General features: G+C 39.4%; 2 protein-coding genes across 2 annotated transcripts; both read right to left on the bottom strand.

Annotated features, from left to right (window-relative positions):
* Positions 1 to 6,986: 6,986 nt before the first annotated feature.
* ABCB5 (ATP binding cassette subfamily B member 5) lies at positions 6,987 to 42,383 on the bottom strand. Its single transcript, XM_030445228.1, has 29 exons — positions 42,304 to 42,383; positions 41,715 to 41,807; positions 40,593 to 40,677; positions 40,427 to 40,475; positions 39,288 to 39,441; positions 38,767 to 38,833; positions 38,350 to 38,541; positions 37,077 to 37,248; positions 35,961 to 36,085; positions 34,609 to 34,783; positions 33,390 to 33,503; positions 32,508 to 32,618; positions 30,060 to 30,185; positions 28,549 to 28,752; positions 27,184 to 27,354; positions 23,170 to 23,331; positions 22,451 to 22,693; positions 20,378 to 20,524; positions 19,858 to 19,962; positions 18,996 to 19,073; positions 17,713 to 17,796; positions 15,556 to 15,759; positions 14,589 to 14,689; positions 13,075 to 13,215; positions 12,435 to 12,591; positions 10,540 to 10,737; positions 9,425 to 9,631; positions 8,296 to 8,442; positions 6,987 to 7,777 (listed from the first exon to the last, which is right to left on the bottom strand). Exons 2-29 carry the CDS (start codon positions 41,761 to 41,763, stop codon positions 7,580 to 7,582), a joined length of 3,966 nt encoding a protein of 1,321 aa, XP_030301088.1. The 5' UTR covers positions 41,764 to 41,807; positions 42,304 to 42,383; the 3' UTR covers positions 6,987 to 7,579.
* Positions 42,384 to 82,481: 40,098 nt separating this feature from the next.
* Positions 82,482 to 131,937, bottom strand: ITGB8 (integrin subunit beta 8). The gene is made up of 14 exons (XM_030445802.1): positions 131,743 to 131,937; positions 114,864 to 114,949; positions 112,045 to 112,219; positions 109,189 to 109,435; positions 107,275 to 107,440; positions 104,359 to 104,517; positions 99,403 to 99,498; positions 99,219 to 99,308; positions 96,589 to 96,723; positions 93,272 to 93,677; positions 91,294 to 91,519; positions 90,268 to 90,365; positions 88,475 to 88,638; positions 82,482 to 88,380 (listed from the first exon to the last, which is right to left on the bottom strand). The coding sequence occupies exons 1-14, from the start codon at positions 131,885 to 131,887 to the stop codon at positions 88,258 to 88,260; spliced, it is 2,316 nt and encodes a 771-aa protein (XP_030301662.1). The 5' UTR covers positions 131,888 to 131,937; the 3' UTR covers positions 82,482 to 88,257.
* Positions 131,938 to 144,179: the final 12,242 nt, after the last annotated feature.

Genomic DNA, 144,179 nt, shown 5'->3' with positions numbered 1-144,179 from the left:
ATCCTTTGTCCTATTGCAACAGGCAATAAGACAAAAAAGTTAGTCTTCACCTTTCATATAGGGTCCCTTTAAGTATTGGAAGGCTTCTATAAGGTCTCCCCGGAGCCTTCTCCAGGCTGAACAACACCAACTTTCTCAGCCTTTCCTCATAGGATAGGAGGCATATTCCATCTCTATGATAATCTTTTAAGCCCTCCACAAATGAGGCAGATTAAACATGTTCTCTTAGAAGAAGCACATCCTTAACTAAATCACAATCAATATCATTAACAACTGTGCAATTAATAGTATGAGTGCAACATAATCATAGCAAGATATGCAAAGGAAAGGAAAAAAAAAAAAAAGGAAAAAAAGAGAGAGAGAAAGAAAATATTAAAACACAACACTGGAAGAGTCCCAAAAGGATTGGCATCAATTATGGAAAAAGTTGTTCCAGGTCTTGGAGTATATTTGAAATAAGGGATTGAAGAAAACTGTCAAGTGAGTCTTTGATGGGAAGCCTATTTATTCCAACTAAAACTACCTTACTGAATATTAAAAACTAAATCATTAAATCTCTTCACATTGCTCTAGTATCATAAATGTGGCCCATTAAAATTTCATTTTCATATTCAGTGTTATTAATATAACTTCATTCACAGTAAGTAAAATACTAATACTGGGTTTATAACCAAGATCATTAGTGCTGTATAAAGTGATATTTGTTTGGTTGAGTTTCCTCTGAAGCAGCACACACACTACATTGCCAGGTATATGTTTATATGAATAGCAGATGTGAAACTAGGAGCTCCACTTACCATTTTATTGTGAGTTCACAAAAAAACCAAACAAAACTGAAACTACACCCCCCCCCCCAAAAAAAAAACCCCAAAGCCAAAACGCAACAAAACAAAACAAAACAAACCAACCAAAAAACAGTTAATAAATGAGACTGTCTGAGATGCTGTTTATTTCAAGTCCCTGAAATGTTAACTCCTTGTTTAAAATTCTACTCATGACATCCAAGAGGGAGAAAAATCCAGATTCTCTTAATACACTCACTATTATGAACCATTTTGACTTTTTGGATGCTTCTGCAATCTGTGTATTTCTTTTCCATATGGACATTCAGGAGAGACAATTCTTGTTTTCTGAATGTTTTGTTCTTCATTCCAACCAAAATTCACCCTCTCCATGCTGCAGAGGCTCTTTCTCCAAGCACTTCTTATCTCCAAGAGCACACTTCTCAGCACCTTTCTGGTCAGGACCTCCAAAGATTATATTGCAGATAATCTAACCTAGGAATCCCTTTATGAAAATGAAACATTCAGAGAAGGACTCCCTTCACCCAGTGTAAATGTAAACGACCCAAAACTGAGACTTCCCCATTCAGCTTTCTGGCAAGAAACAGGTGTTTCCCTGGTGTAGTTTGCTATTCTCAGACATCTGGAAACAGAGGAATCATAGCCTAGAAGGGCTTTAAGGACCATTTGATTGATTGCTTCAGCCCTTAAACCCCTGCATTTGAGTGGTAAGTGTCCCTCTTCTCCCTTGTTTCTCTCTGGGTGGAATATCATGTGGTTCTCTGGCAATGCTGCTGCTGGTGGATCAAATGCTGAAGGTGTTTTTTTTAACCAGGTGTGAACCTGAACAATTATCTCCAGGAAAGCAGCCACACACAGAGAGTCATTCTTCCAAACCTGAAGGAGCATAACAAAAGGAACTATTCTAGTGGTGATTAACTGCAAGGTGGCTTTGCTTTGAGTTATATAGAGGGTAGTAGTCACAGACTAGGGTCATAGCAATTAGAAAGAAATGAGGATGTTGCTGCTATGAAAACAGTAGAGCAAGAGAGTATGTAATTGTCAATTCAAACAAGTCAACAAAATCTATTTGTTGAGCTAAAATGGCTTTAAAATATCTACCCATGAAAGCATTTAATAAAATAAAAGATTGGCATCTTCAGGAGAATTACAGGAAGGCTTAGTGGGTTTGCTTTGGAGCATGTGATACTGATGCTGTTGGACAGGCTGGGGATAACTCAAGTGGATGTGGGCCTAAGGGCACAGCAAATTATTATTTCCAGATGGAAAGACATGCTTCAGAAAATCGTTTCTGGACATAGCTGCTGATGAGCCAGGTAGGCAGTAAATGCTAAAATGAGGTGACTGCTAGGGCCTCAGGTAGGTAAGAGCTGCACGCAGTCTAGGTGACAAAGCACAGCACAGAGGCAGATGGAAGCAATCCAGTGGAACTGAGAGCAATGACCAGTCTTCTGCTGAGAAATCTATGTTAATTTTAGAAAGTAATCCTTTTGCATCACTATTGCTTTTGGCACTTCCTGTCTCATCTCTGTCTGTCCTTTCGTATGGGATCACATGGTGCAGCATCTGCTGTGTGTGCTAGGGACAGTGCTTGAAGAGGAAAAGCAGCCCAGGCAACTGGAAGAGAAGAGTCAGATTACAGAATCTTGTAAAATGTCAGTGGAATGGACAACCTGTGATAAGGTTATAGGGCAGCTGGAGGTAGATAAACAATAGCAAGGCAACTGGATTCTTCTGTCTTTGCACAGAAAACTATAAGTCCTTTACAACTAAATAAGGATCAGGACTTCATAAAGTAATCCCTTCAAGTGTATTTTACAGGAAGAAACGACATATTTGCTGCTTGTGGCCTTATCACTTAGCTAATTCTCTTCTTGCCCAACTACGTTGAGGATTTTAGGAATATCTTTATGTCTCAAAGAGAAGATATGTTTTTAGTGAGTCAAGTTTGTCCTACATGTATGGATACACAGAGATCAAGTAATATACTGACTTTCTCCCTCTGTTTTGACCCTGACATGTACACCTTGGATATAGCTACTTCCAAGCCAGATTACTCCAGTATCATCCAAGCTTATTTGCAAGCAGAAGTGCTGGGAAATACCTTAGAAAAGCTGTCATTTTACTTCTTTCTTCAGCAAGACACTACCACAGCTCCAGATGAACTGCATGAGCTCTTCTGCTTTTGGTTTTTTCTCCTTAGAAAAAATGAGCTCCTAGGGTCATACCTGTAGAACTACTGCAGGCAGTGGGTGAGCCCTAAATGCAGGCAGAGTTGGAGCAATTCTGTAACCAAACACTTCATGGAAGGGGAGGCACAAGCCTCATCCAGAGAAGATACTTAACCCTTGAAATCCAAACTCCACCAGCACTGTTCTCAGCTGTCCTGCTGATATCTATAGGGTAGGATCTAGCAGATCAAGATCTGGCTTTTTTTTTTTATTTTTCCACTGGTGTTACAAAGGCAGCTATTTTCCTAGAGCAGACCAGTCCAGGAGAGCAGTTTCACTTCCAGCCCTCCAGCAATGTCAGGTGAACAGACCTTAACGGCCTTGCATAATTCCTTAGCATTTCCCTTACTAATTAGGTGAACTCACCATTAACATTTAAATAGGCCCGATCCTGAGTGTGACAGGAATTTTCCTCCAGTATGATAAGAGCCCCTCAAGCTCTCCCACAGCTGGACACCTTCTCTCTTGCCAACACAGAAGGCAAAAATGAGCAGTACAACGTGATATGATGGTAGCCAAGAAAGGAGAGGTTAGGTATGGCCTGCCACAGATTGTTTAGCAGAATTTTGTAAACTCTCTGAATTTTAATTAAACACATAAAACTAACCCAGGTAAAAAAAAAATAAATTAAAAGACACATTGACATAGCATTTCAGTTGACCCTAAATCTCCACACTTTACAAAAAAAGATTGTTTCTAAAAGTGCAAGGGTAGTGGACTGCAATTTTAATGAAAGCTTTCTTTCTTGCCATACAACCAGTATTATTTATAGGTTCTTTATGAGGATGTGTACTTTTGAAATCTTGTAGGCTGCAGAGGGATGGAGACATCTAGGAAAAAACACATAATGATAAACATTATACTCATTTACCATTTTATTTCTGAATTGCTGACAGGTATTCCAAATGACCTAGCATATCCAGGAACTGGAAACATCCACACCCACTGGGACTAATGCACTCCAATATTCAAATAATTAACACTTTGAAGCCAAAAGGACAAGCAGGTTCTGTGTTCTATTTGTTCACACACTTCTGTCAACTAATTATCCTATCTCTAGGACTTCAGTAATTGTTATTTTAACTACATGAATGATTGCGAAGTTTAAATCAAAATTAACAGCTATGTACAATACTACAAAAGGGTCAAGTAGTTAAGACACTCAATTATTTCTCAAAAAGCTCTTATGCATACCTTTTCTGAAGTCTTCACTCTTTTTTGGAACATCATACCTTAATAATATCCTAGGAGGCTTAGACCAGTGCTGGTATAAAGCAAATGTATGGACTAAGTGCTTTTCATCTCATCATGAACAAGTCATGAACAAGGCCTTTGCTGTTCCTTGACAGTCATGAGCAGATGTATTTCCTTCATCACTGTGCTTGCAGCAGTCACCTTTGGGGAGAGGTCCCCCATGAGAGCAGCAGTGCCTCATCATAGTGTGGACATGTTTGAACAATGCTAGGTCCTGCTTGGACTGGGATATGGGAAGTCTTTTTAAAATCTGACACCTAAGGTAGATGGCAGCATAGGACAGAGAGTGATGGGGCTGACTAATCCTGCACTCTTAAGATGAAGTCTCTTAGGCTTTTCTTATCTGTCAGGGTTAATTCCTTTGATCTCTGTGTCAGACTAAGGTTTGGTGCTTTCACTTGAATTAAGTTCTGCTTTTAATCAGAACCTGCAAGCTGTATGGACATGTCCAGCTGGGAAGATGAACTGGACGGTCTGAAATAGATGATCAGTTTGTTATTAGTGCCTTAAAGCTGAGCAAATGAATCTATTTTTATCTCGTGAAGTCAGTAAAGCTCAGTCTGTCTTTAGCAGGCATGCAGTAACGTGTTTTTCTGTCATCCTTACAGGTGGCTGGGATTTTTTCTCAGATCTGATTATCTTTTAAACAGGGCTGTGATAAGAGTGGCTTTTAATGTGTTTGTACTGAGATAAATCAGCGAGAAGTATGCTCTTACGTTACATAACATCTCAGTAGTGAACTTAGGAAAATCAACACCATTTACTTCAACCATTTTTTCTGTTTCTCATTTTTAACCATGTAAGAGCAGAGGACATCCCCCTGGCACATCTGCCTGACACTTCTCCTTCCCCACTTGGCTGCCACAGCCCAGAGCACTGCACACACACTCCCTCCACCATGACATCAGGACCCACTCCTTCTGGTCCTGACCAAATCCCACACCTACCTTTCCATAAGGAGTGATGTGACAGTGCTGCCAAAAACCTTACTTCAAGATCCTGACTTGTTTATCCTTAACATACATAGCTGGTACTGAGCCTGTCCAGCTATTGCACCGTGAGAATGCTCCAAGTAAACAAGGGTGAGGGACATGCCAAGAGGGATTCAAGTGGAGCCACTTTTCTTTCCATGATAGGTCATTTTGACCTCTGAAAGAGCGAATAAGAGAAATCACAAGTCACAGAACTTACTTGTTTAGGCTGACCATGCTGCACCTCTTTCAGCACCTTCCAGGTCAAATAGTGCATATTTCCTCACACCTCCTACCCCTGTGCTAGTAAGTAATTCCACGCTGTTTGGAAGGAAGCAGATTTTGGATTCTTCTCCATTATCTGTGTGGATGTGAGTACAGTATTTTCCATAAAGATGGTTCATTAACTAGGTCCAGATGTTAGAGAATTTATTATGTTAGAGAGACTTAGTTTAGTGACTATCATCTCCTCCATCTATATATGTAAACTAACTTTCATATTTTAGTTCATCTTATTTGTTTCTGCAACAGATCACAATGGACTGTAGTATTACAAAGACTTATTATCCATTACAATTGTCATGAAAAACACATACATCTAACCCCAAAAATAACCCTTTCCCCCAAAGATACTGGAGTAAGAAAGATATTTCATTTTCAAAAGTCTACTGCTTGTAAATTTTACTCCAGCACAGAAACAAAACAGGGAAAAGTGAATTAATTGGAAGTCACAGTGAATAACTGGGTTTGTAATGAGGGCAGCAGCTCCTGCAGTATCTGTCCATGATGAGAAAGTGGAGACGTCACACAAGAGGGGAGCCTGAACAAGTGATAATTCTTCTTGTAGCTGCCCCTGAGAAAAACTGTGTGAGGGAGAGCAACTGTATTTGTTTTGGCAAAGCTGAGAGCAGAATTTGTTTTCTTTTGTGTTTTATTCCCCTTGCGGATTCTGCTGCTGGAAAACAATTGAAATGAGCAAAGGAGATAGTCATTACTGTAAGTTTTGTCTGCTATGATTGAACAGAGTTATCTGGAAATTATAAAGTACTGCAGGTTGCTCCAGGCCACAAATCCTAACCCAAAGCCACGTGCAAAGCCTTGGAAAATTAAAATGCTGCAACTGAGCTTAAACAGCCAAAAAAAGCGGCTGCTAAGTCACTCTGAGTACACAGTACATGTTCTTCAGCTGTTGAATGGTGTATCAGAGCACCCCGAGGAATATATCAGAGAAATAACCAATTATTAAAGCACATGTGTGAACAAGTTTTGCCAACACTTCAAAACAAACTCTTAAAAATTGTTCACAAAATTGTAGAGTAAATTAGGCTGGAAAAAGAACCTTAGGATCATCAAGTCCAACTGTAACCTTAACACTTTCAAATCCACCAGTAAACTATGAGCCAAAACAACACATCTATTAAAAATGAAGGGTCTCTTTATTGAAAACCACTTTTTCATTTTTTTTTTTTTTTAGAGGAAAGCTATTTACATAGCTGACATAAGTCCACTCCTAAAGAAGCCATGCTAGCTCCCCAGCAAAACTTTTGAAACTACCCTGATGGATGCAGAGAGAAAATAAGCTGTTAGGTCAGGAATTGAAAAGATACTAAACAAATCAATGATCTCTTTTATGTCAGTTTATCTCCATATGGAAAGCTTGTAGCTATTCCAATTATTGTTTGAAATAGAATATTGAATCTCCAAGAAATGTGTAAAGTACAGTAATATTAGAAATGTGGCATAAAGTGGAGAAAAACCCAACAAACCCACATATTTGGTCCCTCTCTAAACTTAATATAAATGCTTTTATTTGGATTCTCAGCAGTCAGTAAGACTTGACAGCCATCTTTTAATTAAAGAGGCTCCATAGCTGCATGGCTGGTGAAGAAACCTAAGGGCAAGCACCAGCATCAACTCACTGCTTATCCATGCTACTTAACCAGTGTCAGGCTGGTATTTCCTTAGGTTATAGCACCTGGCATGGGCCAAGGTTTGGGGGGACAGTGAGAGCAGTGAGTGACCCACCTAAGCTGTGTGTGAATGAGACTACTCCAGGTCTGGCTCCCTCCACATCACTCAATCCTCACAACTGCCCAGAAGATTCAGTCCCTGGGACTCCCCTGTGCACCTTCCATGACCCACTCTGGGGCACACACTGCTCACCCCCATGGATGTGTGGGGAGAGGGCTATACCAGGTACAGCAACCAGGCTGCACCATGCTTTCTGCTCCATCAGCACAGATGCAGCCATGAATTCTCTGTTACCTTTTCGTGTCTTCTCAGAAAAAAAAATTAAGAAAAAAAAAATTGGAAAACATTACTAATGAGAGACTTGTGCATTTACGAGGGCATAGTAATATCCTTGCTTTGCCAGTAGCTGGTTGTGGGTTCCCTGCTCAACTACCCTGCCATTCTGGATCACTGCAATGATGTCTGCGGTCCTCACGGTGCTGAGGCGGTGGGCAATGACGATGCAGGTTCGGCCTTGCCGGGCGTTATCCAAGGCTTTCTGGACAATCTGCACGCAGATGTAGTGAAAATGCTGTTAGCACCTGGGAACCCTTCACTTGTAATAGGAACCATATTTGAACTTTTACGTTATCACCTGAATCTATCTCCCCCAGACACGTCTGTCAGTGCATACACAAGGTCCTTACTCGACAGGGTTTAGTCACTGAGATAGTGAGACTGATCAAATGAGCATCAGAGACACTGAGAAGTGGGTTCTTGGGCATTCGGTTTGGGTCAGAACACAAATTCAGTATTTACCATCAAATACATCCATAGAAAGTCAAATGCAGAGTATCAGCTCCCCATAATGTTTTCAACTTCAAGTTTTAGGTTTTTCCACTTGTCTATTTGGTAGATACACAGAGTTTATAAGTGTCATTCAATTAAAACTTTTAGCTGGAAAAACGACTGTGATATACCTGCCCTTCTGTTTCACAGCTGAGCATTTGCAACACGTTTGCATGACTTTTATTCTACAGAAAGCAACTAGCAGTGTACGTATTTCATGTAATAAATATTACTCACCTTTTCACTTTCTGTGTCAAGAGCAGAGGTGGCTTCATCCAGAAGCAGAACGGTAGGATTACGAACTAGAGCACGGGCAATTGCTATTCTTTGCTTTTGACCTCCAGAAAGTTGTGCTCCTTTCTCACCCACTGGGGTATTATATTTCTGAATGTTAAAAATTAAAAAAAGAAGGATTGTGAATACACTTGGAAAAGAAAGATTAGAAATTTTATACATGGCTATGAAAACAGGTATTTCCAGCTTGAAAGAAAAGAGTAGTGCAAGTGGCTTGAACAAAGTAAGGTTTTATAAACACCCCTAGTATAAACAGTTATACATACAGCCACACATATTTATATACAGTCTGAAAATTCACTTCCCCAAAGCTTGGAATCAGTCTTGAATGATACTACCAGTGATATAGTAGTAAGGTGTCCACAGACATCTGGCCACGAGTTTATGATTGTAAGAGTAACTAGAGATTTAATGTTTACTAATATATAAATGAAGGACTTCATCTTGCATTACTTGTGAATAAAGCATGCCAAATGTCATTAATACTAATGAAGATAAAACCTTTTCAGTGTTGTATCATTATCAAGTTACAGAAAACTACAGTCAAAAACAATCTATCAAAGAATTTTTCCTCCTTAGAACCAAATTCTTGGCAGGCATGAACAATGCTGAGTTATTTACTTTTGATTTATTGGTCCTTCATATTTGTTTGGAAACATTCCCTGTGCGTGGCCCATACAATTAGAAATAAAGCATTTCATTTTACAGAATTATTTTAGAAGTTAAAAAAAATCATCTGTCTTGGAGTAACTTGAGAAGTTTCAGAGGTCAAAGGAAAAATAAATAAAAAAAATTAAGAGGGTCTGTTAAACATAGTGTTATCTTACTTTTCCCCTTATATTCTGCTTTGTTTGCCACTATATTAATTGAAACACTGACTTTTTTTGAACAAACTAACAGAAATTCTAAGCTTGAAGCACAACATTTTAAAACATATTCTGTATTTTTTCCCATCGAGGGAAACAAAAATATTTGTTTTTAATTTGACTGACGTACGTGAACATTACCTAGATATCTTCACTTCACTGCAAAAATCTAATCTCCCTGTGAAAAGAAGATCACCCTCTCTTACCTGTGGTAGTTTCTCAATGAAGGTGTGAATATTTGCTGCTTTAGCTGCTGCTTCAATTTCTTCCTGACTAACCACCCTACTGTTGTCTCCATATTGAATATTTTCAGCAATGCTGCAGTCAAATAAAATGGGTTCCTGTGACACAAGGCCCAGCCTGGACCTCAGCCATTGTAAATTCAAAGATCTGGTATCCCATCCGTCTGCTAACTAGAAAAAGGAACAGAAAAATGATGCCAAGTTGACTACAGAGCTCATTCACTGATACAATTTGTGTTTCCTGTCTACAGTGTGTAATAGGAAGCCTGTTACGTGGTAGATTCCCAGTTGAAATCAAGTAAAATTTGCATCCAAAATGGAAAAGAACCAGCAGTATAAATGAAACATTTTCTTTCATTAGTTTTTAACATGTGTTTTGACTTCCAGTTCTCAGCAGACAAAAACACAGAGGGCAAATCACAGGCTGTTCCTGCAGTACTTCCAGCTCTGCTCACCACAAGAAGCACCAGAAACCTCATAGGAAAGCCTGTCCCTAAGAACACAATAAATATTTTCAGCTGTAAGCCTTTAACTCAATCTTTAAACCTTCAAGGAAGGTTTTCTGGACTTGCTATACATATTACCAGGGGCTGTGTCAAAAAGCCCGTGCAGCCCTTCAGTGGTGGCACAGTAGCATCTATGTGGGATTACATTTGCATTACCTGAAGCTTGTACCTGTGTCTCTAATGTGTGAATTCATATTAATGAGATGACTTAAATACTGAAAAAGCAAGCGAGATGATCATGATGCCCCTGTGTGACCAGGCTGTGAGCAGCTTTGGGGAGGCAACACAGCCTAACACTGTCATTCTCTCCCATGGCAAGATCTGCACCCTGACCCAGCACATTGTACCCACACAGGTGCCAGTGCAGGAATATGTGGCTGATGCACAGGGGCAGTCAGGAAGAGGGGCCTCAAGGTTGTCTACAGCTCCACTGGAGCCACAACCTCAGTAACTCACACTGCTCAAAAAGGCAATATTCAGAGATATTGCCAGGATCATTTATAGCCTCCGAAACCTTGAAAGATAAAGAGTTCTGTATATTTGTTATTAAGAGCCACACAAATCTATTTTTACCACTTGTCCTTCCACAGGGTCATAAAATCTCTCCAAGAGCTGAATGGATGTGCTTTTGCCACAGCCGCTGCTTCCTACTAATGCCAGAGTCTGTCCTTTGTTCACCTTCACGTTGAGTCCTTGCAAAACCTGAACTTCTGGCCTCGTTGGATAGACAAAATTAATGTTTCTGAATTCAATGTTGCCTTCAAAATTGCTCTGAAAAGTAATAGAGAGTGAACGTGGTCACATTAGCATTTCTTATCCTCACTTAAAATAGTATTTTTGTAAGCCTTAGTTACTTAAACAAGAGCTTGCAAAAAAGTTTGAGAGGGTGTTTTTGAAACTACTGTTGTAGTTTTTTTCAGTTGCATATTGGATCAAGTATGGTGCCGTTATTTATGGGATGATATGCAGATGTAAGTCATTAGATTCTTTTGGAGAGTTTTCTTCATCTGTTGTATCCATTTTTCACTTCAGCTTTGAAAAGAATACCTTTAGACAAATAAAAAAACATTAATATTTTTATTTTTTGATAGTTGATCTAACTTGATATAATCTAGAGCACTTGCTTTCTTGATCTCACCTTGCAGGCAGCACAACTGGAAGAAATACAACACCAGGTCAAGATCAGCTATAAAGACGAGAGAGCTAATTCTTTGGTAGGTAATATACAGATGTGTAGGACAAGATGGGCTTTAAAGAGCAGCAAGAGTTGTCAAATTAACCATTCTAGCCAGGCTGATGTCGAAGAATAAGTGGAAGAAAGGGGGCACACATGAAGACTATTGCCTCTCCTATCTTTTGGGGTAGGAATATGTACATCCTAGCAGCACTCGTAGCACAGTGCTCTCAAGGCAGCTGATGATGTAATTGAATGGGCTGAAAGCTTTGTTGACATCGCAGGAATCACTGGTATTCAGATTCAGCCTATACTGGAAGTATGTTCTTTTAAGTTTTAGTTTAGCAGGGACCTTCTGCCATATCTCTCAATGTCCGAATTGGAGGGCACTGATTCAAGAAGGTACACAAGTGTGCTCATAACTTTTAAGGCTGAAAATCCTGTGCATGAGTTTAAAGCTAGAGAAAATGGATTATGGCTTCCTGGGTAGAGGCCACCATGCAAAACCTATACCAGAACATGATTTTAAACTGAGATTGATGTGCTTATGCCATCCTGTAATGTCATCCCATAAGCCAAACGCATTTCATGGAGAAATTTGACAAGTGCTGATGTCAGTTTTGTTAATGACAGTTTTGATTTAGAGGTGAGTTTTCTGGATTTCTTGAGTGTCTTGTGTTTTTGTTAGCTTGGGGTTTCTTTTGGGTTTTTTTTTCATCTTTTTTTTGTTTGTTTGTTTGTTTGGTTGGTTTTTGTTGTTCCCCCTTGCTTCAAATGTAGAATGAGATTAAGTTAGTTTTGGCTTCACAAGAGAACATTTCTACTTGTGAGAATGTCCAGTTTTAAGAGGATGCATTATGGCAAAACTGCTCTGCCTTTGAAGGAATTAGTTTCATCTACCTAAGTAGTAGAAAAATGCACCTTGTGTTTTATTTCTTCTGTAAACCCTTACAAAGGCAATGAAACTGTTAGTGGAACTGATGATGTTAGTGTTTTTCTGAAATAATTTAAGATATGGTTCAGTAGATAAGATTAATATATAGTTCAGTAGAATGAAGATTTTTTTAGGGTTTTTTTGCTCATTCAGAGCAAAACTACATTTTTAAAGGCATCCACTTGTGACTGAAACCCAGAAATAACATGGTTGATTAAAAATATCAAAGAAATACCATTATCTTGTATAATGTCTGCACATTGTGACATTCTAAAAAAACAAACTATAAATACAGCTTTCAGACAACAAAAATCTTAGCAATTTGGTTTGTTTCAAGTTTTTCTGGAAAAAATCACTTACCAATTTTTCACCTTCTTCACTATAACTGTCAATCAGAGGGTTTCTGTCCAAAAGTTTGAAGATTCTTTGAGCTGACATTCTAGCTTTGCCATAATCTGGTGCCAGGGAAGCAGACTGACCAACATTCATAGCTGCAAATATGATGGAAGAGAAGACTCTAAAAAAACCAAGAGACAAAGCCCCATTAATTTCAGGCAAAACAATGCATTGTTTTCTTCATGTGTAAAATAAACCCTCAAAGTAGAGTTTTTGAGCATTTGTGAACAAAGACATTTCTAAAGCTCCATAATGCCATTTAGTATTAGGAAGTTTTGTTTATTCTTGTAAGTACTCTATAGATGAGCAGCAGCATTGCATCATCCTCTCTATGCAACACCCTCTGCCTAGAAGGAATCTCAAATGTCAAACAGCTCAGACTTTTCCAAAGGAGCTGTGCTGAGCATGGCTCAGCTTTGCTGCTTCACAGTCCCAACACACACTTTTCCCCAAAGCAGCTCTTCTGCCCAAGCCACACTCCCAACCAGACTGAATTCCTGAATCTCTACGTCCCATTCCCTCTGTAATTAGATGAAATAGAGGTGCATGCATTGAAATAACTATCCTGTGTATAATTAATTTATATTTTATAAAGGAGACTCACATAAATACGTTTTCAAAGTTGCTCAGACAATGGGCAATGAGCCAGGCCCCAAATCTGAAGACTGCTGCATTAATAAAGTAGTTTGCACACTGAGCCACTCCGTAAGTAAATCCATAGAAAGGGGCTTTTGCCAGGGAATCTCTGATAAAGGAAGAAAATTTCCATAAATAACTTGTGAAATGGGAATAGCTGACATTGGCCATGGGATGGCCAGATTTCTCAGCTAAAGCTTTCAAACAACACAATTTACACCCCAAACCACAACAAATCAGCCTAGAACACGTGTACACTCACAAACAGCCCCTGCCAGATGGCAAAAGTATTTTGTATCGTGACATGGAACTTCCCTGAGGACAGAAAGCAATGAGATCTTTCATCCTCACTTACACTGTCTTGCATCCTTTGCTTTTTTACAGCAGGGCAGGTCTCTAGAGCACTTTAAAAAAAAAAATAAAATTTAATAACTACCACATATGACCCATTTTATTAATAAAACATGCAGGCTCTAGCCCAGGCTAAGAAGAGCTGCCTGCAGGCTTCTGCCAGGTCTTCCCATCTGAGCAGGGACCTCTCATCCCCATTCAGAGCAGGGACATATTTCTGGGTATTCCCACAGGGATTCGCACTGAGCATTTATTTCTCAATCCTTCTTCTGCAGAAGTTTCATTTTGTACAACTGTAATTGAATGCATGCTAAATCAGAGCCTGGAGGACTCTGCTTTCCATGGTTAAGGATGATAACTGAAGAAATGGAAATCTCCTTTCTAGTCTGAGCTGTAAATCAGAGACTTTTGACAGCTCACAATAGCATTCTGCCCATATCTGGGGTATTACCAGTTCACCAGAAACTGGATTTCAACACTGTTTTGGTTGAGAACAGATTATACAATGCATCATTTATCTTCTTTTACATTAGCTGTCTTCAAGGAGGAAAGAAAAAAACCCAACAACTAGATTTTGGGGTTATCTTGTTTATATAAAATGGACCTAGAAAAAGCTGGCATCCCTGATGATTTGAATGCGTTTCAACAGAGACAAGTCAGTGAAATTGTAGCAGGTCAAACAAAGGAAACATATGTAAAGTTCATTTCAAGGTTTCAAATTCATATAAGGGAAATAAAACTGATTTGTATTATAAATGGTGTGGTATGGGAAGTAACTGTCAGTTCCTGAGTTAACTAGTATCAACGCAGTGCACTGAAATGGAATGAATATATCTCCTATACTCTAGGCATACAGAGGAAAATACAATATTCTGCAATGCATATGCAGAGAGTGAAGTTTATAAAGTCTTTGGGCAATGAAAAAGGAAATCCTGCAAATCTCTTTTCACTCAGCATTTAAGAGTGTATATTAAAATGTGATGAGTGAACACATTTCAAAACTAGGTGAATAGCTATTCATAATCTTTCCACTGTTTTGTGTATTGGATAGCTTGCAAGAAATGTGTTTACAATAAACCTGTAAGACTAAAATATATAAGGAAGGAGTTACTAAAGAAAAAAAAATCTCACCTATATGGATCATTCAAACTTGTAATGTATCTTTCATAAAATGCTTCTTCCCGGGTCAGTGAAGCTACAGTTCTTATGTTTTCAACTGATTCTGTGGAAATCTGAATTTGGAGATAGAGCAAGAGATAATGCCTTACAACTGCCAGAAACAATGTATTTCCTCAACACTCAATCTTTTCTTTGGGATTTGTTATTATAGATTAAAAAGTGCTTGCTTAAGAGAGGAGATGGAGATTTATTACCAGGTGAAAGAAAGCCCAGAGCAATAAGATCATTTGTGACTTTGCACAGTCACAAGTGATTGTGACTGCATAGTCACAAGAGGAGCAGAAGGCTGAAGCCAACAACATATTTGAGTTCAGAACCTTGGGCCAGCCTGCAGGGAGCATCAGCAGCCCCTGCCCTAACCATTGGTTGCAAGCCCAATGAATTAAACCCTATTTGATAAAACGGGAACAAACCCCGGTCACCTGGATGCAGCTTACACTTTTTGCATGGACTATTTCTGTCTCCTGGAACAGTGCTATCAGGTGAATGAGGGCAGAGCCCTGAAACTGCTGGGCACATTAGTGGTTCACATTTTAGGATGGAATAAAAAAAGGGGCAATGTCAGGGCCTGGGGGCTAAGCTCTGCAAAGCTTCTGGGCAAAGCCCAGAGCTGCGTCACTCACCCAAGGCACAAGGCACATCAGGGTGGGGGCTGCTACTATTACAGCTGTACCTGCCCACAAATCCCCAGTGGAGGCTTTCAAATCCATTTTTATAGACTAATTTGCAGATGTTTTGCTTTATCTACATTTTGCTTTTCTTGGGGATTTAGAAACATTTCCTTTATCCCCCACTCCGCCCTGTCCTGTTTCCTCCCCCCTTAATGTATCTTAGATAATTAAGTCAGCTGTAATACAGCTACAATGTCCTTAAAGGCGATCCCAGACCGTAACGCTGTAGTTCAAATTGGAGAACTTACTCTTCCAGCCTCTTCCAAAGCTTTTTGATCTTTTGCAGCATGACCAGACACAGAGCTAACTCTCGCAGCATTTGTAACAACAACAAAAGGAATGCAGGCCAGGATAAGCAAAGTTAACTGCCAGCCATACACAAAAGCAATAATGATGGCAGTCAGAAGGGTAAAGACAGACATGGTCATCAGTCCAAGGCGGCGTCCAGTTGCCTTAAAAAGAAGACCCACAAGAGAACCCCCCAAATATTAGGTCGTTAGATTTTTGTTTTGTTACTTACACCACCACTTAAAAAGACTATATAGTTACTGTCAGCAGTTGAGCTGGAAAATGAAACCATGAGTGATCTCACACATGGACGTTACACAGCTCCTTATGTAAATGTTTCTAAGCATCCCTTGCCCCTGCCAGCATTTGGGCCATCAAGTGAGGTTCAAGCAGTCTGCACAGCTGGTCATGATCATTGCTTAATGAAATATCTAGGACCTCTCACACTACCTGAGACACAGATGACTGAGGCCACTGTCACAGTAGGGAAGGTTGGTAGGTACCCAGTATCAGGCAATAGGGGCTTTGTCCCAAGAACAACCCTTCATTGACCTGTCCCACTAACAGTGGTGGAAACTACTCATCCTCTGGTTCTCACACTGCTGCACCTGAGGTTGGGTTCTTTGAAAAAAATAAATAAAGAAAAAAATATAGATTTGGCCACCCAGCAGAAATGCTTTATCTCAACACAGAAAATGAGTGGGAAAGATGAACTCATACTGAAGAACTCATGTCTTTTCCCAGCCTTTGTAACCCTTTCATCAAGAACTTTTAAAATGAGGTGATTAGCATCCAGCATCTGGGTGGGCTCTGATCTCCAGGAAAAAAAAAAAAAAAAAGTCTGAAAACAGCCCTGTGGAAAGTTTATCTTCCAAAATTTGGCTTGATGGAAAAAACAAAAGTTCTTGGGTGGTAAGTAAAATTATTCCCTCCTTTGCCAAAATTTTTTCTGCCCTGAAAAGACTTTTCTTGTTCAATAAAATTTAAAATAGTAATAATTAAACCAATGCCAAGGTGAATTGTTGCCATATGTTCTAGGGGCTGCACATAAAGCTGGATTTGGAAACTTCATCCAGTGCAGCATGAGGCACAGTACTCACTGACACTCTGTAGAGCTCCAGAGAACACAAACACTGGAGAGCAACTCAAGCCCTTTAGCTGGCTTTTGTAGTTAGGGGACCCTGTGCACCCCTTCTTTCTATCACTCTGACAGGATGATGTAGTTCAATGTTACTGAAATGAACTGGAACTTTAAAAAATGAAAATTAAGTTTTGTCGAAGACTCTTCCCTCACTACTAGTCCAGAAGGAGAAAGGACAGGAGAGAGAAACAAGTCTACTGAGACTGAAAAACATAAGGAGGGTTTAAGGGTTTTTGTTGTGCAGATTTGAAGGACACAAAGATATCTTAAAACAAATAAAAAAACTATTCTCCTAGAAGTCTTGCAGTGATTTTTTTTTTTCTTTTTTCCTCTCAGGAAGAAGGAAAGAAACAGAAAAAAACCTGGCAGATCAACAGGGATTCCTGATGAGGTGAGTAGTAGGTGGAATTGTGCAGAATTTGCCATATTCTTCTGACAGTGTGCAGCAGCCACCTCTCCCATACCAGCACCTTGAGTCATTCCTTCCCTTGGCCATTGCCCTCCCTAATGTTTTTCATTAATGTCAGGCCATTTCTTACTGTTGTCTCACTTGTATGTGAAAATGTTTAGTGGGGGTGGGAAGAAGAATTCTCTTCATTAAGGTCAGTAAGAGTTTAATTCATCTGCATATGCAACTTCATGGTACCCATCACAGGGTTTAAGAACCTGGGGTCCATTGTTTCTAGTCCACAGCACACAAAGACTGGATTTTGCATGGTGAAATGGTCTGCAGTTACTATATACTTAGCTTAGAGACTTTCAGGGAATGAAGTGAAAGGTACCTGAACATCTGCTAAATTTTTCATAGTTCTCAAGTTAGTGGCTGGGAAGACATTTCCAAGGTGTAAAAAGCCTGCTGTATAATGAATCTTCCATTCTTTGGGGCAGATTTACTGCCTTGTGTTCTGAAATAATCTCACTGCCCCTTGCCAATTAGAAAAGTATTTTTAAAGCACAGAAAAAAGAATTGACATACCCCTTTTACTTGGGAAGCATCTGTGGCAAGTCGAGTTAGCAGAACGCCAACAGCATTTTTCTGATCATCATACCATCCAATCTCCTGCAAGGGAAGACACATGCTGATGTTTGCTTCAAAAAATTACACATTATCTTATTTCAGATTTATTTAAAAATGAACAAATTATCATAAAATGAACAAATATTTCCAGCTCAGGCAGCATAGGGGGAAATGAAAGTGCAAGTTATAATAGCAAACTGCATTATTCTTTCTCTGTGGCCTGCAAAACCAAAACCAAAACAAAAACAAAAAAAACAAGCTAAAAAGAAGCCAAAAGAAAAAGCTTAAAAATATAATTCTGTTATGAAAAACTAATTATTCATAATCAAGGTGTTACTAGATATGATGTTCTTCTGAATGTGCATATTTAGAAACTTTTATTATAAACCCCTTTTAAGCAGCCCCTCCTTATTACTGAAGTATTTGACTGTTCTCTTCCTACAAGTTACTTATTCCATTAACCATAGAAGAGCAATTGCTCATCTATATTTGTAATATAGAAATGAAATGAAGCCCTTTTGTCCCCAAAAACGATCGTAGGTTTTTTATTTTTTAACCATAAATTTTGCCTCTCCTTTCAGATGTTTCTATGAACATAGAATCTCTTGTCCCCAGTGGATCTGCGGGGTGCCAAGTTACACCTCAAAACTCCTAAGCAAGTAACATGAATTCATATAGATTTACTGGGAAGGTTTATTATAAATAGGTTTATTCTTCTTATGAATAATTTATATGTTTATATGTTTATGTTATTTAGATATATAGGTATATATCTATGGTGCAATAGACCAATCTGATGTTTTTTCTTCCAGTAAAAATCATCTACTCGCTATGGAATGCAGTATATATATTTAAAACTAAATAACTAAACAGATTAATCTTAAATCTATATAATACAGACCTGCACTATAACCACCCAAGCAAAGGGAGATTAAACTATTTTGGTAACCCTTGCACGCACACACAGCTGCAAACTGCTTGCATAGTAGCATGTCAGAAGTGTGTACATTTGCAATGACAATCCTTCAAAATCAGGCCATTTTCAGTAGCAGCACTAAGCAAAACTGTACATGGGATGTGGGAGACTTTCAGAAAAAAAGTTGTATATTTCCCTAAGCTAGTGTAGAAGAGATATGCTGTTTTCTCTACTCCAGACCAGATAGTTGATACCCAATGTGTACCTTGTTATGGTCTGCAAAAGCCATCTGACTCTCAGGACACCCTGGCTGCATAATTCATACCTGCTGAAGTAATGCTCTGAAGGACAGAGAGCGGAGCCTCTTTGTTAGCATTTCCCCAGACTTCCCAAACATAAATCCCTGGGGGAGGAAAGAAAGTGACATTTTCTCGTATGATTTAACTCTCTAACTGCAGAACAGATGTAACGACACCAAAAAGTCTCCTACAACACCCTGTGCACTTGCAAGTCTTGGGAAAAATGCCATGCACGTTCCTAGAACCTGAAGCTGTTATTTTCCCACAGCAAGGAAGTAATGTGGTAAAAAATAAAATAATCAGGAGATTCATTGTAATGCCTTCTTTGTATGCCTCAGCAGCATCAGAAGATAGATCATCAGCCCGCCTAGTCATTATCCTCCCTACCTATTACTGCTACTAGAGACAGTCGCTCTCACTAGTCATACTAAGGGATTTTATAATGTGGACATCAATGTGCTGTAAATGTTTCCTGAAATGTGTGGAACACTTATAAGGACAACAAACAAAAGTTTGATGGTGTGAAGAAGGCCATCTGTTATGGAAAGACTCTCTTTTAAACTTACTTTGGCAAAAGCCTACAGCCAGTCAATGAGAAATGCCAGTCCTAACTTTGAATTTTAAGGCCAGACTCTCTACTTTTATTAAAATCGTGCTAAATACACATTATTTTCTACTTTCAGTGGTTTATTTAAACCAGCAACAAATATGGACATATATCTTTAGGTATACACATTGATAAAGAACACATACTTAAGGAAGAACCATGGCATTTCTGTGTGTAAATTGCAATTGGTGCTTTGCTTCTCAAACTACATTGATACAAATTATACCTGCAGCCTGCTGGGGAATCAAACACTTCAAACATTTCAATATAGTGACACTTACTTGGACTACATATGCTACTAAGGTAATCACTCCAATTAAAAGAAACATTAAAGAAAGCACCACAGTGTTTTTACTCCTCTTTTCTGGATCTGTTTCTTGAAAAGCCTGTGCAAGAAAAAAATCCACAGAAATTAGTACATAGACAATAACTGCCAGTTACATAAACCAGCCCTCATCTCAAGAAACTCATCTACTTTGATTTTTTCTTAGCAAGTATCCTGGATCCTGAAATCAGTCTGCAGTCAGTTTTCTGTGGAGGGCCAGAAGACAGTCCAGCTTTCCACTTAATTCCATCTTATTAATTTGTTCCTCCAGCTCCAACTACTGTTCTACCTTTTGTCTGGTAGTCAGATGCAGTTCCACCAGGCTCTGCCTCTAGAGGGTCACCTCACCAACATTTATAAGGTTTTTATAGGGTGCATTTTTACAAGTGAATCCCACACAGACTCTTACACAGGGAGAGCTGGATGAACATGAGAGAGGCTCAGGATTGCAACATCCATTTGGAAAAAATACTTACCCCAATGATTTTTCCAAATATAACAGCGAATGCAGGATGGACCCCACCTGAGATGGCAGCAGCAATGACTCCCAGCAGTACATACAGCCACTCAGGTTTGTTCAGAGCCAAGATTCTTGAGTAAGGCACAGCAGGGAGATTTTCTTCCTACAGGAAAGGGCAGGCTGCAATTTTTCCTTGGAAACATGAAATTCCCCAGACAGTGGGTGTTCATTAGGCTTTGAGTAGTGAGCTGTCTTGGTAAACTACTGAAAGCCCTCTCTGAGTGAGCAGACATGCTGGAGATCTGCAGCTTTGCTGTTTCCTATCCTGGAACTTCAACTGCACTGTCAAAAATTTTGAGGCAAAAATGTAACAAAAGGCCAAGTCATAAGGGGAGAAGGGCCAGGACAGTTCATTGAAAGAGAGGACTGGCCATCATGAATGGCAACTAACACTTGAATCTTTATAAAGAACTAAAAGTCTCACTGTTCAGAGCACAGAAAAGATCCCCTTGGTCCAGCTAAATGCTAGCGGGCTGGCAGCCATGCAACTGGGCAGAGAGGTCATCTTTCTCTTTTGCAAACTATAGCTTATGCATCATTACCAAAAGCATGAAAGGGGAATATATTACAGTCAGTTAGCCAGCATCTCCTTTGAAAATACAAAAAATGCCCTGTTCTGCTTTACTAGTTTATTCAAATGTCTGTGCCTCCACAGGGGGAGTTCTGGAAAAGGAAAAAATGAAAATATTGGAAGTAAGAGAAAATATTAGGTAGGATTACAAGTCAGTTACTCTTGTTTCATAGTTATTTTATTCCATATTTTGGATGCTGAATAGGAATGGCTAAGCCACAACCATAAAATTAGGTTGAGCTTCCCCAAATAAGTAATTAAACAGTTGGACGTTTAATTTCTTAATTCTCTGTCAGTGTGACAAATACTTAAGTCTTGAATGTGAACACCTATTACTTCCTCTGACAAGTATTAAAAAGTATTAATATAGAGACAAAATTATCTTTTGAAGTTGCATATCTTTGTGATAATAGGAATGGATCCAGTTCTTTTATAGTATTTGAAACATGTATAAGATGGAAGCTATATTTTAGTGAGAAGGAATAGTGACAGCTACAAAGTACACTCAGGCTTTCACAAGTATTTAAAATAATCAGATGCTGTATTATAGATGAGATACAGCTTGCACAGATTTAAAAGGATCTGTTATTTTTACATTTACATTTTTTCTGCACTTCAAGGGTCCTGAAGCTAGGCGAAAAAAAGCCCCCAAAACAATCTACTAAACAACTTTTCCAGTATATCTCATGGTATAGTTCAAGCAGTATGAAATAGGAAAAGACAAAATCAAGCTTTTGTTGAGCTGCCTATCCAAAGTCTGATCCTGACTCTTCTAGAAATCTGCCTCCATTGTTTGCCATGAACAACCCGATTCTGACAAATCAGTGTTTTGTTTTTAAACTTGATTTTCCTATATGGCATTAATTGACAAATGTCATGTAGAAATAAAAGTGTTTTACCTAAATAAAAATCTCCAGAACTGGATGCTTAAAGACATATACTAAGGCTGAGAGAGATAATAATGTTTTTTTACTTCAACTGCACTTAAAAATGTTAGGATTTCAATATATACTTTTTCACTTGACATAAATATAATATGATATTCCAAAGTGCCTTAAAACTTGGTTTGCACATGGGGGTTACATTGTTCACTAGTACCACGAAGTAAAAAATCCTGCAAATGAAACCTTACAACTAATTTTAATTAGAAATAATAGAATGAAAACTTCTATAACACTGCAATAATACACTTAATTTTATGAAACATGACGAATAAACAGCACAAGTTTTTTTTCCAGATGCACACTATCAATAGTGTTAAAAACAAGTTTTTGGGAAGACATATGTGATTGCCTCAATAATCCTAGGGCAAATGCTCAGTCTGGTGATTACTGACCATAACAGCAACAAAGTAAAGGCTGCATGGCAGCCAGCTATCTAAAATAATTAAAATTTTGTGCTTTCTGTTTATTCTTGCCGGTTACCACAAAAATTCTAAACTAAAATTTTAATACCAACCTCCAGTTCTTTTTTTTTCTTTTTTTCAAAGAAGTTTTCCTTAGAAGAGCACTTCTTATATCTGCTTGATCTTCTTCGAATGCTGCCCTTCCCAGACACCATCATGTCTAGGATTTCTTCAACATTATCATGAAGAGTCAGTGCCTCCACAAGATCATTTCTGTCACTTTCTTCGTATTTATCAGCCCTCATGTCTTCACTTTCTTCTGATGTCCCATCATCTTGAACATTATTGCTACAACCCTAGTGAGAATTGAGGATATGGACTCACAGGGCATTTTGAACAGGGAGAAGAAAGGGAAATTTTTTTTTCATGAGTACTGCTGTCTGAATCATATGGTCACTGTTGCCTCTATGTCACATGTATCTTAGCATGTAATGACAATGATCCTGATTTTATTTCTTTTTCCTTTAAGCAGTCTATGGAATCAACCTGGATGATCAATTTTATTCCATTAAATGATTCTGTGGTTATGACATAATTACGTAGCCTGTGCTTTCTGTTCACTTTTTTAACATATTGGATTGCACAAATGTGAAACATTTATGGGGAAAACCCCCAAGAAATCCAAGCCTGTCCCCCCCGCCCCCTCAAACTAACGCAGCTGAGCAGCTGCCAGCTGGATAGCAGGCAGGACCAACAGAGAGAAAATGGCTCCACATACCAGCATTTCACAAGTCTGTGAAATGGAGAAAGAAAATAAATAATTTGCCCTTACCTGCTGCATTACAAGAGAATAGTAGACCCCCTTCTGCAGCATGAGTTCACTGTGTGTTCCCTGTTCAACCACAATGCCTTTCTCAAATCCAGCAATAGTGTCAGCAGTCCTGATGGTAGACAGTCTGTGAGCAATCACAATAGTGGTACGACCAGTCCGAGCCTTACAAAAAATAAACAACCCAAAGAAACTTACATTAAACTGTGCAAGCAAACAGCACAGAAATAAAACAAAGTGATTTTGGGGCATTTATAATATAAATCAAAGCCAAACTTTAAAAATAATTATTTTTTCTACAAGCAAAGATTTTTTTCTTCTAGTTTCATGCCTCTTTACCAGTTTGAGGACATTTTCGTTTGCCAAATTCAGGCAGAAAACACCACATTAATCTTATTAGACAGGCAATGCAGGTATTAAGGGCTGTAATTAAGGTTACTTTACTTTTAACCAAATTTGAACTATTTGAGCTAAAGTTGCTAAAGGCTTTTCTATGTGTATGTACACAACCAAGAGAAATGCAGTGAACTTAGTTATATCTCTCTAAAATAAAGACAGGGTATCTAGTATATAAAGAAGGATATTTTCTTCATTTACTATCCATTAATATTTTTGGAAGTATAACATTAACACAACTTCTGAGAAGACTTAGCAGGAAAGCACAGAGGAATGGAGCACATCTGGGGTCATAAATGAATTTTAGCCACTCCATTAAGCTCTCTGCCAGTCTTTTGAAATAAGCTATAACTCAAATTGTCAGCTGGTCCATTCTCCGGAGGGGCCTGCTGAGATTTGGCAGTGAGAGCCACCAAAGCCTCAGCCTGCAGGTTCCATGCTCCATCCCCCTCCAGATCCCCCACAGAGCCCAGTGGTGTGCAGAGTCCTCATGCAGTCAGGGAGCTGGGGCCAGTGGGCAGATGCTGGAGAGGAGGGAGAGGATGCTGTAGAGGAGGGAGAGGATGCTGGAGAGAGGAGGGAGCTGCTGCCCTCCTCCCTGATGCTTGGAGCAGACAGTGGCTTGGGGGCAGGAGGAGAAATTTGAGGGGTTATTTTCCTCCCTCTGGTTCACTCTCATGAGACATCACCTGGAGTACCAGTTCTGGAAGCCATAACAGAGGAAGGACAAAGCTGTTGGAGTGAGTTCAGAGGAGGTCCATAAAGATTATCAGAAGGCTGGACCACCCCTCTGACAAAGACAAGCTGAGAGTCTGGGTTGTTCAGCCTGTAGAAGAGAAGGCTCTGGGGACATCTTATAGCAACCTTCCAGTACCTGAAGGGGGTCTACAGGAAAGCTAGAAAGGGACTTTTTACAAGGGCATGTAGAAATAGAATAAGGGGCTTGAAACTGGGAAAACAGGAGATTTAGCTTAGAATTATGAAGAAACTTTCAGTATGAAGGTGGTCAGACTCTGTAACAGGCTGCCTTGAAATATTGTGGATGCCTCATCCCTGGAAGTGTTCAAGACCAGGTCTGATGGGGCTTTGAGCAACCTGGTCTGGTGGGAGGTGTCCTCGGCCATGGCGAGGGGAGATGAAACTAGATGATCCTTAAGGTCCCTTCCAACCCAAACTGTTCTGTGATTCTTTTCCTACAACTGGCACCAAGTTCTCACAGTTCTGAGTCACTCTGAGCCTGTCACAGGAGGTCTGTCACAGTGCCATTTCCATGACTGTCCTAATGTGCAGTTGCAGAACCTTCACCACTGCAGCTGGGAGCTGTGACCAGAACAAACCAAATACTTTTAAAGATGCAAAGTTCCCTGAAAAACAGCCCACTACAACAATCTGTGTGTGACTGCTCAGAAACAGCATGAGTTTGTGAGGTTAATATCTCTGCTCCCCAGCTGTGAAAATAACAGGCAATATTAGCACCATTTTTTCTACCCAGGAATGTTGTGAAGTCTGTAAATCCCACTTGGAGACTAAATTGGTGGACATCAAAAAGCTGTGAAAAGATGAGTAAGCTATGATTTAGTGTTCAATTTGGTGTTTTCTGGGAACATGCTGAAGGATGAGGAAGAGTTTATAAAACAGTTGCCTTAATGGGGTGATCTCTTTATGTTATGCATTACACCTGGACAGGCTGGATTGATGGGCCAAGGCCAATTGTATGAGATTCAACAAGGCCAGCTCTCGGGTCCCACATTAGGGTCACAACAATACCGTGCAGCACCACAGGCTTGGGGAAAAGTGGCTGGGAAGCTGCCCAGAGAAGGACCTGGGGCTGTTGGTTGACACCTGGGTAAATATGAGCCAGCAGGGTGCTCAGGTGGCCAAGAAGGCCAACAGCATCCTGACCTTCATCAGAAGCAGGATTAGGGCAGTGACTGTGCCCCTATACTCAGCACTGGTGAGGTTGCACCTTGAGTACTGTGTTCAGTTTTGGGCCCCTCACTACAAGAAGGACATTGAGGTGATGGAGAAAGTATAGAGAAGGGCAACAAAGCTGGTGAAGGGTCTGGAGAACAAGTGAGGAGAAGCTGAGGGAATTGGGATTGTTTAGTCTTGAGAAGAAGAGACTGAGACCTTGCACTCTTTGCAGTCTGAAAGGAGGTTGTAGAAAGGTGGGTGTTCATCTCTTCTTTAAAGTAACAAGTGATAAGTCACAAGGACATGGCCTCAAGCTGTGCCAGAGGAGGTTTAGATTGGGTATTAGGAAAAATTTCTTCACTGAAAACACTGTCAAGAGCTGGAACAGGCTGCCCAGGGCAGTGGTAGAGTCACTATCCCTGGAAGAATTTAAAAGATGTGTAGATGTGGCTCTTAGAGTCATGGTTTAACGGTGGACTTGGCAATGCTAGGTGAATGGTTAGACCTGATGATCTTAAGGTCTTTTCCAACCAAAACAATTGTGATTCCTATTGAGGTGATAAGCTTCTGGAAAAGGTTAGTATTTTATTAAGGAATTAAAGAACATGCAGCAGGCAGGTAACTTGTGGCTGAACTGCCAATCTATTTGTGCTTAACTTTGCAGCAATAATGTAATTTATATAGGAATTAGATTATTTTTTGCATCTACATAATGCTTCAGTACTAACAATAGCAGTATAGTCATGTGAATATAACTGATAGATGCATTTTACCTCAGACTTGAACTGACTGGCAATGAAGGTGGTAAATTCTGTATTTCCCTAGAGCCATACTTGTAACTCACATCTCCCTGTACATAACTAATGATATGAAAGGCAGGATTTTTCACTTAGTTTTCAAAACTGCATAAAAGTATAAATAATGTACATTAGATAAATAAAAAAAAAAACAAAGCCAAACTCAAAACATGCCAGCCCAACCACGATGTTCTTTTTTAATCAAGGCCTCCAGGCTTCACTACATCTTGCTGGGAACCACTGATGATGGAGGGCTGCAAGGAAAAGACCATGAGCTGGTGGGACAGAGGCACAGGTATGAGCTCTGAGAGCTCTGCTGTGCATGAGTGCCCACCATAGAGCTGAGGGGGGATGATAAACACAAAGGGGTCAGAGACTCAATATTTGCAATTGTCTCTGCTTTTGTGTTCTATGTAGGGTCTGATTTGCCTTCAGTTCTAGTAAAGAAATAAAATGGCCAAATCTCAAGAGATTTCTGAAAATTATGAAGAAAATGTTCAATGAAGAACAAATTCCTAGGAATATTATAATAAACATTTCTATTGATCTACCTTAAAAAAAGTCCATTTCACTCTCATAGCTTGCCCTGATAAGATGCCATCCATATTTCATCAGTGAATGAACAGTTGTGATTTGAGGAAGGGAGTGCAGGATACTTAAGTTACAGTTACACATGAGTGTAGGTATCTTGGTAATTAGTAATAGCATTAAAAATCCCAATCAGACATGATTCCTAAAATTTTTGATCATTTAAACTCCCCAATATTGAAAGATACGTACAAAATTTATTTTCCAGTCTTCTTTATGCCAGTGGAAACATACATTGAAAACTGTACATGTATTTTTGTTAAGTGTTGTTGCACCTTTTCATGGTAATCGGTAGCTTCAATAACAATAATATGGCTCCTACCTTATCAAGAGCTGCTTGAACTATGGATTCACTCTGAGTATCTAGTGCAGATGTAGCTTCATCCAAAAGAAGAATCTTGGGATTTCTTGCCAGGGCACGGGCAATAGCTATTCGCTGCTTCTGTCCTCCACTCAGCTGAGCCCCTCTTTCCCCTACCATGGTGTTAAATTTCTAACCAAGTAAAAAACAAAACAGAAGTTGCAGAATGTCTCAAATGAAATACTTTCTTCTCTGTGCAATCATAAGAACTCAACTTCTAAACAAGAGGTAGTTTAACAAGCTGATGTGAGCAATGCAAACATGCAGCTACATCCATCAAGCCCTTAGCCAAGCCCTCCCACCCCTACTGCATAATATACATGCCTAACTTTGAACTTACAGTTCTTTAAGGTTGTGATTCTTTCTGCTTGCTCAGAGAGTGCTTCATACCCTGGGTTTTCTCAAGAGAAGCCTGTAAGACATCTCTGTATTTATTAAGGACTGTCTACTTTGTGAAAGAGTTGATATCACAGCAACTCACCGGGACCTCTACCATTTCCTCCTCTGAGCCTGAGACACCCTCCTTGGAGCCATGGCTTGGTTTCTACTGACTGTGTAGGAACCAACTACCACTCCAAAGTGGTGAGTCTCAAAATCTACTGTTTTTTTATTATATAGCTGTTTAGGAGTAAATAGGATCAAATAACTCTGAGAAGACAGAACCTCTGAGCAGGCTGACACACTAAGAAATGGCACATGCTTAAGAGGTGGTAGAATAACTTGAAATCAAATTCTAGGTGGGCACTTTTTCCACATTTTTTTAATTGCAGTACCAAAAGGATGGATGTATCATGATCCATTCCTGAGGACATGCTTTGAATGATTGATCTCACTTCCCACTCTAAAGAAGTAAGGCACCTACCTATAGCTAGGAGACAGCTCAGATCAGACAGAGGGAGAACTCCATCTCCCAGCTGCAAAAAATTGCCTTGGTTCAGGACATAATTATTTACTTCTATCCTTTATTTCCTAATGGATGTGCAGACAGCTCCTGACAAAGGATTTTTGATTTCTGGATCTTCTCTTTAAAAGCCCAGCTCTTCCCAACACCTCATGAGATGAGCAGGGATGGTAACACAGCTGTAAAGCTTCCTGAGTTAAGACGTTCACATTTTTTCTGTACTTCAGCACAAATCCTTTGAGGGAAACCAAACAAAGGCAAAATATCAAGTCCAGAAAGTCCCTGAACTGAAAGCTGCTGGAGGCTAAGTGTATTTTGGGAAGTTATACTACTACTTGAATTCCCATGCTCTCTCTTCTCAGAAACAGGACACCGGCCTAAATGGACCTTTCGTCCTTACACTCAAAAGAAGTTCATGAACTCACATCAGGAAGTCTAGATATGAAGTCATAAGCATTGGCTTCCTTGGCTGCTTGCTCAATTTCAGCATCAGAAATATCTTCTCGGCCGTAGCGAATGTTCTCTGCTATTGTTGTTGCAAACAAAACAGGCTCCTGGCTCACAATACCAATATTTTCTCTTAGCCACTTTACATTAAGAGTCCGAATATCCCGACCATCTAAGGTAATCTGAGAGGAAAAGTGTATGTCAGAGTTGAGGAAATGCATTCTTTTAATAAGAAATCATTTACTTACTCTTACTTGGCTTAAGTACCAGCTATAGGGAGAAAAAATGGAAAAAACCATTGTCTTTAGCAGAAAACTACTCTGGGGAGAAGTTCTAATTGTAATTTTCTCACCCAGTGCATAAGATAGAAAACAGTGAGAAGCAGCATAACCAGCATAAATCAGGGTGGGCTTTTTGTTGTTTGGTTTAGCTGCTTTTTTCCCTTCAACAACCATCCATATATTTTACCCTGTTTTTATGCCCCTGTGCCAGTCATCTGCCCTCACAGTTGTGGCTATACAACTGCCTTTGGAGCTGTACTTTACACCAGACCAAAGAAATAATCCAAGATGACTAAAAAGGAAAGTTATTTTTAACCTGGGTCATTTGAAATGTGGTCCTATGAACACTGACATGAGCCCAGGAGAAGAACAGCAAAATGAGGCATGGGGTCAAAGATAAAACACCCACAGAAACAGTAAGCATAAGAGACAACTGTGTTTGCATAGACAACCTTGATATAGCAATAGTTCAAGGTTTGACTTCTGAAATTCTTACTCAGCTACGACTAGCAGTAACAACTACTAAGTAGCATTCTTCAAATACTAAATATAAGAACATTTTCCTTAAAAGTTTATTGTTTATTTTCCCTCCTTTTTTCCTTTGGAATTTTTGTATGAGAAGTATTCCCATTTAACTCACTGGATCTAGTGTTTAGTGGTAGAGCAGATGTACAAATGTGTTTTGATGGAAACTTTTGCTGCTGGTTAGCAGATAGCAAAAAAATGAGCCAAGAAAACAACCACATAAAATAGGGAAACTCTCTAGGTTTTAGTTTACATTCAATGAAAAATTAGCAAAATACAGCAGAGTACTCTTTGCTTAAAAAGAATTTACAGAACCTCCAAAGCCAATTGTTGATGAAAATAACATTAAACTCAAATCTTGCATCTATTCAAAGATCTGTGGTATTTACTACTTCTGGCACAGTCCACAAGAAGGAGAAAAACAATGGAGTCAAACTAAGAGGAGAAAACAGTTTGAAATTTAAATTGTGGAAATACTCAACTATGCAGAGGTACGCTCAAATTAAAAAAAACCAAAACAAAGAAAAAGCCAACAACAAAACAAAACAAAACCCCCCCAAAACAAACAAAAAACCCCCAAAACAAACAAACAAACCCACAAAAAACTAAAGTTCAGTAAATATGGAAAACTGGTGCTTATCCTAAGAGTTCTCAGTTTTCACGGTTTACTTGCAGGCACTCACTTCTCCCTGGATAGGATCATAGAATCTCTGCAACAACTGAACAGTTGTGCTTTTTCCACAGCCACTGGCACCAACCAAAGCAATGGTCTTCCCAGTTTGAACTTTCAAGTTTAGACCTCTGAGGATCTGAGAAGAAACAAACAAAACAACCACATGTCTGTCAAGGTAACTGTAGCATAATCAAGGAAGCACAATAAGGGGCACAGACTGAAGATATAGCATTATTAGTAAGGTTGTTGTACCTAAAAATGTTCTAGGGCACTGATATGAAAGAGCCTGCATCTGTGAAGGGTATTAGCCTTCAAAACAGGATGGCTACAAGCAAACTGCCTTCTGGGAATGGTCCCTGGATCCTTCTGGCTACCAAACCAAGCCTGGGAATTATACGAGAAGATTGATAACTGGAACAGGCCAAGTTCATGCCAGGAAACATTTTAAGAGTTCCTTTGCATAGACCATTGCATTCCAGTGCCTGGGAACATTCCCCAGCACACTCAAATCAGCTAACACAGGCACAGCCACAGAACTCTAACTCTTCTCTAAACTTCATAGCTCATGTTTTCCAGTTTGTCTGATGTATTAGCAGGGGTCTTGCAACCTCCTGCCATCTTCTGTTTTCGAGTGCCTAGATAATGGCATAACAGTTAGTTATGAATCTCACAGAAAAATATTCTCAGATGCTAAATATTATTGCTGAGAAACAAGCCTGCTTCCCTCTATTTTTAGAATATAAATGGCTGTTTTCACAAAGTAACTGCTGGAAAGCCCTTAATAAATCCCAATCCTTACTGCTAACAGCCTCAGCAAGGTGGGGAGTACTTATAGATTAATGATATCTTTGTTACCAGTTTCACATTTAGGAACATTTTTTCAAAGTTGTCCATGTCATATATGAGTAATGCTGTGTAGTTGCCAAAATATTCGGCTTCTATGGGAACTCTTCTTGTTTATACCAGGCTGATTTATAATTTTGCCTACACATGTTTTTGCAATGAAAGATTAAAATAGTTGCAATATTGCTCTCCTCTCCTCTCCCTGTGTTACATCCAGGAGGATTTGTATCTCCAAGAAGCTGATATCCTGGTGCCTGCATTATCAGGTAAGAAATATAAACTGGATACCACAGTTTCTCCAGATGCAAATATTCACAGCCACCTAATAGACTATTTCTAACTCTTATCGGGCAAGGTGTTGCTAAGACTAAAACTGACAATAATGAAACTCCTTAGATCTCTTTGATTTGGTTTAACCTGGACAGGGGCGATTACACTGTGTTGCATCAATTACCTGGGAGGTTGTGGATACTTTCCTGATTTCATTTGGCTGTATTAAATCACATTGGTACTCTTAGTAGGAAGAGCTGCTGACTCAGTAGATTTGGAAAGGATGACAAAGTATTTCTTATTTCCCTCCCATTTGGCATGCAGACCCATAGCACAGCTCATCAGCTGGAACAGCACTTTCAGGAAGAAGGATGAGGAGTCTGCTCTGTCACTTCTGATTTCTGAGCCAAGAGTGAAAGAAGATGCATTTCACTGACTTCAGTTAGGCAGAAAGCCTCACTCTGGGTCTGTCCTTCAGCAGCTCCAGTGTCTTGGAAGCAAATCTATGCACCATGGGACAGATCTCAGATGGCTGAGGTGGGAAGACTGATCTGAAGAAATAGCCACAGTGCCATGAGCTTTCCAATTCTCATCTCTTCACTGGCATTTCCAGCTTCTAATTGCCAACATTAGAAATCTCTACTTCTACCTTTTCTTTCATAAAGTAACAGCAGCAGCTAATCCCTTTTCCTTTCAGCTTTGACAATGTCTTGAAAAGATTATAAACTGCTGATTATAAACTATGAACTGGTAGAGAGGTCAAACCAACTGTATGGCCACACCAGCAGATCACCAGGACTTGATGTACACAGCACTGCACAACACAGTTACTAAGGGAAGTTCAACTGGCAAAGAATAGAGACATCTGTTTATTGAACAGCAGTTTTAACATCTGCCCAAAATAACACTTGACTTTTAAATGTATATTTAGGATGATATGTTTCAGTCCATTTGATGGCATAGTTGTTGCCAAGCCTATCTTACAGGTCACTTTTCTCAACAAGAAAGGGCCTGGAAATAAGAGCTTCCTGGTTTAACTGTGTAAGGTCTGGAAGTTATAAAGACAGATCTTGAAAATTACTATTCAGTTTATCAGAACTCTTGTTCACAGAAAGTCAGACCCAGAAGTAACACATTCTTCTTAGCTTTGCCTGGTACATGAAAGTAGGGAGCAGGCAGCCAGTGGCAACAGATCTAGAATTTTGTCCTTGAACAGAATTTTTTCTCAGTAGTGCACAATCTCTCAGGACAGGAATGCATTTGGCATTCATCAACAAGATTAGATAAATAATACAGACAGGCTTCAGAATTTCAGTACAGTAGATAATCCAAAATGAAGACTTACATTAACATCAGGTCTGGATGGATAACTGAAGTGGATGTTTCTGAACTCAATTTCTCCTATGAGCTTGTCTGGTTTGTAGCCTTCCTTGGAACTGCTATCTATGAGCCGTTTCTGGAAAGACATTTTAAAAATATATTGCTGTTTATTACACTTTTGGAACTGCTATTTTAGCTGGACATATTTTTCTCTCCATTGCTTTCTTAGCTGCTGGTTTTCACTGCAGCACACCACTACAGAGCTGTGGTGTTTTACTCACAGGATGCTTGATGCAGGGGAACATTAACTGTGAATTCTGTTTTGACAAATACAGCACATTTTCAAATGCAACAAAATCCACAGCAGAAAATCTGTAATTGTGGAACTTAAGTGTACTATCATGCAGCCAGACATGGCCCTCAATTATCCATATAGAAGAATTCTACACTCACATCAAGAACCACAGGGCCATTTCTGTGTGAACTTTCTAGTCCTACTTTTAAAAATACTTTATAAACACAGATATGCAATTGCTGCATAACACACCAAGACCAAGATAACAATGTGGAAGCCCTTTTTAATCACATCAGCACTGCAGCTTTACATTATTATAGGTTTCAATAGCACTATTAATATACTCCCAACCAAATTCCCCACACCAAAAAAATTCCAACTCAGCTGAAATTGTGCATACATGCATTTAAAAAAAAAATAGTATAGGGTAACAAATAAAAGGCAATTTTCCTGATACGAATGGAGATATTACGGGTCTCAGTGGTAGGCATCTGTAGACTTTAGTCTAGAGATTTCTGTGTGCTTTTGTTATGCGTGTTAAGTGAAAAAAAAAAAAAAAAAAAAAGAAAAAAAAATTTGTCTCAGTAAAAGGCTTCTTTTCTATTTATTTACCTTATTGATAATCCGATATACTTCATAGGCAGCCCCACGTGCATTAGCCACACTCTCCAGGTTGGGAGCTGCCTGGCCCAGGGAGAAGGTTCCAATGAGCACAGAGAAGAATACCTTCAGGAGATGGAGGGAAGCATCACAGTTAGTGGTGGTTACAGAGTCACCAGTGCCCAGATGTTTAATGCCCAAGTCTTTCTAGTTACCCCTTTCCAGGAGAGTTAAAATGAAAAATGCAATTCACTCCCCTTTTCCTGGGGTGAATGGAAACTACTGACACATGCTCATGTGGCATGAATGGATTTTCTTTTTGTTGATTTTGCATTTTCTATCAAGTAGAACAAATATCTCTGCTGCTTTTCAGGTGTTCCCAAAGCTAAGAGGCTTGCAAAACTAAGTCCAGAATTTCATAACTGGAAACCTACCTGTGGGACAAACAACTAACTTGACATGCTGTGAAGAACATCAGAAGTCATGAGAGTGAAAGTTAGGCATGTAGCCATGCTTTTGATGGAAAGAAGATAGCAAAATACCCTCAAACCAATACCAACTTAAACATATTGGTAATATATGGTAAATTATTGCAAGTAAAAACAAAATATAGAGAGGACATTGGGGCCAAATGTACATATGCAGTACATATGCAGCACACCAGTGGCATTCATTAATCCTAGTGGCTAGCCAGAGTTTTGCTTCCAGTCTGTTATTTTTCTTTGCTTCCTAACTTCTAGTTCTAGGTAGTTCATCTTGCCCTACAATAGGGTCCAGACCAAGTGAGGAATGTAACCCTCTGAAGATACTTTTGCTTCTGCAGTGATTAGAGTGGGAATTCAACATGCCCTATTCCAAGTTGTTGTATCACAAGCTATGTAAGATGAATACCTTCCTTTCATTTCTTTTAGACCAACTGGGGCAGATAATTTATCAAGCACTGGAGACAAAACAGAGATCCACCTGTGAGACTGGTGAGACACTGGCACAGGTTGCCCAAGGAAGTTGTGGCTGCTCCCTCCCTGGAAGTGTTCAAGGCCAGGTTGGGTGGGGCCTTGAGCAACCTTGTCTAGTGGGGGGTGCCCCTGACCATGGCAGGGGGGCTGGATCTAGATGATCCCTAAAGTCCCTTATAACCCAAACCACTCAGTGATTCTATGATATACACCACTTACATAACTATTTTCTTGAAATTACAGAACTTTTCGCAAAGCTGCATTGCTGTACTTACAATTAACACAGAGCCAATATTATAATTTTCCTCTTCAGCAGTAAGCTTGGTTCCATACCAAAATGCAAGTGCATAGGATCCAAAGATAATAAATTGTGAAACACCTAGGGATGTGTCAGTGATAATTGATTTTTTCAGTCCAATACTCCTAGCCATCTCTAACTGAGCATCGTACCTGAAAGTAGATAAGGAAACCATTAATTTGACAGCTACTAAATTCCCTTCTGATTGATACTTCTCAGTGTCCTTTTTTAATTAGAAGATTTTTTTTTTGTTCCCAAAAAAAGCAACTAAAGTCTCACAAAGTTACCTTTGTAACTTACACAGAGTTACCTGGGTATCAGTTACTTTGCACCTAGAATCCTCCTCCAAAACCCAGAAAAAGTAGTTTGAAGTAGCTCCCACAGGGTCCAAGAAGGCCCCACAAGGGACCAAGAAGATGAGGAGAGGGATAACCGATCTGGGCAGTTTTAAGTTTGTTTTGCCTTTACTGTGTAAACAAAAGCAGTCTTAATAGTGTTGCAACTGAAGGACAAATCCCAGTAAGCAGAATGCAGTGCTGTAAGACAGTCAGAGCTCAGTTCTTGAAAGCAGGAGCCTCTAGGGTCCTGAGCTAGGGCCAACATCACCTTAGAAATCTCATACAAGACCAGAGCAGACATGACAGTTGAAAAAGATAAAAGATATTAATGGATGGCATAGTTGGCATTAGGTCTTCTAGTTTGCCTTTCCCATCTACACTGGGTGATGTCCCATGTTTGTATAGTGAATGTTACTGTTTGAGACGTGAATAACTGTGGTCAGCCATCTCCGCGTCACCTCTGACATGTGACTAAGGCCAGCACTGGATTAGGTCAACTACCAGTGTTATGTGCAGATCATTAAAGTAATAAAAGTCAGTGAAGCAATTTTACTGAAGGCTGTTACCCACTGAAGCTTGAATATAAGCTCATTAATCAGATCAAAACAGCAGCACACATGTTCTAGGAGTTAAGAAATTAACTGCATGCTTTGCTGCATTTCACTACTATGCAGAGATCTTTTCACCATTTTCACTTCAAAATAAACTCCGTTTCTCCATCAGAGGAGAAATTTGAGTCTATGTTGCAATGTTAGCATAAAACAGGCTGTAGTCACTCAGTCGATTTACACATCTTCATTTTCTGGTAAGCTGCCTAATTACAGGATGAACTTTCCTTCTTATACACATAAAATTAAACAAAGGAGAATCCCATTCCCCTGTCCCTCCAAAAAAACCCAAAACAACCACAAACAAACCAACACTCAACCTATAAATCCAACCCACAGCCAAACTCCTTGTCTATATTTTAAAGGTTATTTTAAAAACTTACTTTGCTAATGCCTTCTGCTGTCCATTAAAAGCCACAACAGTCCTGATGGCTGTCAAAATTTCTTCTGCCACAGCTCCTGCTTTGGCATAAGCAGACAGCTCTTTAGTAGTAAGGGTTGACAGGAGCTGGAAAGTTGAAAAGCAAACGTTATTGCAGCTTACTGAAAGTACTTGTATTGGTGATCAAGTATAATCAATGATCAAGGTACTTGTATTGGTGATCAAGTATAATCAGCGATCAAGGCACAAGATGAGGCTTAGAAAGGGGGGGTGTCAGCTCTTTGCACCCTAAATTTTCCCCCAAATCCAGCTACTTCTCTGACTGTGTCCTCATTACAATGAAAGGCTACATGAGCATCAGCTGAGCTTCACGACTGACCCACTTCCAAGCTGAGGACAGCTTATGAACTGCACCGATGTGCACGCATTTAGGGAGGTGTGCCTGAGGTTTTCGTAAGCTAAAGTAAGATCAGACATTGAAGTAGGCAAAGCAGTCACATTGCAGCTTCCTCTCTTCTTCCTACCTTATCTGAAATGTGTGAAGTACAAAAAAACCCCCTCAGTATTGTATGTTAGTAACCACTGAGGAAGACAAGCAGCACCCATTAACAGCAGATCAGAATGGGTTTTCCTATCTGAAAGGGAAACCTCTCCAGGTATTTCACTAATTTGTAGCACTCCTATCTATGATATCTGTGTTATGTCTTAATCTTCTCTGTAGATAGCATGAAACATGACAAATTATTAGCAATAGATGTGGTATCCCATGCAGGCAGATGCAAAGCTCAAGAGGCATTTGTGTCAAGAGGGAAGAGTGAGAGGCTGGTGTGCTGGCCTAAGCCAGTGCTCTGTGCAAGGAAGATGCTCTAATGCAAACAACCCTCCTGCCACAAAACACAAGGCCAGAGTAGGTGGACAGAAGGAAATACAACATGCACACCTATGCTTGGGAACCCAGAGGACATCTCCAGGAGGACCAGAAATCCTAAAGCGAGCACAGGGCCAACTTCCTAACTTAGAAACCACACTGAGTTTCTCCCATTCTCTCCCCATTTTACTGTGCATAAAACTGGTAATGTTTTTTTCTGGGGTGCTTTGTTAAACTCCACACACTTACAGTTGACCAAACTGCTGCTGATGCAGCAAGCAGAGGGCTGACTGACAAAATCACCAGTGTCAGCTTCCACCCGTAGATGAATCCTATAATAATCCCTGCCACAAATGTGGCAAAAAACTGGACAAATATACAGATCTTGTCTCCGATGCCTTCATGGATGGTGTTGATGTCACTTTAAATAATAATAATAAAAAAAGACATTAGCTTTGAATACTTTTCATTCTAAATCCCTTCCCCCCAATTTCCTGGTGTGTGGCCTCATGTCAGAAGTTTTGCCATTTCCTAACTGTCACGGTGCAATTTCTAACCACAGCTACTGAATGGTTCCATTAGCCTCTTGTGTGGTCAAAACACAGCAGAAATCTCCTGCTTTTTAGGACTCATTTTGTCTACCTTACATCATTCTTCACTATTTCTAAGCCCTGTCACTAGGTCATAAATGACCTAGTTGCCTTATCCAGAATCCAAATGGAGCAATACAACTAAGCACTCTCCTTGCTTTCTCTGACCATCTCTAAATGATTCCTTCCACTCAGCTCTCTGAAGCATTAGTTTCTTAATTTTGTCTACAGACTGAGATCAAGGGTTATCTCCATTCTATCAGAAAAACACATTCTTCAGGAGAATCTCTGTTTTCATACAAATTTCCTTCCCCATTTTCTCTTCCCAGCACATACAGATGTTAAGAGATGAGAGAGGTTTCATTTAAGCTTCTCTTATGTCTTTCAGGACATGGCTCTGTCCAAAGTCATCTTAAATTCCATAAATAAATAAATTTGTGTTGATGTATATAATCTCAATGCATATTGTGGTATACAGTCCTCATCCCAAAATTTATTTAAGTCTGTGGAAAAGCTTCAAAGACTTTAATGGCCTGGACACAGTCCAACCAGAGATCTGTCTGGACGTAAAAGCGAGCTCATTTCCATTCAATAAAGTGTCAGAGCTTTCAGTGTTTGTAAACAGCTCTGCTGTCTCCATTTAGTTTATCTAGTACTGTCTGCCACGTACTTCATGGACATTAGAAAACCAACATCAGGCATTTCATGGGAAAACCCCTTCTAATGTGTATAGCCTGGAAACTGAACAAATGAAGCTGAAAATGATAATGAATTTCTCCTTCAGAGCAGTAATATTTCAAAGTTGAGGTTTGGTTGTTTAGGGGTTTTTTTTGGCTTTTTTTTTAACTCTCTGTAGGCTATCCCACAGAACATAAACAACAGTCTTTTAAACGTCACACTTAAGAGGGGTCAAAAATGAAGAGAGCCCTCACTCAGTCAGCCTGGTATTCAGTGTTCCTATCTGGGTAGTATCAAACCAAGCCATTTCCTGATGGAGCACTGCAAAAAAGAACTTCTGCCGGATCCTTGCTGTCTGTCTCATAGCAGAAATCAAAAATGTCCATACTTGGATGGTGCTCAGGATCAACACAGCAAAGCCAAGTCCCACATAATAGTAAGCGAACCTGTGATAAGGGAACAAACAGCCTTATGACCCAGCTCTATCTTGTGAGTGAATTTAAACACACAAAGCAGCAACTAATTTTCATTTACCCCACCAAAGCAAACACTGCAGCCTGTGATATAGTATTTGAAAGGCAGTTTTTTGCCCTTTTTGAGAAGGCAAACATTTGGTTTCTGCTAATAGGGATAACAAAGTGAAAAAACAAAATAAGTCCAAAGACTCTTACTTGGTCATTTCAGCTTCTATATCTATGCTTGGAATTGATGGACAGCTGGAACTATTTACTGAAGCATCTGGGGGGGAGGGAAAAAGAAAAGTAAACTTTTTGGAAGTATTTTATGTTCTGTATAGATCATGGCAATCTAGGGTCATCAGTTTTTGAATGTTTTGTATCTTACAAGTGGGGTTTTGCAAAATACAAAGTCATTTGGCAACTACTAGAAGTTCAGAAAAACTAGAAGGGTAATAGTAGTGTCTGCTAACTGATTATATAGAGAGCAGTCATGCTCCTTATTATCTTGCCAAAGTTGAAGCTCATTCATAAAGAGCAGAGGCAATGCACTGGTTTTATCTTGTTTAAGTCATTAAAGATTGGTCAAAGCGATGGGGTAACTTGCAGCAGGGTAGGTTTTCCTAATTATATACTGGTTCAGATGAACACCAGTGCATAGTCTGGGGGAAAAATTTATCTCACCCTGACAGCAAAATGTAATTTTTATATAGAAAAGTCTAATTTTAACTTTTTACCTTCTGATACATTTGTTTTCACACCACTTAGCACAAAGCTGTTCGTCATCTCTCCAAAGACAATGATCATAAGGGGCAATCCAGTACCATTTGCAGCAGCTGCTATCAAGCCAACCACCATCAAAAGAACATCCACCCAGTCTGCATAGCAAAACTATGAGCATATTAAAAAACAAAAACAAAAACAAAAATTATAATCAGCAGTTATGTATTACCATAGAGTAAACTTACATAACTTGCTCTGTTTCTACCTACATATCCTATGCAGCAACAACATTACAACTGAAAGCAAACTCCAAGCATAAGAATTTTGTAGTAGGTCTTGCATATCTTTAAATCAGTATTCAGCCTACTAGGAGAACACTGGTAGGACACGTGGTTCCTCCCCGATGCATCAGGAAAAAGCCAGTGTGTGTCCTACAAATTTCTAAGTCATGATCTACTCTGTACAGTATGTTGAATTTTGTGTTCCAGTAAGTTACATATTTACCGAGATAAGGTCTTTGTAATGTAAACAAAAGTGAGCTATCAACAAGCAACCAGTTTATATCTACCAGCAGAATATTCTTGCAACAGAAATTGTATCTTAAAGGCTTGTCTACCCTTGAACATTTTTTTGTTTTAATGAGGGATGTGAATTTAAACTTCCACAACTATTCCTGGATGTGGTTAATCTAAAATCAGAACATTTTATTCTTGAATGCCCTAACCCTCTTCCAAAGTGTAAATGGAGTGAACCAAAGAAGAACAAAAGTTCTCTTATTCCAGAATAAGCAAGTCCACATGTAAGAGTCATTTGGGAATAGCTGCTGTAAAGAAAAGTGACAAAACCATACCACTGGTTTCCTTGGACAGCAGAACTCTCAGATGTCAAACACAGGATGAATTGTTCATAAATAAAGCCAAGACAAGGGCCTGTGCAGTATGTATGTTCTACATCAACCCCAGCCATGGGTGAGCCTCATCCTAAGGTTGATATTGTGCAAGTGCTACCAATACACTGAGGTGGGACTCTGACCTTAAATGGGTCACAGGCTTCTTTGGTTTTTCATTTTCTATGAATTGCTCTCCATAAACAAACAGCTCATGACAAATAAAGAAAAGGAAATATAAAACAGACCATCAAAGTGGACACTAACCAGTTCAAAAATGCCAACCACCTTTTTCTTTGGCTTCTCATTTTCCTTCCTAGAGAAAACCAGAAGAGATTAATTAATATGAGCTTTTCCTAGCAGAGCCATATTAAAACGCAACCCCACACTGTATACATATGCAGCCAGTATGTTAAGGTCAAAGAGTACCTACGTTTTCCTGGACTTTAACTGTTCACTTTGTTCCAGATTTTCATCATGCTGTAAAGAAGGATTGGCATATCCCTTGCTTTCATATTCTGTAAAATAAAAAAAAAAGGACTTTTAAAACATAATATCCCTCTTTTGTACCAGTTTCTTGCGGCTCACTGTCAATTCTTTTGCACTAAATTTTGAAGAATAGCTTTTTCTCCTGTTTGTAGAACAAACTGGTAAATTTTTGTTGAAACTCCCTGTCAGTTCAATTAATCTCCTCTACTCCAGAAAAGTTTTCACAGTTGCATTTCTGAGAAAGAAACAAACTTCAATTTACAATTAAAAGACACTGATACAGAAAGGCTATCAAAGACTAAAAGCAAGAATCAGTTCTGCAAATACCTACACAACTGAATGTAAACAAGGAGAAATCCTACTGAAATAAGTGGAACTGCTTACAGTGCAGGTTAATTGCTGTAGGTTACACATAATACCCGAGTTCCCTGAAAAATCGTGTCTTTGCCTGCAATAGCTGTCCTTATAATTTTTTTGTATGACAGCAGTCCCATATTCTTTGTGTTAGGAGCTTTAGAAATCTAAGGAAAAGAGGAATTGTATACCAGAAAGCTTATAATTCTAAATGCATAAATTGAGATATAATAAATGGATTAACAACCTGATGAGCAATGACAGTAGAAAGCCAGCTGTAATTCATGGGGGCAGAAAAGGCATCCACGTACCAGACACCCCAAATTTATATTTAACTTAACTACTGACTCACTATGAGTAGAATTATCCACATACCATTTTCAGTGTGAGTCAGCCTATAAAGATTAGTTTGACAAGCATTCAGAGGTAATAATGTGCTTCCACCTTACTGAACTTATATTAGGAGGGCTTTCATGCCCAGGATAAGACCCACCTAAATAGTTTTACTCATGTGAATGAAGTTTGTTGAACTTGGTGGAATGATTCATGGCTTAGCATTTTCCATGTAGTGTCTTTACTTTAATGAAAAGTCCTTGGTTATCTCCTACAAAACCACTATGGCAATCAGGAAAGAGTTATAGTGCAGCTTTGGTTTTGGAATTGTGAAACACATTCCTCAAACACAAGCTCTGCTTTCTTGTCTGTGGCTTACCAGCATCAGAGAGGTCCTTTTCTGTGGAATTTACAAAACAATCCTTCATTACTCTTCTTTGTTTTATCCTTACAAAGTCACATTAATCAAAACCTACATTAAAAAAAAAAAAAAAAAGAACATACCAATTAGATATCTAAAGAGTACACATTAAAATATTTGTGGTCTTCTTCACGATTCATTACAACTTGGTCTCAACATTGTCTTGCTAAAATATAACAACTAGAACACCACCTAAACAGCAGGATAGTTCCTCATTAAAAGTATTTTTTAAGAACAGCGTGAACTAATACAATGGAATGCGACTCAGTAGCCAGTTTTAACAGCATTTCATGCTAAATCCCTACCTAGACCATTCATACATTAAGTACTGTGGATTATCTATTACAGAAGAGACAATTTCCCTCACTATTTTCTGTCTAAGTATTATTGAACAATCATAACACGATCATGATTATAACGATAATGGCTAAAGACAGACAGGTGCATTGTGCCACTCACCAAATACCCACGATTTTTTTTATTTTAAACATCCTTCTTGATAGATTTCTAGCTGTGTATTTCCCCACCGTGTTATTTCATTGCTCACCTTCGCAACCCACGCTGTGCCCACACGTGGGGCCGACCCCCGCCCCCGGACGGCTACGGCTGCAGCCAGCAGCCCCTGTCCCGTCCCGTCCCAACCCAACCGAGCCCGCCCGGATTCCGTCCCTGAGAAGTAGAGGAGGCTCCAAGCAGCGGCCTCGGGCTTTATAGTATCGGGCACCGCCCGCCCTCGACTCGGGTTTCAGGTGAAGGTGGAGGGGTGGGAGGGACCCGCAGGGAAACCTCGGGGGATGGATCCGTCCGGCGGTCTCCGCAGCCGCTGCACAGCGCAGAGAGAGGGACCCTCGGCCCTCTGATCAGGGTCGCTTTCTACCTGGAGTCTCCCTGTTACTAAAACGAGAAGAATGATCTGCTGGAAAGCAGAGGTGGAGGCATGTTTGAAGGAGTGACTTGTCCAGTGAAAAACTGAGGCTTGTGAAAGCAAAACTCTGGCTTATTGGAAGCTGTCCGCAGGGTCACGTCAAATTTGGTGACTTGCTTCACTGCGTTTGGTGAATTTTAACGAAGAATTAAGATAGGCTGACGAATTGGAACTAAGAAATACTATCAAGAGAATTGTTTTCATCTCCCATTTCAAAATGACCTGAAGACCAGAGCTAGCTAAATTGATTATTGTTTTTACCAAAGTTAAGCATCACATTTCGCTCAGTAAGTCCCACCTCTTCCTCACAATTTGTGGGGTTTTGTTCCTTTGTTTTGGCAAAAAAAAGACTACTTGGTTTTGGTCAGCTCAGAGGGTTTGTTTGTTGGGTATTTGGTTTTTGGCGTTTTTTTTATTCCTCTGAAGAAATCAGATTTTCTGCATGACCCTAAAAATAACAGTTCTTTGGCTTCCCCACTGTCACGTCTTGGCATCTCTGTCATTTACCTGCAGCAGTGCCTTTATTATTATTATTATTAAACACTTTAAAAGTGCTTATGAAGAATAAAATCCTAGTTATTTTCCCATCCACTCAAATGCAGTTATCCCAAACCCCAGTCCCTAGTTACTCAGCTGAGATAATGTTCAAGGGAAAAGGTCAGGAGTCTGCCTGATTTAGGCTGACCTTTTCTACCTCCCCCACAGGATTCAGTGTGTTTTCCATATTGACTATGATGCCCTGAAAGAACCTCAGAAGAAAAGACATTATTAGGCATTATTTTGTTCAGCCCCCTGTATGTTCACTTAGATTCAAGCTCCTACATGATCAACCTATTACTTTTTAAAGTACTTTCTTATTGCGTTAGAATTACACAGAGTTTATACTTCAGACAGTTAAGCCTATGTAACACACAGGAGCAGCTGTGTTTTCTGTTCCAGAAAATTTATGAAAAAAAAGCCATGGCCATAAGGCCATTCTGCAGGCATTAAGAATCTGCATTTACAGATTTTTAGCAGAAGAGACAGAACAAGTACTGAAGTACTCAAGGGTTACAGCCCTATGCATTTTTCATTCACTCAAGGCAACAGATTCTTTCTTACTCATCTTAAGGGGAACAGCTCACCATGCCTCAGATTTTGTTCAAACAGACGATTAACTGTTCTTTTCTGAAGAAACTATTTTTGCATGTAAAATTTTTAACATAGTGACATCCAAGTAAGGAAGCAAATGCCTGGATGTGATGCTGAGAGGTGTGGGGCTGAGAGCGTCCACAGGTAGCAAAGTAAGGAAATGAAGGTAGCATTGACAAAAAAATTCTCTAGAGACAGTTTTCAGGGCTGCTAAGTACTTATCCATCTCACTTGGCTGGCAGCTAAGGGAGTGTTTGATGTCTCTGACACAATGGACAATTTCACTTTTCAAGGATCAGGAATTCACACACAGTAGCAGTGAAGGGTCAATTATGATCCAGATCCATTTCTCAGCGCCGCATGCCTGGGAAGAAAAAAGCCTCAGAGTTTTTCTGCATGGAAGAGACAGTCCAAAAATGGTGTGCACGATGAGTAGGAAAAGCAGCTGCAGAAAAAAAGAAGCATAAGTTGCTGAAAAGAAGTTCATCTCTCTCCCCTCTCTCCCTCCCCATTTCTTATTTTGGCCGTGATGTCAATGAGCATCCCAAAAGAGGGAGGGGGAACCCCCTAACCATAAACAAACAAACAAATAAACAAAAAAAAGAAGGAATAAGGAATAGACTTCTAGAAAAGGATTTCTGATCTAACCTGTGAAGAAATGTGACCTCATAGTCTAATTACAGCTGACTACCCTGTGTTTATATAAAAAAATGATCTGAAGCAAAAGTTCTGGACTAAAACATGCACATGTCAAGTAGAGCAGATTCCCATCAATAAAAGATGACATAGAAGAAGTACAAGAAATTAGTTTACATTTATACTCTTGTAATTCTGGGAAGGAACGTTATGATACAGTATCATAATGTAATTTGGAGGGGAAATACTCTTTCTTCTTTTGTCTGAAAGTATTTGTGTAACTTTGGAAAATACTAACTGCATCTTAAAAGTATTTTATTCCAAACAGATAATATTCTCCTCTTGCCTCCATATGTTTGGTTCATCTGTCCAAAAGCAGTCAGTGACACGAAAATGAAAATTAAACACAGCCAAGTATAGTTAATTAATACCAGTCATAACTGACTGAACTACCATAAGCACAACATTATTAAAAGCAAAAAATAAAACCCACCCAAAAATCCCCCCAAAACACAAGCTGGAAATTAACACTGAAGACAATACCTTCCCATGCAGATGGATTGTAACTAACAGGAAAAGACTTTTATCTTTTCTGCTCCTTGGTGTTAGTTGCCTTGTGACTTTTGTATCTGTGTTACACCTGTAATTCAGCCAGAAAAACCTTGCCAAAATCACTGAAAAAAACCCCACAAAACAAACACCACCCCCACCCCCCAAAAAAAACAACCAACAAAAAAAGAGTGTTGTTTACTTATTTATTTATCAGACATCAGAGTAAAATGGAACTTAAATGATCTTGTAGATTTTTGGGCTAGTCATCAGTTACATTTCCAAAGCAGTACAAGGACACAACCTCAACAGTGGCATTATTCATAACCACTGGTAGGATCTGTAGTCCTAGTAGAGATCTTGCAGTGTTACTCTTAGAGGGGATCATACTTTGGGGAGCATAAAAAGAGTGGCTTATTATTATCCTAAGATCTTCACCAAATTCACTGAGTAATAGGTTATAGCTGTTGACCACTTGGGATATGAAAATGGGACTTATTAATATATTCCACATAGTTAACTTTTCTCAGAAAAGTTCTTTTTTTTTCTAAGAGAAAAATTATGCCTAAGCTTAATGTCTGGGGTGTGGGGGAGGTGGGGTTTTCTCCATCATTGCCTTACTGCTCCAGGTTGGGAAGTACAAACTGGCAGTATTGAGGAATACTCACAGGGAATGAAAAGGACTCCTGTGGAGCAGTTGGGAACTTTAGAGGAGATTTTTGTCCATTTTTGTTGTTGGAGCATCCATGCTAAACCTACCTGGGGTAGCACAAAATAGCCCACAGTCTCAGAATACTATCTGGGGTAATGAGGGTGGGGTAAATTCTGTAAGCTTAGTTACACCATTGGTTAAGCTAGTTAACTCTGGTTTTAAATGCAAGAGAAGTCTCAGCTTTTGACCTGCACCTTGATGATTTCAGGCTTTTTTATTAGTGTGAAATGTTCTGCAATGCCTAAATGTATTAAGTAGTAATGCAGCTGTGTGTGCTACTAAGTTGTTCCCAAATACTAGGTCAAAGAGTTTGGTAATTTTAATCAAATTTGCAAATTAGAAGTTAAATTTTCTTCATAGGCAGCAAGTAACTAAAATGGTGTCATTCTCTTACCTGAAACCAAGTTAAATGTATGTTACTACAGCACTGACAGCTGCAGAGCTGTCAGGGATTTGCTGGAACAGATGGAGAAAGTCTGGGTAGAGGTGCATGTTGGAAGATATAATAATTAAGTAACATAAAGAAATATGTCACAACACTTCTTGTACTTTCTGAGAAAGACAGCTATATTGTCTGAAAGTCCTAATGCTGTAACCAAACAGAAGAGTTATTTGTGATTTTCTGGAAACTACAGAATGAGAACATACCTGATTCTTTCAGCTAAACAGTTACATCAAAGTTCTCTAATCATAATGATTTGTAACCAGAATAAATTGAGTTTATTGAGACTTTAAAAGTTGTCTGTAGTACATATTTGCTTAAAGAAGAAAACAAAGGAAAAGCATTTTATTTTCTCCTCTGTAGCTTTCCTGTCTGTTTTATGAGAAACTTAATTGATAAAGGAAGCATTTGCAGATTTTTCAATTACTATAATTAGTCTTGCCTTAAAAAGAAATCAGGTCAATGTGGTTCATGGCTTTCTATGAAAGAAGAGAAGATACTTTTATTTTTCTTTTTTTCCTAAGTAAGATAATAGGAACTAGCAACTAGTAACTAATAACTAGGAACTAGGAACTAGTAAGCAGAAAAAACAGTTATTCTGTTGAACCCTTTATATAATTTAAGCAGAAGCACTTCATACATTAACAAAAGAGCAATTTACACTGGTAAAGACCTACAGAGATAAATCACAGGACTGAACAGCAAGATATACACCCATTTCACAAAGACAGGGAGGAGAAGAAGGGAAAGGGAGGAGAAACAGCCTTATGTAAGCAAGTTACTTATTCCAGGGCCTTCCCTATATCAGGAAAAAGATGTTTTTTTGTCTGATAGACAGGAAATATTAGGAAGATGATGTTTCATTAGTCTAGCTAAAGAAAGGACTAAAAAAATATTTAATTGTTGGACATCTGTTGAGCAACACAGGCAAGATGGAAAAAAAAAATCCTATTAAATTCTTATAATGTGCCAAGTACAAAAATTTTTTAAGAAGTGAGAGAATTAACTAAAGATGAGCTTTCCTACATTCCATCCTGGCAAATAGAGTATAATCAAGGGAAAAAATTTGGATGAAAGAGATGAAGTTACAAGGGTCATAATTCTTTAGGAAAAAGCAATGACAACAATAAAGAAAATAAGCTTGATTATAGGAAGATTATTATTGCTAATGGAAGGGCAGTCTAAGGACAAAGGGGATAAAAAGTGTACTACAAACTTGATATGGACCTGAAACACAAAATTTCATTCATGAAGAAACAATAGAATCCTGGTGTAGGGATAATCCCAGTAAGTAGAAGTTGGGAATTACTTTGTAGTCAGCTTTTCTGCAGAACAGCTTCTAGGAGATAGACTGAATGGAAAACTGAACAGAAGCCAACAATGTCAAACTGCTATAAAAAAACAGAATTCACAAAAGCACAGAGGAGTTAGATGCAGAACACACGGAGAAGTGTTCTCTCTGCATAGCACTGTTAAATTCTCAGCTGGAGTGTTGTGTTACTCTGGTTATTTCAAGAAAGATGTGGGTGACAGGAATTATGGAAGAAAGGTAAATTGTCAGGGTATAAGACATGACTGCTGAGAAAAGACAGATAGAATTTGGTTTGGTGTAGTGGAAAACATGCAGTCGGTTATAGAAAAATATGAGACTTGCAAAACCAATGGAATCCAGTGTCTTCCCTGTCTATTATATCTAGAAATATGAAGATAGATATTAAGAAAATGACAGCAACTCTATGGACAGTTAAGCTGTGGACTATGTTATTGATGGAACTGTTGGACTCTAGATTGTTTTTAGGAAAATTTTGGGATAGATGATTTTTCCTTGAAGACTGTGGAAAGATGACATTGTCTTCTGAGAGCCTTATCAGCTCTATTTTCTCTTTTGTATTGATACATATAATGAAGGGCAAAATGGACCAAAGATGGTACATCTTGTATTTTAATTAAAGACATGAGGTCGGGTATAAACTGAGTCTGTGCAACATCTGGTGACAGCTTTGGCTTAGGTTTCTGCTAGTAAGATTTGGGAACTTGGAACTTTAAAAAGGCAATGGAGAAGTGAATTCCTGTTCTCAGAGGACATGATGGTTTCCAAGGGTGGTTTCATAAGGTCCTCTTCTGCAACTTCTTCTACCTTATGTCCTCCAAGTGCCATCTCAAGCACAGTCAAATGACTTTGCTACCTAGCCCATATCCTGGCATCGATCATTCCCATGGTTGATATATTAGTAAACTTCCAGGCTTCTTTTTGGAGTTTACCATCTAACTCACTTTCAGATGAAAATGGAATTTGGTTTTGAGAACAGTTTATTTTTGTGTTTACTTCCAAGAATTAATTTCTACAGAACAGTTTTGGTTCTTTCCATTTTCTTCAGTCACGAGACATGGTCTTTGGGTCCTCATGCCTGCACACTGTCATGATATATCCTGGAGTGTGCAATATGTATCCTTCACTCCAGAGTGGAAAAATACCTCTTTGTGCTTCTGTTTTCTGTGTAACATCACTGTGACACAGCTTAGCACTGATATTCAGCACTAGAGACTGTTAACAGACTGAGGGGTTTGGGTGTAGCACAAGGCACAAAGGAAGCTCAGATTAGGTGGTAAAACAAAAACGTGTCCAGTTCACTCCAGAAGGGCTATTTCTGAGCAAAGTTGTATAAAAGCTGTTGAAATTGTGCAAGCCATGGACTTCTTCAGATATTTTTAGCAGTGTAAACATAAGTACTGATATAGTTTGTTCACTGGTAGGCTTTCTTAGTGTTTTACTAAGATAACACAGGGATGAATTAATTTGTGTGGCTAAAATGCATATATTCTGTTTCTGAAAGGACTCAGAACATGGACTCAGTCCCTTTCACATCAGAAAGTTAAGTGATGGTGAATTATCAACAGTTCACACATGAAAATATGAAGAAAATGTCAGATGTCTTTATTACAAGGGTAGCACCAGCCGAGACCTTCTCTTTGACCTGTGCAACATTTTGAATGAGTTTCCCAGTGCTGAGCAGGGTGTGGGCAGCATAGAGATACAGATCCTGGGTTTTGTCCTGTTGATATAAATCCTAGATCAGGACTGCCTGTACTGGTTTCATGTGGGAGTGAACTTTTAGCTCTGACTGTGTTTACAATATTAAACTAGTTATGTAAATTTACATTTCTCTCTGCATCGCTGCATGGTCATTCACCAAACAGGCTTTCACCAAACGTTCCTTCTGTTCTGCTACTTTCTAAATAGATTACAAGAGCTTGAAGGAACTTCTGGTTGGACCTAAATTAACACAGGCAGCAAAATGGTCTGATGAAGGGTATATCCTTCCAAGAAGGAGCTCATGATTCCAAATTATGGACAAAAAAATACCTGAATAGCTCTTAAAGATTCAGGAGTAAATGTGCCTTTCCTAGTTAGCAGCAGCCTACCCAAAATATTAGACAATCAGAGATTAGCTTTTGAAATATATTGATCTTCCTTAATGTACCTGTGATTATGAGAGGAAGGGTAGGAAACTTGAAAATTAGCTGTAATTGCTGCCCCATATTTTTTAATTGTCCTTTATTCTTTTTAAAAGCATGTGAAATTTTCTATGCTATACTGTCAAAAACTATTCAAAGATCCTGATTGGTCTTATAATTGCCTAATGAATGACTTAGCAAATGAAGTTAGATGGCATATCAGTTAATTAACTGGACCATAAATAACCGATGTTCAGAGAAGTAATACTTCATTTTATAGGAATTTAGCTGCATTGCAGAATGATAGTAAAATAGAAGGCCTAAGAAGTAACTATTTGGGATCAGTTTCAAAAAATGTAATCTCAAAGAAAAGGAATTAATTAAGTTTTAAAGGGGCTACTCAAAGTAGCTACTCAAATATTACTTTGATTTATTAATGAATACAGATTTATTCAGGTCAATGAAAATGGAAAAATAAAAAAAAGATTTTTTTCCCCCTGTTCCTTCTTATAACAGCCTATGTCATTCACTTGGACCCTGTTTTACTGTTCCAATGAACTGATACTTATGGAAATAATTAGAAGATCCCAGCTGCACTACTTATTACTAAATACCCTTGAAGTCAATATGCACTGTGTGTTTCCCTTTTTGATGTCATTCAAAAAAGCTTTTAATGAATTGCAAGTAAATTCATACCATATGTCCAAGACAGCAATCAGGAGGAGCTTTCAGACAGTATCTCTGTGAATGCACTGGATTTTTTGGTAATCTGTTTATACTGGATGCTATCACATAAACATTAAGAAGACACACTCTGAAGATTTATCATTCACTTTTATACCCCCAAGCTGTTTGCATTGTAATGCTGTGGAACAAGAATATTCTGCAACGTTCCCCTACAAATAAACTGGGTAAAAATGAATCTCAGCTCAGAACACAGTTATTTCTCTTGAGAGCTTGGAAATTTATTTATTTAATAATCAAGAAAGCTGTTATTGTGTCTCTTCTGGCCCCAAACCTCAGCGTGAGCTTATGATAGCTTTACCCTGAGTCCAGCAGGGAACTGTCCTTCCCTTGCCAAAAGCACATAAAACTGCAGCTATGGTACAGGACAAAGCCAAGATTTGCTGAACTGCTAAAAATTATCAAGAGGGAAGATGAGAAGCCCTTTTCCACCAGCAGCTCAGAACACTGTGGGACACACAAGAGTTAAATTCCTGTTCTTCGTGTGTGTCTGGGCTCTTCCTCTTTCCTTGAGGAAAAGGGTGCTACAGTACCAGGGTGCCAGGACACAAGCAGCGAGGCAGTGGGAGAAAGGAGACAAAATCGTGCTGGTGGGATGTCCAATACCTGGCAGGGTACTCTGAGTCCTTCTTAGAGTCCAGTTGATTCCAGGCTGTACACAGCATGAAGCAGTTTTACAGGCAAGATTAGACACCTGGTGATTAGCAAATTCTCCTTGCTAGCAGGGGAGGATTAAAATTGGTTTTGGAAAATTACAGGACTGCACTTGGCTCTTCAACAGCCTGCACTGGGAATGGGATTCAGTTTAGAGACTAAGATACCTACATTTTTGTGTGGCTACGTGTCAATGTCATAGAATCATAGAATCATAGAATTGGCTGGGTTGGAAGGGACCTCAGAGATCATCGAGTCCAACCCTTGAACCACCGTTGCGGTTGCTAGACCATGGCACTGAGTGCCACATCCAGTCTCTTTTTAAATATCTCCAGACACGGAGAATCCACTACTTCCCTGGGCAGCCCATTCCAATGCTGGATCACTCTCTACAAAGAAATTCTTTCTAATATCTAACCTAAACTTCCCCTGGCACAACTTAAGACCATGCCCTCTTGTCTTGTTGAAAGTCGTCTGGCAAAAGAGCCCAACCCCCACCTGGCTACCCCCTCCTTTCAGGTAGTTGTAGAGAGCGATGAGGTCTCCCCTGAGCTACCTCTTCTTTAGGCTGAACAACCCCAGCTCTCTCAGCCTCTCCTCATAGGATCTGTGCTCGAGTCCCTTCACCAGCCTGGTTGCTCTCCTTTGGACCTGCTCCAGGACCTCGATATCCTTCCTGAACTGGGGAGCCCAGAACTGGACACAGTACTCGAGGTGTGGCCTCACCAGGGCTGACTACAGGGGCAGAATCACTTCCTTGGACCTGCTGGTGTGCTGTTCCAGATACAGGCCAGGATGCCATTGGCTTTCTTGGCCACCTGGGCACACTGTTGGCTCATGTTCAGCTTCCTGTCGATCCAGACTCCCAGGTCCCTTTCTGCCTGGCTGCTCTCCAGCCACTCTGTCCCCAGCCTGTAGCGCTGCATGGGGTTGTTGTGGCCAAAGTGCAGGACCTGGCACTTGGCCGTGTTGAACCTCATCCCATTGGAATCATCCCAACTCTCCAGTCTGTCCAGGTCCCTCTGCAGAGCCCTCCTGCCTTCCAGTTGATCGACACTTCCCCCCAGCTTAGTGTCGTCTGCGAATTTGCTGATGATGGACTCAATCCCCTCATCTAAATCATCAGTCAAGATATTGAACAGAACCAGGCCCAACACTGATCCCTGGGGGATCAGTGACTGGCTAGTCACACCACTAGTGACTGGCTGCCAACTGGATGCAGCCCTGTTCAGCACCACTCTCTGGGCCCGGCCCTCCAGCCAGTTCTTAACCCAGCACAGGGTGCTCCTGTCCAAGCTGTGGGCTGACAGCTTTTTCAGGAGAATGCTGTGGGAGACGGTGTCAAAGGCCTTGCTGAAGTCCAGGTAGACCACATCCACAGCCTTCCCCTCATCCACCAGTCGGGTCACCCGATCATAAAAGGAGATCAGGTTGGTCAGGCATGACCTGCCCTTCCTAAACCGTCTGCAGATCAAATTCCTAGTATGGTCAATAATGCAGATATCTACTTTAAATTAATTGACCAGATACTCTGAGTATCTCACTCGTTCTATAGACTTGAACTTAATTGACAGGAATGGGAGCTGGACCCATTCATTACAAACCAACATTTATAATTCTGTGTCTGAATGTGGGAACTCCACCCCAACTTGAATGTAAAGGGTATAGCATGGCATTTCTTCAATGGTCAACCCATTTTTTCCCCAGGTGAAAGCTTGTAAAGAAGATGGCTCAGGATGATAAAAATTTTCAAGAAGCCTGTTATTTGCTTAAAAAACCAAAATATAGAATCCATTCAGAGGGCTAGTATCCTCTTGAAATGTTGCACTGGCAGACAGTAGTCTTAGTTGGCATTCTCATGGAGACCAAAAAATTAGAATAACTGTGCTGCTTCCTCTCTGAGTCAGTGCCCAAGGCTCACTCTTTCAAAAAACAGCACCTAACTTGAACCCTGCATTATGAAGAACTCTGCTTGTGGTCATTTCCTTCTGATGATTTCCCTTTAACATGTCAACACGTGTTTTGAAAATATTATAAAGGTTTACAGTAATCAACAACTCTGAGGAATTTTGTAAATATTGTGGACTTCCATTTAGTGATCTGAGTATTCTCAAGCAGAAAAGTTGCTTGGCTTCTTGTGTGGTTTTAGCCAATAACCTGGTGACAGATCCTCTCTGTTATCCCCCCATTACCCTCTCAGAGGAAGATAAACGGGGAATACGGGAGAGGGACTTTAAGGCTGGAAAAAACACACCTTCGAATAGATTTAAGGGAATAATAAATAGTAACAACAATAATAACAATGATGGTGAATTACATAGAAATATATACAAATATGTAAAGCTATTCAAAGATATAAATGAATATGGAGATACCCACGCTCCTCAGCTGGTAATTACTTCCCAACCAGAAAAGTCCCAAACTAGCCTTGCAGCAGTGATTTTAAATCATATGTATTAATTTCCCCTGCTTTGATGGTCTATTTTATATAGAGTCAGGAATGTTACTGTGCTGGATAAATTCGCTGTTACTGATGTGCTCATTGAAATGTCTTCACTGGGGAAGAAAGACTGCACTCTTACAGGCAAGACTTATCTACACACCATTAAGGTGTGTTTAATACAAGAAAATAAAATAATGAACTTTTTCCACACCAATGTAGCATAAGATTGCCACGGTGACATGCAAGAAAGAGCTACAAGTTGAGAAGAGGCTCAAGGAGTGATATATACCTTGTTTTTCTTTTTTCATTTCTAGGTATCACAGTGACAGTGGAAAGGATATTTTATAACTTTAAAATTCCCTATAGATTAATAGTAGGAGTGAGAAACCATGAAATATTTCTAAAGCACTGCTGTCATGACATCCTCAATATTTCTGTGGTGTTGAATAGAACTCAGGTTATTTCCTGATGGTTGTCACCTCCATGAGGAAGGAATCTCTCCCCATGAGATTCAGTAGGAAGAGCACCTTAAAGTAAATGTGGCATTCAGGGAAGTCTTCAAAATGTATTTTAAATTATTTTGTGGTAAAATTTATTTTTATATAGCCACAGAAAGACAACCACTTTAATATATAATTTTAGTGAATAAGATTCTCCAAATGGCTAGATTATTTTTGTAATCTGCTATACTCCAAAGGCTTTTCTAAAAATATCAAAAAATGAAGGCTCAAACTTGCTCCCTTAAGACAGTATTTGAAAACTTGGGTACTGAGGAGGCATGAACATGAAAATTAAAGAATATAATTGTATCAGTAGCAACTGCCTTTATGTGTATATCCTGAATTAAACTAGACTCATGTTCTTTTACCAGAAGCTAGAGGGTTCATAGAAGAGGCAAGGCAGACACTGAAGTGATTCGACCTTGAATCAAGGAAGTGAATGTGGAGAATTAAACTCATACTCCACACAAAACCTTCCAAATGTTATAACCCTTGTCCTTGTTATTGTATCATTCCCTTGGGCTTATAACAGGAACTTCACTCTGAATCTTTTAGAAAACAAATGTTAGAGGTGACATGATCTGGAAAGTTAGGATTTGTTTGCTTTTTTAACTCTCGTACCACTAACTTGCATGATCTTGGGCAGATAATTTTCTCCTCTTATGACTTAAAAAGGGGAATTACATTAACGATATTAAATATTTAACTATTTATGAAATAGAATTTATGTAATACTGTTTCCTGATCCACAGCAGTGCTGTGAGAATGCAAAGAAAGCATGAGGTGCCTAGGTTGTACAGACAGAAAAGTCAGATGTGTACAAAACTGTAGGTAGTAAATGCAAAAAAAAAGAAGTGGAAGAGCTACTATTGTATTTTTCTGAAAAAGTCACCTTCCCACTTTCAATTGCTATCTTGTATTTTGAATGATTTATTTAAAAGATGAGTAAAAGCTCTCAGTAGCTGATGCCAACACTGTTTCTACTTCAGCAACAGCCCTGCCATGACAGTAAAATAACAAAGATAAAGCAGTGGGAGCAAGTGGGTGAATTATCAGTATGCAGGGACACGTGTGTGCATGAACACACTCAGCCTGACTTTGCAGCAGGGAGCATTTACAGTCCAGGCTCTAGGTGAAACATGTGATAAAAAAGTGAAGGGCAATCTAATTAAAAAAAAATGAAATAGTGTGCTGGGGTCATTCCTGTTTACCTCCCACTATAAAACACATGCCTTCTGTTGCATGCTGTATAGCAATAAACAACCCTATAAAATGGCACTGTGGCAACCAGGGTAAGCTTTGCTCTAATTCCTGGGGCTATTGTTTCTCCTCTCTGTCCTCAACCTCAAATAACTCCTTTCTGCCCCCACCAGCCTCAGCAGCCTTCTTAAGCAGCCACTGGCAAGGTTCAGCTGTGCTTGTCCCTGCCTCAAAGGTCACTGGGGACAGGTGCCCTTGCTGCTGCTTCTCTGGGTATCACCAGAGAGAGAAGACAGTCAGGGGCTCAATCTTTTGAGAAGTTGAAGAACAATCCAAGAAGTCCCTGGATATTAAAAGAAAATCCAGGTGTTTCCCTGTCTTCTGTGGTAATGCTCAGTTTTCACCCATTACCTCTTCACAGTGGGAACAATTTTATTCTTGGATTTGCTGTAACTTAGTGTCTCTAAATCAGTAATATCTCAAATTTTAATAATGGTTGTTGTCTGTGACTAAAGTGATTTTCAAGCATTACATTATTGACCAGGTTTCAACTTCCTAATGAAGCAGCAAACCACTTTATCTCCCTTATATTGTGGAACTAGGGAACAGTCTCTGATTAGACAACCAGATAGATCAATCAGAATAAAGTAAATCTAGACAAGACATTCTGAGCCTGAGCACTGTGCTCCAGATACAACATTAGGCATTAAAATGTGGAAAGCCGTGGTACAAATATATTTTGAAACAGACAAATAAAGTTTAGAGATCTGGTGTCCCACTCACTTTAAGGCCCTTGAGGGTTGTTATCAGAATCAAATTACACTTAAAAATTTTGATAACAAATTACTAGCAAATAGACTGGTAGTTTATACAGTGGCAGGCAGATAACTGGGTATAACAACTAACAGAGAGATAAAATGCTTTCCTCTACTTAAGGGGCCATAAGCAGGTAAAGGGAGCACTACTGATTTCTAAGAGGAGTCAGAAAGTGCTCAAATAAAAGAACAGTTCCTCTTTCTTATTGTTTGGAATTGCAATGATTATGCAGGAGACATAGGACCCTCATACCTTCGTTCAGGCACTGTTGTTCTCTCTCCTGTAGACTGATTTTGCAGCATGATGCAGGAACTTCCCTTGAGCCAGAGAGAAAACTTTGTCAGGGTTCTTAAATGCCTTATCTGTTTTTCAATTCCCTTGCAAAATGCACTATCAATCCTTATCAAATGGTCGATTATGTTTAATAATTTCAAGAGATAAAAAGGTTATGAACCAGGAACCTGCCCCTGACATTTTTACAAGGTAACAGAAACAAGGGGTGAGGTTAATTTCAGCTTACCTTTAACTATAGAAGAGTTGCCTTTTGCCATGCACATTGAACCATGTCAGAGCAAGACACTGTGATGAATAGGCCATGTCCTTTTCTGACATTAACTAATTAATCCAAATGAATATCACTGGCAGAGCTGCATAGCTGTGCAGAAGTTAAAATAGTTACCTGGTGTGCAAGACCACTAATCTTATATTTATATTAGGTTGATGTATACCAACAATCTTCACATTGTATTGCATTTTACTGTATTGTAAGTCAGTCCAGGAAAAATAAATTTACAGTCTTGTAAGCAGATCAGGGTCTATAACATCACAGCAAAGGAATGTAAGGGTGTAAAGAATTTGGAGATGCAAGTTTGCCTGTGGTCTCAGTTTTTTTCTTTCTAAAAACAAATTTTAGACACTTTTCTAAGTTTGTGTATGTCATAGGCCAGAGGTTTAGCTGATAAGGACATGCTGTTGTCCAGGAAGAAGCACTGGGATGGTGCACTTAAAGCAAGAACTTTAAGAGGTGGGGAAAACAGCATTGCAGTTTCAAATTTTGGAAAGAGGTCTAATTTCTCAAAAATAAAACAAAAACTCCACAGCTACGGGTGGAAAAGGTGGTTTTCATCTTAAAAAAGTATATCATGTTTAGGGAGGCCATACATAGTATCAGTAAATTGCCACCCATTTCATACAAAAAAAAATTAGCTTTCCATACAAAATGGTTCATGTCCAGCCTTAATGATAGAGTATGGATATTTGTTGAGTAGAAATGTAATGAAAAATAAATTACTTTATGATAAAAACACCTTCTGTGAATGTTGTCTTTTTCATATAATTTAATATCTGCAAGGATGAGAATTATTGTTTACTTTTTGATGATCAAATCTTCCACTTATTCTGTTATGTCTATGCTCAAGAAATAAGAGTCTGAAATAAGGATTAATTTTCTCTGATTTCCTCACAGTACCTAGGAAAACCATGCCCAGGAAAGTTAGAATTGTTTCATGTTACCCTAGAAGGGATTCACAAAGCTGTTTTTCCCTCCTTAAGAAAAGGATAAGTTCCCAGTTGTCCTTCTGATCTGTCTTCACCTGAACCAAACTGCAGCCAAATTTGACATCTACTGTATAGCAGTTGAATCATTTTTCCTATCAGTGTGGCATTTCAGCTGGAGTTTTCCAAAAGACACTAAAATTTCTTTCATTCCTTTCTCATATTACCCCAGTGGCCAATTTCCATGTTACTTTCAATACCCGAGTTGTCAGGATCTTACCTGTGAGACAGTATGCTTGACCCTAGTGACAAAATAGCTTTAAAATAGCAAGGTTTCTACACAGAGGATTTCTGAAGTGCATGCCACTTCCTGAAAAATTAAGTATCAACAGAGGAAAATCTTTTATTTTCACCAGAGAGATTTTAGATATATTTAAAAAGCTCCTGTGACCCACTGAGATCTCCTTTATTCCATGTTATACATATATTTCAATTATTCCAACACATTTATTTCACTTTCTTCAGTGGCATGGAAGAGCCAGTCTTTTACTACTTGATTTTTATAGAATGTGTAATGATGAAATGAAAGGCCTGAAGAAGAGGAAGAGAAATGCAGACTGTGAAAGGGTTTGCAGAGGTCTTGCAGCCAAACATTTGTTACAACCAATTTTCACCCTGGGGTTGTGTGAACTTCAAATACAGCAAATTCTTTAGCAAAGGGAAAGCAGAATAAAACACAGTGGCACCTTCCTAAAATTAATGACTTGATTAGACCACTGGTTTTTTATGTGAGGAAGGTGTGTTAATTCTACTACCTGCCATTCCTTCATGTGCTTGCACACTGCATGGAGAAATCCAGGTCAAACTGGAGCTGGGGCACTTTTGCACAAATACTGTGAGGCAGTAGCTGTCCAAAATCAGTATGAGGTTTTGTTTGAATAAAAATGTTTTATGTGAAATGAAAATTTTCTGCTGGATCTGATTTGCTCTGTGGAGGCAGCTGTTATCCTGCCCAAAATGTGGCTGGATTATAAACTGGCTTTACATCATACAGGGTTTGGGTAAATGCTTCCCTGCTGGTCAGAAACATTCTCATGCTCCAAGATCTTTTTCCAGGTGGAACTTTAGGCTCCAAAGCAAAATCTTTATTGATGACTGTGGCTTTAGCTATAACTTATTGGAAGAATCTTGTGAAAGATCTAAATATAAGTGCTACTTAGAAAGTGATGCTTCGAAATTCAATCACCTCTTTATCCAGTGTACTGGACACTTGGAGGTGGTTTTGATATTTAAATGAAACAGAATAGTCAGGATTTTTTTAGCTAACCTTGAAACTCATGTATTTTTTGCATGAGCAGAGCTCATGTAGAGCTCTTTAAGTAGACTTTAAGTAGGCTTTAAGTAGAGCAGGACTGTATATGTTTTTCTCTCCCACACATACTTTGGTTATTTGTTGTCCATAAGCTGTTATCAGTAATATGCATTTGTGGATTTATGCATTTCTATATATCAACCAAAAATACTAAGCCACTCATTTATTCTTGGGAAAACAAAGCAGAACCATTCATATAAAGCATTAAAAAATAGTTTGCTCCATTTACTGTGTGCAGTTCCTGCCTCGTGGAACATTTGTTTTTCAGCATCTCATTCCCTACTCAGCAGGTTAATCACATGAGACCTCACCAGACCTGGAAAAATCACAGTAATTTCTAACTTTCTAACTTTCTATTTATTGTATGTTCAGTACCTGAAAGAAGATAAAAAACATGGAAAATGGGTTCTATGGTGTAAGGTACATGAAGGGGTGATGTCCAGTTCAGAGATCTTATAGACACACTGCACACTTTCAGGAAACTAATAAAAAACCTTCATAGCCAAGGGAGGGCAAAAAAACCAAACCAACCCCAAATAAATCAAAACCAATGGCCTGGAAATGTTAACGCAGATAGTGCCTTTCCTGAAAGTTAACTGTTTGCTACTGTTACCTTCACTGAGATGCTGATTTCTTTTTGATGCACCACTCAGATTTTAAATAACAGAACTGAATGACATTAAATGATGGTTTTGGGTTTATTCCAAACTCAGTATGCAGCATTTTTGGAGGTTTGTTCAGATTGGCTCTCTTAGCAAAGTTTATTTTTCATATCTGCTTATCTCAAAATTGAAAGATCCTGCTGGGCCTGCAAGTAGAAAAGCCAAAATGTTGTTGGAAAAAAAGATGCTTATAGTATTTCTAAATCACAGAGTGTAGTTAAACATCTAAAGGAAGGTTTCTTTGGAAAAGTATAGCCTCCATTTTTAACCTAAAGATGTCCAGTTAGAAGTGCTTTCTAGTTTGTACCACAGTTCACGGTTCAATTCTGCAATTATATTATCTGGGAAAGATTTTTCTTTATGTTGATATCAATGGAAGGGGAACAGAAAAATATAGAATATTCTTCAAGCCAGCCAAACAATAAAGTCTTCTTTTGTAACTTAAATGATCCAAGCCTATATAGTCATTGTTGGCCTTCTACTTATTTCTGAGAGGAAGAGAGATCCAACCCCAGAAAGGCTGGTGTGGGAAGTAGCTCTCTGAAAGCTCCAGGGTAGCTCAGACTAGCAATCCCACCACTGCAGCTGCATTGGCAGAGACAACTGCATCCAATTCACTGAACAAACCATTTTTAAATTGCATTAATCAACAATTTCTATGGCCTTGTACAATTCATCCAAATATCAATGTCTCCTACATTACCTGAGAAAAAAATGTTGAACCTACTTGTAAGGTTAACAGAAGAGGCAGAGGTGATCAGTACTGTGGAAAATATGCCATTAGGTAATGAAAAAGTTTTAAGTACTTTGTCCTGTATGGACTTATGCTTCTGTAAATGATCTTTTAGACTGTATTTTGTGCAGAGAGAACTGTGGCAGCTGTCTTGGAGTTGGCTTTTGATACTAGAAGCCTTGTCATGTTATGCATTTCACACTGCAGGCTAAAGATGTTTGGGATGCTTTACTTCAGCTTGTGTAGCTCGAGCTGTTCCAAATATGCACTTCATAGATTTTTCATTACATTTTTGACAGCTCACTGAATTGACCAAAAATATTAAAATATGTTACTGATGGCTTTCAACCCTTGCTCAGCTTCAGATAATATTTACACAATGCTCTCTGATCTGCTGCAACACTTAATGAAGAAGTAGAAGTACAGACTGCTTTGAATTAGTCATTCCAGTATGGACAAATTTAAAGAAAGAAGCCATTATTGGGTTTCCTTCCAAAATAGCCTCTCTACAGTTTCTCTACATTAATTGTGGAGAACAAGTCTGGGAGTAAATTAATTGTTGAATAAAGCACTCAGAGAGGAAGAATGGCTCTTGATCAATACATTGTTTTTCAAGTATCCACTGAGTAACAGCTTCTGGGTGGTAAACATCTGAAAACCTGACCTTATACTTGGGAGGAGACACATTTGTCAACATTGTCACTGGTACCTCCAAGTGCATTTTGTACAGGCACAACAGACTGTGTTGCCTGGTATGAATGGCTCTATTTTTCTTTAGAACTCTTAAATTCAGTGTCAGTGGAGGAGGAGAGGAAAGCTTCTTGCAGGGCAGGTCTTCCAGTCTTACAAAACAAACTACCTTCAGCTCTGGAAATCTCTGCAATAAGCAGCAGTAATGATGTGGGAATAAGCTCCACATCTGCTTGCATTGAGCATTTAACACACCCTGAGGCAGGCAGGAATATATATATTCACTGCCAGCAAAGCCACCTCCCTGCAGCTGACCTTAGACAAGAGCTTCTTCTTGGGTATCCCCTGTCACAACTTCATCACTGCTTTGCCCTTATATTCCTATTTTCCTCCCTAAAATCAAGCACTTTCTTTTCCTGCTCTGTGTTAAGAGATTTATTTAAGTCATATGGCTTCACGCATTGAGTCTGACATGAAAAGGCTGGATGTTGGTCAGCGTGTCTTTATGCCTCTTTAACAGAAGTGAAGAAAACACAGAAATGCAATTCCATTGTCCTCAGCAAAGGAAAGCTGGATTGCTGAGCAGCAACGTTTGATCTGATGCCACCAGTTCCCTGATCCTGCCAGCAAACACTCAGCAGAAGCCTTTGTTTTAGTTTTTAGAAAGAAATTAAGGCAGGCTATTAAGAAATGATAAAAAAATAAATGAATGGCCAATTAAGTCACCACAAGTTTGTACATCTGTGATTTTTGTCTCAGAAAAAACTGGTAATTATTCCGTGTCCATTTTATTTTTCAAAAGGCATTTGGAATTAAAAACTCCCTGAGAAATTGCACAGTCAGTTATTGCAGGGACTGAGATTTCAGCCAGATTTTATTGAACCTGTTTCTGCATGTGCATTTTGTGCTAGTGACATGACAGCAGCTCCAAGAGATCACAGGCAAACTGAGCCCATAATGCTAACTCTGTCCTTAAGCTTTGCTCTCCCATCTCAGTACTAGCCTGATGGTCAGGTCTAGCAGTTGCCTGTGGTCACTTTTTATTTACAAGCTCAAGGTGGAAAGTCTCTGTGGATGGAGGAGCTTCCAATGATTAGGATGGGAACACCAAGAGGAAGGACTCCATATTTGTTTAATTGCAGAAGATGTCTGCCTCTTTCAATACTTAATTATTTTTGTCTAAATTCATTTCTGATTCATGGTAAAAATGAATCCACCAAGGTATTCTGGCAGTAAATTAGGTTATTTTTTAAAATCTCTCTCTTTTGTGCCTTGTTTTTCTTTTTATTCCGATGGTCTCATCTCAGAAAGACTTCAGCTTTTTGCCTCTCATCTTCATGTTGCATCATTCATGGTGGTGAACTTTCTCCATTCTGCAATTCTCATTACCCAAACTACAGCACTTGGCTGACCTAAAGAGTGCCAGCAGAAAAAGGCCTGGCTTCCCAAACAACTCTACCCCTGCCCTGACACAGCCTTGGCCTCATGATATTTCTGTATGGGGTGTGACACTCTCCATGGGGCACACGGCCTCTCTTCCCCACTGGTGATCCAGCTCTCACAGCTGCCTCCTGGCTCCACAGGTGGTGGTGAGTGCCAGTCCCACAGCTGGGCTCTTCCTAGATGGCCACAGAAGCCCTGCCTGCACTTTGCTCATCTGAGCATAGAGACCTGGTTCCAAGTTGCCCCAAAATGAGACAGAGGTATTTCCATAATGCTCTCCCATAAAAGCTGGGTGAAATGGTAGCAAAGTCCCTAAGAACAAAAGGAAAAGTCAAACCCAACCAAATCAACCAAAATAATGCAGAAATAACCCCGGGAGCTTTGAACAGGAGATATATTTATTTTAGAAACTGTGAAGGCTACAGTAGTGCTGGAGCTACTTTGATCTGTAAATTACAGCATCTGGAGTTGTTATTAACATTAAATGAGGATCATCTCCTCCAATTGGAGTTCATACCTCTTGTAACCATTTATAATCTGGTACTTCACCTGTAACCTGAAAACGTGTTTATGACCCATCATGATTAGATGTGTGAGAAAACAGACCTTGAGCCAACATGTACACACCAGAGATAGAATAGAGGAAAGGTTTTGAGGAAATCACTTTAAAATTTCTTTCCCATGTCAGAAGAGGGCCAGCGCCAGATGTGGTGGGCAGAAGTCTTTACCTTTCAACACTAAAAATTCTTTACTGGACCCCAGCTTGTCTACTTTATCATTCTGATTTATCCCTAAAAAATTAGTGATACTGTAGATGTGGAAGAAGACAAAGAGTGAATGTGAACTTCTGGAAACAGCTTTGTGAAAAATCAAGGTCAGGTAGCTCCTTACTAATTAGGACTGTCTTGTTGGCAGTCTGCTTTTCTTCACAGTTATATAAATCAGCAAGCACAGCAACAGAAATCCTAGTACTTCCTAGGGGAGAATAGGAATGTCAGAAAGAAGATGGAGAAGAGTTGTGTAGTGTAAGTGGGCACTAACTGCTGACGGGATCCTGAGCTTTAGATGCAATGTATTTCTGGAGACTTCTAAAGTAAGCCTGTTATTTCTTGAAAAGTGAATATGAATTCCTAGGAAAGAGTGAGTGCCTTATATATGAGAAATCCACTTGAAAACATAATAGGAAAATGATACATGGGTTGACAGTACTAAAAAGGAGGAAAAGGTCTATTTACAGTAACCTTAAAAGGATGAGTGAGTACAGGTTACCAAGTAGCTGTAGATCTGGATAGGAACTAAAAACAGCAACTGCAAACTGACTTGCTGACTTCTTGTAGTTTATTCCTGACACTGAGCCCCTGTCTGAAGTTTTAGGAATCAGAGTTACAATTTATACATGTGTTCATTAGTTGTGACTAATGAGACAGCACAACAAGAGTTTTGGCATCCTCTCCTGGGTGCTGACCACTCAGGCTGCAAGAGAAATTAATTATCTAAAGCAATTTGTGTCAGGTTAGCTTACAAATACTACTGCTGCAGAAGAATATAGAGCTGGAAGAAGACAGGGAATTAACTCTGACAACTACTTGTGACCAAGTTTTTCCTACAAACTTGGTATCATGGCACTTGATTTTTATGATAAATTAAACCGACCATTTAGCATTGTACTAATAAATGTGTCCTCAGGAGAAATCAGGCTTGGCTGTTATCTCCTGTTATAGATAAGCCATGGATAGGACAACCATGCAGTCCTAAAAAGCATGAGATTTACTCATCATTGTGTTTCTGCTTTTACAGAGCAGACCCTGGGTGATGGCCAAGGTTTATCAAAATTATCAGAGTTTAGCTTTTACTTCAGTGGAGTTTTTGCCTGCACAGCCAAGAGTTCTCTAGAAAAAGGACATGAGCATCCAGGCTTTTTGAGAAAAATTTGACCCAGGAAGCTCTTGCTTCTCCATACCTCTAGACCAGTCAATGGTAGGCCTTGGTTTGCTTTGTTTTGTTTTTTGCCTTGGTTATTTTTTAGTTTGTTTGTTAGTTTTTTATTTTTGAATGCATTAGAAAGAAATAAATCAGCTAGCAGAAGAGAACTTCTGCATTTAGCTGTTGTTCATCTCTAATTTGAAAATAGATTTGTATATATTATAAATAATAGAAAGGATATGATATATCATGTCAGAACATAATCATAATGCATTATATAATGTAATATCATATAATTAATAATATAACAATATCCATAGCATAACATAATTTAATAACCAATGTTACATTACATAGCATGATGTAGTATAAGTAATCTATACATAATATGGTATATAATCTATATAAAATATCTTTCTATTTATCTCTCTCTCCTCCCCTTTAATTTTTTTTAAGAAATGGTGATAACTAAACCAAAAATATTGTTATGAATGTTTTTTCCAGGTGTGGATGTACAGTGTGAACAAGCACTATTCTGCTAATGTGATCTGTGTGTGTTCTGGGGACAAACTTTCTCTAACAACTCACTTCCAAAAGTGACGATTGATTTTTCTGGCTCATTTTTAAGAAACATTGAAAATGCTGTGTTTTTTCCAGGCAAAAAGTAGTTTTAAGTTCCTCTTAGACTGGCCTTCTGGGAACCAAGGCAGTGTAAATCTGTATCCACCTTATAAAACCCAGACTAAGATACAATTTTGTTTCAATCAAAGAGTTTCCCTGTAGGAGAGCCCTCCTGTGTCTCTGTAGCAAAAGGATTATCAGTGTGTTAACTGGCCCCTCAAATCACAGTATGGCAGAGTACATAAGGCCATTAGGTGAAGTCATTCATATCCCCAGATGGCAGGACACAGTAACACAGAGCTTTCCCTGGAAGTCTTTCTTGGCATAGGGGAAGTTGGTGCTTTTGCTCAAGAGCATAATATCAGGAGATACTTAATCCTTGAGGAAACACACTGAGATGCAGTGAGTGACACCTATGTTGGGAATGTGGTGGAGAAGGGAGGAGACCCCAGCATGGGGGTTGGATTGACTGCTGTACCTGCAGTGGGGGTGCTCTGCTTGAGGTCAGAACATGGACATGAACAGCTGTAAGTGTATGCTGGGACTGTGAGAACTCCCTTCATGAGCCCTACCCACAGCATGAGGCCCTGTCTCTATGTTAAGGATGCACTTTTGCTCCAGGTGACAGTCCCCAGGGTGTGCAACTTCACCTGTATAAGGTTATCCTTTCAGGGCAATGGAAGGTATCAAAACTGGATTAGGAAAGGAAGTCAGAATAGTCCATGATAATCAGTTCCCTTCTACAACACTGTGGCAACTGTGTAACATTATGATTGTCTGAGCCTCTTGAATTTCCTCTGCACTGAGCACCTTCTACTTGGTTCTTTTCTTTCCCACATTGCTTTTGGCTGAGTTGGAGGTTTCTCATGGATGCCAGAAAGTTAATTTATGCAACGAGGCTTTCCCCCAAACCAGGCTGGTGGTTCACCAACAACATTGCAATCAGGAAGGTACTTCTCCCTCAGAAGTGATCACAGTAGATTTTGGCTTGGAAGTGAGGAGACCTTTCCAAGTCATGACTCATGGCCATATTTTGCATTCTACTCAGCACAGACTCTGGCAATTGAGATCAGATCTCAACTGTGCTCTAGAGAGTTGCCTAAGAAATTATGGTGGCGAGATGAGTGAGATTGATCATGTAAGAATGTAATCATCCTGTAGGATTATTTTGTCATATTGATTGCCCCCCTCTGACCCTTTCTTTCAAACAGTCATGGAGATGTTTCACGAATCAATTTATAAACTCAATTATGGTTGTTACGACAAGAAGTTATATTTGGAAGGCTGCATCAAAGGTTCTGCCATTGGTCCATGGGCAGAGCAGACAAGCTGACTCAAGGGCTATGTTTTTCCTGGCTCCTGTTGTCAATGGTCCATAACATTTGATGATAGGCTATGCAGTAACCTGTAACTTACCTAACTGATCTAGAAGTATATATGGCTCATTTTTCTTCACTTTGAGGCCTTCAGTTTAAGTAGGGTACTAGGAAAAAAAGTGTGAATAGAATTAATATATTTTTGCATATATTATTAGGATTCAGCAATAAAATGAACATTGTATATTAAATGATTTTATATTTTTAGTAAGAAACAAGAAATACCAAACAATCATGTGGAAAGTGGAGAAATGAGTTAACTTAGCTAGCCACTGGATGGCACAATTGCTCTATTTAACTATTGCAAAACTGGGTTGTTTGGGTTTTTTCTTCAGATACAAATGAATCCACAAATCAACCCAGATGCAAGGCAATTATTTACACTGTAATAAACCAAACTAGAAAAACAAAGTCATACACCAAGTAGGAAGTTGAGTTTGTCATTGCACAAACACTGATGTCCCACAAACACTGCTACTTTAATAGATCAATCAATCAATCCATCAATCAAAAGAAATCTTGAGGAATTGTCACAATTTGCTTTCCCTCCTGATTATGCAGCTCCACTGTCTTCAAATTCATGAAAAAAGAAAAATGGCTGCAAAGGTAGAAGTATAAGTGTCTAACAAAAACAAATTTAGCTTCCTTATCTTTCTTATCAAATATTTTCATTAAAAAAATAAATTATAACTAATAGGTCTAAACATAGAAATTACAGAAGTGTCCCTAATTTCCCAGTTGAATTTTTGGAACCTCATTGCCTATTTTGTTTCAAGTTTTCTGTTTCATGGTGATGAGTTTTCTGTAATTTCTTTTTTTTTTTTCTTGCTGACATTCTTTGCATCCACACCTGTTTTCCTTCCCTGAAAGAAAGTGGGGGAGATTTCTATAAGTCATAGCATGGAAGACCAGGACATGCAATTTTTTTCTCCAATTAAATACATTACTGGTTGCCCAAGTAGTATCTCAAAAAAAAAGCAGTCATATAGGGCTGATATTCAAACTTGGTAGTACAATACTAATACATAACAACAGCAGCAGAGTCTTTTTGGGAGTCAGTTGCTCATATGGGACCTCTCCTCCCCATCTCCGTTTTCAGCTGTGACTTTGACTGTATTTGCATGGGGACACAGAAACCCAGTGACAGCTGCAAAGTGGGTGGGCATGATTGTTTGCCCAAATCAACCACAGGAAAAAACTTAAAAATTGCTGATTTAACTCTATTGTGGTTTTCTAAAACAAAACAAAACCCTGACCAAAAACCAAAAAAAATTTTAAAAAGCAAGAGAGAGATTTGCACGCTCACGGAATTTTGCAGTTGGCCACTTGCCTTTAATAACTTTTGAAAGGTGACAGCAGCCTGCAGTTCTGAAATGTAGAAATCTCTCCCACCTTGGGGTCGAATAAAATGGTACCTGAAGACAGAAGATGTGGAAACAACAGTGTCCTCTTACCCGTTCTAAAATCTGGCTATTGCTGGCCTGTCAGCAAATAAGCCTGCTGATGGGTGTATGCTGAAGCTTGCTTCAACCTCTTGTCTGCCAGCCAAATAAACAGGGACATGAGAGAGGGTGCTGGGGTTATCACAGAAAGACAGGGAGTCTTCTGGTGGGTGGAGAACAACCAGACCTCCTTGCACCCACAACTCATGCTTTTTTTTCTTGTTTATAAGTTTATAAGGCACAATCAGATGCCTGGCTTCAGATACACATCAAAAACAGAAGTAGTAAATAAGTAATGATAGCCGAGAAGAGTTTAGAAACAGAAAGCCATAATGGAAAGGTTGAGAGTAGTCCCAAGGGTTTGCATGTGGAAATGGTGGCATGTGGCCAGTTCCAATTCCCAGGAACACTGGTCTTGCAGCGAAGAAAATTCTTTAATAGGCATAATTCAAACCCAGAGTAATTAACAGTTTTTGTATGAATAGCTGACCAGTTCATGTGTGGAGGAGGGATCCCCTTGATGGGGAAAAGGAGTAGTACCCCTGAGACCTAAAACCACTGGCTGGAATGGAAAAAAAGACTGTACTTAGTACTGCCAGAGACTCCTACAGAAACTTGAGGCTCTCTTTTCCACAAGGAAGGCTCTCCTATAGAAGAAATATGAGTTAGGGATCCTAATTCTTTCTCCTCAGAGACTATAAAATGCCAAAAAAGAGGTGAAGAGGAACATGAAACACTAACAGAGAGGGCAGCAGCAGACATGTGTGGGCAATGCTGCTGCTGCTACTTAGCAGAGGGGCCATAACAATGGGGCAACAGTGGCAGTGCCCAAACCCTGAGTCTGGGCTGGGACTCCCCTGTGGGACTACTCCTAAGCTGACTCTTGCTAGCTTCAACCCCCTGGTACCAGGGTACTGGAATGCTGCTCTCATCCCCCTCTAAACCAGGTGCTGCAGAAGGTGGGGAGGAAAGCATGATAGGTCAGAGAGGTCCAACTGGGAGGGGTTTGTCTGGGAGGGTCCTGCCCAACCCTCTGTCCTCCTGCCCTTCTCACCCTCTGATGCACTGCATGCATTTGTCCCCATCTCCATGGCTCTACCTGAATAGTGGAGAGTGGGTTCTCACCATGTCAATCCAGGGACCCCACCAGCAGCCCCCCACCCAATGCTCCTCCTGTCCACAACATTCCAAACAGATCATCTCAACTTCCCCAAAGGCCTGGGGTGGGGACTGTCTTTTTCTCTGTGGCTTCTATTGCCCATGGCACAATGGGTGAGTAAAAAGTGTCTTGGCTGCTCCTGCAGCATAAGTAATAACCCCGGTTTGAACAGAGTTCAAGGTACATACGAAGCTATTTGGACCTACTGAATCCACAGGCAAAATCAGCAGATTCTTGGTGTCTCTGAAATTAAAGCTTTGTGGATGAAAGCCTTCCACTCTGTCCGTTCAGTACTTATTTCTCATAAAGAATTTAAAGCAATTGTCAAGAGAACAGAGCCCATAGAATCAGTATACTGGAGGCCCCTAATTTATTCTCAGAGCTTTACTGATGCTGCAACCCACAAACAGCAGCAGATCCCTTCATGTGAATTAAAGCTTATATTTGGTTACAGCCATCTGTTTACAGTGCAGAGTTTTGAGGCTTGATTCATTATGGCATAATTCCAGTTTTAGAAATGGCATTTAGAGTAACATTAGAATGATGCTTGCATGCATCTGGCTTTGTAATGTTTTGATAGCTTGTTTTTCTTTAACTGTCAGAATTATTACCTGTTAAAAAAGCAAGAGTTGAATTTAACTTCCCCAAGTCCACTGGAAGAAATGTACCACAGATCTCCTGCAGCTGCCTAAGAAAAGGACTGTGATTGTGGACTAAGAATTGTAATATGTTATAAAACAGAAGTGTTCAGCAATATATTTGGGATAGTTAATATTTTTCATGGTGTGCTAATCTGTCACATGAAGACTTACATGTGTGATAGCTTTGTGGGGTGTATATACAGCATCCATAGGAAGTTTATAAGTGCACAAATGCTGGCAAGCTGGTACCTTTCATGCTTTGCCCAGAAGCCATGGTCTTCTGGTCACCCAAACTGCAAATGTTCACCTGAAACAAACCCAGTGGCTTCCCAGGAGGGGAGACAGACTTAGTCATGGCACAGTGCCTTTCCTGACAGGTCTGTGCTACACAGTTTACATGTGGTCAACCCATACATCCTGGATGAAGGCAAAAAGAGCTCTTCTGACATCCGTGACAAAGTAGTGCAAAGGAAACCAGTATGTGCTGCCCCTAATGGGGCTACCTTCCTGGAATGCAACATCAAAGTCCTTGTAAACCTGATAAAACCACAGTGTTATTGACATAAGAGATCTGCTATTGATTTAAGTCCTGCCAGATTTTGCCATTCCTTTTTACTATCCTGATGCACTGTGAACATTGCAAGCATCAGAACCTCACCCTGTCAATAAAGAGAACACTGGTGCCAGGAGTAGTTTGTGTCCATTGTTCCCAGGTTAGTACATAACCCATTGCAGGATTAAGTTGTAAGAAAAAAAAAAAGTCTAAAGTATTCTTTTAAATTTTTTTAAAAATTATGTATTTGAAGAAATACTGTTCCACCTCTGGGTATCTTCTGGAATCTTAAACTTCCTCATATTCACTAAATAGAAGAAAATAACATAGGCTGCAAAAATGTTGTTTGCCATCATCATGACCTGCTGATTAAGGCATGGGTTATTGGTCACCTCTCTAAGTCTTACTCTTGTGGATCCTGTCCAAGGAAATATACATTGACCCATTAGCCAGGAGTACTTCCAAAGAGAACAAGTTTTGTCAAATGTAGCTGTTACACTCATGCTTGAAAACATGAGAAAATATGAGCTATTAAGTTGACAACATGTATTTTTATAAATATATAGCCTGTAATGTAACTAGAAGTAGGTCTGGTTTATTTTAACTTTAAATACTGCAAAGTTAATTACAACTCAAAGCTCCAATTCCTGCAGGTATATTCTGTATTATATCTTGAATTTCAAGGAAGATTAAATGAATATACATTTGTATAGAATTTCTTTTCAAGAACATTTCACTGGAGTTATGGAAACAGGTCATTTATAAATCAAATTAATAAAGCATAATTTTGGAAAATATTTGGTTTCTGTGTTAATCTGCGACTTCTACCCTTCTTGTTTGTTAAACAAGTTAAAAAGAATTATAAAAATATCAAAAGAAGGCACAGATTAAAAAGTTAGGTTAAACTCAGCATTACTTTTTTAGCTTCATTCTTGATCTTTTTATTACATAAAATGGGAATTTTGATTATATATTGAGCAGTTATCATTCTCTGTTTTCTTAGAAATATCAGCATTATTACATTTTCAATCTAGACTGTCAATCAGTCCATTTTTTGACAGCAAAAGAAAGCCATTAATAAAAATATACATATACCTAGTATGTTATATATTTTCCATATGAAATCAATCTACCATCACTGCTGTAGTATCAAAATGCCTTTCTAAAGTTATAATGGGTGGAATTACTTTTTGCCTTGTTTATAGAATTTGTCTGTTAAAGTCCTCTGTTTAATATTTCAAATAGCTTGGAGCCTGCAATTTGATTCTGAAAACCAATAAAATATTTGACAGTGGATTAAGATTTCTCATAATCATACTTTTCCCTGCCAAACACTTTTTTAAAAAAAACAAACTATCAGTCCGCAGTTAAGGGATTAAGTCTCTCCCTCAGTTATATCCATCCCTGCAGTTGTTTTCACCTAAAAAATTTATGAGGTTTCCCCTTTGGTTCCCAATTTAATAAGAAAAAGTTAGCTGCTGTATCCCAGTAGGTTAGGCAATATTATAGATTCCCAGAGTGGTGAAAACAGACAAAGAATAAGGAAAAAACACTGGCCTTGGGCAACAGACATTCATTCAAGTTATGGTTTCCATTGTATCACTTCAAGGTTTTTACATTTTACTCAACTGTGTATTCCCAGTCTGTTCAGTGCGTGTTAGTAGTGATGTGTGTCTGCACCACCCTGGACTATAACTTCCTAATAGCTTAATAGGGTAACACCTGCTTGGTGCCTCAGTGAGAAAACTCCAAGTAAAATGAGGGTTTGGGAGGAGGTGGTCCTGGGGTGCCCATGGGTAGCAGAGTAGTGGGAAGTTTAGGTTAGATATTAGAAAGAAATTCTTTACGGAGAGGGTGATCAGGCATTGGAATGGGCTGCCCACTGAAGTGGTGGATTCTCCGTCCCTGGAGATATTTAAAAAGAGACTGGATGTGGCACTCAGTGCCATGGTCTAGCAACTGCAATGGTGGTTCAAGGGCTGGACTCGATGATCTCTGAGGTCTCTTCCAACCCAGCCAATTCTATGATTCTATGACAGTGCTGAAGGGATGTGAATCAGGCACTTGCCACCAGCACTGGGATGTCTTTGCTCCCTGCTCATCTGCTGGACTGTTAAAGCCAGTGTGCCACAGAAATTTCTGCTTGTGGCATTACAGCCTCTCTAGCTAAACTCTTGCAGCAATTCAGCCAGGAGAATCTCTGCAAGATCAGCAGTGTCAGGCTGCATTAACTGTGGTGTTTCAAGATGAACATGGTTGAGCTTAGCCCGTGGAGGCAGTCACGTCTCAGAACAAGCCTGAGGCAAGATGCTTTTTTCTAACACTGATGACAGAATGTGGCTTAGCAGTAAGTTATTAGGAGTAAATTTTAACTTAGAGTTTGTAAATACACTTCAGGATCTTCTGGGCAGAAAATGTTGTGGCTGTAAGCAAGATGTTGTAGCGTAAAAACAGTTTGTGCTGCGTTCCCTTCTGCACTGCAGATCAGAGGCAGTTTCTTGTTGGAAAAAATGGGAAGTGATGAGATGCCAGAAGATGGGATGTGGCATCTCTCCCCACTCTCCAGCACTTCCCAGTGTGTTTTGTGAGGGGACACGTGAGGAAAGCATGGGGACAAGTATGCATCATCTCATGCCCTCTTCTTCCTGCCTTCTGCCTTGGCCTCCAGAGGCAAATCAGACCTGATTTCACACCCACCACACTGTGGCAGATAGACAAGGCCAGATTCAGAATGGCTGTAAGATTCAGCTTTCAAATTTTTATAGTCATATATAAATAATTCCGCATAATCACCTGTACATATCTATAAAAAGGGCATAGGTGCCAGCTGTGTTTACTTTATAATATTTTATCTTGCTAGCTCTATGGATGCAGTTTGCACCTGACCTTGGATACTGCAGTCAGAACAGATCTTGTGTACATGTGCAGACTTGGAAAAGTCACAGGAGCTAACCTGACCATGCAGCCAGCCCCAGCAAGGTAAGGCCTAAGTGCATTTTGTCCTGTGTTGTTATCTTATGTCTTGTGGAAGTCTCCTCTATACATGGTTGACAAAGTATAGATTTTCTACCCTGGCGTTTCATGCTTTGCTGACATATGGTGGATGTCAGTCTATTGTGACATTTCTCATCCATGTGCAATGTATCCCCTTTGAATTCCCTATAAATTAGCAATAACCTTCACAGTATTTCTAAATTGCAGTAAAACAGGTTCTGCTTTGCACGGCTCTGCTCTGTGGATGTGGATGATGTTGCCCTGGTATAGTGTACAAACTTCAACTTCACTTGGGAAGGAGAAGCTTGTGGGAATGGACGTTTTCCGTAGGAAACATGAAAATGGATTATATGAGGAACATTTGGCACTTCTCTGATGTGTCATATATATTCCACAAGTTTTTCAAACTGAACTCATGAGTGGGAAGAGAGGGTGAATTACAAAACAATTGCATAATATTTGGTCTAACTTTGCTGTGTGACACTTTTGGCCTGAAGTGATCTTGTGAATTTGTGCTTCAGATTACCCATGGTCTTGCTCAAGAAATCTAATTAGACTTCAAAGATGTTCCCACTAAACTGAACTCCGTAACTGCAGTGGCAGTAATGACATCAGAATCTTTGGAAAGGAAAAAGATGAATATTGCTAGAAAAAAAAGAAATGTAGGAAGAAGAAAAAAAAAAAAAGTTTAGGATGTTATTGACCATGGGCCAAACCGTGCCCTCAGTTATGTGTATGCTATTCCCATTGAAGCTGAGGGGATATGTATATGACTCAGAGCAGAATATGCTCTCTTGCTTCAAATGGCAAAACTCTTCCATGGCCGGATAACAAATACACATTCAAAAATGTGCATTCAAAAATCAACATATGCTATAAATGCCACTGTACTGATTTTCATTGCATAGCTATTTCTCCAAGGAAAGTCTCTCTGCTTTGGAAAGGAGTTTGAAAATTTCCTTCCCAGCAGATTCTTAGTAAACCACTGCTAGCAGTACGATTTACCACCTCCACACACTGAGCCTCCCGCAGTAAATATTAGTAGTACAGAAGGGAACAACAATGTCTTCCTGGGAATTAACCACACTCCACATTTATCACAGGCTCACAGATCTATTCAAATTGGAAGGAACCTTGGGAAGGCTCTAGTGTAACCTCCTGCCCAAAGGAGCATCAACGCTGCATGAGACACAATCATTTGCTCAGGATTTTGTCCAGCTGGATTTTGAAAATGCTGAAGGACAAAAACCCCACAGCTTCTCTGAGTAACCTCTTCCAGTACCTAATTACCCTCTGAATCAACAAATTTTCTTATGTCCAATTCTTTTTCTCTGTTTTAACTTCTGTCCCTTATCTCACCGTGGGCCTTAGTTAAGAGGCTGGCTTCATGGTTTTGATAACCTCTCTGTAGGCCCCAGCAGGCTGCTCTCTGGTTACCTGAAGCCATCTCTTCTCCAGGCTGAACAAGTCTAGCTCCTTTGGCCTCTTGTCATTGAGCAAGTGCTGCAATCCCAACCATCTTGGTGGCCCTGAATTTGCTCAAAATTCTCAGGGTCTTTATTGTACTGCAGACCAAAAATTGGATGCAGTACCTAAATGTAGTTTAATGAATGCTAAATAAAAGACAAAAATCACTTCCATCATTTTACTTGTTATACTCCTGTTACTACAGCCCAGGATGCTATTGGCTTGCTTTGGTGCCAGGGCTCCTTGCTGCCTCACATTCATCTTGTGTCCACCAGGACTCCTAGATCCTTTCCAGCAGAGCTGTTGTCTAACCAGGCAGACCCTAACCTGGATCAGTGCATGGATTTAGTCTGCCCCAGGTGCAGTACTTGGCATTTGCCTTTGCTGAATTTCCTGAAGCTCCTGTTGGCCAGTTCCTCCAGCCTGTCAAGATGTCTACCTAATCCAAATACTCACCCCTTGTGGGAAAGCCTTAGAGGTTAACACTTAATTAAATTTCTTAATAGATTTCCTATGTGCTGACTTTTACTTTCAAAGTTATCCCAGTAGTCTTCGCTTGTTTTTCAGCTTTCCAGTTCTTGGGATTCAACAAATGTAGGAGTGCATTTTGGCCTGTGCTGTGCCAAAAATTGGAGGAATCTCTGCCAAAATTTTAAAGTTCAGAACTTCAGACTTTGAGCAAAGACTAGGAGTAAAATAATGATTTCCCACCTCCAAAAAGACAATTTTAAAGGTGATAGCCACCACAGTAGAGGATATGATAATCTTTGTTTTACCTGTGTTCAGATGCATCTTTGTTTCTGTCTCATTTTAATTTAGATTCTAAACAACTTTTCCCATTGCCATAGTTTTGTCTTATTAAAAACTCATCTTATAATTCAGGGGCTCTCACTTACTAAATGACATGGGTACAAGGTGATATCATTTACAGCAAGACTGTATAGGGCCCATGTATAAAAAATTAATCTTCTGTGTGAGTCAGGTGTAATCCCTTAACTCTGTCCCCTTAACCTTGAAATCTCCTCAGATTTCTAGTGTTTCTCTAAGATCTGCTGAGTTTGAGTCTTAGTTACCCAACCACAGATTAAGGTTGGATTATTTTGTGAAGATAAGGAAAGGCTTCAGTATAAAGAATGGCCATGTATACTTGGACTATGTTGCCTGGGAAAGGTGCTTTGAGTACCTGTGACAGTTCTTCAGAAGAGAGTCACTGAGGCTCAAAATCCATTCTATTTGAATTCAGGAGCTATGGGCCACCAAGGAAAGGGATGGGTTCACACCAAAAAGAAGGAGAGAAGTTCCAAACTTGGTGGATTTGTTTTTGTAAAGTAAGTTCAATGGCAGGGGATTACTGATTAAACACAACTAATCAGATGTAGGTGAAAAATGACTGGAGGCTGGGGGAAACTCAAGGAAGTCACACACACTTGGAGTGTGCTTACTGTTCCCATGGCAGCTCATCTCCACTGCTGGATACAGCTACACCAGGTTAGATGGAGCCTAGTCCTAAAAATTCTGGCAATACTCATGGGCAGTTGGTATAAAAAGGAAGTATTCTTATCAGAACATAGTTCTGGTGATGTGAGAGCATTGGTCACTTCTGTATCCCTAAGGTAAGGAAGGCCCAGTGCTGCTCACCTTCCTTGTGAATAATGTAAAAGAAATCCTATTTTAATGTCTTGTAGGAAGGCACCCTGGTCAAAAGTAATATCTGAAAAATGGACATCTCAAAAATATTATAATTTCAAAATGAAAGAAAAAAAAAAGATTCTTCAAGCAAGTCCCCCACATACAATAATCTTTAGACTGAGTAATATTTCACGTATGCTACAGTGGTGCCTTCAGAAGAAACTGGGTATAAATTTACTATAAACTTTTTAACAAAGTAAACTTTAATAACCCAGGTATTGTAATTATAGCAATACTTTCTTTGCCAAAGCTTACTCAAAAATAACAATTCCCTTATCTCACTTCTTCAAAGGACAGCACAGGCTTCACTTCGTTGGCAAGCACCTGCATTGGCCTGGGGAAGCAGCAGTAACTGGGCACTGACCAATTTGGGAGTAAAATTTGGCAAGGTAAAAGTACTGGAATTCCATAGGAACTAGGTCACTAAATGTATCAAATAGCTTAAGTGATAGCAATAAACTCAGTAACACACTTTCCTTCAAGATATTTAAATTTATGTTGACAGCCATTTATTAAATTTTCCTTTTTTTTCACCCCCCCAAAAAACTCAGTACAGTAACACACTTGACAAAAAGCCAGCTAACTGGACAAGAAAATTCCTGGGTAGTACAGGCATTTAGATTGAATTATACATTACATTATTTTCAGGTAATTCAGTTCCAAAAGATTTTTTCAGTGACTGAGAAGGATATAAACAGAAAATGCAAGAATACTCCATAAAATTTTCTAGCACAATTTTTTTGTGATCCGAGAGGGAACCATCAACTAAGACAACAAATAAAGCTGCTTATTGTAAGATTGCTAACACGGTCTGTACAACAGCACTTTTTCAGGGAAGGAATAGAACACGTTACATTGACATTTCTGATTTCCCATATATCTGTTCTCAAAGGGGACCTTATGGACTTGGTGTCCAAAGGTACTCAGCGTTTTCACTCCTAACACTGTCTTCACCTGAACTGCAAGGGCCCAATTATGGAATTGAGCCTTAGACAAAGTTGCTGAAACAAAAGGTTTCTTTGTTGTTTTTTTGTTTTGTTTTGGGGTTTTTTTGTTTTTTGTTTTAAATTGTTTTGCTTGGTTGGTTTTGTCTGGAAATTAATCTACTTGGGTTTCATTTTAGGCAGCATGGAACACTCTCAGTCTGTCATATGACCATAAATCTTCCTTCTGGGAATGTCACCTTTTTTTTTTTTTTTTTTTTTGGTTTGCAAAATGATCTGTCTGGAACATTATCTTCTCTTTTTTTTGTGATATAATGATTCTTTCCTACTTTATTACTTTAAACATAATGATTAGAACCTATTTGTGAACCAAGAATTCCTGTGGAAGGTTCTGTGTCTGTCTTCCATACATGTCTGTCTTTAGGCTTAATTTGCAAGGTAGGATCCAAAAAAGATAAGAGTAAAGACTCAAGATGAAAGCTGAGGAACACTTCAAGTCAGTTTCAACATGAATACAGCCATTAGCACAGTGGAATTCTTAAAGAAAAATCCTGCTATGCATGAGAAATTAGAAAAATTAAATATATTAGAATTTATATCCATATATACCGAAAAGGTATATAATTGTATATACACTACATGTATTTATATATGGTCTTACAGGAAATTTAGCAATCAGAAATGAACTGCTTGATGGTGAGGAAAGTTTATTTGGATACATACACACATACACACACGGAAAGGTATAGATGAAGAAATATTTACAAAGTATATATATTGCCATCAGAACAGTGATACCAAAGGAAAATATCTCATAGACATTGCAGAAGATGTGAGGGTATCAGACTTAAAGCAGGAGAATCCCTGTGAGTATCTGAGGACCGGATAGTTTGCCAACAGCCCTGACTGCTTAACACTGGAAAGGAACAGAGGAATGTGACTGCATGCATGTTCAGAGATGCTCTGTTGAGCTTTGCACTACAGACTTTAAATTGTCCTTTTCTGTCCAAAAATAAAAAAATCTCTCCCCATCAGCTGTTCACTGATGAAGCCCTGTGATTCAGTGTCTGCAATTTTCAGAGAAGACACAGGGAGGAAAAATTTCTCTGATAGCCCGATTTCAGTATAGAGAGCTGCACAGGAAGCTGAGAAAGATGGAGAGTATTTATCTTATCTGCCTTTTTTTTTTTTCTTTTTTTTTTTTTCCCCCACGGGAAGCCTGGGTGCAGCTGCAGAGTGATTCAAGGACAAATGCCATCCTTAAACACTTCTGAAGGCAAGAATAATCTAGAGAGTGCCATGTTTAACCTGTAGAGGTCTCTGAAATTCCTGCTTTGTCCAGGGCAGACTAAAGCAAAGGTGTCTAAAAATTCTACAGAAAACCTGTCCACTGATATGTCCTCTGTCTCCTCAGCAGTTCAGCCACGTATGTTACAGCCTTGGTGGTGCTTTCAGAATGGACGTGTGTCATGGTTTAGGCCCAGCTGGTACCACCCAGGCCTTTGCTTGCTCACTCCCCCCCTCCTCTGTGGGACAGGAAGGAGAAAATCCACCCAAAGCCTCATTAATCAGGACAAGGGCAGGGAGGTTTGCATTCCCCAATTACGACAACAGGCAAAAACCAGACAGGTTCAACTTGGGAATTAAAGAGAAACCCTAATTTAATCTAAAAGGAGAAAGAGAAAACATGGCTATATCTTAATACCTTCTCCTCCAAAATACCCCTCCCTTCTTCCTGGGATGGATCACTTCCCTCCTGCCTCCCCCCTCAGGGCACAGGGAAGTGGCAGAGGGGGGTTCAGGGTCAGTTCCCCACACGGTGTTTCTGCTGCTTTTCCTCCTCAGAGGGAGGACTCCTCACATTCTTCTTCTTCTCCAACGTGGGATCCCTCTCACGGCAGAGAGTCCTGCAGGAACCCCTGGGACATGAGTCCCTCCCAGGAGGTGCAGTCCCTCAGGAACTGCTCCAGCCTGGGCTGCATAGAGTCACGGCTGCTGCAGGAGCAGTCACCTCCTCTGACACGGGCTCCTACACGGCTGCAGATCCACATCTCACCCTCTCCATGATCCTGCACAGGCTGCTGCTTCATGGCTGCCCACCCGTGACACTTCAGGGGCTACAAATCCACATTTACCCCACCGTGGTCCTTCAGGGGCTGCTCTACTGTGCTTCTCCATTGGCTACAGGGGCACAGCTGCCGTCTCACTATGAGCTGCAGGGAAATCTCTGGACATCTTTCTCGCTCCTTCACTGACCTTGATGGATTTTCTCTGGCACTACTCTCTCACTTCATTCTCTACTCTGCTCTGCAGGCCCTTTTTTTTAATGTTTTTGCAGTTTCATTTTCTCTTTCTTTAATATGTTGCTCACAGAGGTGTATCCATCTTTCAATACCTGCTTGGCCTTGGGCAGGGCCAGGATTGGAACCGGGGCAGTTTCCAGCAGTTTCTCACAGGAGACACCCCTGGGGGCGCCCAGCTTCCAAAACACCACTGCACTAACCCAAGACAATGTGTAACAGCTACAGGCAACAGAACCAGAAGGGGGTTTTATGGGAAAGGATGCTCCTGTGAGAAGTTTTGAGAGTAGAGGAACCCCACTCAGGAACAGGTCCTGGGCTCTCCAGATAGCTGAGGTATAAACAAAAGGCTTAGCATGAAGCTTAGGGCCCCAAAAGGGAGGACTTGGCAAGCCGTGAAGCTGAAAGGAATACATGCAGTGATTCCAATAAGCATATGTGAAATAAGTTGGCAGCATTATGCTTTTGTGGTTAATCATTTAGTTTTATCAGCTTGCATACACATCATCTTTATTAAACAGTAACTGTCCTTCATGAATCACGTAGTTCAAGGCCAAGAAAATAATCAGAGGACATATTATGCTCTGGGCTGAGTAGACGATGGAATGGTTTGCAAAGACTCTGCTTTCTGACACCCACCACACTTTTCCTTGGATGAGAGGCCTCTTTAGTGCTAATACATCAGACTGACAACCTATGTCTAGGTCACATGAATTCTGTACAGTCCAACCAAACTCAGACCACTCCAAGACTCCAAAATAAAAGATGTGTAGCCAGAAGTCCCTACACCACAATGTCAGTACCTGTGCTCTACAAACAGTGTTAGAACATTTGAGTTTCTGTAAAACTAGATTTTAAAATTAATAAGTACCATATGATTAAACTGGTTTTAAATATAGGGTATCAGTGATGTATTTCCAAAATTCTTGTCTTTGTTGTAGACCTTAAGTCGGAAGAATTTCTCAGATTGACTCCTTACTAGTTAAAATCAATCTGCCAACAAAGTTTCAATTCCTAATTTGAATCATAGAATGTTAGGGGTTGGAAGGGACCTCCAGAAATAATTTAGATCATCTGCCAAAGCAGGATCACCTGGGGCAGGCCACACAGGAATGGATCCAGGTGTGTTGTGAAAGTCTCCATAGAAGGAGACTCCACAAGCTCCCTGGGCAGTCTATTCCAGTTCTCTGTCATTCCCACAGTAAATAAGTTTCTTCCTGTGAGAGATGAAATTTCCTATGTTCTAGCTAATTGCCTTTTGGTTGTCATCATGCATATTCAGATCTCTACTCAAACCAGCTGTCCCTAGTGTCATCATCTCTGCATATGGGATCAAATTCTGCAGCTACCACAAAGGGAATCACGCTGGGAGAGAAACCCTGAAACAGGTTGCACCTACATGACTGGTGAAAAAAAGGGGTTGAAATCAGTATCTATTTCCTCCTCCAGCTTTTGAAGCTGTAACTTAAGTTTCTTTCCTCTTTGGAGAGGTTGAGCCCAAGCAGCTCATTTTACCAGTGACTTCTGTTAGATGTCTTAGTGCCATGGCTGTCTCTCAACTGAGACATCATTATCTTACAGCATGAATATTGGATGTCCTTACACAGCATGCCTGAAGTCCTTTTCATGAGAAATTTTGTGGCATTGTGCAAAGCTGCTCGAGAACACGTGCCACCTTCCCAACCCAGTGATGCACTTTCACCAGTATTGATATAGCAACCTAAGCCTACAGTAACTGAGGTATACACAGGAAGTTTTATCCATTCCCAGAAAACCATCTCCTCTACCACCCAGCAAAGCAAAGCAGAAGAAAGGCTGTTGTAACCAACTATCAATCTATAGGTCATATTTCTACAGGAAGTACCTTCTTGTCTCCTGCAAAGTGCTAACACCTCCTGGTGCATTTCCATTCCACTGGGCTGGGCAAGGTAAACCATCTGCTTCTCTGAACTGCTACCTGTTCTTGTGTTCCTCACACCTTCTCAAAGTTCATCCTGAACATGCATTCATCTCTTTTCCTACATCTGATACACACAATGTTCTTTGTTTTGTGTAGTGTAACAAGGCAACCAGGTGTAGCGGGAAGAGCCTTTCTTGCTCCTGAGGCTTAACGAGCTGCTGGCCTCTCCATTGCCTCACACAAAAGTGAGCTTTGTTGCTCTCTGTGGGTGTGTGTCCCACCTTTATTGGCCCCCTGGTAATAGGGGGCCTACCCTAACCAGGCACAGGTGGACTCACACCCACTCTTTGGCAACTCGAGGCACCTGGCTTATCTTGTTTCTCTACAACCAGGTGCCACTAATTGCCAGGGAGTGAGCATGAGCTTGTGTCAAGCCCACCTGTGCCCAATTAGGGTGGGGCCCCACTGCACATGAGCAGGACCAGGGGGCCAATAAAAGGTGAGTCCTGAGACACAAGCTCAGCTCAGTCCTGAGCATACTCTGCAGAGAGGTCAGTCACTCTTGGAGCACTGTTTTACCTTCATTGCACCACTAGCACTCATTGCCCACAAGGTGAGGCTCTGAGGAGTCTCAAACCCGGGCCTTCAGCAGTGCAGTACTGCGGCTTAGCCAGCTGCGCCACCAGAGCCTCACCTTGTGGGCAATGAGCGCTAGTGGTGGAATGAAGGTAAAACAGTGCTCCAAGAATGACTGACCTCTCTGCAGAGCACGCTCAGGACTGAGCTGAGCTTGTGTCTCAGGCCTCACCTTTTATTGGCCCCCTGGTCCTGCTCATGCGCAGTGGGGGCTCACCCTAATTGGGCACAGGTGGGCTTGACACAAGCTCATGCTCACTCCCTGGCAATTAGTGGCACCTGGTTGCCTCGTTACACTACAGTTTTGTACCTCTCCTGACACACTATTATTCCATTCAAAAATTACTACACTGTATGCTTCCCTTTGCAGACATTTGCACACCTTAATGACAGTGCTTTATATTTTTAAAAGAAGGTGAGCATCTCTCCTTTAGCTTATCACAGATATATTAAACATTAAAAATATGAAAAATGCATATGGATTAAATATTGATTTTATTTTTTAGACAGCCAGTACAATGATGTCGCATTAAAATAATGCTATGTCATAGTTGTTACAGCTCTGATAGAAAAATAAACATCTGAATATACTACAGTGTCAACTCATTAATAAATATCAAAATAGAAGTTAGTAGTCAACTGAAATTAATAAACAGCTATAAAAGAATACTATTTTAAATAATAAAATATTCAGTATATTTCCAGACAAACAAAAGTAGTGATTTAAAAGTATCATTTAAAATGTAAAATGAACAGTAAGAAGTTATAAATTTATTTAAAACCTCTCCCCTTACAAACATTCTCTATGCATAAATTCTAGAGAAACATTATTTATCTCTATATACTCTTTTTACAAAAGGTAGCATATGTTAAATAGAAAGTTAAAAACTGTAGTATTATTAATTGCTGTCACACCATTGCTAAGTAAGACGCTTCAAAGTAGCTTTATTTTTTTAAGCAGTAGTAGGTAAAAGTGAAGAAGATGTTAGCACAGTGAAGTCATCCAACATTAATGCCTTCCCAAAAGAATCTTTCATCTTTCAACATCTCCCTTCAAAATATAACTGAAACAGGCCAAAATATGTATCAGGATGAAATGCTAGGATTTGGGTAGAAGCCACTATTTTAACCAATGCCAGACATTTAATTTTTTTTTTTAATAAGTAGGTACCTGTTTTTTTTAAGGAATGTGCAGAAAAGGAAACAAAGAGAACACGCAATCCAGAGCAGCATTTCTAAAGTTTAAGTATCTACCAACTTTAGTTTTTTTTCTTTTTCTTTTTTTTGTTTTTTTTTTTATTTGGTTGTGGTTTGGGTTTTTTTGTTTGTTTGGTAGGTTTTTTGGTTTTTTTTTGTTTGTTTGTTTGTTTGTTTGTTTGGGTTTTTTTGTGTGGTTTGGTTTGGTTGTTTGTTTTTTTTATTCCCACAGAAAGGCAGACCACCCTGATCTGGCTTGCACTCAGTGAAACCCCACTGATTTGGCTCTCTGTAGAAATGTTTTCATGTTGGCTAATTTTAACCTTCTTCCCCCTTTCCATGAATTTCAAGTACCTGTGAGACCCAGTGGATGTTTGTGCGTCAGAGCAGTGTCAAGATCATCATTAAAAAAGTAGTGTTCTCCTTAACTGCTGCTCCATTTCTGTTTAGCAAATAAATCTTCCCCCTCTCTTGCAAGTGGACAGCCAGAACACTGCTACTATATTTCACTCACAATCTGAGCAGAATGAGTGTCACCCAGCCCTGACTCAGCACAAATGCCTCTCTGAGAAGTGCCCTTGCCCATCTCCAGCTTGCATTCCTTTAAGCTGGCTGGTGGGGATCCTGGGACTGGTGGCAGGTCAATGGGCAGACACCCACAGACTGTCCAGAAGCTTTAATGGAGGTCTGCAGCATCCAGGCTTACAGTATGTACTGGCACAGGAGATCTCTTGCTATGTTACATGCAAGCACTTTTTGATAAGTAAGGATGCAAAAAGCCTGCAGTGCTGAGGACAGCATTGTGGCCAGTGCGTCAGAAATGGCCTTACCTCTGCCAAACACATCTATTTTGAAGGGGCGTCCTGCCCTCCCTAATGCAGAAGCATGGTCTCAGATGACCAGCTCTGTAGGGATGCTGTAAGACCATTCCCAGTGCTGGGAATTGTAGGACACATTGCATTTGCTGAGGATGCCATCCCTCTACCAGCCCCTGCCCAGGCAACAGTACTGTGCATCTCTCTGCCTTGGGCATCACTTGGCCTTAGGGCTGCTTTAGGACTAAGGGTTGCTCCAAGCTGCTTCACACATTTCCTTCCACAGTTTGAGACATATGTACATTTAGGTATGCACACCAAGCAGAAAACAAGTGTTATGTATGATCAGCCTGGGAAAATAATTTTTTTCTTCTACAGTCTGCTGAATACTTTACATAGCAGGTTTTCATGAAACCATAGAGAGGAAAAAATAAATCCAGTTGAAAATAATGGATAAAATGTAAACTATGCCTATACAAACGTCCTTCCTTTTTAAGGTTCACTTTCAACATTCCTTGTGAATGTAAGGGAATTTCAGCTGGGCACAATGAAAATTCCTCACATACCATGTGCACGTTTTCTGGATGAAACAGCTATTTTCCCACACACTTCTGTGGTAATGTTACTAACATACTCATGGTGCTTGGAAATAATCAATTTATACTATTGCTTCATTTTAGTCTTAAAAAAAAATCTGAAATAATATGCATGCTTTTTCATTGCATAAACATATAATTTATGAAATGCTAGAGAAAAAAACAAATTAAAGGTAAAAAAAAGTGGGATTAGAATTTGAAAATTATACATATGGATTTAACATCAACAAATCTGCTGGGAAAAGTCACATACACAGAGCACATACATGCTCTGTTTCTAAGTTATTCTGTTCTAGGAACTCCCAAACCCAATAATGAGATGCAACAGTATCTGCTGGCCTATGGGCATTGGGGGTGCAGGCAAATTATTTTACTTTTTTTTTTTTTTAATTTCTCAAGGAAGCCTAGTAGAAATTGTTTTATTTAAGAAGTCTGGAACATTCTGTTCTGAGGCTAGATATTTTTTCTGCCATTTTTACGAGCATCTTTGACGCACAATACATTGAAAACTAATAAGAACTATTTTGTCTTTAATATCTCCCACATTAAGCACTATAGGAAGCAGAGTCCTTCTGTGATCACTGAGGAAATTCCTTGTGAATTACAGGCTGCTTTTTCATTTAAGGTCATGTGCTGAGGGAACACAGCTCCCTAAATAGTGAGGCTTTTGTTGGGCTATTCATCTCCAGCAGCAGCTCTTCTGAAAAACATGGTCAAAGGCAGAGGGAAACAAGTACCAAGCAAAGCCAGAGTTTCTCATGGATGGATTCCATCCTTAGAAACAAAGCCTTCTCCCAAGGATTCTGCTCTGTATAAGCTCCCCACGGGCCCTCTAAAAGCCTTGACCTGTCACATTAGCAGCAGCTTATTCTTTTTCACTAGCCTCCTCTACAACATAGCACAATCATGAGGGAGATGCAAAAAATCTTTTTTTCTTTCTGTTTTTGTTTTTTTTTCCTTTTCCTTAAACACATTTTTAATATGTTTTTTTTTTCTTTTAACCTCATGACAGAAAGCAGCTTACAGTGCCATTGTCCTGTGAGTTAGCTCTATTTGATCAGAGCATATTAGCTATTCAGGCAGGTATCTGATAAGAAAATACTGTCTGTGCCCCTTCACAGGCAGCATTCCAATGCCAACTAAGTGCTACAGAAGGAAAAGTGTGGTGTGCCTGGAAGATGGGTGTTGCAGCTCATATTTTTCTCCTACAAAGAACCCAGCTCCATTGTCCTCTAACAAAACAATTTAACTCCCTCTAACTGTGAAAAGTGATTTCTAAGGAAAAAACATTAGCTACCACTTCAGTAAATGCTTTCAGGGCCATTATGAGAATTAAATTTGCAGAAATTCATTTGCTAAAAAAAACCTGAATATGATAAATCATGCTGTTTAAAGAGTATAATTACACCTTTTGTTATCATTCAGATATTCTCTGCTGAGCTGTCAAATTTGTTTTGTTATGTGAAACAGATACCCAGAGACTTTCTCCTACTCATTTAAAAATATGAGTGAGTTGTGACAAGACCAACCTCAGGCGAACTTGTATGGAACTTCTCTCTTCCTCCCAATTAGAGCAATAGTTTGGAATCTGTTCATTTACCTAAGAGGAAAATGGCTCTATGCGTTTAAAAAGAAAATGAAAGTTTAAGGCCTACTTGATAGATTATAGAACTAATCTATACTTAAGATATTACAATGGAGCTATCAGCAAAACCAAGGGCAGTGTGAGGAAACCCCCTTTTCTTTAAATGAGTCACATTTACCTGTATGGTAGAGAGCTCAAGGGCTACTTTAGATGACTATTATAGAAATATTTAATACTACAGTTAATATTTTAATTTATTTATTTATTTATACCGAGCCCTAAATTCTTAAGCTTTTATCACAATTTAATGGAAAGCCCACTGTCTATGTTTTCTTTTTCTCAGTCCTTCACTTGAAACATGACTCAACAAATTAATTGGGTGAGTCCAACACTCCTGTAGCACTCATCATTTGTTTTGCATCCTGCCTTCCTTTCACATGTGTATTCCTCAGATTTCAGTGGGAATTTGCAGAAGAAATACAAATTAGGAAATATAAATATATATTAATTTCTAAAACTGCACATAAAGAGGTCCTGCTTTGTTCTGTAACCTATGACCAGTACAGACCAATATTTAGTTATCAATAATTAATGTTGCTAAAATCATGCACTGCATATTCTCTTCTAAGGTGATTTTTGTTAACATCAATACTTTAGTGCATTAGAGGTTGATCAGATTTTCATAAGGCTTCTGCAGCATAAAGTTAGTAAATCAGACTGTTGTCTGAGTCTTCCAACTAGCAGATAAGAATAACACAACTTCTGCCACTATAGCTGGGCTCAGGGGTAAGAAAATGCTTCTGCTTGACCTTGTAGTTCAAATTCTGCTCTCAGATAAGCTAATATTGGTCCCATTGTATTTATAAGAGCTTTGCCCATTTCTGAACGCAGAATTTGATTCCACATTTATGAAGTCAATGAACAAGTTCCCTTGAGAAGATGACTCCTATTTTCCTCACCTTCTCCCTAACTGCAGGCTCTTTTTTGCACATCACACTGGGCATATTTTTCAATGCTCAGTCATAAAATCTGAAGTGTTTACATAAAAATTAATGAAATCTAAGCCTGTAATCTAACTTACAAAGGAAAAAAAAGTACATGTGAAAAATCAGACTTATATCTGACATCATACAAAAAGAGCAAAGCCCTTATTTGGCAAAACACTGACATGTAGCTAGCAACCCAAAGATGGCTCTGCTGCAATTTATCTGCTTGCATTGGAGTTGATGCTGCTGACTCCAAAGGTGAAGTCAGCTGGCAGTGATCATAATGTAGACTATGCTGTTGGACTCTCTTGTTTTCTGTAGCCACTCAATTTCCAAATACGCTAAGTCATATATAAATTTAAGTAAAAGTAAAAAAGCTAAAAATTACTCTTCACCAGGTATAAATTAACTTTAAGTGACATAACAATGTATAAAAAACTATACAGTTAAATTTATCTATGTGCGTGCACGCGTGTGTGTGTATACACACACAACTATACATCCACACCAGCAACTGAGCACTCATTTAATCCAGTCATTTTTATTACGTAATGAGGAGAAGCTAAGAGGCTGAAGCAGACAAATCAGTGGAATTTAGTCAGTTGAAAGAACTATAAAAGTACCATTTACTCTATTTAAGAGCATTTGAATAGTTCTATCTATTGCTATAATATACAGCAACGTTAATATTTCAGTCACAGCTTTTGTCCATTCTCACAGAGCACATCAGTACTAGCTACATGTAGAGTGAGATCAGTGCTTTGTCAGACTGGTTCATATCTACATTCTAGGCCATAACTAAATAATTTAGAATATGCTAAAGTGCTATATCAACACTAATGTTCCTGAACAGTAGTAACGCACGTTTCTCTTTCAAAAATAAAAAAATACAGCAGCTATAGTTTCAAACATTGTCACATTCTGTGAAAATGCTTACATGTCACTTTGTTACAGTATTTGACAAAATGCAGGACGACACAAACCCATAAGGCAACAGTCAAGACTCCCAGGGAATACAAAAAGTAACAACAGTCGAGCAGGATGGAAATAGACATCTGTAGAAAACACACTGTCTTCAGAATTCACACTTGAAAGTTTCGCTTAACCGTAACTTGCTGATGTCGATATTTATTTCCTCTGGTTTGTCACGTCTGTATGTTACTGTTCTTGTACAAACAGTAGGCAAAAACATCTTATCCTTGAAGGAGAAGATACAATTTTTATCAACAAATAGCTAAATTTTATGTGCAAAAAAAAAGATTACTGAATGTGATGGCTCTGAAATAAATTACCTTCTTTGTTGTAGATACTCTGTAATCAGCTGAAGATTTAACTTTATTGCTACTCCCCTGAAGAATTATCTGCCTGATGATAAGGACAACAAGCAACCCAATCAGAAAGGTAACTATAAAGATTATGGAAAAGACTCTAAAGTAGCTTCGTCCAGAGAAACATTCTGCAATGAAAATGAAAACACAAGTGTAAAGCTTAACAAATGGAATAGGTACACCCCTCAAACACTATTACACCTACCAGCGCATAGTAATGTCACATCATAGAATCATAGAATCATAGAATTGGCTGGGTTGGAAGGGACCTCAGAGATCATCAAGTCCAACCCTGGATCCACTACAGCTGCAGTTACCAGACCATGGCACTGAGTGCCACATCCAGTCTCTTTATAAATATCTCCAGGGATGGAGAATCCACTACTTCCCTGGGCAGCCCATTCCAATGTCTGATCACCCTCTCCATAAAGAAATTCTTTCTAATATCCAACCTAAACCTCCCCCAGCACAACTTAAGACCATGCCCTCTTGTCTTGCTGAGAGTTGCCTGGGAAAAGAGGCCAACCCCCACCTGGCTACACCCTCCTTTCAGGTAGTTGTAGAGAGTGATGAGGTCTCCTCTGAGCCTCCTCTTCTCCAGGCTGAACAGCCCCAGCTCCCTCAGCCTCTCCTCATAGGAACTGTGCTCGAGTCCCTTAACCAGCCTGGTTGCCCTCCTTTGGACCCGCTCCAGGACCTCGATATCCTTCCTGTACTGAGGGGCCCAGAACTGGACACAGTAATCAGTGTAACATGACCCCGATAAAACCTAAGGAAAAATAACTTCAGGGAAATTAAGGGAAAAAATTGCCACATGCAAATGTTTGAAGTGAGGCATATCAAGAAAGGTAATTCTGATTAATATCCACTGTAGAAAACTCTTGTGAAACTCTTGTGTAGTCCTTAATCTACAGAGCAAAAACTGCAGCTTCACTGTGTTGGTCTCTGTAAATTCTCTGTAAACCGTGAGTTTATAGCAAGGTTGAATTGTCAGAAAGTTATGTGACCAAGACAATTTATTTTCCACAAGATTACAGTGCAGACCATTGGGAAAATAGGAAATCTTTTAGGTGGTTTCTTGAATCTTTGTACAGTGCTCTCCTCACTGATAAACCTCTCTCCCACAGCAAGCTTTCCTTTAAGGAATACTAAAGTTACAAGTAAAATTTTCACATTTTTCTCCTTCATCAAAAACTGTAAGATAAAAAATGTACAAAAATATGAAGTGACAAAGGGCAACCATTTGCCTGTATTTTTGTTGCACCGTGGACAAATAAAAGTTTTATGAGATTTTATTTTACAAGATTTTATTCTTCCTCAGCCCTCATAACAGTGCAGTTTTTTATACTTGAAAGGAATATTTAAACATTACTGAATAAGAGGTAAGCATTTTACTTCAGTCTTCCCTGTTTCCAGTAATGTCAAATAATGTAAACATACCCAAAGTAACAGAACATACAGGCGTCATAACAGATTTTTATAAATATTTCTTTAAACATTGCTCAGGCAGGATTCATTATTACATGTGACTTCTGAAGGAGCAGGAATAGTGATTTAGCAATGCTTGCCCATCACATTTCCTGTTATTATTTATCTTTTACTGCCCCTGAAGCTATGACTGAATTTTCTTTGTCCTGCTTTCTTTGTTATTGTAATAATTTGACATCCGTTTGAAACACAGTTTAACAGTGGTGAATTCAATTATTAATCCAAACAGATTTTCATCTTTTTAAAATTACCTAGAAAATAACACGTACCTGAAGTCTGGTAATGCAGCAGGTAAGCACATGAGGTTGTGCACTGGTCAAGTATAGCTTGAGATGCATTGTTAGAATGATGACACTCAATACAATTCCTGTAAAATAAAAATGTAATTAAAAACCTATGTCAATAAAAATGTAATTAAAAACCTATGTCTTTCTCTGAGCTCCCCTTAAAGAGATTGTATCAAAAGGCTGATGTATCACTTGCATGTAATGCTTTCCTGTTGTCAGTATAATATTGCAACTTTTTTTTTTTTTTTTTTTAAATGTGATACCTCTCTCAGCATTTTGTCCCTGTGATGCTTTTAAGAATCAGCTTGTCAGAAGTTGTAAGTAAAACATGTCTTTGGCTTTAAGCCACCTTCATGTAGTCCCTGCTTTGAATTTTTATGCTTTTCAGGGGGTATAATGGCTCCAGCACCCCTTCTTCAGCTATCAGCCTCCAGTTCAGTCCTACTCATTCCTTATCTATCAATCTCATTGGGATGCACACTGGAATTGAAGGGAAAAGACAGTTCTAGGAAACACAGATTATTAATAATGTTTGGATGTTAAAAGAAAACCAAGTAAGTTCCCACTGCTGGGCAGCTGAAAGGGTCAGCAAGACAGAGGAGGCAGCACTGTCAGACTTGCCACCTCTGCTTTTCAGCTTTGCAGAACATGGACATCAAAAGGCACCCTAAAAAAACTCTGACTGAATTTTTAACAAAGCTATGTTATCTTCTGTATTTACTAAAGGCACACAACTCCCAGTAACTTTGAACAAATATGTCAGCAAAGCTAACTACATGTTGTCTAGAGATGAAAGTTGGACACAGACTGGTGAATAGATGAGTACATGTAATTCTCTTGTCAGTGTGAACCCCTCAGATACACTGATAAAAGTCTCAAGTATGACTTTTTCCATTTCCTATAGTCTAAATATGTAAGAAATAGAGCAGACATCAAACCAAGCAGAAATATTTCTCCTTGTTTCAACACAAGAGAACTAAGAAATCAAGTCTAGCACAAGAAACGTACCAGTTTTCTTCACAGGCTTTGTTACAAGTAGGGCAATATTCACACAAACGTCCAAAGCTTCTTGGGTCTGTGCACTCACACTTTCCACATATGCATTTTCCTCTTCCACTGCAAATCTGGCCCTTTGAATTCAAGCAGTGCTTTGCTGATTGTAATGAGCACTGGCAGTGGTCACCTTCCCAGCCAGCAAAGCATTTGCATTTACCAGCTTCACATTCACCATTACCTACAACATCAGATAGCCTTGAGTCATATGCTTTTATGAAAACACAAAAAGTCAGCTTTTATATGCACGTGTTTGTATTGCTGGTGCTTTATGTCAAACAGAGCTAATTTAGACCATGGCTTGCTAATTAGTATTTTCAGTTAACAGTTTGGACTGAAAGTATGTGATCCATATTTATGGCTGTTGTTTGTTAAGATGAGCAAAAGGTGCTACCTGGATGTCACCCTAAAACCTTTTACTAGAATTTTCCCCTATTGCCTTGGATCAAAGAAACGGGGATTAAAAATTATACAACAATCAGAAAAACAGTCTTGAGGCAAACAAAGTTCAGGCTTCCCTTCAGCATGAAAGCATTCATTTCAAATAAACCATAAGATCTGGTGGAGAAAGGATTATCAAATTCATGTGCACATGCCAAGTTTTGGGTTTTATGATTTTTTTGTTGTTACTTATTCGTTTGTTTGATTGGTTTTTTCAGAAGCACATATGACAGCACTGCTTTTCTGCCTTCCTACAGGACAAATGACAACAGGACAAACACAGTCACCGGCAAGTGACTATGCTGGGCTTTGGAACTGTAGGTTGTTTCGTAAGTACTTAAAATTCACAGCCTCAAGGATTCAAAAGTACCTATGGTGACTTTTACAGTTTTCCGGGTAAAGCTGTGGTACCCTTGGACTCAATCACATGTGACAATCATCACCTCCTACACAAATATCTCCCTGTCTCCTCTGCTGACCAGGGCACCACATCTCAGTCTTTAGGAGCTTGCAAGTGTGAAATGTCTGATTAATAAATAGTAAATTTGCCAAATGGGTTGGGAAGAAGAGTGAGAAGATGAACTGTAATTTGCTGTGTAGGAATGAAATATTTAAAGGATAAGGTAACATTATTTCTTTTCATTTTATGAAAGTTCACAGTCATCTGAAGAGCAAAACCAAAATAACTCTACTTAAGTCCATAGTATTATTCTCAAATGATCCCACTGCAGTTGAAGTAAGTGGTTCCTTAATTCACTTGCTGGTTAGTGTACAGTGGACTGAAAGGATGCAGGACAGCAGTATAGATTTTGAAATATTTTATGACTTCTGAATGGGAAAAATTATTCTGGCAGAGATACAGTAAGGATATTCTTTCATTTCCATTTTTCCTTGATAACTTAAAAGTACACATTTTGTACTTGGCCCATATGCAATTTTCATTTGCATGTTTTCTTTAAAAACATAAAGTAGGCCACAAAAATTTCACTGTCGTTCCTGGAGCAGATGTTCTGAACAATGTTAGCATATGTTTATCAGTATTTGAAACCAAGTGTCACTGTAGCTCTGATAAGACTGAGTTAGGTTAGAAAATCAGAACCTAATTTGGAACTTATGGTTCCTCCTAATCACTTAGTACGTCGTATTACCATCATATTCAAATATATCAATTTACTTTTTGGAATAATGTTACTGTTTCATCCAAGATATCAGTATCATTACCTCTGATGAAATTTAAATCTGTCTTAAAAATAGCTAAACTTAGAAAAATAAACCCCCTAAAAACCAGTGCTGATGTTTAGAAGAAAGTACATATTTATGTGAAGAAAGCCCCAGAGCATGAATTCCAACCAGGCTGTTCAGGGCATTTCACACACTAATTCTGCACACAAAATTCTTGTACTTGAGAACCTTAGGTCATTGTTTTCAGCTACACCATGTATATAAGCTTCAGAAAACAAAAACAGAACAGAAAACCCAAAACACAGCTTACCAGAACATAAGCTTCCCTGGTGATATGGGCAGGAAAAATCATCCATTTCACAGTACTTGCCATACACCTTGCCCAGTTTGTTTTTGTAGCAGAAACATTTTCCATCTATGCAATTGCCTTGACCACTGCAGAGGGGCTGGTCCTGATGTTGCCTGCACCTCTCAGAAGGAACAGTAACTCTGTTGGAGCTACAGTTATCATCACTGCAATGGGACTGCTTGCCATCAGAAGTTGTTTCATCAGCCCATACTCTTTTGTGCCTTGTACTGTCTCCATACTGATAGGTACAACTTTTCTGCACATTAACGATGGTGGTTTCATTGAAACCAATAGGCTTAAGAATTGCATATTTTCTTCCTCCAGTTGTGTCACATCCTTTCATTGTAACTGATACATTGAAAAGTACCTAAGAAGAAATAAGAAAGACCGATTTTACATCATCATTATTTTCTAAAAGTAGCTTAAAATTTTTAATACGTAAATAAAGCAGAACCTTACATGGCATATGAATGTGCACTAGCTAATAATAACAAAATACACAGTGGCCATCTGTGAGATATGATATATTGGTAATGACAGGCATCACAAACACAGTTAAAATCCTAACAATAGAAGACTGACAGCAGTCTGCTTTTCATGTTAATAAAGCATAGTTGCAGAAGAGTTTAACACAAGTTAAATAGTAATAGAATTACCACCCTCATCCTCCTGTTATTTAATGTGTACATTCTGTTATATTGTAGAAATACTGAGATAAGAATTGGGTCAAGATTGAGCAAGACAATACACAAAAAGGAGCAGAGATACTCTTCATAAAAAGAACCTATAATGAATATCCGTGCCGCAGAAGCGATCTGTGCAAATAGAAAGCACACAGGTTTTTTTGGATGGCTCTATTTACTCCTACTAAAACACAGAAATGGCTCACACCTTACAATCAACTTAATTTTCCCAATTCCTACAAAGGGGATGGCATAAGAATAGTCTTGTGCTCTTACTGTGGCCCTGAGCAGGTCCAGTGCTGCTTCAGAGTGCACCCAGTTCATGGCTGTCTCATCGCCATCACCACCAACCTCCAGGTCCATATTCCAGTAGTGCCCACAGCAGCAGCAGTCCCTGTGGTTTTCCAGAGACCTGGCACAGAACCCTGGGTCATTCTGGTGACTAGGTGAGTGCCACAGAGTTTGTATCAATCACCACCAAAGCTCTTTGACATCTCTGACATCTGTAATAGTTTATTTGGAGAGCAATCTTGTATTTCACAATTGGTTTTTGTTTATTTGTTTTGTTTTCTCTTTTCTTTACTTTGACTGGTAGCATTCTCACTAAGGATATTTAGCCTGCTGATAGAAAACAATTCTTCCTCACCTCCTCACAAAGAAAACCTAACCAAGAAGAAAAGGAGAGAAATGAGCCTAAAAGAAGGAAATATAAAAAATGGGAAAACCTAGGGAACTGATTAGATATGAGGTTGAAGCTCCCCACAAAGACTAAGACCATTCATTTCTGATTGCCACCTCCCCCTCCCGCTGCGCCCCCACACCAGAACAGCCGAGCCCCTGGGGACAATGGTGGCTTTGTGACAAGTGGGTCTGTGGCTGCCTACATGGACAACAGGAGAAGAATGCTGTGCAGAAGCCTTTGCTTCTTAATGTTGTATTGAGGGGGCACACAGGCTTTGTCTCGTCCTCTCCTTTTCCTCTTTGTGGTTTCCTGCATTCTTCTTAAATGTGCCACTACACACATAACCCCTCGCTTGCTCACACTCTCTGTGCATGAGGCTCCTTGCTCTGAAGTGTGGCTATGCCCAAATTGATACTGCAGGTGCATCAATGTGGGGAGGATGGGCTGCAGCAGGGGAATTTGCTTTTTATTCAACACAGAGCCCCACTAGAAAACACCATCTTCAAGCACAACACAGTACTGTTGAAATGGCAGGGAGATGGGAGAGACAAGTTGTAATATTAGATAGATCTGAACAAAGCAGCAGAAAGATTAAATTATATTGCAACTAAATAATTAAGATGCTGTGAATGCTGTTCATTCACAAAGTTAGTTTTCACCCTGAAGAGGCTGTAGGATTCTCCCAGAATATAATACGTTTTGTGTTTTGGTGAAAAAAGGAAGGAAGAAGGATTAGACAATGAAAGGAATGTGAGAATTAAGAAAAGCATTTTGCCTGTAAACAAACACTGAAAGGAGGATTTATGGTTAAAATAAATTAATCTCTTGAGGATGGCTCATTTTCAACTGCAGTAGAGCTTTAGTACTGCATGCAATCTTTTATAATCAACTGGCTTGGCTTTTTATTAAAAAGAAACAGATATAAATATTTTTCTTTTCATTAAACAGAACAAATTCCAGTCCTATTTCTTATGACATGAACAGGGAACAACACTGGAGAAGAGATGAGTTAAGAAGAAAAACACAGCAAATCTCAAAATGTAGAAGCCAATCACCAGCAAACCATGCAGACAAAACTCAGAAGAACATAAAATACAGCTACATGAACATATTTAAAATACACATATTTAATCTACTGATTTGTTTTGCTACTTCTACTCACAGAGGTAAGTAAAATGACACCAGCTGAGACATGTGCACATGTCAAGAAGGAAAGAACTCCTTGACCCTGCTCTCCAGAAACACCGACCTCTTCCTGGCAAGCTAAATAAATTACCCTGCTAGTCCAGGCAATTAAATAAATAGATCAAGGCAGAGAGAAGTTGTTCTGGGAAGAAAACCATGTTCTTTATATTAGCCAGACATCTTCCCCCGCATTTTCACAGTGCATGTTGCTCCGGTTTACTGTTTCCTTCAGTAGGTTGGACTGAATCAAAAATGGATAAACCATTTTATTAATTTGATTTACAAAATAAACTAATTATCCACAACCCTCCATGTGCATAAAGACTACTGGAGCAAAGAAAGGGAAAGGTGGCATCTCCTATAGACCCACGGAACAAAAATTCTAGTGATTCCTTTCTGCTGGGTAGATTATCTTTCAATGTCTTATGTATAGATTTTATCACAATGGTGAACATGGCCATTGTCCCCACTGGAGGACAAAGGAGGAGAGTTTTAATAGACTTTAGCTCTCAAGAAAAGCTTTGAGCCTTAGTTCCATGAGATTAGTGAGAATTAAAATAAGATTCAGGAAAAATAAAACCGGAGAATAATAAAGCGCCTGTGATCATTAATCATGTAAATCCATCTTCATTATAAGTAAATCCCTACATGTTTTCACACCACTGAAACCCAACCAAACAGAAAAATAAGCATTCCAGTTCCTTGAAGAATGAGAACTATCAACATACTTCTTCATTGTATCCCACATTTTTGCATCCTTCCATGCCAGTTTTTTTACTTCCATCAGGACAGATTGCAGTGATATTGAAATGAAGACCTTGGATCTGGTTATCCACTTGAATTTTCACTTCAGAGATTAGTTTCTGTAGCCAGAAAACAAGTTTTAGTTGCATTGGATCTCAACAAATAATCTGCATTAGTGACTAGCACCAAGTACTGCTACTGTGTCTGACTAAAAATGAAGAACGCTTCTCTGTGTGAATAAAGGAATGAATTAAAGCATTGTTTCCCATATAAAGACCCGATTACATTACAAATATACACAGGCAGTGAACTGGTAATTCTGATAAAGAGGAGTACGTTTTCCAGATACAAACTTTTTCAGCTTTTCTAAAATGGTTTTGAAACTGTATTTCTGGAGATTTGAAAATCTAACAACTGTGCTCAACAAAAACTGCTCACTGAGAGACCATACTGCCTTTTAGCCACACATTTAAACTAAAACAGTAAACATACATACAGCTATTACTATCCAGAAGAAAAGGGTCTAAATTGATTTGATGCTTTATAAACTTTTGAATATTTTGCATCTGTCATAGAAAAGTCACCTCTGAACTAACCTTAGGCTGATCTGGAGGTTATTGGGATATCTCTTATCTCTTTGGGTCAGCTAGGACTACATAAGTCACAAGCTGGTTGATTCCCAGTAGGCCTTTTTGCAATATAAAATGATGAAAAAGCCAGCTACTTGATCACTGGTATTTACTGCTTGCTCCTACTGCTTTCCAAGAAGGAATACTTCTTCTTGACTTTAAAAAATTTATTAAAGCTCTGTACAAATCTATGAGCTGAAAATTACACAGAGATTATTGAAATTCCTGGCATATTAAAGAAAAAAATATAGTTTAATGGGATAGCTTTACTGCTACAAATGGAAATTTAATTACATGAATCTAAACACATGGTCATATTAGTAACATTTTGAAAGTTAGTGACTCATCTCTGGCTTATTAGCCAGGGATTTCCAGCCAGGATTTTCCACAACTAAGCCTAAGGTTTCCCTGCCTAGAAGAGTGCAAGAGGCCCACTGTCATCAAATATCAATACTAAATTTGTTTTCTAATTTAAGTACTTTTGCTTTCGAGAAAGTAAAACATTCAAGCCCTTTTCATCACACCTTTGTATATAACAAGTGCCTAAAACTTCAGGATGGGAAGAAAGATATTGCCTAAAAAACAAAAATAAGGCAAGAGCAAACTGAGGGTGGCTAGAACAGGAAAGTCCCATAGAATCTTCCATGAAATTAAAAAATTATTTTGTAAATTTTCATTTCCTCTCCTTGAATGTTTATCCTGCATTGTGGTCTAAAAACTGGGATATAATTTAGGATGGACAATGTAAGAGTGGCATAAAAAGGGACCCTGATATTAAAAACTTTTTGCCACTAATTCCTGCAAAACTTCATATTCAAATTGAGATTTCTTGATTTTATATGAGAAAGTATAATTATCAGTGAGAACTTCTGTGCAATTCGATTATACCTAACTACCTCTGCTTTTTGGATGTCTTAGCCTTCTGCACAATGTTTTTAACATGACAGTGAGAAAAATGTGCACAAAACCCCTTTATAAACAAGGAACAGAAATGGAACTTGGCTTATCATTATAGCAAATTTTCTGAAACCATATAACCTGATATAGATAGTGAACCTAGTACAATGGATAATTTCAGCTTACCATGTACAATTAATCACCAAGTATGTGACACACTCTGATGCCTGGCATATAGCTTTGTAACTTACTTTTCAACTTTTGGAACTTGTATTTTTGTGTGACTTGTATACCTTAACAGCATTCAACCATCTACCCACTGAGTTCAATTTGCTGCTGCTCTATGAGCTCCCTTTGATCTGTTACATCAAAAGTGTACTACTTGCCTTCATTTTCAAAGCTGTTTATGACACTTCTTACCAGGCTGTCTTTCATTCACTATCAAGATGCCAATTTCCACTTTCAAGCTGCCATTCCCTGCCAATTGTTTGTGAAAAATGACTTCACACTTTCTCCTACTATTACTTTCTCTTTCCCATACTGTTATTTTCAATAATCCTGATCGAGACTATTTTTCTCTGCCATCCCTCAACCCCCTGAGTCATTATACTGCTTTGTACACTGTTAATCCTGCTTTCTACAATATCTGTTCTTGTCAAACTACCTTCTTGAAAATTCCTCACCTGTTGTCCCTCTTCTGAGAATTATGCTGCAAAATCCTCCAGATACTGCCTTATCTTTTTTATTTTGAACTTATATGGTGCCTAGACAGTGATGTCTGGTCTGTAACTAAAGAATAGGGATGTCAAAATTCAAGTAAGTCAGACCTTTTTTTGAACTTTTATGGCAGCAGGTGCAGAGAATTGCATATTTAGGATGACTCTGAGAAAACAAAAAGTGCTAGTTCTTGCCTTTGAGGCCCTGACAGCCTGGGAATTTGCGAGCTATTACAGGATAGTGTCACCCACCAATCTATCTTCATGGACCCAAGATAGGACCCCAGATCTGGGAAATTTCAGCTTCAGGAGATGAAAGGCAAAAACATTCTTGTACAAATATGGCATACAACATGGTTACTGTAATCATACCTGATAGGCTTCTACCACCAAATCATTAAGATTTGCTGCTTGTGATTCTATCTGTCTTGCAACAGTACCAGGCAACAGAGGTAACAGATCCTATGAAAAAGACAATAGTTTTTAATAAGTTTTAAATTTTAGTATAAATATTATGCTTTCAAGATTGGAAAAAGAGATCAGGTTTCTAACCTACTTTATACCAATGAAACTGGCTTCCTTGAACTGCAAAAATAACATTGATGTTATTGTCAATCAATTTTTCAGAGAGCTGCCCAAGAGATGGATGCTCCTGCAAAATACAACAGAAAAGAGAAGACTGCAGATTATTGGGGAGTAATCTTACATTTAATATATGACACAACATAGGATTCCAAAACCACCTCGATCTCTTTTTCTAAATGTTCAGAGAAATGGTAGGTCAGCATCCAAAAGATGGAACCAATCAAATAAACAGATCACAAGAGAAAAAAATCAAAGCATCATCCAGGCTGTGACAGGCTTATTGTTATCTATGCAGTGGTGCTGCACAGTGGAAGGACTAACTCACACAGTACCATTTGTGCTGGTTTGAGTCTGGTGGTTAAAACATTTTCTGTGGTCTGTCTAGAAGAATAAGAGTATTCTTGCAAATGATAGGTGGGTTCTTGTGCAATAATCAGGGAGAAAATACAACATGAGGGCACTGAGATGAAGGGTGCTTTGTGGAACAGCAAAGCAATTAAGTAAAACTCAGTTTCTCAGAAGTATATTTTGGCATCAGTGATCAGACACATCACCTAAATGCAGCCATGAATCAGGTTCTAGCAGTGTTAAAGTTCTGTCCATAACTTCTGGCTGACAGCTTTTTCCATCTCTGTATGTTCAAGACCTGCCATAGGATTGATGCCTCCAGTCCTCACCATGATGATCATATTTTCTTAGCCATGTTTGTGCTTGAAGAAGGTAGCATAAATTTCATGTCTCTCCCCAGTAATGATATTGCTCTACATGGTGCAGTACCTACAATGGCATGTCCTGTACCAGTGACACTTCTCACTGAGAGATCTGACATGGATTTGAGAACAAGAGCTGCACTGCTATCACTTCATCCAAGATCTGGGCAAGCACAGGAGTGTCTGTGTGGTCCCAGTGGGCTTTGTACCACTGGGCTATGACAGATCCTTCCCACTCCAGTACTCTGAAAATCTATCTGAAAGCTACTGCCTATTGCCATACATCTGTGAATGCTTCAAAGCTTTTAAACTCATGAATAAACATAGAAATGTGACTGGGGCCTTGGCCTGTGTTTCCCCTTACAGAGATTTAATCTGGACACATCCACTTCTTGCTTTCAACCTCTTTCCTCCATATACTTCTGCTGTCTTTCTCTTTCTGATATTTTCCACCATCTGCCCCATATTGTCCCTCTTGCACAAAAACATTCTGTGGCCCTGCACACCTCATTTCTCCTGAGTGCCACTTGTTACTCAAGGCACTCAGTTAGCTGCTTTCCTAACAGTAATCTGTATGCCAAGGTAACTGAGACAAAGTTCTGCAAGGGTCCAAAATCCATTCGCCATCATGGAAAACAAATAAAGAGCTTTGTATAGGAAGAACAAGGGAGTTTTTTCCTGCAGTTTGATCTTAGCCAGGGTTCACGCCTCTTTCAACTGTTCTAGCCTTTGGTAAGAGATTATATTCTGTTAAATAAGTACTGAAAGGTAGGTAAACAGCAATAAATAGGCCTTCTTCCAGCTCCTTCTGGAAGGTGAGCATGCATCCCTACCACACAGCACAGCTGTATGTGAGCTGCATCAGCAGTGCCCTTCTTGCCACTCTCAATGTACTGCAACACAGCACCACAGCCTCCTACCTTCTACATGACCTCAGACCAGAGTGGTGGGGTCTCCATTTTGCTGCACAACTCCACTGCCCACATGAAACTGTCTGGCAGACCACTGACATCCAAGTGGTTTCGGGACATGGGTGACAGAAGTCAGGTGTTCTGTAAACACCTCCTGTGCATAAAATGTGTGACAGATAGGGGTAGTGCTGAGGGATCATGAGATGGTTGCATAAGTCAATCTCCTACTCAACATGTGACATGAGACATGTCTGAATACCAGCGACGTGGCTCTCAACATCTCTGCAACTAATGGCAAAATTCTGGGATCAGTAGAATGAGAAATTGGTTTCCAAGTCCTCATGAAAAAAAAATTATTCAGATGAAGCTTACTGAAGTCAAAAGAAAACATGTATAGGCATGAAAGCCTTGCAGGGGCTGGATCACCAGACTACCCAGTCTGCTTACAGGTAGAGCTGAACTTTCATCCTTTCACCTCCTTGTCAGCTCTACCCCAGCAGAGTGTCCCTCTTGGTTAGTTGTATATTAAAGTCTTCAGATTAGAAAGAAAAAAAATTCTTTTTATTAGAAGAGACTTTAAAAGGAAAACCATCAACAGACCCACACTATCTTTTTCATTTTAAGTCAGTAAAGAGGTGACATAAGGAACTACTGGACACTCATGGATCCTCACTTTGCTTGCTGTTAAAATCTTCATGTACTTTAATCTTATCTCTTTCCAGGCATAGTGCCCAGGCAGGCTTACTTTCATTTTAGATCATCATTCTTGTTTCAATTACATAATTAATTTTATTATTTTTAACCTACTGTGTTAAGCTGAGAAGATAACTAATACAGATCTTAAGTATTTCAGAAAGGGAGTTAAACAAGAACACATCTAATTAAAATGGACTAGAATTATTTCCTGTCTTGTGTTCTTTTCATGACCTGTGTGTGGCTGCTTAGCAAAAGTTAGAAAGAAACATGCAGAAAAGTAGCTAACTGGAAACATTTCTGATGCAAAGGTTAAGCTTACCCAAATACAGATAAGTCCTCTTAAATGGCACATGGAAAGAATAAAATACACTAAAATGCAATCTTCTGGAGACAATCAGAAGGTAAGAATCAAAGTAGGAAAACAATTTGTTTACAGAGGGCCCTTTCATGTAGCACAGCACAACAGAATTGCATTGATAAGGAAATAAAAGCAAAAAAAATGTTTCATATTTTTAAAAGCTGACAGCCTTTCATGATATTTGATTTAAGTATCAGATAGCCTATTTCTCCCTCCTGTTTTCACTTGTTCATTTGAAAAATTTTTATGGATCTCTTTGGCTAAAATAACCACAGGTACATACTACTGATAAGACAAAAAGAGCTGGAAACCAATACACCTAAGAGACATTATTGTGATACCATGTCAAGCCTACTCTAGAAAATATCTAATACTAGAAAGACTTCCAACCCATTTTCTATTACTAAATGCATGCCCTTTATTACATCTGGCCTGTGGCTGAAAAAGATGCAGCCAGAAAACATATGAGACAAAATATGCCCCCACAGATCTAAGCAGCTTTCAAGGTCACTTCATCTGGGTGGCTAAAAAGACTACCTCATTTCACAAAAGGCATCACTAGCATCAATCATGGAAATTTCTTTTTCTGTCTCTGGGACAGTAGAAGCATGAGCTTCCTGCCTAAAATCCAGAAAACAGCTTTTACAGTTAGCCATCAGTCTGCCATAGTTCCTTCAAAAGTACTTAACTAGTCCATGAGGTTTTCCAGCTGAAACAGAAGTTGGACAGAAAATAATTATAGTTTTGTTTTGTTTTGTTTTGGGTTGTTTTGTGGGTTTGTTTGTTGGGTTTGTTTGTTTTGTTTTTCCTGAAGGTGATGTTATCTTTGCTACCAAAGGAATCACAAGCACCAGAATAAAATTTGTACCCTCAGCAAATATTAATAAACAGAGCAAATTTCCTCTCATTTATAGAACTGAAATTAAAAAAACAAAACAAAACAAACAAAAAAAAGGAAAAAAAAAAGAAAAGAAAGAAAAATATAGAGAGGGATATCATAGTTTGCAAATTTGCTCTGTTTTGGGAAAGGAAAGTTTTGGGATTATTTGCTCTAAGTAGATTAAAGGAAGGGGTTAATTTGATCCCAGGGACACTGCAGAAATACTGAAAGTGAACAGACTGGCTAGAGGGAAATAATAATAATCCTGATATCTCTGAGGGGATATCCAAGAGGTGAGAGAGGGAGCATACAAATGCAAGAACATCAGATAATCAGAAAGCCAAGCAACTTTCCCGTTCACACACACTCAACTCCCTCCTCCACTCAGCAAGGTCCTGGACACCCACCAATTCCCAGAAATTCCATGATCACACACCACCCAGCATCTGCTTCCTGCTGCCCTGCCATCCTTTTAAACACCAGTTGCTGGAGTTGAATTCAGGTCCAGCCTGACTCACCCAGAGGTCCCCTGACTTCACTGACAAGTTGCTGGCTGAACACAAGCCATATACTTGAACTAAGTGCAGTTAGCATTGAGAATAAAGCTGCAATGGGCTCTGGTTATACTTCAGTTCATATTTCTTTTTCCTGGTGATTACATGGCAAGTAATTAGAAATTCATGTTTCTTAAATAAATGATTAATGTTTATTTTAGGAAATAGATAAAGCAATTTAAAACTACATATTTTAGGGGAAAAATGCCTGGCTACTCCTGGCTACTACTTTCTGTATTCTTGAAGAAATTATTTTGAAAGCTAAAAATATCTTCTGAAGGCATATTATTTTGCTACAGGGGATTTGATGCAACTTTTTGCACAGGTAAGTATTACCACATCCCATTTTATATTGTGATATTCACATGGTTTTAATGCTACAATAGCACAACAAAGCTCTGTGGCACATGAATATTTTCTAAGCCATCACAGCTCTTGCAATTAGGCCATTGCTCTTGTACATCTTCTGCTTTACCAAGCCTTTTCAATCAGTGCAGCTATGCCTGTTTGGACTGTAAAGCATGACTACTACCTTTGTCTCATTAGCAGAAACATTACAAAATGGTAATAAAAACTCACACCAAACCCAGTGACATATTCTCCTCCCCTGTTTCTCAGACTCCAAAATGCTTTATCCCAGACAAAAACAATGTCAATAGTTCCCAGTGATGGATTCACCATTTCACATCATGCCTACCTGGGAAAATACAATTCTAGTAAGTGAATTGAAAAGCAATGTTTTGGCAGCAATCTAAAAAACTTCATTTATGCAGTCTTACACCACTTCTCTGAAGGCAAACATATGACATATACCTTACCATACTCGTAGCTTTGATGTACACATTATCTTTCAAATGACAGTTTCCATCATGGGGAATTACAATCCCTGCTAATTTACTGTCAAGGGCCAGATGAGAAGTTTGATCTGTCATTACAAGAAGCAGTCGCTTTGCTTCTTTACGCCATCCAATATGGCTCTAAAAAGAAAACAAAATTAAGTGTAAGAAAGCCATGATTTATTTTCCAAAATACTGAACAGCATGAATGTGAAAGACTAGTTTCAGCTACTCCACTGCTTAGCAGCACTGACTTTAAACCTGGATATTTAAAGCATTTTGTGAGGCAACATATATCATGTCCTACATCTGAAAACTACTACTGTGAGTCAGAGACCTACTTACCACTTTGCTTTTTTAAAAAAGATCTCTCTAACATATATAAAAGTTATGCACTATATAGTGGGCTTGGGTAGCAACTCCCACATCATGTGTCTCACTATTACACACAAAAGTAAATGCATAACATTTGTGTAATTTTCTGGGATCCAGAAAGCTTTACAACCAACATTCATTTATATTGATCCTTGGTGTCCTCTCTATTTTTACTTTATATTAATTTACTTCATATTCTTATCATTCTATAATTTCCTTTTCTTTCACATCTTTCCAGAAGAGACATTAGCATATGATCAACCAGTGAACTAAAGTTTGAGTGTCTTCATGCACCTGGAAATTGAGAAAGTCCATATTATGCAGCAAAATATTACACCTATCCACCATTTAAAAGGATTAGCAGCACAGTGGCATCTGCAAGGCTGAGTTTAAGGTATTTAGGGATTCAGTGCTGTCAAGGAGGTAGCATGGCAAGCTTACATCCAAACTATGTTAGGTGCCAATTTGTATTTCCGTAACATTTATTTCCCTGCAAGGAACAAACAGGTGATTTAAGTCAAACTTCAGAGGCACACATGGATCATCTCATATTCTTTTTCATTATTCCCCCTCTCAATTACTCCATTTTCTTCTTCACTAATTCCATCTTTCCTCCTCTTGTACTCTTTTCTTGCTCCTCCTCCCTACAATGCTGTCTCATCACTATGAACTGCATTAACACTGCCAAGTATCTTTCATCTCATGTGAAACATGTATCTGCAACACAGATCATGTATTCAGCCAGGCTTCACAACTTATTCTCTACTTTTCCTTTCTTTGCTTTGCAAAGAGGGATTTAGCTTCCTTTTCATGCTCAGTCCCTGCTAGCTCTGAATGGGGATATAGTATCTCAAAACAGTGGGGATAATAAGTACAGAGGAGTGGTGTCTTTTCCAGCTAACACGCTAGGCATCAGTCTCTCTCAGACAATCCTAGACAGTATTCCCCCAAAGAAGGGTATTTTAAAGTTTTATTTATAAACACGTTATATCTTAAATAATCTCCAGTTCTCCTCCAGCACCGTAGAAACTTTTTGCTCCTGAGTCCATCATTTCCTAAGAGTCCACCATTTGTCACTTCAAGATTCCTACCTACGTACAAAACATTAACAAAAATTTTAAAGAAGCTTCACGTCCTAACCTGCTAGTAGCTGCAACAGGGATGTATTTGTTAAAGCAAGATGCAGCAAGTTATAAAGTTCTATTGTAGACAAAATGAGTGCACATTAATACGAATTATAGTTCACGATGGTAGTTATGAATTGCATATTGTTCTCATCCATTTTGGTTCACAATTCAGTTAGTTAGCAGGAAAGCCTCCTCATTCTCATGAATGTTTCCATTCTATTGTTTTTGGAAGCATATATTATTCTAGAGCTCAGATGTCATAAGTGTGGAATGTGTCCAATGAGAAACACTGATTTTAAGGAATTTTTCCAAAGCTTCAGAATAATTTTTTTATAACAGCTGTGATCACAGTGCCTGTGAAGAGTGGCTTTTATTTATCTGTTTTACAGCTCATCAGAATAAAATGAATAAAAGAAAGCCAGTGCCAAAATATAAATTTTTAACAAAGTTTGGATTCCTTTTTGGGCTTGATTCATTCTAGTATTCCAAAAGAGAATGTGAAGATGGACAAGATAAAAGGATAGTCCCGACATCACCCCAAGAGATCAGAAACACATAAAGCCTTTTATTTGGACAGGGCTTGAATCACTTTCCTTAAAAACACCAGAATGAATGTTACACAACCCAAGAATCAGCCAACTTTTAAAATTTCTATTGCACTACTATGCACAGAAAATCAAAACAAAACACAACATGCAAAAGAGTCCTTTAGAGCAAACAAATTATTCAATTATTACAGCTTGGGTACTACTGATGCAGACCTTTTCCATTCTTTTCTGCGTGGCCAATATGTGATGAAATTTTATCAGTATACAGAAGTTAATTTTTAGTTGATTTGTACTGCTTTTAAATTATTTAAAAGACGACATGGAAGTGAATTTGTTTTCCTTATCTATATAAGCAGATATGTAACTGATCCTTCAGTTTTCAAGTACATTCTTAAGTAGAAGAAATGTCAAATAGTATGTGTCTTTGCTTGGGAACACAAGGAGTTCTTTAAAAAATTTTCAAACAAATTCTGTAATTGGCTGAGATTAATACTTATGCCTGTTCAAGCAAGGGGTAGTTTCTTTCATTGTCCATCATTGCCCAATTGAACATCATTAACCAACACAGAAAAATATTTCCTTACACTCTTCTTATCAGTTTCAGTAAGAAAAAGAAATGTATAGCTAAAAGGAATATAATGGAAAAGAAAGAAGACCTATTATCAGTCCTAGAACTGACATTTTTAATTAAGGAACACTGAGCACTGTTGTACCAATACATATGTGTTTATATCTATATTCAATATATCCATATTTATATCATCTATATCAATATCTATACAATCTACATCTATATATCTATATCTGTATCTGTGCATCTCCATGCCTTTTGTTAATAAGCTCCTTACCTGGCACACAGCTGCTTGGAGCATTGCATCAAAACCCCCTTCAGGTGTGTCAATATTCCCAGAAATCTTTTGTTTATTCACTGCATTTCTGAATTCTGCTATATTGTCAGTGAGGGATAGCACGTGAATATAACCATGAGGAGGCATACAATCTAAATTATAATCACTGTACAAAAACAAAACAAAACAAAAGTCTGACACACTCCACATCTTCCCTTTGAAGGAAATGCAAATATTTCCTATGAAGCCATAAAATCCTGTTGCTAATGAAGATGTATATATGCACAATGAAAGATATTTACAGAAAAAAAAAACAATTTCAAGAGAGACTAAGTTCAGGGGGGATTAGTTTGAATTTACAGTGAGCAACGGATTTTTTTGTATTTTATGGAAAAGTATATGGTATAATTCAGCTCATTTAGTAACATATGTAAAGTTGCTGTACAGAATAAGCAGGAACATGATGTGAGCAATAGTATGATCTGAGAGTATATAAGCCCTGTTGGAACCTCTATGGAGCAGTACATCTTTGCTTTCATTATCCTGAGGAAGGGCTATTTCACTGCACCACTAAGATCTTTTAATAGCTCAATACACAGGCTGCTCGATCAAAACTAAAATAAAATCCAAGTTCTTATAACCACTATTATTATATGAATGTATATAAAACCAATGTTGAGATTAGTGACAGTTATAGGAAATTCCATTTACTGTATCATCTTAGTTGTAAATGATAATTTTTGAACTTATATATATGAGGAGACAAAGGATGAAGTTTGACATAAGTAAGGTACTGTCATACCACTTGTACAGGTAGTTGCTCTGAGACCCCTATAGGGCAGTAGAATTTATGGTGCAAGCTGAGGTGCTCATCTTATTCAGAACTGCTGAGCAGTTTTCATCTCACCTTCCATTGCATATGGTGTAGGCATCTAAACTATGACATGCCTGCCCTCAACTCAATTTACAGTCAACAAAGAGAAACTGGTATTGTAAGGATTTCTACCTCTGCAGACTTGTAGACAAAATTAATTGTGTCCTGGCAGTGCTAACTGATCTCCACTGACTACAAAAACAGTAAAAAGGGTTACTTCAGACAAAAGCATATGTATCTAGTGATTCTCACTATTAGTGCCCAATTTAAAAAAGCACTGAAATTAAAAATATACTTATGGACTTCACAGAGCTCTGGATCTTTGGATATTTTCCCAGGAAAGATAATAATGAGCAAGAAGGTGTGAATAGTTAATATGCACGTCTCCAAATATTACAGTTTATATAGACCTGAAGTGATTATAAATAATCTTGTTCTCCAGAAAGTTTTGGAAGTGATACCTCACTTCATGTAGGTGAAGACATGGCATCAAAAAAGAAATGTAAGACAGAACACCTTTCTAATTTAAAATGGGAGTTATTTCATGCTACAACTGGGGAGTTAGATCAGAAGATTGCTTTTGTTCATTAAATGAGCCAAAGAAACTGCAGCACAACAAAAAAAGATAATTTTATGAAAAGTAAATGAATAAATGGCTATTCAGGAGCAAAGAAGTCCTAGGTGAAGAAGTACAAAGTTTTGTGATGAACCTAGGCAATATGTAACTAAGAAGACAGTAGTGGACAACAAAATTTAATGCAAAACCTATTCAGCTATATCAAAGCAGCATGTTGCGTGCTTTGTTTTGCTAAAAAAAATACTGCACATTATGCTGCTAGAGAAACAGTTTTCCTGAAATCACTCACTAGGTACTTCAGAAGTAATCATTGTATAATAACTGGCAGCCAAGAACTTTGCTGGTGAACCAAGATATAATGAAACAAAGATTTTAAAGAGCCTTAAAAATAAATATGTGTAATGCATATTTGTGTAATCAAATAAATTCTTGATGTTAAAGTAAATATATAAAGACTACTTACCTGCATTGGTTATGGATTCTACCTGGATGAATGCTAATATAGGGTGACACAGTTTTATCCACATAGGATCCAAATCCAAGTCGAAAATCGAGAGAAATATTCGTCATCTTTTTAGATAAAGCAAATCCAACGGAATTTAGTTTTTCTATATTGTTGTGCATAGAGGCTGAAACATCAACTAAGTAATAAAGATCCACAGGGTATTTCTCTAGAGGATGAACTTTTAACATAAAGTTTGCTTCACTGCCTGATTCAAAGGAAACAAATAAGTTTATTTACTATTTTTGAATTGACACTCTTAAAAACACATTTATTTATGCAGCAATTTCAGCACAAAGTTGTTTGTGTCACCAAAACCAAAACCAACCAAACAAGAAAACCTCCCAAAAGTAATCCAAACTTTGAAGTCATAAAGGGGCTCTTTGTAGAACATTTTGGTTTGTTTTTTTTTTAAATCTTATGGGAGCACTGTGCAATTTGTAATTGTAAAAATCTGACTTCTCCAGATTTTCTTTTAAATTCCTGGTTATGCAATCCCTTTGGCATTATACCAAAAAGCAGTTATGACAAAAAGGACACAGATTTGCATACAAATTGTGGTCAGTCACTTCAGGGTTGACCCTTGTAACTATGTAAGTGTATCCTGCAACTGGTTTGCCATGAATCCACAACTCAAAAAACCTCGAGCCATAAATAAAGCACTGTGTGAGAAGTTAAATTATGCTTTAAGTTTATGCCAATCTGCAACCAAAAATCCATTGAGAAAACTCAGTAGCATCGAAATATTTAAAAAGAGGTTTTAATGTTAAAAAAGCCATCTTTTAGTGTATACAAAACCAGACTCTTATTTCAGGATGAGAAATGTCTGTCTCTCCTGTGTAACCGTATAACAGTCTCATGCCTTATAAAAAACTGAATGCTTTGGAAGCTGCTAAAAATAGTTCCTACATTTTGCTTGCATAATATTCTGCAATGCCAGCAAAAAGAGCAAAGTGACTGGAGTATGGGCAATGTAAGCAGAGTAATGTACAACTTCAGTAATTCAGTATTATGCAATACAGGTACAGCAAAGAAGAGGAGGAAGGGAGACATTGTAGAAGAATTATGCAGATTTTCAATAGAACCAAAAATCATTCAGAAACAGATTCACTAAAAAACCAAAAAATACCTGAAATATGATTTACCTATTCATGACATTTCCTAGTGCATATGACATTGACAGATAGCATAATTAAAGCATATGCAACAAAGATCTGACCCAGAGAAACTAAACATGCAAAGTCTTTTCTTCTAAAGATCTTTGAACATAATCCACATGAAAATTTCAGGATTTGTCCCTCTTGGGTCTTATGTGGAAAAAGTAAAATTTTTAGTAATCTGTAACTTATTCATTTCCTCTTTGCCAATGTAAATCAAATTGTTGTTTTAAATGATCTTTGCAGGTCTCCAGTTTGCATATAGTGAGCAGATGAGCACAGCTTTTATTTTTTCCCCCATAAATCCTGACAGTTTGGTATATAGTGACCAAAAAACCCTGGTATCAAAACAAAAACATCTTTGCAGGATTATACTATATCAAATTTCTGTTTTGAGGCAAAACTATAGCTGTATATCTGTATATTTCCCTGGGGAATAAAATATGAACAGGATGTCTATAGATCAAGATTTACTTCTCTGGAATCCTTGGAATTTCTGTCTTCTGCCACTCTGATGCAAGAGTTTCAGCAAAGCATAAGGAACCCCAAAATTATTTCCCCTATTTGCTGGCACAAAGATTACATAAGCCAAATTTTAGAAAGCTGAGTGTTTTCTATTAATCCAGTATGCCATTGGAAATAAATACAGCTACAGAGACTTCTAGAGCTAGCTCAGTTGCAAAGCAAAGTATCAGTCATTTCTTTGGAAGGAAAGTCAGGAAAGGAAAGAAAGTGCTGAACTTACTTTCTTAGTTTTATTATTATAAAGATGGAAAACAAGAGTTTTGCTTTACACTCATGCAGACCCTTCCTATTTCCCTTGTAATTGACAAAAAATACCTTTTATAGAGTAAAGATCAGCAAGATACTATAACTGAGACTTTTCCTATTCACTTCATGCTTTTCTACAAAAGACTGATCCTTCTTAAATGACATATTTCTTCCTCCAACTATCATTTAAAAAAAAAAAGTTTAATTTCATTATATGAAAATTACCCTGCATCCTTTTATAGGATCTTACACTTCTGTTGATTACAGCTCTTTTAGAGACAGAGAGCATACATTGCTTTAAATCAAGTTCAGCTGAGGGCAAATAGAGATATACTAGAAAATCTCAGATCCATAGAGACTTGTTGATTCTATTAGAGCCAGTTTTCACACATTTTATAAATTTAAAAAGGCAGTAAATACCTAAGTGTCCTTTAGGAATCAGTCCTCCCTTATATATTGTATTTGGTGTCTTCATAGTTGTCTAGTCAATGTACTTAAAAGTAACAAAATAATCCAGACATTTATCCAATTATGAATTTAGAAAATTCTAACCCAATTCACTTTCAGTAAGAAATACAGTTTATACACATGCAAGGGAAAACAATTTGTGTAAGCAGCTAAAGAAGAAGAATTAGGAAACCACAACAGAAAAGTCTACCTAAAGTCCCTTTTCGACTTATTACTTGCATTATTCTGACCTCCAGCCATGTTTGACAGAAACACATCTTGCTGAAGACCATACTTGAATATGGAAGCAGCAGCATCATAGTTCTACAATATAATGTTACAGCAGCAGCCTTCAAAATAATTATTCCAGCTGCTTCTTCACAGAATATTTGCATTTAGTTTAAATTGACCATAACATCAATGTGTTAAGAGACAACCCAACCTGGACGCAGTTGGACTAAAACTTTTCCTGGTGTCACTTGTGTATTTGTTTCACGGTCACTGGGTATTGTGACATGAACTCTGGGGTTTTCTACAAAATCTGATTGGCAGCCTCTTTTCATTAAGTTGAAAACAGTGTCACAGCGTCCCTTCTGTGCTGCGTCGGCCATGAAATCCTGTTTTATAAGAGACAAAAAGTACAAAACAGTCTGAGCTGAAAAAAACAACTAATATCTTCAAAGGAAAGAGAAAAACTAAATAGCAGTCTTTGAAACAATAAAATATGCTACTATAGTTGCAAAATTGTAGAACAATTTCATGGAAGCCATATGTTTTTGATGAGGGCAATGACAAAATATTTAAATTATAAGTTAAACCTAATTACCACAATGACTTCTTTCTACAAAGGACAAAACTTTTATATGAGAAAAAGGATCTTGCACAATCAGAACAAAATTACTTTGGAGAAAAAGGAAACTATGCACTGTCATTATTTCTCCAAAATAAGTTTTTTGTTATGCTATGAGTTAGTTATACCAAACAAGTGTCATTCACACAACATCAAAACAGTTTAGGTTTCAGAGGAATACACAGGAAATGTTACTTAGGCTGATATTTAAAAGTTACAGCAGAAGTCAGATGAATTTTTCTATCACGGATGCTTAAGTTTTACCCCATACCCTATGCCAAATCCAAAGACCAGCTGGACTGTATCACTTCAATCCTCAGAAAGAGGAAAACTATGTAGTACAAGACTGTAAAGTCTAAGATATCACCATCATGAAAAAGCCCCTGTAACAACAGAAAAGTGATTAGTAGTAGGATGATCTCAGAAGCAGTGCATCCCTTGTTGCAGTGAAAGGGCAAAGTTGTGAAAATTGTGCCAACATGATCCAGTGCAAAATTCCTTCCTGACCACATATCTGATGATTAACATGATCCTGATCATACAATGAAAAAAGAAAGACAAGATTCTTTGTACTCTCTGAAAGCATTGGTCCATCCCAGACACAGCTGGAGACCAAACAATGGACAATCTCTGATATTTCGGATGCAGGTGGGGAAAATAAACAATCAAAAAGTGCATACGGCCCACTGTGTATTAGAGAATAATCATCCAGACACTGAAAAGAATGGAGAAAGCCCCGGAAGAATGAGACTCATCAGTCATGTATATTGTTTTCCAGCTTCCAACTCATTTTTGTAGTTGACCTCATATATTTTTTCCATTATCTTCTTTAACATACATAAAAGAGGCAATTTTTATTTATATTACTGCTATTCATACACCCTTTTTTGTGTAAATACATTATTAAAAGGTGTATTTTTAAATGTATAAAGAGCTTAGATACTCCCCTTGTTATCAGTAATGATGGATAGATCTGTAGCATTGTCTGAAATCTGTTGTGTGGGGTATAAGGGTAAAGCACCCCAAGTATTTCATAAGGATAATTTTCTCATTAAAAAATATTGCTCAGATGAAGCAGGCATGCTGAGCTGAAAACTGGCCCTGTAACTTTGCTCTGGAAAGTTTTCGTCTGTGTCAATATGGTGTTTGCCATTCCACAATAACTGGCTGGTCCATAGGTGAACTGGCTATCAAAGAATGGTCTAATAGGGTTTGACAAACCCCTTGGCTATGGCAAACAGATCTCAGGACTGACATGAGAAGTGAAGCAAAAGAAATGGGGCAGGAGTGAAACCTGGTCAAATCTGAGCACCTGGTTAGAAGGAGATCTCCTGCAGCTCCATAGCACTGGGGAGCTAAGAAGTGCTGTTCTACAGCTGTAGCTACAGCTGTAGCTGGATCAAACAGTGCACTTTGTGATACAGGAGATCAGGCCCCAGTGATGGACTCCATACTGTAATCCACTGTGCTTCCACACATCACCTAACGCTTGTGTTGGAAAACAAGCCCTCCATGCCTCTGTTGCATTACTTGTTGCACACTAAGTTAATTATTCCAAGACAAACTATCTCAGAAAAAGTTATACCAGTGCCTTCCACTCCTTATCTTCTCCAGGAACACCCTAGGAAGTTACCTGCCTTCTCAGCTAACCTGAAAGCTCTATGCATAATTTGCATGTGATCCTCAAGACTTGTAATTTTCAGTGATATTTGTTGAAACTTTGCTCTCTGAAGTGCTTAAAATGGTCCAGCCTTACTTGAAATAATAATGTAATCAGCTGTTTGGGTTTTTTTTTTCTGTCAAACAAAACCAGAAATTCCAATATATTTGCAGTGCACAAAGCAGTAAGAATTTCAGGATAGCTTTTGCTTCCTAAGACCTATCATTAGTGATAAGTCTCAGAACTGACAGTTTCAAGTGTCAAAATAAGAAGAGTATAAATTTTTTTTTCCATTTGTGACAGGGTCAGAATATATGGTGAAGTCAAAATTAACTCCACTGTTAATAAAAACCTTTGCTAAATGCAGTAGGAATATATAATAGACTTGCTCTGATATATAAAGAGGACTTAATATAAATTACTGATAAGTAATTTTGCTTTTGAAGCCAAAAACTGCTGAACTTTCAAAACCACTATGTCTGCCAAAGCTGTCTACAGTGCTGATGGAATACATTAAAAAGTTCCCACTTTCTTTAAAATTACTGCTATTTTCCAAATAAAGGATTGTATTTTCTCCTTTGGAAACAAAATATTTTTCACATGACTTCCCAGGTTCTGTCTCCAGAGTTCTTTTAAAGATTTTCTTGCTAATTCTCACTATAATTTTCACAGTTGCAAATTCCTTTATCTTTATAAAGATCAGAAGCACCTATAACATAAACTCAAAAAGTAAAGAAAAAAAATGCCATACCTCTTGAGCACACCATCCACACTCTGGACCCAAAGCAAGACATTTTGTGCATGTTACTGCATTTGAAGTGGCACATCTGTTTTCCGCTGCAATGAAATACAAAACCAAACATTCATGATTTATGATGATATGTGGGACTTATAAAATACCTAATTTTAAACCAAGATTTCAAAAATTACTTCACCAGATTAAGAGTGATGACAATATATCCAAACAGAAGTAAAACAGAACAAAGGCAGCCTGGTGAGGAAATACTTGCTACATTTTTTAAGATTTACAGTCTAGAACTATATGTACAGATTGAATAAGGTCCATTCTTGAGGCCAAAGATTTAAAATCCAGATTCAGAATTATTTAGAAGTGAAAGTTTATCTTTGGCATGTAACTTGTGGATTTACTGCCTAACAGAAAAAAAATTACCAGGTAGCTTATCTCTTCATCAAGATTTTCCTTTTAAGTCAATTAAACTTGACTGAGTTATTCATTATTCACTCTGCATGGGACCAAAAGTATTTTCTCACCTTCTACAAATTTTCCCCTTTGCATTTTCTGGAATGAGTAGTTTCCCAGAAGAGGCAGATTTTAGGGTTGTTTTTTTTTTTTAGAAGCAAGTACAAATTTATCCAATATTTCATGTGTCACAGTTTGAAGAAATCATTCTGTATTAACAGCTGCAAAAACTGTGCCTTCCAGCAGGTCTATCAGCAAAGCCCTTTATTCCTTTTTCACAGCTTTGTCTTATACCTTTTACTACTCTTTGCTATGAACTTTGGCAATCAGAATTAAGAGGAAGAGAGAGCCCTTTCAAAGGCAAGGAAAATATTCATTCTGTACTGGACATGGGTGGGAATATAGTTATCAAAGATGAGGAAAAGGCTGAGGTATTTAACACCTTCTTTACCTCAGTTTTCAACAGAAAGACAGGTTATCCTGTTGACAGCAGGCTTCTGGAGCCTATAGAAGGTGATAAAAATCTAAACAGCCCCCCTGTAATATTGAAGGACACAGTCAGTGACCTCTTGAGCTGCTTGGACCCCCACAAGTCTATGGGACCGGATGGGATCCACCCAAGAGTGATGAGGGAGCTGGCAGAAGAGCTCGCCAAGCCTCTCTCTATCATCTACCAACAGTCCTGGCTCACTGGGGACATCCCAGACAATTGGAAGTTGGCGAATGTCACGCCAATCCACAAAAAGGGCTGGAAGGAGGACCTGGGAAACTACAGGCCCGTCAGCCTGACCTCAGTGCCTGGCAGGGTCATGGAACAGATCATCCTCAGTGCAATCACACAGCACCTGCAGGATGGGCAAGGGATCAGACCCAGCCAGCACGGGTTTAGGAAGGGCAGGTCATGCCTGACCAACCTCATCTCCTTTTATGATCAGGTGACCCGCCTGGTGGATGAGGGGAAGGCGGTGGATGTGGTCTACCTGGATTTCAGCAAGGCCTTTGACACCGTCCCCCACAGCATCCTCCTGAAAAAGCTGTCAGCCCACAGCTTGGACAGGAGCACCCTGTGCTGGGTTAGGAACTGGCTGGAGGGCCGGGCCCAGAGAGTGGTGCTGAACGGGGCTGCATCCAGTTGGCGGCCGGTCACTAGTGGTGTCCCCCAGGGATCAGTATTGGGCCCAGTTCTGTTTAATATCTTTATCGACGACTTAGATGAAGGGATTGAGTCCATCATCAGCAAATTCGCAGATGACACCAAGCTGGGAGGAAGTGTGGACCAACTCGAAGGCAGGAGGGCTCTGCAGAGGGACCTGGACAGACTGGAGAGCTGGGCCGATTCCAACGGGATGAGGTTCAACAAGGCCAAGTGCCGGGTCCTGCACTTTGGCCATAACAACCCCATGCAGCGCTACAGGCTGGGGACAGAGTGGCTGAGAGCAGCCAGGCAGAAAGGGACCTGGGAGTCTGCATTGACAAGAAACTGAACATGAGCCAGCAGTGTGCCCAGGTGGCCAAGAAGGCCAATGGCATCCTGGCCTGTATCAGGAACAGCTCACCAGCAGGTCCAGGGAGGTGATTCTCCCCCTGTACTCAGCACTGGTTAGGCCACACCTCGAGTACTGTGTCCAGTTCTGGGCCCCTCAGTTTAAGAAGGATGTAGAGGTTCTGGAACAGGTCCAAAGGAGAGCAACCAGGCTGGTGAAGGGACTCGAGCACAGGCCCTATGAGGAGAGGCTGAGGGAGCTGGGGCTGTTCAGCCTGAAGAAGAGGAGGCTCAGGGGAGACCTCATTGCTGTCTACAACTACCTGAAAGGAGGCTGTAGCGAGGTGGGAACTGGACTCTTTTCACAGACGACCTTCAACAAGACAAGAGGACACAGTCTTAAGTTGTGCCAGGGGAGGTTTAGGTTAGATATTAGAAAGAATTTCTTCACGGAGAGGGTGATTAGGCTATGGAATGGACTGCCCAGTGAGGTGGTAGATTCTCCGTCCCTGGAGACATTTAAAAAAAGACTGGATGTGGCACTCAGTGCCATGGTCTAGCAACCGCTCCGGTGGGTCAAGGGTTGGACTAGATGATCTCTGAGGTCCCTTCCAACCCGGCTAATTCTATGATTCTATGATTCTATGATTCTATGATTCTATGATTCTATGACTTGGTCAGCTCAACTGGAATGTCAGCAATAGCCTATCCTGTTGGCACACTAAGGATGAAGTTCTTGCAGACCAGTGTACCCCTACACAAGACAGAACTTGCCTGCCAGTGCTGTTTAACAACACTCTTCACTAGTGTATTCAGCATGGCATACAGTATGATTACACAATATACAGAAAACAAAATAAAATTAATTACTGCACACAGGTTGGACCACATTTCTTAATTGGTCCATCATGATAATGTGTCCATCTTTATACCAAAACAATTTTTCATTCAAAGTTTTGGCTACATTTAACTCATATAACTGTCTCAGACTATTACTTTCCAACCTGCAATAACATCTCTCAGAGTGATGGGAGCACCTTCTCACAGTGAAAAGCTGTATTTGGAAAACACACACTTAAATACCTTTTTTCATCTTTACTTGACTGATTTCAGCTGTGGATTCAAAGATGAAATCCCATATCACCTGAACAGCTAGATCTCAGTAGGATACTGTGAACAACTGATGATCCAAGGAAGGAGTCACAGCTCTCAAGCACACATACAACTATCAATATAGGAAAGCCTAGTTACAATTGCAGCATTATACTGATAACATATAGGTTAATGGCAATTCCATTCATTTCAAAGGTCAGACCTATATTTGTACTTCATTCAAACTTCTGTTGAACAATTTTTGCCATATAGGAAATATGAGGAAAAAAATGCAGAAAAGAGAAACTCTTACAGATATGATAGAAAGAATATGCTGAAAAGCAGCCCAGGAAGGAGCTGGAACAGAGGGAAAACTGATTAAAGGGTGGGATAGGTAGGCAGGGATAAATAAAGGAGAGAGGAAAGAACAAGACAAAATCTAAGAGGTTTTTGTTTTTTATAAAAACAAATACAGCAAGTTAGACTTGGATGTGAAATGAGAGCAAGCTCATTGAGCACTGATATGATAAAATTTCTTTGCATTTTTTAGAAGGTGACAACAACGCTTTATGTTCTACAGTCTGAAAGAGCAGACGTGGAAGTCATAGGAAAAGTTACCACAAATTGCAGGAAAGGAGAAGAAGGAGAGGATTCCAGGTAGGTACTGACATGCACAGGGTTGTAGAGCTTGCCACAGACCCCTTTCTAGACAGTATTGGTAAAGTGCAAAGACATAGGATAAAAAGTTGTTGAAGGAGTGAAAATAAAAGGAATGCAATTGTTTTTGGCACAGAAACATCACTCCCATCTTCAAGTGGATACCAAAGAGAGCAGAGATGAAAGACATCACAAGATCCTAAAGTGAAGTGATGGATTCAGTAAAAGTGTCAAAGAACAAGGAAAGATAAGTACTGCTTATGTGCAGTGTAACAGTGGGTTAAGACCACCATGGGACTAAGCAGGGAGGACATGACATGAACTTTGAAATTACTGATCAAGAAACATCCACCACAAGACACAGAGGTGTTCTGATAAGAATAAATAGTTTTCAGGGAGAAATGAGACCTGTGTATCTATCTAAATAGATAAGGAATAAGCCAAATTAATTCCCAGACATTGTAATCAGTAAACCAAAGTAAACTAAATAATCAGCTTGGCCTAATTCATCCTGTAGTAATTTCTGAGACTCCTTTCTTAAAATATATAATCCTATCTGCATAACACATATTTCCCCAAACTAAATTCCACTGACCATGTAAGAAAACATCCATGCCTTATTGCAATATGTACTTGCTACAAAATAAAAAATCATGTGACTATGATTGGAACAACTCCACCATATTTCCAGAGGCATTGGAAAACTGACTGGAAAATAACTGTCCCAATTTTTTTTTTTTTTTACTATGGTTAGTTCACGTATGGAATCTATTGAATCTTGATTTAGTTTATTAATACAACCTATGTGATAAAATATGGGGCAGGAGGAGGAGTGTGTCTTTCTAAATTGTTACAGCAGAAGAAAACATCTTAAAACCCAGTTTGGGTTTTTAATGTGATCATGGCAGATGAAATGCTTTTACAAATGAGATATACTGTGTTGCTGGAGGCATATCTCTGTGCTGGTAGCTCTCCAATCTCAAGAGCCCCATTTTCACAACATGAAGTCACAGATTGGCAATTGATAACCTTGGTACCATTGGCTCAAAAAGCTGATTTTTTTGGACTAAAGAGAACTTTGAAAAAGTTTTATTAATGCCCGAGACACATTCTGGATACATCACTACTGTAGTTCCCAAGTACATAGTCCCTTACAACAGCAATATTTATGGACATGCTTTCAGTCACCAAGTATTTATTATTTAGTTATAAGCCTAAGACCATAACTGATTTAGTATAAAATGTTCAGTTTCTTCTAAATATCACATGCTAAAGCAAGAAACATTTTTTATGAGTCGCCTGAAAAAAACCTGAGATTTTTCCTGCCACTTCACCAAAAACAGTCCAGACAAGACTGTTACTCTTCAGCCAAAGCTAAGGGCAATTTTCTACTGGCTTAGTTATAACTGATGTATGCCAAAAGGTATTTTCAACAAGGGCCAATTTTTCTGCTGGGAACTGCAAAGGCATATGCATATAATAAAAAGTGAGTAAAGCAGGTTAAACTGCACTTTTCCACCCTCCTCCACAAAATACAACTGTGCTCCAAGAACTGCAGCTATTTACAGTGATCACAGGAGTGGCAAGCCTAACCTCCCAGCAACAAGAGGAATCAAGACAAGGCAAATATCGTATATGTTATAATCATATCCTACCTCCCTGTTATGAAAATAACTTTATAATGATCAAGGTATTTATCTCAGAAGTGGAATGAGAGTAACGTGAACTGGCACTGGAGAGGGGATGTTAAACAGGTTTTCAAACAGACAGCACTTTGTTCATGCAGAGCCAAGAATTCGGATTTATATCAACTTCACTGTTGGTACACGTTTGTGCTGTTTTTGGAGGGTGTACCATTTGCTTTTTTAAAAGAGAAAGCCAAAACATAACTAGCAGCTTATGCAGCTTGATCATGGTCCTCAGACTGTTGAGCACTAGCTAAGGCAAGAAGATATGAAACCATCTAACCCTTACAGAGCTTTTTGCCTTAAATTCTGTACTCAATCTTGCTCTAGGGCATCAAGCAGCCAGGCTGTCCCTCTCCACAGATAACATGGCCTTCAATAACCTCCATGTAGCATCACTTATGTGAAAAGCTGCAGCTTTTATGCAGTATCCTGCAGTAATCTTTACCTTTCTGTTTTCAAGAGCTGCTGCAGAGTGGACAGGCAGTAACTGTCCCAGCTAACACACAACTTAATTCACTTTTAACTCAATTCACTTTGGCTGAACATGCAGATACAATGAAAAGCATTATAAAAATGTTACAGAGGGGGAATTTTTTCCATTATTATTGTGTCCGACACTTACTTGCTCAGATTACAAAGACAAATAGAGTGCCTGTGTTTTAGCTGCCAATCCTAAAACCAAATCCTAGAATTAGGGTTTCCCTGCCCCCTCTTCCAAACAAGCAATAATTCTCTCTAACCTTTTCAATGCCATGCTTTAGAAGCACACTGTGTCACCACTAGTTGTTCTAAGAAGGTTACGAGGTTTAACTCAGAATCAGCTTTAAGAGGTCCTCAACCTTGCCCAGAAAAAGAGATTCCAACTATTATGCATTATAATAAATTCCCAAGATTACTTGAGCAAAAATACCAGACAACTTTTCTTCCCTTTCCCTTTTTTCTACTACAGACTGGATTTGTTAATTGGTTTTACTTCTCTATTAAAAGTTGTTCACTTTAGTTTCACTGTTCACATAGGAGATGAGCTGCACATGGATTTGAAAATATCCTTAACCAGCAAGAGAAAGCAGTTAAATAAAATTCAGCATTTAAGAGTCCCAGATGTTTGCTATGAAAAAGATGTGTAAAAGGAAGATGCAAAATATGACTGGCCCTGGTAAATACTGAGCCCTGGAAAAATGATTCTGCAAATGTGGCATGTGGGTAAATAGAGAAATACATTTGTAAACTTGGAAAGTGAGAAGAAACACCTATTAAAACAAACAAGCAAATAACCCACCCCTGAAAACAAACAAAACAAACAAACCCTTAAACTTTTTTTTTTTTCTTACTAGTCTTTAAATAAAAAATATAAAAAATACAGTGTTACTCTGTTCCTAAAAAGAAAAATGGACTACTCTGGAGAAGAGAAAAAATAAGGTGGGAAGGTAAGAAATACAAATGAAACATAAATAAGAGCTATACACCACATCTGAATAATGCAGTGAAAAGCATTCCTAAGGCACAAATCTTAGTGGCTCCATTCCTACTCTGTCAATATCTCAAAGACTTTTGGGGCTCCCCAATTAATCTGCATTCCCATATGAACATAGCTCCCTGTGAACATGAGAGACAATACAGAGGGTGGCAAGAATGATACAAAAAGCCATCAAAATGTGAAGTAATGCAACAGTCTGTCTCATTGTAGGAGTTCATACCTCTGCAAACTATGCAACAAAATAACCAAGATCTTCCTTTTTTTGCACAATGTGCAAGCTCTGACTGAATCCACTGGAGAGAAAATGCTGAACAAGGCAAAGGAGGAGGAGGAAAAAGTGGAGACCTCTGCCAAGACATTGGGAAAGCTCTAGCAGACAGGGACAGTCATAGCTCATGCTGGAGCATAGCAAATGCATCAGAAGCCTGTTGTGCAATGACAGGTGGAGATGGGAGTTCCCAAGCAGTGTACTGACACTTCCTTAGTTAGGGAATTATATAGACACTATGCTTCAAGGAGGCTCCTCTCTGAGCCTTCATGTGTATATGTGTATTAGCCCCATCCCTCGGAAAAGTTCCATCGCTTATATGAATGTTGTATTCAAGAAGAAACCTTGGAGAACAGAAGTCTCACACAGATGCATATAAACTCAAGTTTGTCATGTACATTTATCAATTCAGGTGAATATTTTTTTGGTTTTTGTTAGAAAGATGCATATAGTAGCATTTTGGGAAAGGTACTGCCCAAAGTAGCTACTGGTATAGCAGTTATGACTCACAAACAATGCTTAAACCACAGCCTCAAACATGACCTTGACTGTGGGAGACAGAGCTATTGACTACTCCAGTCTGACTTTGTTCCCAAGCTGCAATAGCGAATGAAAACAAGCAAAATAACCTTGATATTATTCACAACACAATCTTTATTTCTTGGCCAGCTTCACTTGTAGCCTCTCCTTTCTATGAAACTTCCTGCTTCTCCAAGAGATGGTTATATTTTGTTGATGCAATCCACGTCTGCAAACAATGAGTCAAAGCCTATTAGGCTTCTGAAACCAGCCTATTCTGTCTCTTGCAAATAAAAACATACAGGACAATTTACTGAGATTGTATCATTAGAAGGGGTACATTTCCCACAGACATTAGCTTTTATGGCACAGGTTTGATGATGTTTGCACAGCTTTGTGCCAGTTCCATTGCAAAGCATATGGAACCAGAGAGCTTAAATTTTTTCTTTTTCTTAAATCCCTTGATTTAAAAGGAACTCCAGGATGTGCAGAGCTGTGTTAATTCCCTTGTTTCCTAGGACAGAACATGGGCAGAGGAATCTTTATACTCTAGTCATTTCCAGCTGCTAGAATCTCCCTTGGAGTCAGCCAGCTCGGACACAGTCATGCTGCTCAAGTGAAGCCTGAAAGGCTACTGCTGGATTTCAGTGCTAATTTAATTTCCTGCCTATTAGTGAGCACTGCTACCAAACAGCACATCAGCAACCTAGAACAGTCAGTATTTTCCTGGATGTACTATAAAGTCTTTACCTAAACATGAGGTTGTGATGAATATAAAGGCAGATACAAATGCCTACTTTTTGCCTGCTTACATAGGTCAACTTTAAATAAAAGATAAGTCTGAACTGTATCTTCCACCATCTTCTGTAGTACCACCTCCTCAAGCCCTGGTCACTTTCCTAAGCTACCTTTTTGTTGCATATTTAGTCTTCTCCCTCCAAATTCCCATTTTGTGCCCCATAAGAGCACTACATCTTCCTCACACTGTGCCCTCATTCACAAACCCAGAAGCAATGCAGAGGATGGGCAATGGCTCAGAGAGATTTATTCCCTAAAAGGGTCACCTCAGACCACCAGAGGTTCTTAGTCCATAATGCTACAAACAGCTCACTTCAGTTTATCTGCATACACCGTGAGTTAGAACAAACCTACTTTGCATTTCAGACCATAATTGTCAAAGCTGAAAACCAAATGTAACCAGTCCCTCAATTCTGAACACAAAATGATAACCAAAACGTGCTCTTACAGGAATTATTCTTAAAAGTAAACAAAAGTCTCAAATGAAAAACTCTGTGTGCATGTGCAGCAAGAAGACATATCTCACTTAAAAGAAAACACTGGACACATAATATATAGTTTACATTCACAATGAGAAAACTCCAAGGATATTAAATAGAAACTAGAGAGGATAACCACCACTTTTTAAGGACTTGTAGTATGCAGTGCACAAGTCTAGGAGCAGCACTTATTCTGCAGGGCTATTTAAAAAACGTTATTGCCTTCTGGAATACAAAGTGTTTGGTATTTGTTATTTCAGTAATTTGCTTTTCAATGGAGTTTTCAGTCTTGAAACATAGTTATTGGCCTTGAGACAAATGGAACGTAAAATCTCTCTGGGATTTTCTCCTACATTATGTTTGTTACTGTTATGATCTTGAATGTGGAAGCAGTTAGATATCATATTTTAATGAACTGTGTGATAGCATAGCACAAAAGACTCTTCAGTTCTCATTTGATGATTAACAGCTGAATGAAAAGTCCTTCAAAGGTGAGTAAAACTACAGTGCTTTTATGAATATACAGATCAGAAATGGATGAACACAAAGATATTCCAAGAGAATGCTGAGAAATTAACTTCTCAAACAGGAGATACATGTGGGTTTTTTTCACAAACAAAAAAACCCTAAACCAACCATACCTGTCTAGGAACAGATAGTGGCCACCCTCCACTTTAGGTGTTCATAAGCCTGTTAGGTTTTTGTAACCTGGCGTGAAGACTACATAAAACATGACTACAGCTTGTAAAATATGCAGACTTGCATACTAACTGTAACTACTAGTGCATATATATTCTTTTAATGCAAACTTCTCCATGTTCTTCTGCAATAATTATTCACATACATGTATGGTCTGCTGGTGTGCAGTTTGAAGCCTCTGTATGGAACAGCTTCGAACACATCAATTCAATATATTAAACAGGTAGTAGTTTATTTAATGTTCTCAAGTAATGCCGCAACATTTCTGACACTAAAATGCAATCCAACAGTTTTGCTTAGATTGGAAGAGCATGCTTGCTGATGTCATTAGTTTTATTTAGGTAATTTTGCATTCTTTGTGCCAGAGTGTAAGCCTTCTCAAGTTTTATTATTTCCTGGAAGTCCTGTTTGTACAAGAAGGTGGGATCTTGGTTCAGCTAGAGAAAGCCCACATCTGAAAGAAGCAAGTTGTCCTCAGAACTGTACTAACGCCTGTCACCCTACAGAGATGAAATGGAAATAAATTGTACTCTTAAGTGCAGTAGAGCAAGTGGAATTCACTTAGCCTTATTCCCTTGTACACCAAGAAGAAATTTATTTTGGAAAGGGCAGTTACTTGTTTAATCAGACTTGGACTACTTTTGCAATGCCACCATACCTCATCCTGTATTCATAACACAGCTACAACAACAGTAAAATACCAAAAATATTTAAGTTTTCAAGATCTGAACCCAATGAAATATTATTGCTAACAACTTAGATCCCAAATTAGGGGGCAGAGAAGGGGCCTGAGGAAAAATAAAGATATCATTCCACCTGCTAAATTCATTCCACCTGAAGCTGAATCATTTTCCTCCTCCAATAACTACAGTTAAAATCTCTGTCTTAATATCTTCTGACATTTATTAATATTTTAGACTCACGACTGTCACTATGGGTAATAGCAAGCATATGACAGTGAAGTCACGGGAAGCATAGAAACATATGAAGAAAAAAGCCAATTATGAGCTTTGCAAACTTTTCAATTTAGGCAAATATAGACTCAGCTAGAAGCTGCTTTTTTGGCAGCTTTATAATGCTGTAAATTCCAATCATCCTGAAACACATTTTGCTCAAGGGGTTATTCTTGTTCTGCCACTAGAACAAGGGGGAATCCTGAATGGTTGGCAAGAAGCTTACTTTTCTTCTTGAAGAAAGGTTCCATTACAGTGGACAGTGAAGTAATTCATCAGAGCCCAGCTTCCTTCCCAATAGCTAAACTAAATAGCCCAAGTCCATTTATGTACACTGCCAAAATGGAAAAAAAAAAATAAATCTTTTAATAAAGTTCAAGTGCTTAGGGAAGAATAACAGATCATATCCTACTTTGTCTGTCATAAATTATGCCTATTTAACTAGATCAGAAAGAAGTATGATATCTTTTCACTGGATAGACAAAAGTCAGCAATGAGTAATGGACTCACAGAGGAGCTTTGAAGACAGATTTTGTTGGAAAGGAGGACATAAGTGGAGAGAAAAACACCAAGGTCTTAAGAATTTGATTAAGACAAACCATGAAAGTTTATTAACACAAAGGAATTTATATTCTTCTCCAGAATTTTATTTCCAGTAAATTCAATTTGAGAAGCCAGATTTATGCCAAAATATCTGCACCACGAGCTACAGTAAAAGCACAGGACAGCTGTTGAATATCTTTGTTGGTGACATGGATGGTGGGATCAAGTGCACCCTCAGCAAGTTTGCTGATGACACCAAACTGTGTGGTGTGGTCAGCACACTGGAGGGAAGAGAGGACATCCAGAGGGACCTTGACAGACTTGAGAGGTGGGCCCATGCTAACCTCATTAAGTTCAGTAAGGCCAAATGCAAAGTCCTGCTCATAGGTCGGGGCAAACCCAAGCACAAATACAGGTGTGGTGGAGAATGGATTGAGAGAAGCTCTGAGGTAAAAGAACTTGGGAATGTTGGTTGATGAGCAGCTCAACATGAGCTGGTAAGGTGCACTTGAAGCCCAGAAAGCCAATTGTATCCCAGGCTGCATCAAAAGAAGGACAGGCAGCAGGTCAAGGGAGGTGATTCTCCCTCTCTACTCTGCTCTCATGAAATCCTGCCTGGAGTACTGTGCCCAGTTCTGGGGACCCAAGCATAAGGAGGACATGGAACTGTTCGAATGTGTCCAGAGGAGGACTACAAAGATGATCAGAGGGCTAGAGCACTTCACCTATGAAGACAGGCTGAGAGCTAGGGTTGGTCAGCCTGGAAACTCCCCAAGGAGACTTCATAGAAGCTTTCCAGTGCCTGAAGTAGGCCTAAGGAAAGATGGAGAGGGCACGGAGAGGGCCTCTTTTGGAAGAGCATGTAGTCACAGGGCAGCTTTAAACAGAAAAAGGATTGATTTAGATTAGATATTAAGAAGAAATTCTTGGCTGTGAGGGTGGGAGACTGCAAAACAGGTTGCTCGCAGAAGTTGTGAATGCCCTCCCTGGAAGTGTTCAAGGCCAGGTTGGATTGGGCTTTGAAGAACCTGATCTAGTGGGAGGTGTCCCTGCCCATGGCAGGTGGGTTGAAACTAGATGATCTTTAAGGTACCTTGCAACACAAACCAGTCTATGATTTGGAAAGATAACATATGATTTTAGTGCCATTAATGTATTTTTAAAACACCAAGCAAGTGTTAAAGCTCAAGACACGAAACCATTCCACTTGTTCTTCTTGCCCTGACCAAACTCCTTAAATCTCTACCACTGCCTAAGATACACATTTTCATACTTAAAATGCATGGCTTCACTATATGAAGTTTTTAAAATGTACATTGGTGATAAATAAAATAACTCATGTATGTGGTATGGATTCCAGTTGTATAATAAGGCCAATGTTTCTTATGTCAGGCTTGTTCTAATGAAGTGAGATCCTTGGCTTCTGAGGACTTACTCCCCAAAAGTAATGATGACGAACACAACTTTCTGAAAAAAGTCTTGGTAAATTTAAGCAGCCCATACCAACTTACACAATTTGCTTCTCTTCTCATACCTCCTTCTGTAAATAATACAAACTGTCCCAAATTCAAAACACAATTAACATGGACATGTCATCATGTGTTCTTTCTAGGGACTTGAAAATATATACTTGAAGTATAAAAGAGATTATAATTGGTCCTCTTGTTGAATATACAACCAGATAAGGGCTTAATAAATGAAGATTTTCTTATGATTCTCTAAAGCTGACATTCAGACTTCTTTGATGCTCTGGAGATGTAAATTTAAGAGATATTACTTTCATGGAAAATCAAATCTATTCATTCAGGCCTCTTGACTAGTAGGGTACAACTCCTGCTTGCTCACTTGTTGCAGCTCCAGCCCTCGAAAGCTTAAGGATCAGAAAAGAAGCTACTGCTTTTTTCAAACTGCAATACAGGGTATTCCCACTGCATGCAACTTTCAGGCTGCCTTCACAATTTCTTTCAGCAGAAGCATGTCCTAAATGACATAGAGCCAACCTTCCCAGAACAGCAAGGCGTATTGTTCTTCTAGTTGGTAAATTGCCCATCTCGTCTCTTTTCCTACTCTCATCCCATCTCAAACATCTGTAGCAAGAAAACATTGTAAATACTATCCATGCAACCACCAGTATCATTCAACTTCCAAAAAAATATAACATAAAAAACCCTACCATATAAAACCCCTGAAGAAACATGAAATAGCAATAGATTATGAGAGCTGTACAATTTGCAAGGCAAATTTGTGTGTACTGTTGGTATAATATGCTCCTTGGGCAATATGCAGACTAGCAAACCTCCCCCTCACTGTTCCCCAGAACTGCAACCTACAGCCTTCTAAAAAACACCCAGGTTGGCTTTCCAAAGATGATCCAACACCCCCATGGAGCAGATCACCCACGCAGATTCAGGAAATTAAAAATGTGTTTTCTCTTCTTCTTGGATTGTTTTAAGCCTTAGGAAAAGCAGAACTGTCTCAGTGCTGGGTATCCTATACAACACAGATTCTTCCATTCAAACCCAAAAGAAAATGGGCCAGCACAGCAGGGAAATCAACAAACACTAGTTAAAGCTATAATGATGTATCATTTATTTCAGACTTTTTTTTTTTTGTTCTTTTTGTGCAGGGACATTTACTGACAACTTTTCCTCAAAAATCAGTTCTTCCATGGGTGGTTTGAATGACTTTTCATATTCCCTTGAGAAGTAACACAGTAATTATTTATGAAACTTTCAAACAAGAGGGAACATGCATGAGAATATGATGTGACAAGGCTGGCAAAACACCAAAGACCCAGTGAGTGAACACTAATGAATCTGTTTGGCAGCAGAAGCCATGCTATAGGGATAAATCAATTAACAGTTGTTCCTGCCACGATCACACATCCCCTGCTTTCCCCAAACCCCTAAATGGTTTTTCCAAATGACACTATATGACTGAAAATACCATCTTTTAAAGGGTCAAGATTTTTGCCAACCATGACTATATAACAGAATAGTTTGTGTGATTTAGGATTAAATTAGGACCATCCCGTCCCTGTGTAAACATCAGAAGTAAACGGCTTATTTGACCTTCATAGAGGAATAACTACCTAGATATATCTGAAAGCACCAAACACTTTATTTTTAAAATTTTAATATATGTAAAACCTTTGTTTTGAGACACTGCTGAAATATGAACCAATATCCTCAGTTAACCTCGACCAATCAATCAGTATTTCTCAGTATTTAAGCTCCTACAAATTTAATGTGTTAATACAGCAGGAAAAAAACCCTAGAGTTTCAACAGGTTAGTTTCTGAACCATGCAAGGGAACTGACTTGTCTGCACGGAAGAGAGCACTTACACAGCTGGTTCACACAATGCATACACATGTTCTTGCTGAAGAAACCATCTTTTTTTCAGTTCACTGGTTTACATCTCTAGGATTTTGTCAGGTTTTATTGTTCAAATATAAATTTGAGATCTGTAGAAACCACTACGAAACAAGCTTCATTCTTATGTCAGGTATTTGTTTTGGTTGGCTTAGTGAACTGCAAATTTCCTTTGGCAAGACTTACTGAACAAGGCACCCTTTGTAGAAAGCAGCTACACTAACCTTTTTATCTGAGCTTACAGAACCTTTAATTTGGTTCTGTAAGCTCAAACAGCTTTGTGAGATTTCCTTTTGAGCCTCTTGTAACTCCAAACACAGGGCCAAATTCTTCTACCTTTACTTATTACCAAGAAGTAACAACTCACGTCTCAAACTTCAATTCCCAGAACAAAAACCTCAGGTAGCATCACACTGTCCATTTTTATTTATTTAGAAGAGCCACAAATACTCCAACAGGAATGAATTCAATTGAGTTCCATGTACATTTCATATTCCTTCCACTCTCTTTTAGAACTGGAGGTTGAATGCAACAGATAGGCAGGTTCTGCCAACTCTGCACATAAATAAACTGATCTTGCTGATGGCACGGGGACAGCATGACACTCTTCTCCATGCCCAGCACTGTCAGGGCAGAAGCAAAGAGGAGTGGCTGCTTCAACAAAGCTGGGCTGCCAAATAGCTGTACTTGGAGCTGCTGCCCAGTGTCTCTCAGAGCAGTTTTTGGAAGTCCAAAGAATCCAGGTGGTCCTGCACTGGCTGATAGTGCTGCCACACACCACCACCAATAATAATGAAAAAATTCACGTGCTCATTCACAGAAAAACAAAACACTCTTCTTGCTTCAATTGTGGTTCTAGCCTGTAAAGTGATTATGTATGAAGGAAAGAATTCAGTGTGATTTTCAGCTTTCATGAATTAGCAGAGGTTTCAAATGAAGAGGAAAAAGCATGGGCTATCCGAGTCAGTCTGCCCAATCTGGGAGCTGCTGTCACAATAAACTTGTAACCCATGACACATCACACGTATATTTTCACTACTAAGCGCAACACAGAGCCAGCATTCTTTGGTGCAAAAGCCCCATGCTCAGTGCTTCTCTATGACATTCTGTCCCGATGAATTATTTGCACTAGTGTGTACCCAGGAGTTACACTCATGAGCAACAACAGCATTACACTCAGGCACAGAACTGTTCTCTCCATGAAGTTTCAATTAGCCTTTCAGCTCAATTACACTGCATAAAAAAAGATTCTGGGATACTAAATACAAGATGTCATGTTTCATAAGAGATTTAAGAATATTATATTTTATTTTTCCTATTGACATTTAGTTTGGTTTTGAATCCAAAATATGAAGCCAAAAAAGTAAAATAAATTATCCTATGAAAGTTAACAAATTATTCCATTGTTTTTCATAGCACTGGGCAAATCCCACTGAATTAGGCATGAATTTGTCACACATGCAATAAAGAACTTAAGAGTAATACATTGTTCCCATTGTAAATCTTATTTTTAGAGGTTACATTTAAAATCAACTACAGGCTTAAACTTGCAATTATAGCAAAAGAGGAAAAAAATAAAGAAAAGTGACTGACAACTCGATCTGCTTTTCTGACCACTACTGTCAAAGGTCCTTTATGAAATACTTCACTAACCTGATAGCTCTGCCTGATTTAACTGCTGTACGATCTAGGGTGCATTTGCTCAGACTGCTCTCAGCCTGCAAGCATCAAAACTGCTGCCCGGGGGTTGGGGAAGCCCTTCCACAACTTGAGAGGTGACCCTCATATACCAGAGCCTTGGCCACCACCAGTATCAGGGACTGTCACCATGCAAGTAATCCCAAAGTAAAGAGACGACAATCTTCGCCTAACTCTTACCAGTTTTAAACGCTGCTACTAAATGCCACATGAACGATGTAAAACCGAGTGCCTTCTTCCCCAAGAAGTGTCTACCCCCGCAGCTTGTGACCCCCCCGGGGGCTCTGTATGCCGCTTCTCCGAAGCTTGCGGAGGGTGACCGGGCTCCTCGGCAGCCGCAGGACCCTGAAGCGTGACACTCCTCGTGGGCTCCCCACGCTGCCGGGGAGCTGCCACGGCTCTGCCAATGCTGGACGCCCCCAGCACAGAGCTGAGTTCGCACTAGCGGTGCTCTGGCAGTGGGAAATTTAGGCAGGGGCCATCGCTCCAGCCCGGCTCCCGCTGCAGGTACCCTCCGCCCGGCAGGGACGGGGTGTGCCCGCGGCGCCGGGCAGCCGCAGCTGTCAGGCTGTGGGCCGGGGACAGCCACCCAAGCTGGGCATACCCTCTGCCCCAGCACGGCCCCTGCGCGAAACTCAAACCCAGCCACAACCCCAAACAGCCAAGGGCACGGAGAGCAGCCCGAAGGGCTCGGAAACTTACGGCGCTGGCAGAGTCCCGGCACGGCCGCCAGCGGCACGGCCGCCAGCAGCCGGGCCGCCCCCAGGAGGGCTCCGGGGCCGCGGTGGCACTTGGGCACGGAGACGATCCCCGCGGTGAGGCACGCCAGCAGCGGCACCCACATCATGCGCCGCGGCCGGCACCGTTCCCCTTCCCGCTCCCTCGCCCTCTCCTCGGAGCCGCGTCTCGGCGCAGCGGCGAGCTCAGTCCCGGCCCCCGCGGGGGCGGCGGCGGGGCCGGGGGAGGGGCGGCGGCTGCGGCGGGCCCGGCACAGGTAGAGCGCAGGGCGGCGGCGGGGCGGGAGCGGGACGCAGCACCTTAGGGGCAGCGCCCGTCGCGCCCCCGCGCCCCGCCAGGGGCGGCCCCCCGGCGGCAGCGCCGGCGACGGTGCCCGGGCCGAGCGCGGAGAGCTGCTCCCTCCATCCGCTTCCAGCCCGGCGCGTAAGGGGCGCCCGGCCGCGGGGAGGCACTTGACACCGCGCGGGGAGCGGCGGTAGCCCCGGCTCCGCACCTCCCTCAGGGAAACTACCGCCCGGCGGCTGTCCCCGCCCCACTCTCCTGTCGTCCCCCGCCGAAGGGCCGCGCCGCCAGGTGGGCGCTGGCCGCCGCCGTCCCGAGCTGCCGTCGGAGTCGCTTCTCCGCGCCGCGGGGCCGGGCTTGGGGAGCGGTGGGCACGGGAGCGCGGCCGGCGGCGCTGGGCCGCCCCTGCAGCCCAGGCCTCCCGCAGAGCCGCCGGGCACCGCGGCGATAGGGGCGCGCCGGGCCCGCGGGTCCCCCCGGTTGCTAGGAGACGGCAGCGGGGCAGGTTCCGTGGCCGGGGGCGGGCGGAGGCGGGGCCGGTCCCGGCGGTGAAGTCATTGCAGCCGCCCGCGCCTCTTTGTTCGGCGCCGGCTCGCGGCACCCGTTGTTTGCACCGCCGCTGCCCCCCGGCAGCGCCAGAGACCGCCGCGGGGAGGCGGGCGAAGGCCGCGGGCACAGCGTTGCCCCGCCCGCCCTTCGCCTGGCCGGCGGTTCTGGTTCTGTCTCCGCGGGAAGCCACAACCGTCACCCAGGCCTCCTCCTCCTCATCCTCACTCCCGAGTCGCTGTCCCTGACCTCAGAAACACCCCCGATCCGCCCTGCTGCCAGCAGCACGCCCGGCACTTGTTACGGGCCCCTCGCCCTCCCGCTGACACCTCCCATTTGCTTCACGTTACCTCAAAATACCTCTCCTCCTGTTATCGCTCCTATCGCCCTCCCCGAGTAATTTCTACTCGGAGTTTCCACCTCGTGGGGCGAAGTGGAAGGAACGCAAAGGTTAACCCTGCCCTGGGCCGGGCGGAAAGTACCTCGCAACGCAGCCCAGGAAAGCCCCGCCGGGCCTAGGTGCGTTCTGCCCCTCCCGGCCCACAGCTCCTTGGTTTTGTTTCCTCCCCCACCCGCGCCCCCCGAGGGCTTTGCTCCCGGAGGAGGCAGTGGGTGATGGTTTCCCAGCAGGTGAGACGCACCTGGGCACCTCATCCTGTCACACCGGACTCGGGCCACTGGGCCTCTGCTAAGCAAAGAGCGGGCAACAGCCATCGCTGTGTCATCGCTTCGTTTCTGTTACTGCCGGGGTGGTGTCAGTGAGCGCACGGTCCCAAAATAGTATCTTGAGGAGACAACCAACTGTGCCTGTACAATTAATAAATTGTGCGAATGCAACGGGTGTAAATATTGTGCTGTTTCACAGTCCTTAAGAACGAAAGGCTGCTGTAGCTTTCTCAGACCCTGCACTAAGCCTGGCGGTGCTGAGATAAGCGTGGTTTTATCATCCACACGTCAAAGGTCAGAAACCAAATACACACTGTGTTTCTTCAAGGTCACAGAGGCAATGGAGCTGTCCTACACTCCCACTCTCGAGAGTTTTTAAACACTGCCATCTTTCTGCTTCACCTTGGAAAAATCCCCCGTTTCAGATATGTCATTCCTAAAGCAGCCACGGCTCAAATGGGGATAATGGGATGTGAGAAAGCCACGTGCACTGATGGTGATGTACAGGGGTGGCATCTACATGACTTCAAATAGTATGGCATTGTTGACCTAAAAGCACCATGATTTCAGAGGTTGCAGTTTCAAACTATGTAGGCAGTGAGTTAAATGTCCCATGAGAGCTCAGCTGGGTGATGCTCTTTGAAATGAGATGCACTCGTGGCAGATGAACTGAACTCAGCTTGCTCCTGTTTGACACCGAAATGTCTAACTCCTAGCTGCAGAGTCACGGTGATTCAAATGTATTTGGAAAAAAACAAATCCAAGACGAAACAGAAATATAAGCAATTATCTTCAAATAAAATGCCTGCAGAGGCAAAAGCCACTGAAACTGAGATCTCTATCTATTAGTCTGTTATTCTACAGAGTTTTATAATGGAAAGTGTGTGATTCTATGTTCTTACATTACACGTATAGCCAATTTCTTGAAGTGTTGTAACTGTGCTTTCTGTCCATTTACTTTATTGAAAACAAAATATAATTCTCTATCACAGTGCCGGCGAGTAGCCTGTCTTTTCAGGGAACAGTTTTGAAAATGTTACATCTGAGATGGATATTTACCAGAGCTGGTCAAAAAACCCAAAGCATTTCTTACAAAACCCATGTTCCTTTTTTTGGTGAAATATTTCCAACCATCTTTCATGTGCCATTTCATGGGGGAGAGTCCAAACCAAGACTGCAAAGGGAAGAGTGATGGTGTTTCAAAATTTCAAATATCAAAACTTCTAAAAAATGAACAATACATCATGTGTTCCCTAGCCTGTCACATGATTATCATGGCATCTTAGACACAATTACAAATCCCATAGGAAGTATCTCGATACATTAAATTAGTTGCACTTTCCTCCAACTTTCCCTATTTTATTTAAAATCTTGCTGCAGTACAGTAATTGTTTTGGATTTGGTGGCTGCACTTGATGCCACTGACATGCACATTGTATTTATTTCCTATATAGCTAAATAAAAGGATCACATGGTTGTCTGTCAAATACAATTGCATTTGCTATAGCTTGGGTTCTTTTTGTTTTTTGCATATTTGAATCTAAACTGCATCTGCTTCATATAAATAAGTCAGTGTATTTAGCAAGTCTTTTGTAGCTTCTCAGTTTAAAATGATGGAACATTTCAAATTCAATAGCTGTTCCCAAGAAATAGATTGCCAAGGAATCATAGGCCTCTCACCAGTCTTGTGGGCTATGAACAATCCACCTTTTGTATACAGTAAACTTCTGTGTAATTTCCAGATGTCCTGTGCAATACACAATTTTTTTAACAACATGTAATTTTGTCCTCTCGATGAAGTTGTGATGCATTTCCATATAAAACATTAAAACTGCACATTGTTTCACATTTCTGGACTCAGTTCTCATTATAAAAACTGACAATATCAACTTCCAAAATAGAATATTTACTCCCCAAAATAATATTTTTCATTGTTTTTTCATTAATTCCTCTCTTAGTTACCTGTCCACACTACTGAACTTATTTATACACATGACACAGAAAGAAAATAATGCATTTTAAGGAAAAGGAAGAATCCAAAATGACTGATACTCCAAACAGTTTTTCTTGAAGGCTTCCTTTGACTTCACATGAGCATTTCATGCTGGCTTACAAATCTTGCTTAGGTTTGCAGCTTCAGTGGCCTCAGCAGGCCTCCATGAAACAATCTGGCAACACCTGATGCATCATCTTTTTGCATTGACTTGCTTGAAGCTAATACTTTGGTCAATGTTATATGAGACAGCTGGAATAAGACCTTCTGGTTTCCATACATTTAGCCTAGAGTCTTGTGTGTACTGTTTCTAACTATTCTTATTCGTCATATATTTGTGTGAGTTTAACTATAAGATGATTTTTTTCTGATCTAAGTGCCAGTAATATTCCCTCTCTTCTGCCTTTATACAGAGAGTTGCTTGAAAACCTCAGCAATATGCTTCTCTTGCTTTCTTGTACAACCAATCAAATTCTAAAATGCTTATATTAAAAATAATGTATGTAGGCCACTAGGAATCCCAAATCTTGATTTTGTGTGCTTCAGTGCTTCCTAGAAGCCCATGGAAGGAAGTATTACGATGTAGGACAATAATGCTGAAATATTTCACACCATTGGGAGCAAAAAAAATTGCAGCTTAGATTGATTCTCAACCAAAGTGGTGAGTGTGCAGCTGAGACAGCAGTGACTTCTCAGTTGAGGATGTATCGCTCTGTTTAGGGTTTCTAGGTGAAAAGCAATGCTTTATGCTCTATACAGACACTCATTTCCTAGGACATCTGCAGTACAGACAGCTGATCTATAAATTAGCGTTGAGAGAAGGTGGCCTTGTCCTCATAGAAAGAGTAGGATGATTTTTCTAGAGGCAAGCTAGCATAAGAAATTCTTTCCACAATCCAACTAAGATGCTCAAAGCATAAAAACATGTATTTTAACAAGTGATCAAAGCTTAGGGTTGTTTAACAAAATGCTCTAATAATCTCTTTCTGGAAGTATTTCCTGAAAAAAAGCCCAGCAGGCTATTCAGTTAACAGATGTATTCTGAAAGAAGAACATTTTAATTGTTGTCACACACAGAGTTTTGAAGAATACTGTTACACTAAGATTTTTCAGTACCTCCACTATGCTTTTTTTTATGTGACAGATCTAGTATTTCAGATAGAAGTTGTTTTCTTCCTTTTGACATGTAAACTTGTGGCATGCTTTGCAAGCCTTTCTGACTTCAGACAGAAGAGCTCCCCTGTGGCCTGTCTTTAAAGTGTAAAATATACCTGGGCTTCTAAATGGTGTCATTAGAATTTTCCAGACACTTCATCACATATTTGCATGCACAATGGCTTGATTCCAGAAAAGAAAAGGAAAAAAGAGAAGTAAGCCAGATAAGTTATTTCATTAACCTTACTTCTCTGGGCTTTTTGCCTGAAGGACCAAAGACCAGAGCCCATTTTCCTGTTTTCCTTCAGTGATTAAGAGAGAATAAAGAGCATACTGTTTTACTTAGTTTTATATTCAGAAAGAACTGCAACGCACCACAAAACACTCATTACAATTTTGATGCTAAGTGTATGGTTTTCAAGCTCCATGGAGAATGGAAGAAGGTGAGTTTTTTCTTTTGAAGATCCAGGGATGCTAAGGCTGCTGTGCTCCTCTGAAATCACACATTTCAAAGGACTGTGACATAAACAAACAGCTTTTTCATTTCTACAGAGGACCAACAGCCACTGTGAAGTTCAGCAACAGTCATGCACTTTTATCAGATAATTTTGTATTGTTGCAAGCTGAAACTATCCACGTTACTCTGGCACTCCAGGTGTTTTTTCTTTCTTTTATCTCCACCCATTTCCTTCTGTTCTTGTTGCCTGTCTCCTACCTTTCTCTCTGATACTTGAAAAAGGCATGTAATTTCCTCTTACTTCTGACAGTCAGTTTAGGTGCCAGACCAGTGACTGTTACACATAGCTTGTTTATTTTTCCATTTTCTTTTTCCACAAAATTTAGTTTTCTCTTTTTCTGGATTGAAGACTATTTCTCCCATTCCTCCTCCCTCCCCCCCTGCATTAAAGTTATTTTTTACTCTTATATTTTTTTTTCCCCCCAGTTACTTCAGTTGGGTCCTCAGACACTTTACAGGCCTCTTGCTTTCTCTATCTCCCCCCTCTGCTTTCTGCTTCTTTCACTTCCCTAGCAGAGTTGCAAGGTCATGATTGCTGCTGCTGCAGCTAACTTAAGCAGTGCTGCAATTTCTCCCTCATCCTCTTTCCATGTTATTTCAGTCCTCCTCTGTCCCCAGGCTTTAAGATATTGGGTTACCAAAGTGGGAGATGAAATATTCCATAACTATACCACAGGCCTGACATTTTGGAAAGTTTTCAGAGAAAATTCCCAGGTAAGCCACTGTCACCATTTCATATGACTGTTCAGCAGTCATATTTCTCAGAGGTTTCTTAGGTGATATTTTACAAGGAACTAGTAGAAAGAAAAAGCTAGTAGCTCGTGAAAGATAGGAAATATTTCTTGGGACTTCTGAAAGATTAAAGCTCATCCCGAGAAACTACTGAGGAAGTAAATTGTTAGAGGTTGGAAGGGAAAGTTAAGTTGTGGTTTAGAAACAATGCTAGTATTGTTTATCAGAGATTAAAGTTGAATTTTAGCACAGTAGAGACTCTATAGATCAGACTCACAAGTATCCTACAGTTACACTGCAAAAATTTGTAGCAGGGTGATTGCTGACTCCAAATCATTTTCTCCTGTGCATGGTTAAACTGCTCAATCTGGTGCACTGACTGGTGGCTGATGAGTGGAAAAATCCCACAGGCAAGCTCTGTGTGTGTGTGGTACAGGGGAAAATGGGGAGGCTTGGGAACCAGGACTGATAGAGTGTGTTTTTCTAGAATTATCAAAGGTTTTGATCCTCTCTGATAGGATTTCATCTGGTCTTGTCTTCAGTCTTGAAACATTCTATGCACATTATAGCCAGAATTCTCTCTAAGGAGTATTTATCTGCATATCCTCTCCCCTCTATAATCAGATCACTGCTCAAGACTCACTGCTAACATGGCAACTTAAATTAATCAAGAAATGCTTAATGGTGAAATTCAAGAAGGGGTTATTCAGAAATTGTAAAAACCCCACAACATATTACTTAATGATTTTTGTAATTATTTCAAATGTATATATGTGCAAATATCTCCTTTCCTCTCAAATCCTACTAATCCTTAGATTGTTATCACTTTGGCATAGGAGTGTATGTGTTGGGGCAGCACCTCATAGAAGTTCATCCCTACTTCTGAATTTTTTTTTATTCACATCAATAAAACTTCTATTGTCCAGTTCCAGAATACAATAGAGCTGTAGTTATTTGGTTTGCTATTTTTCCTTCATGGTATAATAAGTGAGATTCACTTTAAAATAGTGTATAATGAACTTGTGGAATTCATTGGCTTCAGATAAGGACTTCATAGAATTTAAAATATATATTTATATGAATTTTATGTACCTTTATACTAGCTAGGATAATAATTCATAACAGAGCTAAGCTTTCATGCTTCAGAACAAGAACCAGCATCTGTCTGGGGCTACACAGAAATTTCCCCTGCAGGCACACAGTGATGTGGCCCTTTACAGGTGATTTCTGCCTTTGCTGAAGCATCCGGTACCAGCTGCTACTGAAGTCAGGATAAGGCATGAGAGGGACTATGGGATTCATGTACTGCTATGGCAGACATGCTACTTTTTGGGGGACAGACAATTCTAGCCCAGTTTGAAGCAGTCTAGGAGTAACTGAATTGTTCAACAATATTTAAATAATCAATATAAACTGAGGACCAAAATTAAGGTCCCTCTATTAGCATATACTTGATAAAAACACACAGCTACCTTAGGATTTTCCAGGCTTTATCTTCTTATCTCATATGGAAAATATTTTGAGTTACAGTCAAACTACTAATTTGTCCCTCTAGAATTTAGTTAATTTGATACTTTTCCAGCAAATAAAGACATGGCACACTAGTGGACACTAGTAGGTGAGGGGAAATAGAAGCTGCAAAACAATTAATTAAGCCTGACTGTATTTGAAAATGTTTCTGATTAGACTACTTTGGCACCATTTTCCATCATGAGTGGTCTTTAATTCAGTGGCTGTTAAAGAGACAGACTTTAAATCAACAGAAGTGTTAAGGTTAATGGAGAAATGACTGGGTGAAGTTGTATAGATTATATAATATGGTGGGTCAGGAAAGATGATCATTATAATAATTTTCTTGATTTATATTCTATCAGTCTTCTAAGTAGCCACACACTGCTACAGGTAATTAACAAACCAGTATGACTTGGCCTCGGGGGATAATGGAACACAAAATATGAATTTGAAGGATATGTGTCCTGACTGACTCTGAAACAAGTCAAGTTTCTTCCCATGTGTGGGTGGAAACCACTGATACTCTTGGTTTATTTTTTAGTGTATTGTTGTCAGCTGGTTTGTCCACTTCCCTACAAGAACGTAAGAGGTGCCCTTCCTGTAGGAGGAGAGGGTAAACCAAAAATAGAATGTATCAGATCTTACTGGGAGTCAAAATGGAGTTGTATGTATAAGTCAGAATGAAATTTTCAATCTAAAAGCAGCAGAAATATAGTTCTTTGTTGCTTATAAATTCTTTGAGCCTATGATAATATAGGGGTTTTTCACTCTTGAAGTATCTCCTACTTAATTTGTTCTTTTATTTGCTCTCTGTGCTCTGGGATGTCAGTAAAGTAGTATAAACATATCACAGAAATTATAAAAAGAATATGCATTAGAATTATGCTAACACTAAAAAGTTGAGTACAGCTTGATTTCAAATTATAGCAGTTTTCTTTCTACAGCAGTTTCTTTCTGTATAGTACTTTCTGTAGTAGTTTTATGTTTATACTCTGTGGCCATATCCCCTCAGGGGCTTCTTTCTCCTTATTCAGATCCTCACTCTGTATTCTACAGTCTACCAGAAAAGTTTTGATGAGATCCACTTATCTGAGGAACAAAACATAACATTCACTGCATAATCGTATGAATTTTAGACACATAGATACATTATAAAGTTTCTTAACATACGTTTTCATTATGTAAAACTGGTAGTTCATTGAAATTCAAATATTTATAATAGATTAAAAATACCTGTGCAAGAAGTCAGTATTGGCCACCTGGTAAAAACTGAATGAAGAAGAAGCAGTGACTTTGAGCTGATTGATGGAAACTGTAGAGAGTTGTAGCTAAATAGAGTATTGAAGCAGAATTCTGTCTCGGTGCAAAAAGGTGTCTGTGGCCATGGTATTCTTTTCCTTCTGAACTCCTACTATTTTCAAGTAGCTTGAATTTCTGAAAAGTGCCTAGAGAGCCACCATTTCTCTGTAGAGACCATAAGACCTGCACAACCTGCCTGCCACCCCTATAGTGTTACCCAAATGGTGGCTGGGCACATACCATCTGGCTCTGTAGCAATCTATTGCTCAGTAGTTTATGCTTTCTTTTATATTGTTTATATTTTTTCTTTGTTCTAGGTTTCTTCTTTTACAAAAAAACAAACCAAACCAAAACAAGTAATGGATAGATTTTATTTTTTTTTGCCAATTTTTAGATTGGCTTTCAAATCCAAAGCATACACAAAGAAAGCAAATAATTCATAGGGCTGTTGGATTGTATAAACTTTTTTTCCTTGTTTTTATACTTGTGTTATCCTTTTTTTTTTCTTCCAGAGCAAACATTCCTCCCCCTTTAAGCTTTTTCAGCCATAGGGACTGTAGAGGCTGCCTGTAACACTACTGGGCAAGCATTTTTCCATTCCAAACACAGGGCTGTAGTCTGATGGTGTTCCTCTAAAGAAGAACACGGAACCTTTAGGTGGCAGTCAAGGGCTACCATTTGAATCTCTAGTTATTAGTTCTGTGGTTTATGGTCTCTGCTTCAGGTAACAAAGAGGATATGATGAAGAATTCATATCTAAACCACCCAAAAGTAAAGCAGAAGGAATTTCACCCAGGTAAAAAAATATTAAAAATCTGATCTTTCTGGGTAGACAAGTTTGTTCTTGAGAGCTCTCTCTGTGGTCTCTTGCCCTTCTGTCACACTCTGCCTCCTTCAAAGTACTCTTCAAACTACACCCTAAAATCTTACTCCTATCGATAACTCTGCTGTAAAAATGTCATTCAATGGAGTGCTTTTATGTTGTTTCCAGAACGTGAATGATACTGTGTGTCTAGACATGAGAGGAGGTTGGAAACCCTTGACAGTCCCTGAAATGCATCTCCTCTACCCCAGGGCCCATCGCAGGGTGGGCAGGGCTGCTGGTCCTCTTGCCTCCATGGGGCTGCAATGCCTCTGAAATGCTCCTGAGCAACCTGGGGCATGCCATGAGACACTGTGACTCCAAAGATGCTCATTCAAACTATATTTTCAGGCATATTAGACCTATGCCAATCTAAAACAGAGCTTTGTGAAAATGTTTTGTGTTGTGTGTGGAGTTTCCTTATTTTATTTTATTTTATTTTATTTTATTTTATTTTATTTTATTTTATTTTATTTTATTTTTTCTTTTGTTTGGTTTTGGTTGTTTTATTTTTTTAATAAAAGAATGGACTTGTCAAAAGCCTGAAGTTACTTTGCTGCAGCAGATGTGCTGAAATGCTGCTGAAATATATTCTTGCAATATGTTAATGTCATCCAGAGATGTCAAAATGTTTGTTGTTGATGAGAAAGGTATTTGAAAGAAACTGTAGACTCTGGTGACTTTCTTTTAGGGACAAAAGCCCATCCTCGTTTTTACAAATAACTGCACAGAGATAGCTTTTGACAAATTTTGATGCAGAAGTTTTGGTTTTTTTTAAGCTTGTTGTTGTTTTCCTGGAAGAAAACATGGCCACATGCGTATTGCATTTTGGGGAGTTAAAACCAGAAAACGAGATACTTACAAATAACCTCATTTGTTTATTTTATTGTTCCCAAAGTTTTTTGTTGTGTAATTAACAATCACATGAAACTAGAAATCTCACTGTTTACCTCTGCAGTCTAATGCAGCATATATTGTCTCACAGAAAGGTTGAAATATCAGACACAGCAGTGCCAGAAATCTACGTAAGTGCAGAACAAACATCCCAATTCAGCAGTGATACACTAATTGTGTCCTCTGATTACAAACCAGATGTTAAAAATCAAGTAGTTTAACTTGAATGGTTAGTGATTCCACAATTAATAAGATTGATTTACATCAAGATTTGCACTAGAAAATATGACTTTCTTCTAAACAACTAGTAAATGTAGGTGTATCTGATTATGTGGGTATTTATTAGGTAAGATTTGGTTTTCTCCGCTTCTCTTTCTTTCTGTCACATTCCCTACTTTGTGAGTACCCATGTGAATGACTGGGGACATGTGTAAGCCCCATTTCCAGTATTTCTGAGTCTTCAGGTACAAGCAAAGTGTTTCCAGGTGACTGACAGTTTCTTTAACACACACTCAGACCTCTGCCTCCCTGCAGGGCCTGTTCACTGGTTTGTGTCTAGTTAGCTCTCAGTGGAAGCAAAAAGGTGAGTGAGCCTGTCTTTTCCCACCTACAGAGATGTGCTGTGCTGTTCTTATTAATGTTGTTATCCCCGTAGTCCCCTGTGTTGCTGCATGTTAGTTCACCTTCTGTTGCATAAAAAAGGCAGTCATTAAGCATTATAAATTCTTTGGATTTTAATGGTTTGCTCCCATGATCGGCCCCAAACTTCCTCTCATTCAAGTCCCTGCTCGATTGCTTTCACCTCCAGGAAGCAAAGAATAAGGCATCTAATTCATGTGGTTGAAATTACTTAGTTAAGAGAATGATCTGAGCTGATGTGGAATATAGCCAAGATACCACAAAACATGTCTTTGTGATTCGGGAGGCACCAGCAGTGGTTTACATAAAAAAAACAAAAGGTAGAGACAAGTTTTCCACCTAAAGGACACTCCTCCTGAGTGTATATTCTTTATGCTTGCATTCTGTTTGTTTGTATAACAAAACATTGGAGCCTGACTTAATAGGAGAGTTACTAAATGGTCCACTTACTCTTTAGGTAAAGAATTTATTACTGCATAAACATTGTTTTCAAATAAAAAATGCCCATTCACCCATTCATCCATTCAGTCTCTTTGGAGGTAAAAATCTCCGTGGAAGGTCTGCCTCATAATAATGGTTTTCTAAGTGACAGTGGCCATATTGGCATTTATGCTCTGTCTTGTGCTGAGCTATACTAAGTTGTTTTGTGACACATTTCCCTTCCTGGGGAATATTTGGGATATGGGGGTGGTTTTCAAATGTTTGGATGAGAAAAGAAATGATCTCACACGTTGCCGGAAAGAAGGGGCTGAGTGCAATGGGAGGCAAGAGAGGACGTGTCCAGTATGGTGAAAAAGGAATTACACATTAGCTCATATAAATAATAATAGCAGGTGTGGGTAATTGCACTTTAGTAAAACTGTATTTGAAAGCAGTTAAGTTGTAGTTTCTTAGCAACTGCTGCTGTCAGCCACGTTTTAAGTGGCCAAGGCTTTCAAATTAGGCAACACCCGTAGACTGCTATACAGCAGCATTAAATGGGAGGAACACTAAAGCAGAAGTGTTTCTACTCTCTAAACAGAAACACAACACAGGGCCAGAGCCACAGGGGAGATGATGAAATAGAGAAAGCAGAAATTATGTCTACATTTCTAGGTAAGCCTTTTCAGGGAGAATAATTTAGGAGGAACTCTAATGGAGAAAGGCACGACCCATAGCCTGCTCAGTGCAATGGGTAGACCTTAGGGAATGTTGGCAGGGGCATAATTTGTACTTAGATAACTGTTTTATGTTATTTTACACATTTTGTTATGCTTTTTTATGTATTTGTCATGTAAAATCTGTGTGTGTTATGTAAAGGATTT

Source organism: Calypte anna, chromosome 2 (genome assembly GCF_003957555.1).
Source record: "Calypte anna isolate BGI_N300 chromosome 2, bCalAnn1_v1.p, whole genome shotgun sequence".
NCBI lineage: Eukaryota > Metazoa > Chordata > Aves > Apodiformes > Trochilidae > Calypte > Calypte anna.
The sequence above is the reverse complement of the archived record's forward strand: the minus strand, read 5'-3'. Positions and strand labels throughout refer to the sequence as shown.

What these genes read in the sequence shown, in the direction of transcription:
- ABCB5 (XM_030445228.1), bottom strand. Translation starts at nt 41,763, where the DNA reads ATGAAGGATTGTTTTGTAAATTCCACAGAAAAGGACCTCTCTGATGCT. An exon ending in CAGCAGCAGTTTGGTCAACT is followed by an intron (nt 36,086 to 37,076) that starts GTAAGTGTGTGG and finishes TCAACTTTCCAG; the next exon opens with CTCCTGTCAACCCTTACTAC. An exon ending in TCAGAGCATTACTTCAGCAG is followed by an intron (nt 17,797 to 18,995) that starts GTATGAATTATG and finishes CTTCCCTTGCAG; the next exon opens with GAGATTGGATGGTATGATGA.
- ITGB8 (XM_030445802.1), bottom strand. Translation starts at nt 131,887, where the DNA reads ATGATGTGGGTGCCGCTGCTGGCGTGCCTCACCGCGGGGATCGTCTCC. An exon ending in ACATCAAAGCTACGAGTATG is followed by an intron (nt 99,499 to 104,358) that starts GTAAGGTATATG and finishes TGTATTTTGCAG; the next exon opens with GAGCATCCATCTCTTGGGCA. An exon ending in GAGTATCTACAACAAAGAAG is followed by an intron (nt 88,381 to 88,474) that starts GTAATTTATTTC and finishes TTCTCCTTCAAG; the next exon opens with GATAAGATGTTTTTGCCTAC.